The sequence below is a fragment of the Ostrea edulis genome, chromosome 3 (assembly GCF_947568905.1).
Source record: "Ostrea edulis chromosome 3, xbOstEdul1.1, whole genome shotgun sequence".
Taxonomy (NCBI): Eukaryota; Metazoa; Mollusca; class Bivalvia; order Ostreida; family Ostreidae; genus Ostrea; species Ostrea edulis.
In genome coordinates this window covers 64,015,825-64,148,670 of record NC_079166.1, presented here as the reverse complement: position 1 = coordinate 64,148,670, position 132,846 = coordinate 64,015,825, and the positions used below count along the sequence as shown (strand labels likewise).

Sequence of the window (132,846 nt, the reverse complement as noted above, 5' to 3'; positions counted from 1 at the left end):
AATGAGGACAAGTAACATATATGTACATTTCTGGTCAGAGAAAGATACATTATTATACAAAGTTAAAGGATGAAAATAAAAATAAGGGGGGGGGTTCAGACTAAATCTTATTTCTGGGTGAATTCCCAATGTTTCAGCATAGTAATACTAAAACGAAAAAGAGATGAAATGTCAGCGATGTTATGTAGAACGGACTCGCACGTCCTGAGTAACTTGATTTGACTTAAGTGCCGTGTGCCGTCCGAACTGATTTTTGCCACCTTAGCAATTCTTGTAAACAAACTTCGAAGACAATAGAATTATTTCTTTAACATAAACTTGAAGTCAAACATTGTAATATAATAAATAATTATATGATGCACCGTTTTGGCGTGGCGTTACAAAAATGAACATTTTGAATTTCTAAAAATATTCTTGCTTTCATGTGGTGTTTATTCACGTCTTTACTTATCGAAACACTCGTCATACTCTTTTTCAGTGAATTAGAAAAAAACAAAAACAACAACCCCAAAACTGAAGCTAAAATAAAAGAATACATGTAGGCCCCTACAGTAATTGAGAATTATAATTTTTAACGATTAACTGGTTAATTACATGTAATCGGTCAAAAGAATTTACGACTAATCGGTTAATAAATTTTCATCCATTTTCATCCCTACTAACTAAATACTATTGTGTTCATAATCAAGAATCCCGTGGGAATCCGGGTTAGAATAGGTCCTCAGTACCTCTTGCTTGTCGTAGATTCTAAGGCGACTAAACGGGGAGGTCCTACGCATGAGACCGTAAAAACCGAGGTACCGTGTCACAACAGGTGTGGCACGATAAAGATCCCTAGAGAGAAGTTTGCCTTAAATAAGATTACTAGTGGGAGAATATGTTATGAATTTTTTTTTATATTTTTACAGGTTTTTAAAAACATTTTTTTTATAGTACATTATTGTAGAATTTTGACCTCGGATCTGATGCAATCTTTGAACAGCGATATTTATAAGGCCTCAACTGTACGCAAAATAATCATGCGCCGTAAACCGAAGGTTATCCCAAGGAGGGGATATGATTTTAGAAAATGCATTCGATTTCCTGGGCCAACCTGAATACAAATTTGTTATATCTTTAATGTCTGATGTGTTATTTGTTAGAATGGAGCCGACCGCCGCACATGTTATGCAGCTAAGAGTTTGTGGCTACTTTTAAATGACTTACTCGAGAAAATATTTGTATTTGCAATCTTTAGAAATATGTGATGTATTCAACGGCAGCGTTAGGAGGTAATTGCTAGGCTGTAATGTTTTAATAAGCGAATCGAAGCCATAAAATGTAAATGTTTGTATGTGGGTGCTTTGTATACTCTTTACCTGGAGTTCATATATACCGTCCCACACGAACGATAACTCCTACATGCAAACATTACGAATAGCATGGTTCCGGCCTACCCATAATGCTCAGCACAGCAGTGAGGAACATTATGGGTAGGCCGGAACCAGGCTAACACTATGAAAAGAGGCAAAAGGCGGTTTATACGAAACGCTCATTGTAGGTATGCTATCAAACAATATTCCCTTGTTTATTTTGCTGATTTTTTCTTCAGATCTTGGGGATTATATTAGTTATACCGATAGGTGTTATTTAGTGCATATTATATTGTTAAAAACTTACCGTCAGTTACAGCTTGTATTGCTTTAACATGGTGCTTTCGGTAATAAAGATCGAGATCGACGTCCAGAAAGTATATATACATACATCAAAGAGAAAATACTCTTGTTAGAAAATAGGTATTGAGTTGACGTTAATCTGATAAAAAATGCAGTCCGTCTTAATATGTATACGGTGTGACCGTTGGACCAAGCGAAGCATATACGTAACTCCGTGTCCCGAGTGGTAATCATAATTCCGTTAAGTACGGTAGATTATGATTCATTTAAAAATATATATTTTGAATGAAATTTCCTTGCGCTAAACACCCAGTAACATCTCAATATTAAAGGAGTTTATATGGGGACAACAGTTTTACATGATCCGCCTATTCATTGAACGCGGGAAATAAAACGCAAGGCGACGTAAACTGTGCATTGTGACGTCACATTTAGCCTCGACTTTTTTCTCTTTTTCAAAGCAAACAACAATAATACATTCCGTATGAAATGAAAAAGGCCGTTAAAACTAAACAAAATTAACCAATAAATTCAAAATGGTAAAAAAGTAATCATAATTTTATCGTGTATTCTTATTCAAAGAAACTCATGAGCTCGTTCATTTATTTAGTCGTATTACGGTTTTATATGTATTTATTTGCTAAAACCCGTTACAATGATAATTATATTATTCACTTTGAACAAATTGAGTGTTTAAATTACAAATTGCACGTTAGAGTCTTCTATTATTGGCATTCCAAATAAAACACGAATAACTGTTGAAGCAGGTAATGAAAAAATGAATGGCGGCGCCCATATGGATCACGAAAATTTCAGTGAAAGTATATAGAGATTATTTCTTTTTCTTTTGCTGATTTTGAATTTTTTCTTTTACATACGTGTTACCTTTAGAGCCTTGCTTCGCGGACGGGCCTTCGGTCCGTCCGAGCTTCGCTCGGTATAAGAGAATCATGCAATGTGAAATTCATAGAAATATCTAGAAAAATAGGTCCCCCCACTTACACGCGGATCGACTTTTGTGCAAATATATACGGTACATTTTCAATGTTTTTGCCTTTGAAATCTTTACAAATTGTAATGATAGCCATGAATACGATAAAGATTTTTTACTGTACCGCCTTACTGTTTATGGGCTTGATCTACCCGATATATTAATGAAGACGATCAATAACAAACCAAACATGACCTATGTTATTCTTAAAGATGTGTTGTGAATAAAAATCATCCTACGAAGGTGAAGGCCAATGGGAAATGAGATACTGAAATCGTTCCTTCAGCCTATATGTTTGCTTTCCTTGATAAGAATGATTCAAGTTTAACATGATGTTACTCATAAGTCATGCATACGTATGTTGAGACCAAGTTAACGTAATGAATTATCGGTAATTTAGTGAATCTATCCTCTAAGATATAAATGCAACTCTTGCGTAAACAATATTTACCCACGTTGAAATGACCCCTTAAATTGAATGTCAATTTCATGTTCCATAAGACAAGATTTTCTATGAGGCGTGACAGCTAAATTTTACGCTCGTTCGGAAATCGAAGTAATCTGTCGTTCCTGATACTGAATAAATTGATACGAATAATCTTTTAAAGATACGTTGGTATGTTATGTAACTCATCCATAACTCTGGAGATGGAAGAAGTCAAAACTTTACGTAACAGATATCATGGATTACTTTTTTAAAAGTGAATCAATCTCGCCTTCATCAGAATTCTCGCTCTGATGTCCAAGATGAAACGATCACTAGTCCTTACGTTAGTGTTGATTTCTTTCATGCAATCATTTGCTTTTTCCGTTCTCACGGACAACAAAAATAACAATTTAACTCAACTGGACGTAAGTGGACTTGACTCGGAAAATGTAGACGTTTTCCGGCAGCTTCTGAACCAAGAGACACTCATCAGAATGGCCCTTGTAAAGAATGTGCACGCCTTGATGAAAGACATGGTCGACCTGAAGCAAACCATGAAGACGTTAGAAGCCACACAGCAGAAAACGGATTTAGAAGTGACAAACTTACAACAGGAAGTACATTCACTGAAGCGTGAAAACCAGAAACTTGACCTTGAAAACAGGAAGTATGAGGACACGTTGAACACCGTCAAACAAAACTTTACACAGAACAACGACCATTTTCAGGAGTTTGTATTGCAGTTGGAGGAGAAAAGAGAAACATTTGAGAGAAACACTAGCACGGTACTTGGTGATTTAAAAGTGGAAGTTCGCTATCTCTCAATCACTCTTCTTGACCTGAATAAACACACGTTAGAAGTGGACAGGGGTATTTCTGAGATGATGGAGGAAAAGTATGAAGCATTATCGAACGGACTGAATAATACCCTGGCAAGTCTTAACAACGATTTGACAACAACAAACATTAAAATATCTGGCCTCGAAAACTTGCAAAAAACTCAAATCACTTCAATATTTGGTAAGTTACAAATTTTGTGGTTAAACTAGTTTACCTGAAGTAAAATCTCAAGTAAGCTTTTTGATCAAAGTGAAAGAGGTGTCTTCTATCTGCCCTCTATAAACATTTCATAATCTGGACTTCTTCTCTAGAATCAACATTGCAACAAAGATTGTCACAAATTAAAGGGGAATGAAATTTGATCAAATGAAGGGTAGTGCTGCTCTCCATGAATGGGTGTAAGTTTATGATATCTTCTAAAGAACCTAGAAAGGCGGAAATGCATTGAAAGCTTACTTCATATACATGTACTGAAGATTCACTATTGTGCAGACCATGAGCAAAGGATGTGTGAAGTTTAAAAGTTTTTAAAGGAATACGTAGGGAAAAGTTATAAAAATCTACTCAAGACAATATTTAGTATACAATTTGTCAAATTAATATACAATCATCCTCATGTAGTGTAGGTTAAATTTCGTTCAAACTTTGACGAACGGTAACAAGACTGGGTTAAAAGTTTTATAAACAAAAGGAAGAAAATCTTTTGTGAACCAAAGAGAAACAATTTGGGAAAAAGAGAGGATCGATTGAACAGTAAAGTTAATGTTATCAAACATTTGTTTTCATCTAATTCGGAAAACAGATTACGTAGCATAAAGATCGCATGATAGTTAACCCCATGGCTGCTAGACAGTCACTTCCGGACGGTACGTTTCTTTTTATTCATTGGTAATCCATAGAAGGTAATGGCAGAAACAGTTTAAAGTTTTCGCCACAATTAGTTCTATATCTATTCTTTTTAGAAAATACCATTCATCAATTTAAAAAAAAGTAACTAACGGAACTGAAGAATAAACGTTATCTTACTCGCAAGTGTTTGTGGAACCTATATATTTCATTGTTTTAGATGAAGTCAATAAAACCATTGTGAACCTGAAGGCGGAAGTTAAGGAATCTCAGTTTGATCAAATGAAGCTCTCCTCTACAGTGTCGGCTCTGGAGGTGTTCCGAATGAATATGACAAGCAACAAATGCGGTATGATGACACTTTTACATGATGATTATCATGCCACGTTGTCACATTATTGATTTTAACATTTGACAAGTTTGGTATAATAGCATTTTGAGAAAATTTGCAAGTAGAGTGTTGATTAGGCCAAATTATGTTCATTTTGTTTCATTCACTATGTTATCCTTTAGGTGGCTCATTACTCTAAAATTCCATTTAATGGCTCATTTAAGTACCTCGTATGAAGCTTGATTTCACCATCGGGAAAAATCATACAAGCTCTCAGTTATTTTATATGAAATTTCGTATTTTTTTCACATAAAATGCAGATATATACAACACTGCACATCTTGCCCCGAATATGTAAAGTACTTTTATAATCTATATCTATTCAATGGCCCATATTAGAAAAATATTTTGGGGCGAGCTGTGTGCAGAATTTCTATTTCTGAAAAAAAAAATATTGCATAGATAAAGATATATAAATCAGAACTATGTTTAGATTGTTTCTATATATTACGTTTATAATGTTGGAGAGAAAAAAATAATTCGGGAGATTATCAATGATGATGACATCACAATAAGATTATAAATGACTCTTTCGGTGGTCCTCGCGTGGCTTGTACTTTGCACACTGATTTCGGACAAATTACTCGTACCTTCGTGAAAGTCTTTGAAATTCGTGAAAATGTGTATTCCTCTATTTTTTCGTATTTCATATCTTTACAAAGTTGTATTGATAGCACGCTCATGCACGCTCTGTAGTTGTAAACAATGCACGTATGAATCTTGAAAGATATAGTACATTTATTCCAATGGGCAAGATTAAAAAAGAATTTAAATATAATAAAAATTTTGGACAATGCATGACGGTATGAGTGCACTATACGCCCGAATCCAATAACATTTTGTTCACTTAAACTTCGGGAAAATTCCAATAAGTATGCAAGGATTTGATGTTTTCCGACGAATTTTAAAAATTAAGCACATTATATATTTGAATTTAGCCTCACGGAACGTGGCGTTTTTCTGTCGTTTTCATTTAAAAAATATTTCACGTTTTAATTCATTACACTATTAAAACTCACCATATTTAATACAACGTCGCAACAGTAATTAAACGTAATTTTGTGAAAGTTTTAATTATATCAGGAACATTTGTATCAGGAACATTACCGCTTTAAAATCGTTCATTATAGATGGCGAAGACGTTTTGAAAAACGACAATGTCGCGCGACGTCATAAAGCACTGCGCGTTTGTAAAATTTTGTATCAGCGATCGAGACAAAAATGTTGTAGATTCTCTTGGAGATGGACTACATGACTCTGAAAAGGCATTGCCGATAAGAAGACTGCTATTTTGAATGGGATTGAAAGTCCTGCAACACCCCACATATAGGACGGATCTCACACCTATAAATTCTGCCCCGTGTGAAATCTATTATGCGTATTCAGTGATTCTCTTATCTAACGGAGCTGAAATACGGCAAAATCATAATGTAAAACTTATACGGTACCAATTTTGATGCACCAGATGCGCATTTCGACAAATAATGTCTCTTCAGTGATGCTCAACCGAAATGTTTGAAATCCGAAATAACAATGAAGTTTTAGAGCTAGTATAGCCAAAAACAGCGTGCCAAAAAAGTGGAGTCAAATTTGTCTAAGGATAAGAGCTATGCATGAAGGAGATAATCCTTAATTTTGAAATGAATTTCTAAATTTTATAACAGCAATTAAATATACATCCGTATTTTCAAGCTAGTAACGAAGTACTTAGCTACTGGGCTGTAGAGACCCTCGAGGTATAGACCACTGACGGGTCATGTTATATAGAGATACATTTTAGAAGCGGGTGAAACGACATGGGAAGTGGTGCGTGGAATTGAATGGTGTGTAATTTGATAGAGAGTAAACTTATTTGACAAGATGTTTGACGTCACGTAACGTCAGTAGAAACTGATATGCTGCTCCATTACCTCTCAACCTGCCGTGTAAACGTCTTTGTATCTTTCTTATTGTGCATAAATGTACATGATGTTTTGAATACTTATCACGAATATTAGAATTTAAATAAAATCAAACCCACAATCCCAAGCATGCAGTCATTTTCTCGTAATTTACAGAGTTTGCAAACTGTTCTCGTACACACTTCTGTACAATTATACATGTACAGTAGATTCTTCAGGACGTCGCAATTTTGAATCGTGATAAGACTATACGTGCTGGTAACATCATCAGAAAATTCTAAATCTTATCAATACTAAGTGCGTTTTTCAATTTTTAATCACATCAGCAGAAAGATAAACCATTTTAACTTATTTATTGATGAACTATTCATTTGTAGACGGGTCCAAAAAGGTGGCCTTTACTGCCTCCGTGTCATCATCAAGTAGTTCCTGGAACAGTGGTACCTTGGTGTTTCCCGTGGTCATCACTAATGTGGGAAACGGATACAACCCCAGCAACGGAATATTTACCGCTCCTACCAACGGGAACTACGTGTTTTTCGTGAATGTGCAGAGTTATGGTATACAAAGCATTTATGTAGATATTGTGTTAAATGGATCAACAAAAGTCAGAACTATGGCCTATAGTAGGAGTAGTGGTGGAGCTCATGACGCTGGCCCTAACTTGGTAGTCTTAACTCTTCAGAAGGGAGACACGGTGTGGGTCAAACATTACTCTGGACAAGGTTACTACTACGACGGGTATATGACCACATTCTCCGGTTTTCTCATATGATTGACTAGTTTAACCAATTTTTCTGTACAGTGTAATCAATAATATATACATGTACTATCCCTATTAACATGATTGATCTTGTTATTTCTTGTAATTTGCCAACTATTTGTGTAAGTATGGCTATGTACCGATAACAAACATCGTGAGTTCAACCTTTACAGGGCATGTTATGCTTCACTAGATTTGTATTATATGAATGAATTGTAGATAAACTGAGCTTTCGAAATTACTCTCTGCCCTTGTGGTATTACATGTACCCAGGTAATAATTGTTACCTACACAGACTACTGAATACAAGGAAATATTTGCCCCCGTTTTATTTTCGTTCCTTTCACTCTTGTTAGTGGGTGAATTTAAGACTAGGGGAAACTGAAACCGCTTTCTCTTTTATGTCTTTTAATACAACTGTCTGCGCAAATTTAAAACATGTCGAAAGTGTTTACAAGTGTAGAGGGGCGAAAACACGACGAGAAAATAACTATATATACAGTATATGTGTTTTTGTCCCGTATGATACATATTTCATGAACAATTGTTCTGACTTTTGGCACTACCAGTGACTTCTACAAGCTTATCTTTTAAGAAGGATTGGGGTGCTAACGCCATATCTATTATCTACTATGCAAGTAGAGGTCATAAGAAATGTTTAAGTATTTAATCATACAAAAAATTCTTTCGTAATAATTTAAATTACTTAAAAATGATACATTTTCAAAGATCTTTATTTTCTGCAAGTAATGTTTGGGAATTTAATTTTCCGGTTGATTTGCAATGCAATACGTTATAGAAAGATAAAATATTCCATAAATAAGTAATAGTTTTAGATGTCGGGACAGTGTATATAATTAGCCCAGACTGTAACACATGTACAATGGATATATATTGGTTAATAACATTTAACGCTAACAAATGTGAGAACATTTGCATTCACGGTAAAGGAAAATTATCCAGGGAAACTACATTATCCACAGCCAAGTCTTGAATATGACAATCAAAGTACCTGAATAAACGATCGTTGAGATTGAAATTCAATATTATGTATGTATCCTAAAACGGCGCTTTCAATCTTTGACCCGGTTCTTGGTGTCCGACCCCGTTCTTAATATTCGAATCCCCAGCGTAGTATTTAAAACATTACCAGTGTATAAACGTTTTCAATGATTTCAGCATGTAGAACAAAGATATTTAGGCAACTTTTAACATAGTTTAGTGCCCGCCCCGCCACTCATAGATCACTCGTATTGGGGACCACATCTTTTCCTGTCCACTCACCCATTGTTGCCTTATACAATTAGATATATTGATACACACACACGTACGCACGCAGGCACGCACGCGTGCGCGCGCGTGCGTGTTTGTGTGTACATATACTAGATGTATTCCGATGAGTTGTATAACTCAAGCACAATGAAGAATTGAATTGATCAATATGTGGCAGAGGCGGGCCAACATGTGACAATATCAATATCTGGAACCCGTGTACTATGATTAGATATCATTAGCCCACAGAATCAAATCAGATTGTTACCTGTAAATTGTTTTCACAAATTTTATTACTTGTGTAAAACGTTTTTATCATCAGGGATTCAACTGTTAAATAAAATTCGAGAGTACTGTTCTATATAACTCCCAGAATGCCACATTGTGACCCCAAGCATGAGCATTAGCTGCAAAAACACTAATGTCTATGCTATCGCCCGAGGACGCTAGCAATTACACCTTTTGTGTCATAGTATTCACGTGTGCTTATATCCGCTGTCGAACTGACTCTAAATTTCTTCCCAGCTTTAAGTGCAGATGTAACAATATTCCATTATCACCTGCATATGGTGTTTATATCTCTCAGCTGATTCGATACGCAAGAGCTTGTTCTGCGTATAGTCAGTTTTTAAATCGAGGCAAGCTACTGACAAACAAGTTGATGGTACAGGGGTTTTAACAGTCTCGATTGAAGTAAGCATTTCGCAAATTCTATGGTCGTTATAACGATCTAGCTCGTCAATACAACCCATCATTGGGTCAAATGCTGTCTGACATGTTTCAAACCGATTGTTAGGCCGTTCTTGGCACACTGATTTTGACTACGGATAACTCCGTTTACCTGATGAAGATATAGGGCTCACGGCGGGTGTGACCGGTCGACAGGGGATGCTTACACATCCCAGGCACCTGCTCCCACCTCTGGTGATTCCAGGGGTCCGTGTTTGCCCAACTATCTATTTTGTATTGCTTATAGGAGTTATGAGATTGATCACTGTTCGTTATCTTCACCTTTCATTCATGACGTGTTATTAATTCTTTAGACGGCGACTGTGTATATCCACTGTCTAATGTTATCGCTTCAGTGGGCGTTACTGTATGAACACGGGGACCTTAGCTGCAGAACTTTGCAGGAAAAAATCAAGAAAATGTAGATGTTTTTATTATGAAAATTACAACTGTACACTGAATGTCCCGGTGTGTTTTCACGGCGTCACACGGAGTTTAAAAAATTTATTCTATTGATATAATGCACTGTACATTTTTTCTTTCAAAATACAATCGAAATATTGATTATTTAAAGTATAAAGATCTATCAAGCTTTCATGAGCAATAAAGTTATTGTAAATTGTTTAAATGAGGTGATTTCTTGTTTCAACTTTATTCTTTAAATTTTTATATCATTTGTAATTTGTGCAGTAAGTCATATTGATATGACTTGCCATTGGTCTTTGTACGATAGTTATGATTTATTTGTTTATTTAATTGAGGGTATCTAGAACGATGTTTGATTAAATGCTCCAAGTTACCACATCTGCATGGCGTATCTTTGAAGCAATTATCCATTCACCTCGTGAGTTTCGGTGTCTTTGATATTGTACGAATATACACAAAGCGACGAGTTTCCCTCAGTATAAGATAAAGAACCGCTAGGATTGTATGTAAGTTGCGTGGATTAATTGGGTTTTTTTTAGGTTCTGTCAAGAATTTTTCACACATATTGAGAGGTTAAGTTACGTGAGTAGTTAAGATCAAATTGGAATGAATCGGTCAACGTTAATAACGACCATAATTGCTTTGTGCCTAGCATCAAATCACGACAAACATGGGGTACTGAGGACCTATTTTAACCCTGACGCCACGGGACCCTACACTTCTGTTAGTTTGAGAATCAGTTATTGAGAATTCCAATACTTTAGAGAATTATTGAATAACGCGTTATATGAAAATAGTTTAAACACATGAAACATTTTCAGATAAAGTTTGAGAACTTGATCATTCAATTTTAAGATTACATGAATGTGAACTATTTCAAGATAAAAATTACAAATGATTCAGAATTTAGAATTATCTATGAGAGAAAATAGGATAAACATATACAGAAAGTCAGGAACATGAAAGGTGAAGATAACAAACAGTGATCAATCTCATAACTCCTATAAGCAATTCAAAATAGAGGGTTGGGCAAACATGGACCCTTTGATATACCAGAGGTGAGATCAGGTGCCTATAGTGAAGTGGCCACGAGGTCAAATTTTATTATGACCCCAACCTATGGTAGAACAAACTACAACCTATTTGATTTGATGCAGAATTTTATCTAGATTATAGAAATGATGGTTGTAGTCTGATAAAATATTTCTGACTTAGCTTAAATCTGGATTTTCTGTCACCAAGTCACAATTGTTTGGGGGGAAAATAGAAAGTACTTTTTTTTCTTTTTTCTTTTTTTTTTTTTTACATTTATGGTCGACTTTATGCAAGGAATGAAACAAAATTGTTCTAAACCAGGCAACCTGATCCAGTAGATTGTATCATGCCTTTTATATGTCAAAACTATACAAGGTTTTTGAATAATGAAAGAAATATGGACTAAAATTGTCAAAAACGTCTGCATTTTTCGTTCCGCGTACCCTCATTTCTTGCATCTGACAAACCCATTCATGAAAGAAGTTGCATATACTACACATCAAAACTTTTCTCATTTACTCCTCTATTGAATGGTATAGAGTATGCTTGTGTAGCATAATCTTTTGGACTAAAACAGCAAAATGTTATCCCCTCCCCAAATTTGAGAAACCGCCTAAATTTTGTGAATTTACATAATGTGGTAATTATATCAAATCTAAAGTGGCTATTCATTCACAACAATGCAAAAGTTGCATAAATAAGTTGTATTAAAGCCACCTGCCTAGATACATTGTTTTTAATGCTGTTCATCAAAAGAATGGCACACCTACCAATTCACCAGGTGCTTTCACTCCACAGTTACATGAAAGTGTATGGAGTTGGTGGATTATTCATTTTAAAGTTCTTTTGGTATGCTAAAATCCATATCCCAGACAACCATTTACGAGTTTATGCCAAATAGAAACAAGTTTAGAATGGCTTATTTCTATCTTTTTAATAACAATGATTCATCATAATTAACAAACCTCCCACTATAGTACTTCGAATTTGCCAACAACTTCAAAGGAACTGGTGCAGTTATGATATGAATTCCTAATGCTTGTGACATGAAAATATACTGAATAATCCGGGTTAGAATAAGTCCTCAGTGCCCCTTGCTTATCGCAAGAGGCGACTAAATGGGGCAGTTTTTCGGATGAGACCGCAAAAACCGAGGTCCCGTGTCACAGCAGGTGTGGCACGATAAAGACCCCCCCCCTTGCTCAATGGCCATAAGTGCCGAGTATAGGCCTAAATTTTGCAGCCTTTCAACGGCAGTGGTGACGTCTCCATATGAGTGAAATATTCTCGAGAGACCTAACAATATTCAATCAATCAATCCTAATAAATCTAAATCCCTGACTCTGTTGAAGTACCATATCCACTTTGTCATCAATGCCCTATTTGAAATAACTACAGATATGTATTTGTACAATGTTAAAAAAATTATTCAGTGATATTAACTATACAAGTTTACCCATTATTTATGTCACATGTGCTATACATTCATATTCATACAATGTCATAAATTATAAACTATTCAGTAATTGTTAAATATATGGGCAGGAAAATGAGCAGAATGAAGACATGGATGATTATAATTTGTGTTAATTGGACGATGCAAAGTATACAAAACAGACACCAATTCTCTAACAATATTATTTTTCCGCGTGATGCTCAAATGACCACGTAAGTGAAAATCTTAGTCTGTTTGCACCACAAGTACAAAATAACAGAGATATAGTGAACAATAAAGGTAAAGTTGTGAATGTATATCAAGTCAAGATCATCGTCGTTAGAGTAAGAGATTCTGTCAAGATTACCATCACTGTTAGAGTCAACAGCAGCCGTTACAATGTTCTGACAGTTGCCGTGCGCCGTGACATGAACACAACTCGGTGTGGTGAAGGTGGTACAGCAGTCCGCGACAGTTTTATTGGTTTGTCGAGATTCACGGTCTGTACAGTACATACGTGAATGAGTGAGACTGCGGACGTCCACTGTAGCTAATTCTTTGGTATAAAGCTGACCATATGACACATACCATCTGTTACTGGTGTGGTACCTTGCTCTGAGAACATCCCAAAAGCATATTCTGTTAGTGGTAAATGTGAGGCAGGTTAATTTGTCTGTTGTTGAGGCCTAGAAATACCAAAGCTGGTCCAGGGAAGAACATGTGTTTGCTTTCCCCCATACAATTTGAGGACATAAGAACGTACAAAAGACACATCTTATTCTGCGTATAGTCAGTTTTTAAATCGGGACAATATAATGACAAACAATGTGATGGTACAGGGGTTTCATCCTTCAACAGTCTCGTTTAAAGTCAGTATTTTACAAATTATATGGTCGTTATCATGATCTAGTTTACCAATACAACCTATCATTGGGTCAAATGCTGTCTGACGTGGTTACAACCTGCTATTGGGATAAATGCTGTCTGACGTGTTTACAACCTGCCACTGGGTTAAATGCTGTCTGACGTGTTTACAACCAATCATTGGGTCAAATGCTGTCTGACGTGTTTCATATCGATTGTTAGGCCGTTCCAAGGATAGTTATTTTGACTACAGATTACTCCGTTTAACTGATGAAGATATAGGGATCACGGTGGGTTTGACCGGTCGACAGGGGATACTTACTCCTCCTAGGCACCTGATCCAACTTCTGGTATATCCAGGGGTCCGTGTTTGCCCAACTCTCTCATTTCTATTCCTTATAGGAGTTATGGCATTGATCACTGTTCGTTATCTTCACCTTTCATTTGCTTCCACGTTAGTCAGTATTCCAAATATTGTCAGCGAATGGATGTCCCTTCGAAGATGTTCCTGTAGTTTTGTGTAAGCAACATGCTTTCCTATTTGGTAGAAACTGCTTGTGCTCCAGGGGTCCGTGTTTGCCCAACTGTCTAATTTCTATTCCTTATAGGAGTTATGACATTGATCACTGTTCGTTATCTTCACCTTTCATTTGCTTCCACGTTAGTCAGTATTCCAAATATTGTCAGTGAATGGATGTCCTTTCGAACATGTTCCTGTAGTTTTGTGTAAGCAACATGCTTTCCTATTTGGTATAAACTGCTTGTGCTCCAGGTGTTTGTGTTTACCCAACTCTCTATTTTGTATTTCTTATAGGAGTTATGAAATTGATCACTGTTCGTTATCTTCACCTGTCACATTCAGTAAGTTCATGTGCTGCTGGACTGGGAGACTTTCAAAAAACTTCACACCAAGTTCCGCCACAACGGAATGGATAGAGATGTAACGTTGCTTGTCGATTGTTATGGCCTGCTAGCATGTACACAAAATCAGGGAGCATGTCATCACTGCAATATCATAATAATACCAAAAATATGTTAGTTTCCTGTTACCCGAGTTACATGTAGCTGGACTTAAAGCTGATGACTTCGATTTGTTTCTGACTAAATTTCTGGACAAAAATTGCTTCCGGATTGGAACGTGTTTTGACTCCGATCCGGGTTAGCTTATAAATCAAACGATAATATTAAATTTAAAAACTTACCTATCTACCTGGAATTTTTGCCTTGGTAACAGGAAACAAACATATATTTCATTTTTGGCCCAATAGCACGAAAACATCAGTATCATCACATCGAACAACCAGGTGATCATGTGTAGAAGACAGGTCTATGGCATGAGGCAACATTCTTGTATCCGCTTCCTCTTGGGAACTGAAAAGTCTCGGAATGGTAGCTGCCTCTGTGGATGTGACAAGTTTAGTTATATGTCTTTCATGAACCCCTCAAGCAAGAATTATTCTCTGATTTTCTAATGGCATACTGTGTGCAACACTGACAATGTGGTCAGAGACAAAGGCAACATGGATAGCTATGCTTCTTTGTACCTTCAGGAATCGTTGGTAATTCTGAACCTGAAGATTTGCTTGGATAATGTATTTAGCTTGCTCTGTTTCTCCACGCCTGTTTCATTCTGCTGCCTTGGTCAAATTCAACAGCCAATGTTTCTATACCGTGATTTCTGTCAAAGGAGTTCATAATAACCTTCAGCAGGACACCAGCAAGGTCGAGAAATGTGACAAATAGTGTCCATAACTCCTTGTATCGATGACATTTCATTCAGAATGTATGCTGATGATACAAGTATACTGAATTGGCAAGTGTTGCAATATACTGATGCCTCTAACTGCTTTGCTAGGCCTGACTTCGTATTTTTTTCATATTCCCTTCATCACAGAAGAGCGAGGAGATATTGGGGGCAGCTCATGTCTATTTACATCTTCAGGGTTGACTTATCGAACTTGCAATCAGCGAAAGAGGACCACTGAGTCAATTCTCTTTGGTCTTATTTACAGGTTTGTTATATCGTCACCGGTTTTGGCTTCCAGTCTCGACTCTGTGTCCCAATATGAACACACATTAATAAATATCCACAAACATGCAAAATCAGACCAGCTAAACTGTAAAATCTTGATTTAAAATCATTGCTTATACAATGCCTCGTGGTACTATGTTAATTATACAAAACCTTGTAAGTATTACCTAATGTATTATTCTCTTTAGAAAAGTCGAGAGGGATAGCCTTCATCGACTTCTCTTCGCAAGCATTCCTATTTTGATTCTGGAAAACGTGTAAATGCCGGAGTCGGTGACGGTTTATGCTTCGACCGAAGTTTGGACTCGGATATGCCTGGATTTACGCAATGGAGAACTTGTTTTCAAATATTTAGAGTAATGCTCAAAACTGTCACAAGAAATGCACAAAACTGTCACAAGGAGTTGTGATTTAAACCCGAGACAGGGGTATGTTGAAAATGGATTAAAAGCAAGTGGGTTTTGATTTCCTTGTGATGGTTTTGTGTATTGCTGTTAAATGTTTGAAAACAAGTTGTCTATTGCGTAAATCCAGGCACATCTGAGTGGAAACGTCGGTCTTTATTAGCTGACCAGTTTCAAAAGTGTTACGGGAAAAAATCATTCAAAAGCTTCTACATGAGAAGAAAAAATCTCTAGCTGTGTCCTTTGACTCAACATTTACAAATATCGACGACGTTTTATCTATTAACAATATCAATTTTCACTAATATGTCAATAGATATATCGTAGTGAACATAAAGTAAAATACATTAAAGAGTCTTCCTCATTTGCTTCATCCTTGGATGTTTTATTGAACATAGATGCTAACGGCAAACCAACAACTCAACCTAATGACAAACTGGATAACTTCAGCTTATCTACCGACAACTTCTGATATTTGTGTAACAATATTTCATTATCAACACCGGTCGCAGTAGTTCAGTGGTAGAGCGTTCGCTTCGTAACCGGAATATCGTAAGACGTTAAGATGGGTAGTGATTGCTCCTTTACCAAACACTCTGCATTCACCAGACGCTCAGCATATAGAAGTGAGAATCACCGGTCTATCGTATATGACCTTAAAAACGGAGGTACCGTGTCACGGCAGGCGTTGATAGATTAAAGAGCCTCCATTGTTACGGCCCTGGCTGTTAAGCTTATTCTAAATTTGTGGTACTTCACCTACAGCTGGTGACATATCAATATGAGTTAAAAATTTCTCGAAGGAATGTTAAGCAAATCAAATAATCAATTCATTATCATCTGTACCACAGGAGAATCGGGTTAGAATAGGTCTTCAGTATCTCTTGCTTGTCGTAAAAGGCGACTAAATTGGGTGGTCCTTCAGATGAGACCAGAAAAGCCGAGGACCATTGTCATAGCAGATGTAGCACGATGAAGATCCCTCCCTTCTCAAAGGCCCTAGGCCTAAATATGCAAACCTTCACCAGCAGTGGTTACGTCTCCATATGAGTGAATACATTTTCTCAACTGATTCGACTTTTAAATCGAAGCAGAGTACTGAAAAATAAGTTGATGTTACAAGGGTTTCAACAGTCTCGTTTAAAGTCAGCATTTCACACAAAGTGTACAATTATTATAACTATCTAATTTACCGATACAACCTGCTATAGGGTCAAATGCTCTATGATGTGTTTCATACCAATTCTTAGACCGTTCTTTACACACTGAATTTGACTACGGATTACTCCATTTACCTGATCAAGATATAGGGTTGCGGCGTTGATCGGTCAATACTCAATAGGTAATGCTTACCCCTCCTCGGCACCTTATACCACCTCTGGTGTATCCAGGGGTCCTTCCGTGTTTGCCTTACTCTTAATTTTGTTTTCTCTATAGGAATTATGAGATTGGTCACTGTTCATTATATTCGGTTTTCATTTTAAACTTCCTTGAATAGTTTGTTCGAAAGTAGGGTGGGACCACAATAAGGATCAAAACTTTACATGGGGATACATAATACAGATCTTTAAAAAGCTTCTTCCGATGAACGGGTAGTGTTGGTAATAGGCAAACATTCTTATTTAGTGTAGATTCAAAGTTGAAATCAATGAGATTGGGGTATAGGGTGGAGCCACAATAGGAAATGAAAATTTTGAATGGGAATAGGCAAACATCCTTAGGTAGTGTAGATTCAAGTTTATTCAAGCAATGGTCCCTGTGTTTAAGTGTTCAGAATAAGGGATACATGTGGTATTGAAATATATGTGTTTGCTCGTTGTTTTACGTGTGTCGAGCATGTTTCACTCATATTGAGAGGTCACCAGTTGAAGGTGAAGTGCTACAAATTTAGACCCATGCTTAGCGCTTAAGGCCATAGCAATGAGGGCTTCAAACGTGTCAACGTCTGCCGCGACAAGCGACCTCCTATTTTAAGGTCATATCTGAAAGACCTGTGATTCTCACTTCTAAATACCGAGCGTTTGACGAAGGGGGAATCACTGTCTAGGTTTTACGTCTTAAGTTTACCGCGGCCATGACACGAACGGGGTTCTAACTCAAAACCTCCCGGTTACGAAACGAACGCTCTACCGGGGATATTCTTCTCAAGAACAAGACTCATAATCAGTCATATTAGTATGAAACCATCACATTAATTTGAATCACGGCCCCGTGGTGGATGGGAGAGTAGAGGGGCCAACAATAGGGTGGTTTCTTCTTCAAAAGATAAAAACTTAAACCGTAATATTGTGATTAAATGAAGTAAACTACATTCTATTTTGAATGTTCATAATTAAAAAAAGAAAAGAATAAACACCTTTGAAGCCCTGGTAAAAACCCAACAATTCATCGACAGATAATAAACAATTTCAAGGATGTGATGGTTTCACTTATTTTCTTTTAGCATGATGTAGCAATATGTTGCAGCATCAATATGAAAACGCATTTTAAAAAAGAGGGTGGTATTTTACTTGAAATAAAACAATCTTTCTATGATTTAAAGATCGAAATATAAGCATGCATTTCATCTTTTGCAAATTTATTCCATATAGAAATGGATAAAAATGAACATTACAAAATGAGCATTAACCTCTAGATTACCTTTACTGGTCTCTACGAGTGGGATGAACATAAAATGTCTGGGTGACAAAGTCGGCAACATAAAATAGTTATTTGTTGAATTTTGTTACTGATAGTTCAAGAAAATATATTGGAGTTGGTTATGGATGCAAAAGCGGATCTGACTATAGACATAATGGTACATGTATTTCTATATACAGTATAAGTCTGGTAGTTATGTTTGTACAAAGTGTCGTCGAAATTAGAGATGAAACTTAAGTGAAGGAGTATAAGTTTTAAATGATTCACAGTTCTGATGAATTAACATCACAACATGTCTAAAACCCAATAAACAAAATATCTGTGGGCAAACTGGCAAAAGCACTTGCAATGTCTATATTTGCTAATAAAGCGCTCTGACTCTTAATAGAACTTACTGAAATTGCATCGTAAAATGTAGAATAATTGATTGAACATATATTAGGATTAAAGGGAAGATAACGAACAGTGATCAATCTCATAATTCCTATAAGCAAAATAGAGAGTTGGGCAAACACGGACCCCTGGATATACCAGAGGTGGGATCAGGTGCCTAGGAGGAGTAAGCATTCTCTGTAGACCGTTCACACCCTCCGTGAGCTCTGTACCTTGAGAAGGTAAACGGAGTTAGAATCTATGAAGTCATTGACACTGTTATCTAAGGGTGGGGATTAAGATAAATTGGTAATCATTCGGTAACCACCCTGTTGCTTTGGAAACTTTGTAATTAAGACTGTTTTTAAAACAACTACATAAAAGGTGAGAAGCATTGCATTTGAGGCAGATATGAGAATACAATGTAATCACAACAAGTTTTGCCGCAAATTCCCGGATAGATGTAATCGTAACACTTGCGAGAATCGTTGCCCTAACTGATGACGTGAAGACGGTTGATTGGATAGAGGAGACTTTGATGATTACATATAAATCAACCACAACTCTACATAGAATGTAACTCTATTAAGTGTAAAGTCAAATGCTTTTTTTGGAAGAAACTGAATGTTATAATGTATGAATTTCCTTTAATTTTTTCAGCCTCCTTTTAATTAATGTCATTTATGTGAACAATGAGATGGCTTGAAATGGGTGCTTGACTAAGTAAACTGATGCATATATAGTAAATACATCAAGCCAAGACAAATCGGCAATTGTTTTGCTCTCTATGCTGACCTTTGGCCTGAAAACCCCATCCTAGAAAAAAAAATTGTCATTCTGATGTGTTACAGCGGGGTCGTGAAACAGAACAGCACCAACATTAATATTGATAATTAGCGATTTTATCCTCGACACTTTGATGCATATGAGCCGATAACTGGGATACATAACTAATAGAAGGTTTTGGCAAGATGTGGTAAAGGTCATAATTGAAGGGTGATGTAAGAGGACGTATACGTGGAATATACTGGCCTGCACTACGTTTCCAAAGAGCCTCGGGAGCAGGTGTGGGTGCACTCAGATTGGCCATACGTTCCTGGATATAACCTCTGTAGTAGGTGAGAATGTACTCAAATTGACTATTAAGAAGCCACATTTTTCAGTCTGTACCGTACTCTAAGTTCCTGTCACCTGCACAATTGGGTCCGCAATCTAGACACCACGATGTCCTGGCCTGGGCGCATTATTTTCCCTCTGTAACAAGAACTCATATGGTCTGAAATGTTTTTTGAAAATTTAGACACAATATGACCAGATGGTCAAGGATCGCATTTTGATTTTTTTGAACGTCTGCTATCTTTTAATGACGAATCTATCTGCCATGCAGATATGTAAAAATTGAAACGCCCAGCCCGAAGAAACGATCACTGATTTACACGTACGCAGTAATAAGAGTTATCGATCTTTGAACATTAAGTAAGTACTAGTAAACAGATCTGCATGGGAAAAAACCCACCACAGGTTTATCCATATGCGATAAAGCCCTTTATGTTATTAAAATCAATACATAGAATTCAGTACCTCCAGATAAAAAGTGTTGAAAACCTAAGAAGATAGCCTTTGGTTTTTCAAGATCAATTTCTTTGCAGTAACGGAGGTCATGTTGTTCGTGAACATTAAAAAATACTAAGAGTTGTGTATTACGATGCAGTCTTCATAAATCCAAAACATACTGAAATATAGAGAAAAACTGTTTGATCTCTAACGTTATGTTCAACGTCTGATCACATTATTGGTACACATTTTAGTTATCTCGCAGTAATGTTAATTATATGCATTAGCTTGTTCTTAACTTTGTATGAAAGTTATGTTTTGTTTTGCAGAATCAAAAGTAATTTTTATCAAATAAAAATTTTTATATTTCGGCTTTTGTAAAAAAAAAAATTGACAAAAAAAGCAAGTGCACTATTTATATGGCACTTATATAATTATATTTTACGGATATGATATATCCAAGCATTAATGTATCTCATATATAATTAATTTTTTCCCCGAAATATCCGCTAAATATTTCCGACGCGAAAATTACGGGATAATTAAAATAAATGTGTTCATGAAAACGTACCGTGTTCTTGTATGAATATGAGACAAGCCGCAATTTCATTTATAACTAGAAATATTCTTATCTATCTTTTTAATTTTGAAAAGTTTGTAGTATAAAGAAGATAAATTGAAGCTAGCTGAAACAACATGACGGCTATAACTAGATGCTAAGACTTTATTTCTGAGATGTGATAAAATGACTACAATACATGTACATTGATGCATGGATAGATCATATCCGTAAAATTTATTTAATCTATTTTATCCATCATTAAATGTTCTACAAACTACAGTAACGATTTACTTTAAACAGGGCATGATATTATTTGATTAGATATATAAGTAAGTCGTACTAATAACTAGTAAGTAAGATAATATTAATGCGTTCATGTATAACATACACGTAACGAAGGCTTCCCAATAATAACTCGGGGACAGTAATGTGTTACGTATCAGCGATACCGAAGTGACATACAAATGTATTTCAGATTTATTTGTTGGAGTTCACCCTTTCCTCTCATTTTAAACCTGTTATACATATTAACCGTTTCTACTATAAACGGTCCCAGGAAACGATTAATTTCTGTTAGACATTTTACAAACACACCATAAAGCTCCAAAATACATGTATTGAAATTGATAAAATGAATAAACATTTCAATACCATCACAAAGGATGCACAATAACCGTTCTCTTTCCAAAGTTCGATATAATCAAGACAAAGAAACTTTTAGTTTAAAATTTGTATTTTGTTGTTTCGCAAAATTGCATTTATGTAACGTCGGGCACTCAATATTTCTTAGATAACTAACCATGAACAAGGCTTTCTAACCTTATAATAAGATACGGATTCATTGATACCATCAACCAAATAGTTTGAATGATTACATACGTAGAAACTATAAATTGTGTTTGTTGTAAATTTCTTGCGAATACAGTTCTGGTGAAAAGGTCAGTTTTTCGTACAAACACAGTGCACAACATCTGAAACGATATGAAGGATACCAGTGGTTAAAAGCTGGTGACGTGTTAACAGGAGACAGGTACGTAAAGAAACATACACACATTTACATAGTGTCCACGCCTACCAGTCTTCGTGCGCATAAAAATATCGAAATACAGACGAAATAAGCCGTAAGATCTAACCACAAGGTTTTGAAACAATTTGAAGGCTGGCTTTCTTAGTTTTTTGTTTCGTCAAGAGAATTGTTCACTCATATTGCTACGTTACCAGCTGTAGGAAGTTAGATCTATCTCAGCATTTATGGCCGTACCAGGTTCTTTAACGTGCCAACGCCTGCCGCGACACAGGAACACTGCATGGTTTTAAAGTCTCGTGATTTTCACTTTTCAGTGCCTAGCGTTTGTCAAAGGAGCAATGACTACCTATATTCACGTCTTGAATTTGGCGTGGCCATGGCACGAGCGGAACTCGAACTTTCGACCTCCCGTTGTAAAGCTAAAACTCTACTACTGAGCTATCGCGACTGGTGAAATCTAATTATATCCAAGATGAAGAACACATGCAGTGCCGAATAAGATCCTCTTTCCCCCTTTGATTTATGACAGGTGAAAAAGTGAAATATAAATAAAGATGTTAAAAACATTCTCCCATTGTGACAGTTTTGTGATTAAGTGCCCATAAAACCTTGACATTGTGAGGACGGACTATCAATAGCAGCTGATTTTGTAGTAGAATGATTGATAACCAGGTGTACATGCACCGGGGAATATAAAGTGTGCATGGAATTAAACAACCTTCTACGTTATTGCTAGGGCCGTTGCTGTTGGGTGCTAGCAATACTATTGATAGTGTTGGTTTAGGTAGAGCGCATGCTTGGGTTACATAATGCATTCTAGGAATATATCGCATATAACGGGTATTTTCTGCGGTTGGAATTTTTTTTACGATTTGATCCGCAAACAGTAGCTAATGATATTCTGCGTTTCCAATTTCTGCGGTTGCATATTACGTATATGTATCCATAAGCATGTATATATATTTTTCGATTGTCATTTTTGCGAATTTTTCCTATCCCCCCAAAACTGGACAACAGCAGGAAATAACCGTTATACGATAAAACCCTTTTCTCTTTTTCATTTTATATGTTTTCACATCATCGATACTTTTAGAATTTAACTTGATTAGCAATAGAACAGCAGGTTATTTACAGTTGACGTTTGCATGATCTATCCCGACTATAAATAACTTCTTATAGAACAGCAGGCTATACAACAATGCTTGTTTGTCTAATCGGTATATTTGCATTCTTTTTTTTTCCCGTGACGTTACGCGGGAAATTGCTGTTTTCGACAAATCCCGTAAAGTCATGTGAAAAAGCAACTTTCGTAATTTTGTGTCCACATGTTAAAAGATGAAAAGACCTCTCCAGTATGTTTATATTTCACATCTGTATCTAAATTTGAAAAAAAGACACAAAGTTTTGATTTTGCCTACTACTGATTTCACAAAATTGAGTGTGTTTGGGGGCCGCGCGCGTGTATGAGTGTTTGGGGGCCGCGAGTGTTTGTGTTTAAAGGCACAGGAACTTTAGTTTGTTATGCTCTATTTTTTGAGGTCGTTAAATCGTTATCTTCAATATTCTACCATAGTTATTTGTAGTAGGTTTGTTTTCTACTGAAAAGATCCATTAAGTAAGAATGGGGAAATGTCATGAGGCTGGTAAAAGATAAGAGGGATTGAGTGCATTCCACCACCTCCAATAGTACATGACTAAAACGTACAATATTCGCAATGGAGAATACTGCCTTTAGTCTGATACAACTTTTAAATAGATACTATGATGTAAACTACATATCATTGATTTATATTTCATTTATAAACACTTTCGTTGTATAAAAGCATGTTTGCGGCGAATTATTTATTTCATTTCAAAACTAAAATCTTTGTATCAATTTTATTAACTATCCAGACCCCTTTAACTAACCATCATTTTATTTATTGAACATTTTATCTATCTATCGATATCATGTATTGCAATGCAAACCAACCAATAAAATTCCCAAACATTACTTGCAGAAAATAAATGTCTTAAGAATCTATGAATCTTAAGTAATCTGAATTACTGTGATAGAACTTTTTATAACTAATTAGGAATTTCTTATAAACTCTGTTTTTATCATGATTTATTTTTAGACATTTACAATTACATCTACATAGATGATATCACACACAAAATTTATGATAAACTCTACTTGCATAGTAAATTACAGATGTCGCGTTGGCATTCTAATCCTGCTAAAATATAAACATGTGTAACTTATCTCAGTTCATATATTTAAGTATGACGGAAATAGTGTTAGATTTTGCATGATCTCTGAGCGCCTTAACAACTAATAGATAGGAAAGAGTTTGAGAGTTGTATACCGGTCGGATAAGCAAGGCGCCTGGCTACTACAGAAAATGTACATATGTTTAATTCTAGTGAATAAAAATGGGGGAGGGATGTCTGAATACATTTTTCGAGAATTTATGTAATATATAAAATTTTCTTATGTGATTTAATTTTGAAATATATAAGATCAGTAGAATACAGCATTGAGAAAGAAATCATGTCAAGTCCGTTGTATATTAATTCTTAAGGGGGGGGGGGGTGTTAAGGAAATTTCTTAAAAAGCTACTAAAATAAATGAATCAGAAAAATAATTAAGAAAAAAAAGAAACTAGGACGTTAAGAATCATTTTAAAATTTGGGTTTAGTCAGCTGAGCGTAACGCAAATAGGTGACACGGTTGGGGGCACGGTTTATATACGTGCGCCGCACTATGATACCTAGACTTTCTCAAGTCTCTATGTTTAATAATCAGTCCTCTCTTTAATACTTTTTTATAATGCAAAACATCTATGTTGATAGAGAGCAGATATCTAGACTTCTGAAATACAGTAAAATTTGGACAAAATTATAAAGTAATACAAACAACATAGAGACTTGAGTAAGTCTATATGACACCCCCACTTCCACGTTTATGGACTTGCAGATAAATAACAGGTCGTGTGATCCACTACCTACTTTTGCGAGAGAATATGAATTTGCTCATTTTTTCTTTCGCCAAACCCTTTTCCTTAATAAAATCATTATTAGTATTTGGAAATGTATATTAATTGTGGCATCAATTCCAATCTTCCGCTTGGTGATATGTATTTTGACATTTATTGCTGTGCTTATCATATGTCCACAATTTAAATATAACCAAATGCATTTTAATCATTGATGATATCTTTTTGTTGAATATATGTTTCTCATCATTTTTCGGAAAAAAGCAAAAGAGGGACACTGACCACGTGTCAGATTTGTAAACAATTGAACATGCCAATTTATAAGAAAATTCACTATCACGATTTCATTTGAGTGGCACATTTGCGTAACAATTACTTTCTTACACTTTTAGTACTTCTTGTCCTATATAAAACGATGTAATATTTTAAAACAAATGACGTGTAGCTACTCACGTCAGTTTCCGTCTCTGTATATGACTTCGGCCTCAGCAATCTGATTATGTTCGGCAATCATCGTTCCAATGTCCTTGTATACGCCGCAATTCCGGATTTTCGTAATTCTTGCTTCTCCGAGTTGCCGTTCGTGCGGGACGGTATGTATCTAAAGTTTGGTTGGTTTATAAATACTATAGATAACAACGATTAACAGGTCAACCGATTACTCGGTTGAAAAAATGCTAACCGATTAGAAAATTTGTAACCGATTTGCCGGGTTATTTGTAGTAAAGTAATACTGTCGTGCCTGTCTTATATGTTGTTGTTTTTTTAAAAAGAGGGGTGGGGGGGGGGGGGGGTGGGGGGTTGTAATATTCAAAAGTTTAGGTGATGTTTAAATATTCACATTTTTAATGACTGATCAGATTTGATAATTTTCAAAATAAAATTTCATGCAATACTGGTAATTATAGTCCATTTTGTAGGTAAAATGTTTTTGTAAGGCCCCAGTCAGGCTCTATAATGCTTGCGTAAAATAAACTACCAAGCAGTACTAGCATAATTTCCACATGGATTTTATAATCAGTTTGTACCATTATAATGCATGGCAATGAGGACAAGTAACATATATGTACATTTCTGGTCAGAGAAAGATACATTATTATACAAAGTTAAAGGATGAAAATAAAAATAAGGGGGGGGGGTTGAGACTAAATCTTATTTCTGGGTGAATTCCCAATGTTTGAGGATAGTAATACTAAAACGAAAAAGAGATGAAATGTCAGCGATGTTATGTAGAACGGACTCGCACGTCCTGAGTAACTTGATTTGACTTAAGTGCCGTGTGCCGTCCGAACTGATTTTTGCCACCTTAGCAATTCTTGTAAACAAACTTCGAAGACAATAGAATTATTTCTTTAACATAAACTTGAAGTCAAACATTGTAATATAATAAATAATTATATGATGCACCGTTTTGGCGTGGCGTTACAAAAATGAACATTTTGAATTTCTAAAAATATTCTTGCTTTCATGTGGTGTTTATTCACGTCTTTACTTATCGAAACACTCGTCATACTCTTTTTCAGTGAATTAGAAAAAAACAAAAACAACAACCCCAAAACTGAAGCTAAAATAAAAGAATACATGTAGGCCCCTACAGTAATTGAGAATTATAATTTTTAACGATTAACTGGTTAATTACATGTAATCGGTCAAAAGAATTTACGACTAATCGGTTAATAAATTTTCATCCATTTTCATCCCTACTAACTAAATACTATTGTGTTCATAATCAAGAATCCCGTGGAAATCCGGGTTAGAATAGGTCCTCAGTACCTCTTGCTTGTCGTAGATTCTAAGGCGACTAAACGGGGAGGTCCTACGCATGAGACCGTAAAAACCGAGGTACCGTGTCACAACAGGTGTGGCACGATAAAGATCCCTAGAGAGAAGTTTGCCTTAAATAAGATTACTAGTGGGAGAATATGTTATGAATTTTTTTTTATATTTTTACAGGTTTTTAAAAACATTTTTTTATAGTACATTATTGTAGAATTTTGACCTCGGATCTGATGCAATCTTTGAACAGCGATATTTATAAGGCCTCAACTGTACGCAAAATAATCATGCGCCGTAAACCGAAGGTTATCCCAAGGAGGGGATATGATTTTAGAAAATGCATTCGATTTCCTGGGCCAACCTGAATACAAATTTGTTATATCTTTAATGTCTGATGTGTTATTTGTTAGAATGGAGCCGACCGCCGCACATGTTATGCAGCTAAGAGTTTGTGGCTACTTTTAAATGACTTACTCGAGAAAATATTTGTATTTGCAATCTTTAGAAATCTGTGATGTATTCAACGGCAGCGTTAGGAGGTAATTGCTAGGCTGTAATGTATTAATAAGCGAATCGAAGCCATAAAATGTAAATGTTTGTATGTGGGTGCTTTGTATACTCTTTACCTGGAGTTCATATATACCGTCCCACACGAACGATAACTCCTACATGCAAACATTACGAATAGCATGGTTCCGGCCTACCCATAATGCTCAGCACAGCAGTGAGGAACATTATGGGTAGGCCGGAACCAGGCTAACACTATGAAAAGAGGCAAAAGGCGGTTTATACGAAACGCTCATTGTAGGTATGCTATCAAACAATATTCCCTTGTTTATTTTGCTGATTTTTTCTTCAGATCTTGGGGATTATATTAGTTATACCGATAGGTGTTATTTAGTGCATATTATATTGTTAAAAACTTACCGTCAGTTACAGCTTGTATTGCTTTAACATGGTGCTTTCGGTAATAAAGATCGAGATCGACGTCCAGAAAGTATATATACATACATCAAAGAGAAACTACTCTTGTTAGAAAATAGGTATTGAGTTGACGTTAATCTGATAAAAAATGCAGTCCGTCTTAATATGTATACGGTGTGACCGTTGGACCAAGCGAAGCATATACGTAACTCCGTGTCCCGAGTGGTAATCATAATTCCGTTAAGTACGGTAGATTATGATTCATTTAAAAATATATATTTTGAATGAAATTTCCTTGCGCTAAACACCCAGTAACATTTCAATATTAAAGGAGTTTATATGGGGACAACAGTTTTACATGATCCGCCTATTCATTGAACGCGGGAAATAAAACGCAAGGCGACGTAAACTGTGCATTGTGACGTCACATTTAGCCTCGACTTTTTTCTCTTTTTCAAAGCAAACAACAATAATACATTCCGTATGAAATGAAAAAGGCCGTTAAAACTAAACAAAATTAACCAATAAATTCAAAATGGTAAAAAAGTAATCATAATTTTATCGTGTATTCTTATTCAAAGAAACTCATGAGCTCGTTCATTTATTTAGCCGTATTACGGTTTTATATGTATTTATTTGCTAAAACCCGTTACAATGATAATTATATTATTCACTTTGAACAAATTGAGTGTTTAAATTACAAATTGCACGTTAGAGTCTTCTATTATTGGCATTCAAAATAAAACACGAATAACTGTTGAAGCAGGTAATGAAAAAATAAATGGCGGCGCCCATATGGATCACGAAAATTTCAGTGAAAGTATATAGAGATTATTTCTTTTTCTTTTGCTGATTTTGACTTTTTTCTTTTACATACGTGTTACCTTTAGAGCCTTGCTTCGCGGACGGGCCTTCGGTCCGTCCGAGCTTCGCTCGGTATAAGAGAATCATGCAATGTGAAATTCATAGAAATATCTAGAAAAATAGGTCCCCCCCACTTACACGCGGATCGACTTTTGTGCAAATATATACGGTACATTTTCAATGTTTTTGCCTTTGAAATCTTTACAAATTGTAATGATAGCCATGAATACGATGTAGATTTTTTACTGTACCGCCTTACTGTTTATGGGCTTGATCTACCCGATATATTAATGAAAACGATCAATAACAAACCAAACATGACCTATGTTATTCTTAAAGATGTGTTGTGAATAAAAATCATCCTACGAAGGTGAAGGCCAATGGGAAATGAGATACTGAAATCGTTCCTTCAGCCTATATGTTTGCTTTCCTTGATAAGAATGATTCAAGTTTAACATGATGTTACTCATAAGTCATGCATACGTATGTTGAGACCAAGTTAACGTAATGAATTATCGGTAATTTAGTGAATCTATCCTCTAAGATATAAATGCAACTCTTGCGTAAACAATATTTACCCACGTTGAAATGACCCCTTAAATTGAATGTCAATTTCATGTTCCATAAGACAAGATTTTCTATGAGGCGTGACAGCTAAATTTTACGCTCGTTCGGAAATCGAAGTAATCTGTCGTTCCTGATACTGAATAAATTGATACGAATAATCTTTTAAAGATACGTTGGTATGTTATGTAACTCATCCATAACTCTGGAGATGGAAGAAGTCAAAACTTTACGTAACAGATATGATGGATTACTTTTTTAAAAGTGAATCAATCTCGCCTTCATCAGAATTCTCGTTCTGATGTCCAACATGAAACGATCACTAGTCCTTACGTTAGTGTTGATTTCTTTCATGCAATCATTTGCTTTTTCCGTTCTCACGGACAACAAAAATAACAATTTAACTCAACTGGACGTAAGTGGACTTGACTCGGAAAATGTAGACGTTTTCCGGCAGCTTCTGAACCAAGAGACACTCATCAGAATGGCCCTTGTAAAGAATGTGCACGCCTTGATGAAAGACATGGTCGATCTGAAGCAAACCATGAAGACGTTAGAAGCCACACAGCAGAAAACGGATTTAGAAGTGACAAACTTACAACAGGAAGTAGATTCACTGAAGCGTGAAAACCAGAAACTTGACCTTGAAAACAGGAAGTATGAGGACACGTTGAACACCGTCAAACAAAACTTTACACAGATCAACGACCATTTTCAGGAGTTTGTATTGCAGTTGGAGGAGAAAAGAGAAACATTTGAGAGAAACACTAGCACGGTACTCGGTGATTTAAAAGTGGAAGTTCGCTATCTCTCAATCACTCTTCTTGACCTGAATAAACACACGTTAGAAGTGGACAGGGGTATTTCTGAGATGATAGAGGAAAAGTATGAAGTATTATCGAACGGACTGAATAATACCCTGGCAAGTCTTAACAACGATTTGACAACAACAAACATTAAAATATCTGGCCTCGAAAACTTGCAAAAAACTCAAATCACTTCAATATTTGGTAAGTTACAAATTTTGTGGTTAAACTAGTTTACCTGAAGTAAAATCTCAAGTAAGCTTTTTGATCAAAGTGAAACAGGTGTCTTCTATCTGCCCTCTATAAACATTTCATAATCTGGAGTTCTTCTCTAGAATCAACATTGCAACAAAGATTGTCACAAATTAAAGGGGAATGAAATTTGATCAAATGAAGGGTAGTGCTGCTCTCCATGAATGGGTGTAAGTTTATGATATCTTCTAAAGAACCTAGAAAGGCGGAAATGCATTGAAAGCTTACTTCATATACATGTACTGAAGATTCACTATTGTGCAGACCATGAGCAAAGGATGTGTGAAGTTTAAAACTTTTTAAAGGAATGTGTAGCGAAAAGTTATAAAAATCTACTCAAGACAATATTTAGTATACAATTTGTCAAATTAATATACAATCATCCTCATGTAGTATAGGTTAAATTTCGTTCAAACTTTGACGAACGGTAACAAGACTGGGTTAAAAGTTTTATAAACAAAAGGAAGAAAATCTTTTGTGAACCAAAGAGAAACAATTTGCGAAAAAGAGAGGATCGATTGAACAGTAAAGTTAATGTTATCAAACATTTGTTTTCATCTAATTCGGAAAACAGATTGCGTAGCATAAAGATCGCATGATAGTTAACCCCATGGCTGCTACACAGTCACTTCCGGACGGTACGTTTCTTTTTCTTCATTGGTAATCCATAGAAGGTAATGGCAGAAACAGTTTAAAGTTTTCGCCACAATTAGTTCTATATCTATTCTTTTTAGAAAATACCATTCATCAATTTAAAAAAAAGTAACTAACGGAACTGAAGAATAAACGTTATCTTACTCGCAAGTGTTTGTGGAACCTATATATTTCATTGTTTTAGATGAAGTCAATAAAACCATTGTGAACCTGAAGGCGGAAGTTAAGGAATCTCAGTTTGATCAAATGAAGCTCTCCTCTACAGTGTCGGCTCTGGAGGTGTTCCGAATGAATATGACAAGCAACAAATGCGGTATGATGACACTTTTACATGATGATTATCATGCCACGTTGTCACATTATTGATTTTAGCATTTGACAAGTTTGGTATAATAGCATTTTGAGAAAATTTGCAAGTAGAGTGTTGATTAGGCCAAATTATGTTCATTTTGTTTCATTCACTATGTTATCCTTTAGGTGGCTCATTACTCTAAAATTCTATTTAATGCCTCATTTAAGTACCTCGTATGAAGCTTGATTTCACCATCGGGAAAAATCATACAAGCTCTCAGTTATTTTATATAAAATTTCGTATTTTTTTCACATAAAATGCAGATATATACAACACTGCACATCTTGCCCTGAATATTTGAAGTACTTTTATAATCTATATCTATTCAATGGCCCATATTAGAAAAATATTTTGGGGCGAGCTGTGTGCAGAATTTCTATTTCTGAAAAAAAAATATTGCATAGATAAAGATATATAAATCAGAACTATGTTTAGATTGTTTCTATATATTACGTTTATAATGTTGGAGACAAAAAAATAATTCGGGAGATTATCAATGATGATGACATCACAATAAGATTACAAATGACTCTTTCGGTGGTCCTCGCGTGGCTTGTACTTCGCACACTGATTTCGGACAAATTACTCGTACCTTCGTGAAAGTCTTTGAAATTCGTGAAAATGTGTATTCCTCCATTTTTTCGTATTTCATATCTTTACAAAGTTGTATTGATAGCACGCTCATGCACGCTCTGTAGTTGTAAACAATGCACGTATGAATGCAAGGTGAAGATAACGAACAGTGATCAATCTCATAACTCCTACAAGCAATACAAATTAGATAGTTGGGCAAACACGGACCCCTGGACACACCAGAGGTGGGATCAGGTGCCTAGGAGGAGTAAGCATCCCCTGAATCTTGAAAGATATAGTACATTTATTCCAATGGCCAAGATGAAAAAAGAATTTAAATATAATAAAATTTTTGGACAATGCATGACGGTATGAGTGCACTATACGCCTGAATCCAATAACGTTTTGTTCACTTAAACGTCGGGAAAATTCCAATAAGTATGCAAGGATTTAATGTTTTCCGACGAATTTTAAAAATTAAGCACCTGATATATTTGAATTTAGCCTCACGGAACGTGGCGTTTTTCTCTCGTTTTCATTTAAAAAGTATTTAACGTTTTAATTCATTGCACTATTAAAACTCACCATATTTAATACAACGTCGCAACAGTAATTAAACGTAATTTTGTGAAAGTTTTAATTATATCAGGAACATTTGTGACAGGAACATTATAATCGTTCATTATAGATGGCGAAGACGTTTTGAAAAACGACAATGTCGCGCGACGTCATAAAGCATTGCGCGTTTGTAAAATTTTGTATCAGCGATCGAGACCAAAATGTTGTAGATGCTCTTGGAGATGGACTACATTACTCTAAAAAGGCATTACCGATGAAAAGACTGCTATTTTGAATGGGATTGAAAGTCCTGCAACACCCCACATATAGCATGGATCTCACACCTATAAATTCTGCCCCGTGTGAAATCTATTATGCGTATTCAGTGATTCTCTTATCTAACGGAGCTGAAATACGGCAAAATCATAATGTGAAACTTATACGGTACCAATTTTGATGCACCAGATGCGCATTTCGACAAATAATGTCTCTTCAGTGATGCTCAACCGAAATGTTTGAAATCCGAAATAACAATGAAGTTTTAGAGCTAGTATAGCCAAAAACAGCGTGCCAAAAAAGTGGAGTCAAATTTGTCTAAGGATAAGAGCTATGCATGAGGGAGATAATCCTTAATTTTGAAATGAATTTCTAAATTTTATAACAGCAATGAAATATACATCCGTATTTTCAAGCTAGTAACGAAGTACTTAGCTACTGGGCTGTAGAGACCCTCAGGGTATAGACCACTGACGGGTCATGTTATAGAGATACATTTTAGAAGCGGGTGAAACGACATGGGAAGTGGTGCGTGGAATTGAATGGTGTGTAATTTGAAAATGAGTAAACTTATTTGACAAGATGTTTGACGTCACGTAACGTCAGTAGAAACTGATATGCTGCTCCATGACCTCTCAACCTGCCGTGTAAACGTCTTTGTATCTTTCTTATTGTGCATAAATGTACATGTTTTGAATACTTATCACGAATATTAGAATTTAAATAAAATCAAACCCTCAATCCCAAGCATGCAGTCATTTTCTCGTAATTTACAGAGTTTGCAAACTGTTCTCGTACACACTTCTGTACAATTATACATGTACAGTATATTCTTCAGGACGTCGCAATTTTGAATCGTGATAAGACTATACGTGCTGGTAACATCATCAGAAAATTCTAAATCTTATTAATACTAAGTGCGTTTTTCAATTTTTAATCACATCACCAGAAAAATAAACCATTTTAACTTATTTATTGATGAACTATTCATTTGTAGACGGGTCCAAAAAGGTGGCCTTTACTGCCTCCGTGTCATCATCAAGTAGCTCCTGGAACAGTGGCACCTTGGTGTTTCCCGTGGTCATCACTAATGTGGGAAAGGGATACAACCCCAGCAACGGAATATTTACCGCTCCTACCAACGGGAACTACGTGTTTTTCGTGAATGTGCAGAGTTATAGTACACAAAGCATTTATGTAGATATTGTGTTAAATGGATCAACAAAAGTTAGAACTATGGCTTATACTGCTGGTAGTGATCATCATGACGCTGGGCCTAACTTGGTAGTCTTAACTCTTCAGAAGGGAGACACGGTGTGGGTCAAACATTACTACGGAAAAGGTTACTACTACGACGGGTATATTACCACATTCTCCGGTTTACTCATATGATTGACTAGTTTAACCAATTTTTCTGTACAGTGTAATCAATAATATATACATGTACTATCCCTTTTAACATGATTGATCTTGTTATTTCTTGTAATTTGCTAACTATTGGTGTAAGTATGGCTATGTACCTATAACAAACATCGTAAGTTCAACCTTTACAGGGCATGTTATGCTTCACTAGATTTGTATTATATGAATGAATTGTAGATAAACTGAGCTTTCGAAATTACTCTCTGGCCTTGTGGTATTACATGTACCCAGGTAATAATTGTTACCTACACAGACTACTGAATACAAGGAAATATTTGCCCCCGTTTTATTTTCGTTTCTTTCACTCTTGTTAGTTGGTGAATTTAAGACTAGGGGAAACCGAAACCGCTTTCTCTTTTATGTCTTTTAATACAACTGTCTGCGCAAATTTAAAAGATGTCGAAAGTGTTTACAAGTGTAGAGGGGCGAAAATAACTTTATATACAGTATATGTGTTTTTGTCCCGTATGATACATATTTCATGAACAATTGTTCTGACTTTTGGCACTACCAGTGACTTCTACAAGCTTATCTTTTAAGAAGGATTAGGGTGCTAGCGCCATATCTATTATCAACTCTGCAAGTAGAGGTCATAAGAAATGTTTAAGTAATTAATGATAAAAATATTCTTTCGTAATAATTTAAATTACTTTAAAATGATACATTTTCAAAGATCTTTATTTTCTGCAAGTAATGTTTGGGAATTTAATTTTCCGGTTGACTTGCATTGCATTACGTTATAGAAAGATAAAATATTCCAGAAATAAGTAATAGTTTTAGATGTCGGGACAGTGTATATAATTAGCCCACAGTGTAACACATGTACAATGGATATATATTGGTTAATAACATTTAACGCTAACAAATGTAAGAACATTCGCATTCACAGTAAAGGAAAATTATCCAGGGAAACTACATTATCCACAGCCAAGTCTTGAATATGACAATCAAAGTACCTGAATGAAACGATCGCTGAGATTGAAATTCAATATTATGTATGTATCCTAAAACGGCGCTTTCAGTCTTTGACCCGGTTCTTGGTGTCCGACCCCGTTCTTAATATCCGAATCCCCAGCGTAGTATTTAAAACATTACCAGTGTATAAACGTTTTCAATGATTTCAGCATGTAAAAGAAAGATATTTAGGCAACTTGTAACATAGTCTAGTGCCCGCCCGCCACTCATACATCACTCGTATTGGGGACCACATCTTTTCCTGTCCACTCACCCATTGTTGCCTTATACAATTAGATATATTGATACACACACACACACACACACACACACACACACACACACACACACACACACACGCACGTACACACGCGTGCGTCTGTGTGTGTGTGTGTGTACATGTACTAGATGTATTCTGATGAGTTGTATAACTCAAGCACAATGAAGAATTGAATTGATCAATATGTGGCAGAGGCGGGCCAACATGTGACAATATCAGTATCTGGAACCCGTGTACTATAATTAGATATCATTAGCCCACAGAATCAAATCAGATTGTCACCAGTAAATTGTTTTAACAAATTTTATTACTTGTGTAAAACTTTTTTATCATCAGGGATTCAACTGTAAAATAAAATTCGAGACTACTGTTCTATATAACTCCCAGAATGCCACATTGTGACCCCAAACATGAGCATTAGCTGCAAAAACACCAATGTCTATGCTATCGCCCGAGGACGCTAGCAATTACACCTTTTGTGTCATAGTACTCACGTGTGCTTATATCCGCTGTCGAGCTGACTCTAAATTTCTTCCCAGCTTTACGTGCAGATGTAGGAGTATTCCATTATCACCTGCATATGGTGTTTATATATCCCAACTGATTCGATACGCAAGAGCTTGTTCTGCGTATAGTCAGTTTTTAAATCGAGGCAAGCTACTGACAAACAAGTTGATGGTACAGGGGTTTTAACAGTCTCGATTGAAGTAAGCATTTCGCAACTTCTATGGTCGTTATAACGATCTAGCTCGTCAAAACAACCTATCATTGGGTCAAATGCTGTCTGACATGTTTCAAACCGATTGTTAGGCCGTTCTTGGCACACTGATTTTGACTACGGATAACTCCGTTTACTTGATGAAGATATAGGGCTCATGGCGGGTGTGACCGGTCGACAGGGGATGCTTACACATCCCAGGCACCTGATCCCATCTCTGGTGATTCCAGGGGTCCGTATTTGCCCAACTATCTATTTTGTATTGCTTATAGGAGTTATGAGATTGATCACTGTTTGTTATCTTCACTTTTCATTCATGACGTGTTATTAATTCTTTAGACGGCGACTGTTTATATCCACTGTCTAATGTTATCGCTTCAGTGGGCGTTACTGTATGAACACGGGGACCTTAGCTGCAGAACTTTGCAGGAAAAAAATCAAGAAAATGTAGATGTTTTTATTATCAAAATTATAACTGTACGCTGAATGTCCCGGTGTGTTTTCACGGCGTCACACGGAGTTAAAAAATTTATTCTATGGATATAATGCACAGTACATTTTTTCTTTCAAAATACAATCGAAATATTGATTATTTAAAGTATAAAGATCTATCAAGCTTTCATGAGCAATAAAATTACTGTAAATTGTTTAAATGAGGTGATTTCTTGTTTCAACTTTATTCTTTAAATTTTTAAATCATTTGTAATTTGTGCAGTAAGTCATATTGATATGACTTGCTGTTGGTCTTTGTACGATAGTTATGATTTATTTGTTTATTTAATTGAGGGTATCTAGAACGATGTTTGATTAAATGCTCCAAGTTACCACGTCTGCATGGTGTGTCTTTGAAGCAATTATCCATTCACCTCGTGAGTTTCGGTGTCTTTGATATTGTACGCATATACACAAAGCGACGAGTTTCCCTCAGCATAAGATAAAGAACCGCTAGGATTGTATGTAAGTTGTATGTAAGTTGCGTGGATTGATTTGTTTTTTTTAGGTTTCGTCGAAAAATTTTCACACATATTGAGAGGTTAAGAGCAGTTAAGATCAAAATGGAATGAATCGGTCAACGTTGATAACGGCCATAATTGCTTTGTGTCTAGCATCAAATCACGACAAGCATGGGGTACTGAGGACATATTTTAACCTTGACGCCACAGGACCCTACCCTTCTGTTAGTTTGAGAATCAGTTATTGAAAATTTCAATACTTTAGAGAATTATTGAATAACACGTTATATGAAAATAGTTTAAACATATGAAACATTTTCAGATAAAGTTTGAGAACTTGATCATTTAATTTTAAGATTACATGACTGAGAATTATTTTAAGTTAGAATTTAGAATTATATATGAGGGAAGATAGGATAAACATATACAGAAAATCAGGAACATGAAAGGTGAAGATAACGAAAAGTGATCAATCTCATAACTCCTATAAACAATACAAAATAGAGGGTTGGGCAAACACGGACCCTTTGATATACCAGAGGTGGGATCATGTGCCTATAATGCAGTGGCCACGAGGTCAAATTCTATTACAACCTATTTGATTTGATGCAGAATTTTATCTAGATTATGGAAATGATGGTTGTAGTCTGATAAAATATGTCTGACTTCGCTTAAATTAGGATTTTCTGTCACAAAGTCACAATTCTTTGGGGGAAAAATAGAAAGTACTTTTTGTACATTTATGGTCGATTTTATGCAAGGAATGAAACAAAATCGTTCTAAACAATGTAGCCTGATGCAGTAGATTGTATCATGCCTTTTATATGCCAAAACTATGAAAGAAATAGGGACTAAAATTGTCAAAAACGTCTTCATTTTTCGTTCCGCGTACCCTCATTTCTTGCATCTGACAATCCCATTCATGAAAGAAGTTGCATATACTACATATCAAAACTTTTCTCATTTACCCCTCTATGGAATGGTATAGAGTATGCTTGTGTAGCATAATCTATTAGACTGTAAAACAGCAAAATGTTATCCCCTCCCCAAATTTGAGAAACCGCCTAAATTTTGTGGATTTACATAATATGGTAATTATATCAAATCTAAAGTGGTTATTCATTCACAACAATGCAAAAGTAGCATAAATAAGCTGTATTAAAGCCAGCTGCCTAGATACATTGTTTTTAATGCTGCTCATCAAAAAAATGGCACACCTACTAAGTCACCGGGTGCTTTCGCTCCACAGTTACATGAAAGTGTATGGAGTTGGTGGATTATTCATTTTAAAGTTCTTTTGGTATGCTAAAAGCCATATCCCAGACAACCATTTACGAGTTTAAGCCAAATAGCAACAAGTTTAAAATGGCTTATTTCTATCTTTTTAATAGCAATGATTCATCATAATTAACAAACCTCCCACTATAGTACTTCGAATTTGCCAACAACTTCAAAGGAACTGGTGCAGTTATGATATGAATTCCTAATGCTTCTGACATGAAAATATACTGAATGATCCGGGTTAGAATAAGTCCTCGGTGCCCCTTGCTTATCGTAAGAGGCGACTAAATGGGGCAGTTTTTCGGATGAGACCGCAAAAACTGAGGTCCCGTGTCACAGCAGGTGTGGCACGATAAAGACCCCCCCCCCTGCTCAATGGCCATAAGTGCCGAGTATAGGCCTAAATTTTGCAGCACTTCAACGGTAGTGGTGACGTCTCCATATGAGTGAAATATTCTCGAGAGACCTAACAATATTCAAACAATCAATCCTAGTAAATCTGAATCCCTGACTCTGTTGAAGTACCATATTCACTTTGTCATCAATGCGGTATTTGAAATAACTACAGATATGTATTTGTACAATGTTAAAAAAAATTATTCAGTGATATTAACTATACAAGTTTACACATTATTTATGTCACATGTGCTATACATCCATATTCATACAATGTCATAAATTATAAACTATTCAGTAATTGTTAAATATATGGGCAGGGAAATGAGCAGAATGAAGACATGGATGATTATAATTTGTGTTAATTGGACGATGCAAAGTATACAAAACAGACACCAATTCTGTAACAATATTATTTTTCCGCGTGATGCTCAAATGACCACGTAAGTGAAAAGCTTAGTCTTTTTGTACCACAAGTACAAAATAACAGAGATATAGTGAACAATAAAGGTAAAGTTGTGAATGTATATCAAGTCAAGATCATCATCGTTAAAGTAAAAGATTCTGTCAAGATTACCATCACTGTTAGAGTCAACAGCAGCCTTTAGAATGTTCTGACAGTGGCCGTGCGCCGTGACATGAACACAACTCGGTGTGGTGAAGGTGGTACAGGAGTCCGCGACAATTTTATTGGTTTATCGAGATTCACGGTCTGTACAGTACATATATGAATGAGTGAGACTACGGACGTCCACTGTAGCTAATTCTTTGGTATAAAGCTGACCATATGACACATACCATCTGTTGCTGGTGTGGTACCTTGCTCTGAGAACATCCTGTAAGCATCTTCTGTTAGTGGTAAATGTGAGGCAGGTTAATTTGTCTGTTGTCGAGGCTTAGAAATACCCAAGCTGGTCCAGGGAAGAACATGTCTTCGTTTTCCCCTCATACAATTTGAGGACATAAGAACGTACAAAAGACACATCTTATTCTGCGTAGAGTCAGTTTTTAAATCGAGACAAGATAATGACAATCAATGTGATGGTACAGGGGTTTCATCCTTCAACAGTCTCGTTTAAAGTCAGTATTTTACAAATTATATGGTCGTTATCATGATCTAGTTTGCCAATACAACCTATCATTGGGTGAAATGCTGTCTGACGTGTTTACAACCTGCCATTGGGTTAAATGCTGTCTGACGTGTTTACAACCTGCCATTGGGTTAAATGCTGTCTGACGTGTTTACAACCAATCATTGGGTCAAATGCTGTCTGACGTGTTTCATATCGATTGTTAGGCTGTTCCAAGAATAGTTATTTTGACTACAGATTACTCCGTTTACCTGATGAAGATATAGGGATCACGGTGGGTGTGACCGGTCGACAGGGGATACTTACTCCTCCTAGGCACCTGATCCAACTTCTCGTATATCCAGGGGTCCGTGTTTGCCCAACTCTCTAATTTCTATTCCTTATAGGAGTTATGACATTGATCACTGTTCGTTATCTTCACCTTTCATTTGCTTCCACGTTAGTCAGTATTCCAAATATTGTCAGTGAATGGATGTCCTTTCGAACATGTTCCTCTAGTTTTGTGTAAGCAACATGCTTTCTTATTTGGTATAAACTGCTTGTGCTCCAGGGGTCTGTGTTTGCCCAACTATCTATTTTGTATTTCTTATAGGAGTTATGAAATTGATCACTGTTCGTTATCTTCACCTTTCATTTGCTTCCACGTTAGTCAGTATTCCAAATATTGTCAGTGAATGGATGTCCTTTCGAACATGTTCCTCTAGTTTTGTGTAAGCAACATGCTTTCCTATTTGGTATAAACTGCTTGTGCTCCAGGGGTCTGTGTTTGCCTTACTCTCTATTTTGTATTGCTTATAGGAGTTATGACATTGATCACTGTTCGTTATCTTCACCTGTCACATTCAGTAAGTTCATGTGCTGCTGGACTGGGAGACTTTCAAAAAACTTCACACCAAGTTCCGCCACAACGGAATGGATAGAGATGTAACGTTGCTTGTCGATGTTATGGCTTGCTAGCATGTACACAAAATCAGGGAGCATGTCATCACTGCAATAACATAATAATGCCAAAAATATGTTTATTTCCTGTTACCCGAGTTACATGTAGCTGGACTTAAAACTGATGACTTCGATTTGTTTCTGACTAAATTTCCGGACAAAAATTGCTTCCGGATTGGAACGTGTTTTGACTCCGATCCGGGTTAGCTTATAAATCAAACGATAATATTAAATTTAAAAACTTACCTATCTACCTGGAATTTTTGTCTTGGTAACAGAAAACAAACATATATTTCATTTTTGGCCCAATAGCACGAAAACATCAGTATCAGCACATCGAACAATCAAGTGATCATGTGTAGAAGACAGGTCTATGGCATGAGGCAGCATTCTTGTATCCGCTTCTTCTTGGGAACTGAAAAGTCTCAGAATGGTAGCTGCCTCTGTGGATGTGACAAGTTTAGTTATATGTCTTTCATGAACCCCTCCAGCAAGAATTATTCTTGATTTTCTAATGGCATACTGTGCGCAACACTGACAATGTGGTCAGAGACAAAGGCAACATGGATAGCTATGCTTCTTTGTACCTTCAGGAATCGTTGGTAATTCCGAACCTGAAGATTTGCCTGGATAATGTATTTAGCTTGCTCTGTTTCTCCACGCCTGTTTCATTCTGCTGCCTTCACACTAAGCTTTTGGTCAAATTCAACAGCCAATGTTTCTATACCGTGATTTCTGTCAAAGGAGTTCATAATAACCTTCAGCAGGACACCAGCAAGGTCGAGAAATGTGACAAATAGTGTCCATAACTCCTTGTATCTATGACATTTCATTCAGAATGTATACTAATGATACAAGTATACTGAATTAGCAAGTGTTGCAATATACTGATGCCTCTAGCTGCTTTGCTAGGCCTGACTTCGTATTTTTTTCATATTCCCTTCATCACAGAAGAGCGAGGAGATATTGTGGGCAGCTCATGTCTATTTACATCTTCAGGGTTGACTTCTCGCACTTGCAATCAGCGAAAGAGGACCACTGAGTCAATTCTCTTTGGTCTTATTTACAGGTTTTGTTATATCGGCAACGGGTTTGGTTTCCAGTCTCGCCTCTGTGTCCCAATATGAACACACATTAATAAATATCCACAAACATTCAAAATCAGACCAGCTAAACTGTAAAATCTTGATTTAAAATCATTGCTTATACAGTGCCACGTGGTACCATGTTAATTATAAAAAACCTTGTAAGTATTACCTAATGTATTATTCTCTTTAGAAAAGTCGAGAGGCATAGCCTTCATCGACTTCTCTTCGAAGGCATTCCTATTTTGATTCTGGAAAACGTGTAAATGCCGGAGTCGGTGACGGTTTATGCTTCGACCGAAGTTTCGACTCGGATATACCTGGATTTACGCAATAGACAACTTGTTTTCAAACATTTAGCAGTGATGCACAAAACTGTCAGAAGGAAATCAACACTTACTTGCTTTTAATCCATTTTGAACAACTTCTGAGATTTGTGTAACAATATTTCATTATCACCACCGGTCGCAGTAGTTCAGTGGTAGATCGTTCGCTTCGTAACCGGAATATCGTAAGACGTTAAGATGGGTAGTAATTGCTCCTTTACTGAACACTCGGCATTCACCAGACGCTCAGCATATAGAAGTGAGAATCACCGGTCTATCGTATATGACCTTAAAAACGGAGATGCCGTGTCACGGCAGGCTTTGGTAGATTAAAGAGCCTCCATTGCTACGGCCCTGGCTGCTAAGCTTATGTCTAAATTTGTGGTACTTCACCTACAGCTGGCGACATATCAATATGAGTGAAAAATTATCGAAGGGACGTTAAGCAAATCAAACAATCAATTCATTATCACCTGTACCACAGGAGAATCGGGTTAGAATAGGTCTTCAGTATATCTTGCTTGTCGTAAAAGGCGACTAAATTGGGTGGTCCTTCTGATGAGACCAGAAAAGTCTTGGACCAGTGTCATAGCAGATGTAGCACGATGAAGATCCCTCCCTTTTCAAAGGCCCTAGGCCTAAATTTGCAGCCCTTCACCGGCAGAGGTTACGTCTCCATATGAGTGAATATATTCTCTCAACTGATTCGACTTTTAAATCGATGCAGGGTACTGAAAAATAAGTTGATGTTACAAGGGTTTCAACAGTCTCGTTTAAAGTCAGCATTTCACACAGTCTATAATTATTATAACTATCTAATTTATCAATACAACCTGCTATAGGGTCAAATGCTCTATGATGCGTTTCATACCAATTCTCAGGCCGTTATTTGCACACTGAATTTGACTACGGATTATTCCATTTATCTGATCAAGATATAGGGTCGCGAGGGTGATCGGTCAATAGGGAATGCTTACTCCTCCTCGGTACTTTATACCACCTCTGCTGTGTCCAGGGGTCCCTCCATGTTTGCCTTACTCTTAATTTTGTTTTCTCTATAGGAATTATGAGATTTGGTCACTGTTCATTATATTCGGTTTTCATTTTAAACTTCCTTGAATATTTTGTTCGAGAGCAGAGTGGTACCACAATAAGGATCGAAGCTTTACATGGGGATATATAATACAAATCTTTAAAATGCTTCTTCTGATGAACGGATAGTCTTGGTAATAGGCAAACATTCTAATTTAATGTAGATTCAAAGTTAAAATCAATGAGATCGGCGTAGAGGATGGAGCTAAAATAGGAAATGAAAATTTTGTATGGGAATCCTTACGTAGTGTAGATTCAAGTTTATTCAAGCAATGGTCGCTGGGTTTAAGTGTTCAGAATAAGGGACACATGAAGCATTTGAAATATATGTATTTGCTCGTTGTTTTACGTGTGTCGAGCATGTTTCACTCATATTGAGAGGTCACCAGTTGAAGGTGAAGTGCTACAAATTTAGACCCATGCTTAGCTCTTAAGGCCATAGCAGTGAGGGTTTTTAACGTGTCAACATCTGCCGCGACACGTGACCTCCTATTTTAAGGTCATATCTGAACGACCTGTGATTCTCACTTCTAAATACTGAGCGTTTGGCAAAAGGGGGGACCACGGTCTAGGTTTTACGTCTTAAGTTTACCGCGGCCATGACACGAACGGGGCTCTAACTCAAATCCTGCCGGTTACGAAACGAACGCTCTACCGGGGATATTCTTATCAAGAACAAGACTCATAATCAGTCATATTAGTATGAAACCATCACATTAATTTGAATCACGGCCCCGCGGTGGATGGGAGAGTAGAGGGGCCAACAATAGGGTGTTTCTTCTTCAAAAGATAAAAACTTAAACCGTAATATTGTGATTAAATAAAGTAAACTACATTCTTATTTGAATGTTCATAATTAAAAAAAAAAAAAAAGAATAAACACCTTTGAAGCCCTGGTAAAAACCCAACCATTCATCGACATACCATAAACAGTTTCAAGGATGTGATGGTTGCATTTATTTTCTTTTAGCATGATGTAGTAATATGTTGCAGCATCAACAGAAAACGCATTTTAAAAAAAGAGGGTGGTATATTACTTGAAATAAAACAATCTTTCTGTGATTTACATGCGTTAAAAGATCGAAACATAAGCATACATTTCATCCATTTGAAAATTTATTCAATATAGAAATGGACAAAAATGAGCATTACAAAATGAGCATTAACCTTTAGATCACCGTTACTGGTCTCTACGAGTGGGATGAACATAAATTGTCTGGGTGACAAAGTCGGCAACATAAAATAGTTATTTGTTGAATTTTGTTACTGACTGTTCAAGAAAATATATTGGAGTTGGTTATGGATGCAAAAGCGGATCTGACTATAGACATAAGAGTACACGTATTTCTATATACAGTATAAGTCTGGTAGTTATGTTTGTACAAAGTGTTGTCGAAATTAGAGATGAAACTTAAGTGAAGGAGTATAAGTTTTAAATGATTCACAGTTCTGATGAATTAACATGACAACATGTCTAAAACCCAATAAACACAATATCTGTGGGCAAACTGGCAAAAGCACTTGCAATGTCTATATTTGCAAATAAAGCGCTCTGACTCTTAATAGAAATTACTGATATTGCATCGTAAAATGTAGAATAATTGATTGAACAGATATTAGGATTAAAGGGAAAAGATAACGAACAGTGATCAATCTCATAATTCCTATAAGCAAAATAGAGAGTTGGGCAAACACGGACCCCTGGATATACCAGAGGTGGGATCAGGTGCCTAGGAGGAGTAAGCATTCCCTGTAGACCGTTCACACCCTCCATGAGCTCTGTATCTTGAGCAGGTAACGGATTTAGAATCTATGAAGTCATTGACACTGTTATCTAAGGGTGGGGATTAAGATAAATTGGTAATCATTCGGTAACCACCCTGTTGCTTTGGAAACTTTGTAATTAAGACTGTTTTTAAAACAACTACATAAAAGGTGAGAAGCATTGCATTTGAGGCAGATATGAGAATACAATGTAATCACAACTAGTTTTGCCGCAAATTCCCGGATAGTTGTAATCGTAACACTTGCGAGAATCGTTGCCCTAACTAATGACGTGAAGACGGTTGATTGGATAGAGGAGACTTTGATGATTACATATAAATCAACCACAACTCTACATAGAATGTAACTCTATTCAGTGTAAAGTCAAATGCTTTTTTTTTTAAAGAAACTGAATGTTATAATGTATGAATTTCCTTTAATTTTTTCAGCCTCCTTTTAATTAATGTCATTTATCTGAACAATGAGATGGCTTGAAATGGGTGCTTGACTAAATAAACTGATGCATATATAGTAAATACATCAAACCAAGACAAATCGGCAATTGTTTTGCTCTCTATGCTGACCTTTGACCTGAAAACCCCATCATAGAAAAAAAATGTCATTCTGATGTGTTACAGCGGGGTCGTGAAACAGAACAGCACCAACATTAATATTGATAATTAGCGATCTTATCCTCGACACTTTGATGCATATGAGCCGATAACTGGGAAACATAAATAATAGAAGGTTTTGGCAAGATGCGATAAAGGTCATAATTGAAGGGTGATGTAAGAGGACGTATACGTGGAATATACTGGCCTGCACTACGTTTCCAAAGATCCTCGGGAGCAGGTGTGGGTGCACTCAGATTGACCATACGTTCCTGGATATAACCTCTGTAGTAGGTGAGAATGTACTCAAATTGACCATAAAGGAGCCACATTTTTCAATCTGTACCGTACTCTGAGTTCCTGCCACCTGCACAATTGGGTCCGCAATCTAGACACCACGATGTCCTGGCCTGGGCGCATTATTAGGCGTTTTCCCTCTGTAACAAGAACTCATATGGTCTGAAATATTTTTTGAAAATTTAGACACAATATGACCAGATGGTCAAGGATCGCATTTTGATTTTTTTGAACGTCTGCTATCTTTTAATGACGAATCTATCTGTCATGCAGATATGTAAAAATTGAAACGCCCAGCCCGAAGAAACGATCACTGATTTACACGTACGCAGTAATAAGAGTTATCGATCTTTGAACATTAAGTAAGTACTAGTAAACAGATCTGCATGGGGAAAAACCCACCACAGGTTTATCCATATGCGATAAAGCCCTTTATGTTATTAAAATCAATACATAGAATTCAGTACCTCCAGATAAAAAGTGTTGAAAACCTAAGAAGATAGCCTTTGGTTTTTCAAGATCAATTTCTTTGCAGTAACGGAGGTCATGTTGTTCGTGAACATTAAAAAATACTAAGAGTTGTGTATTACGATGCAGTCTTCATAAATCCAAAACATACTGAAATATAGAGAAAAACTGTTTGATCTCTAACGTTATGTTCAAAGTCTGATCACATTATTGGTACACATTTTAGTTATCTCGCAGTAATGTTAATTATATGCATTAGCTTGTTCTTAACTTTGTATGAAAGTTATGTTTTGTTTTGCAGAATCAAAAGTCATTTTTATCAAATAAAAAAATTTATATTTCGGCTTTTGTAAAAAAAAAATTGACAAAAAAAGCAAGTGCACTATTTATATTGCACTTATATAATTATATTTTACGGATATGATATATCCAAGCATTAATGTATCTCATATATAATTAATTTTTTCCCCGAAATATCCGCTAAATATTTCCGACGCGAAAATTACGGGATAATTAAAATAAATGTGTTCATGAAAACGTACCGTGTTCTTGTATGAATATGAGACAAGCCGCAATTTCATTTATAACTAGAACTATTCTTATCTATCTTTTTAATTTTGAAAAGTTTGTAGTATAAAGAAGATAAATTGAAGCTAGCTGAAAGAACATGGCGGCTATAACTAGATGCTAAGACTTTATTTCTGAGCTGTGACAAAATGACTACAATACATGTACATTGATGCATGGATAGATCATATCCGTAAAATTTATCTAATCTATTTTATCCATCATTAAATGTTCTTGAAACTACAGTAACGATTTACTTTAAATAGGACATGATATTATTTGATTAGATATATAAGTAAGTCGTACTAATAACTAGTAAGCAAGATAATATTAACGCGTTCATGTATAACAAAACGGCTACACTTAACAAAGGCTTCCCAATAATAACTCGGGGACAGTAATGTGTTACGTATCAGCGATACCGAATTGACATACAAATGTATTTCAGATTTATTTGTTGGAGTTCACCCTTTCCTCTCATTTTAAACCTGTTATACATATTAACCGTTTCTACTATAAACGGTCCCAGAAAACAAATAATTTTTGTTAGACATTTTACAAACACACCATAAAGCTCCAAAATACATGTATTGAAATTGATAAAATGAATAAACATTTCAATACCATCACAAAGGATGCACAATAACCGTTCTCTTTCCAAAGTTCGATATAATCAAGACAAAGAAACTTTTTTTTTTAAATTTGTATTTTGTTGTTTCGCAAAATTTCATTTATGTAACGTCGGGCACTCAATATTTCTTAGATAACTAACCATGAACAAGGCTTCCTAACCTTATAATAAGATACGGATTCATTGATACCATCAACCAAATAGTTTGAATGATTACATACGTAGAAACTATAAATTGTGTTTGTTGTAAATTTGTTGCGAATACAGTTCTGGTGAAAAGGTCAGTTTTTCGTACAAACACAGTGCACAACATCTGAAACGATATGAAGGATACCAGTGGTTAAAAGCTGGTGACGTGTTAACACGAGACAGGTACGTAAAGAAACATACAAACATTTAAATCGTGTCCACGCCTACCAGTCTTCGTGCGCATAAAAATACCGAAATACAGACAAAATAAACCGTAAGATATACCCACAAGGTTTTGAAACAATTTGAAGGCTGGCTTTCTTAGTTTTTTGTTTCATCAAGAGAATTGTTCACTCATATTGCTACGTTACCAGCTGTAGGAAGTTAGATCTATCTCAGCATTTATGGCCGTACCAGGTTCTTTAACGTGCCAACGCCTGCCGCGACACAGGAACACTGCATGGTTTTAAAGTCTCGTGATTTTCACTTTTCAGTGCCTAGCGTTTGTCAAAGGAGGAATGACTACCTATATTCACGTCTTAAATTTGGCGTGGCCATGGCACGAGCGGAACTCGAACTTTCGACCTCCAGTTGTAAAGCTAAAACTCTACTACTGAGCTATCGCGACTGGTGAAATCTAATTATATCCAAGATGAAGAACACATGCAGAGCCGAATAAGATCCTCTTTCCCCCTTTGAATTATGACAAGTGAAAAAGTGAAATATAATTAAAGATGTTATAAACACTCTCCCAATGTGAGAGTTTTGTCATTAAATGCCCATAAAATCTTGACATTGTGAGGACGGGCTATCAATAGCAGCTGATTTTGTAGTAGAATGATTGATAACCAGGTGTACATGCACCGGGGAATATAAAGTGTGCATGACATTAAACAACCTTCTACGTTATTGCTAGTGTCGTTGCTGTTGGGTGTTAGCAATACTATTGATAGTGTTAGTTTAGGTAGTGCGCATGCTTGAGTTACATAATGCATTCTCGGAATATATCGCGTATAACGGGTATTTTCTGTGGTTGAACTTTTTTTACGATTTGATCCGCAAATAGTAGCTAATGATATTTTGCGTTTCCAATTTCTGCGGTTGCATTATACTTATATGTATCTTTAAGCATGTATATATATTTCAATTGTCATTTTTGCGGATTTTTCCTATCCTCAAAAACTGGACAACAGCAGGAAATACCCGTTATACGGTTGTACCTTATTCTCTTTTTCATTTTATATGTTTTCACATAATCGGTAAAGCTTTTACTTCTAGAATTAACTTGATTAGCAATACAACAGCAGGCTATTTACAGTTCACGTTTGCATGATCTATCTCGACTATAAATAACTTCATATAGAACAGCAGGCTATACAACAATGCATGTTTGTCTAATCGGTATATTTGCATTCTTTCTTTTCCGTGACGTTACGCGGGAAAATTGCTGTTCGCGACAAATCCCGTAAAGTCATGTGAAAAAAACTTTCATAATTTTATGTCCACATGTTAAAAGATAAAAAGACCTCTCCGGTATGTTTATATTTCACATCTGTTTCCAAATTTGAAAAAAAGATACAAAGTTTTGATTTTGCCTACTACCGATTTTACAAAATTGAGTGTGTTTGGGGGCCGCGTGTATGTGTGTTTTTAAAGGCACAGGAACTTTATTTCGTTATGCTGGATTTTTTGAGGTCATCAAACCGTCAAACCGTTATCTTCAATATTCTACCATAGTTATTTCTTGTAGATTTGTTTAAATAAGTGTTGGGAAATGTCATGAAGGTGGTAAAAAATAAGGACATGGTCTTTGTAAAAAAAAAAAATTTAAAAAAAATAAAAAAAGAGAGAAGAAAAACAGGGATCGAGTGCATCCACCACCTCCAGTATTACATGACTAAAACGTACAATCTTCGCAATGGAGAATACTGACACAACTTAAAACTAAATAATATGATGTAAACTACATATCATTGATTTATATTTCATTTAAAAACACTTTCGTTGTATAAAAGCATGTATGCGACGAATTATTTATTTCATTTCAAAACTAAAAACTTTGTATCAATTATATTAACTATCCAGACTCTTTAACTAACCATCATTTTACTTATTGGATATTTATCTATTTATCGATATCGTGTATCGCAATGCAAACTAACCAATAAAATTCCCAAACATTACTTGGAGTAAATAAAGGTCTTAATAATCTTTAAATCTGAATTACTATGATAGAACTTTTTATAACTAATTAAGCATTTCTTATAAACTCTACTTGCACAGTAAATAACTGATGTGGCGTTGGCATTCTAATCCTGCTAAAATATAAACATGTGTAACTTATGTAAAACTTATACGGTATCTCATTTCATATATTTAAGTATGACGGAAAAAGTGTTAAATTTTCCATGTTATCTGAGCGCCTTAACAACTAATAGATAGGAGAGAGTTTGAAAGTTTTATACCGGTCGGATAAGCAAGGCGCCTAACTACTACAGAAAATGTATATGTTTAATTCTAGTGAATAAAAGGGAGTGGGGTGTCTGAATACATTTTTCGAGAATTTATGTAATATATAAAATTTTCTTATGTGATTTAATTTTGAAATATGTACGATCAGTAGAATACAACATTGAAAAAGAAATCATGTCACGTCCGTTGTATATTAATTCTTAAAGGGGGGTGTCTTAAGGAAATTTCTTAAAAAGCTACTAAAATAAATGAATCAGAAAAATAATAATAATAATAAAAAGAAAAAGAAACTAGGACATTAAGAATCATTTTAAAATTTGGGTTTAGTCAGCTGAGCGTAACGCAAATAAGCGACGCGGTTGGGGGCACGTTTTATATATACGTGCGCCGCACTATGATTGTGAAATGCATTTTAATTGAAAATGTTAAACTTGTTTTTATTAATGTACGCTAATGATATGGTTCTGTTTGCTGAGAGTCCTGAGTCCCTACAACGTATGCTCGACACTTTACACGTTTATAACAATGAATGGAAATTAACTTTAAATGTCGATAAAACTAAAATAATGATCTTCAGAAACGGAGATAAAATCACAGGGGCTAAGCCCGTTTTGGGCCCCAACTCTGTGATACCATAAATATAGAAAGGGGTCTAACTCTGACACAGTTAAAAAACTAACCACTCGCTTCAAATGCCTAAAAAAATCGTAAACTAGGTAATCTATGCATAATTTGTCGTTTTCCTTGCATAGATTAATGTTTTAACTACTTGCATGCCAAATTTCAAGTCACTGGTTCTTAAAATAACAAAGATATACGTCATCGTTCTCTCGATTTCACTTGTTTATTTTTTGAAAGTATTATTGATAAACCTATGCAAAAAAATATTAGAGCAAAGAGTTTTTGATTTAGATAAGCAAGAAATGTTTTCTGCAATTAGAAAGTCATCACGATGGGAATACTATCAATATATAGCAGGCAATTTTGGATCACAGTATTATTTATCCAAATCAATGAGTGAAATACATAGATAAAGTATAACTAGATTCAGACTATCCTCTCACAATCTTAATATAGAATCAGGTCGATACAAAAATGAACTTAAGAACAATAGAATATGTACATTGTGTGATTTAAAAGACGTAGAGGATGAGTTTCACTTTATTTTGAAATGTCCAAAATACCAAGAAATACGCAATTTATATATCAAAAAGTATTATTTTAGACGTCCAAGTGTTTTCAAATTAATTCAATTATTAAGTGTACAAAATGTTAAAGAATTGCGAAACTTAGGAACATTTTTATTCCTAGCAGAGAAAATAAAAAAGGATAATTCATAATTGTAATTACACCCCATTTCATTTTCTCATTTAACACAATTTTTTTTCTTCTTCTATTTTTATTTTCATACAACTCTCACGCAAACACCTATATTACAAATATTATCTTTTATACTTATATGTATGTGTATGCTGATCTATAGCTCTGATTATGTGTATGTTGTTCACCTTATATTTCATTATGTATAAAATTGTATATCTGATGTGCCAGATGGCACAAAGAAATAAACTGAACTGAACTGACACCCCGACTTCCACGTTCTATGGACCTACAGATAAATAACAGGTCGCGTGATCCACTATCTACTTTTGCGAGAGAATATGAATTTGCTCATTTTTTTTCTTTCGCCAAACCATTTTCCTTAATAAAATCATTATTAGTATTTGGAAATGTATATCAATTGTGGCATGAATTCCAATCTTCCGCTTGGTGATATGTATTTTGACATTTATTGCTGTGCTTATCATATGTCCACAATTCAAATATAATCAAATGCATTTTAATCATTGATGATATCTTTTTGTTGAAGATATGTTTCTCATCATTATATACCCAAAAGCAATTCAATTACATATTTAGAGACCATTGACGGACAACAGTTACATTTGTACCGATACAGTTGCAATAAATTCTGTATATTTATTTTCTTATTCATTTAATGTATTTAAAGCAATACACGCTGTAACTGACGGCAAATCAAATAAAAAATAAAAGAGCAAATATTTTATCTTTGTGATTTGATATAACTTCATAGAATCAGAGTGAATCTGTTTCAGCAATAAACATGTCAAATCAGCAGAAAATGTCGATTCATGAATCATTCTCATCCTGTCAGTAATTCCTGCCCGTAATCTCCGATGTGCATTGACCTCGGAGGTCACCAGTTCGGCAAAAAGCAAAATAGGGGCACTGAGCACTTGCCAGATTTGTAAACAATTGAACATGCCAATTTATAAGAAAATTCACTATCACGATTTCATTTGAGTGGCACATTTGCGTCTCTATTACCTTCTTACACTTAGAGTACTTTTTGTCCTATAAAATTATGAAATATTTTAAAACAAACGACGTGTAGCTACTCGCGTCAGTTTCCGTCTCTGTATATGACCTCGGCCTCAACAATCTGATTATGTTCGGCATTCATCGTTCAAGATTGTAGCAGCTAGCCTAGGGGCTAGGTATGGTGCCTGATTTGTGCCATTTTACAATTTGTCGTCTTTTCGTTGTAACCGGGTGGAATAATAACAATAACTCCGGTGTTGTGGGTTGCATCTTTATTGTGGCGATGTACCTAAAAATTATTGTTGCATGACCCTGAAATACAATCAAAGTTATGAATACAAGAACAATAACTCTGCATAAGAATTTTACAATCAAGGTCCTTATCAAAATATTAAAAGATAGGTTAAAATACATAGACATTATATATAAATTACAATAATTTCTTGAATCAATAATCTTTCCCTAAGCTTAGCATGAATAAGCTTATCATAGTAAAAAGTTTATGATATACACAAACTGAATAAATTCTAACTAATAGATAATTCATGCTAAACTGCTAAAGTACATGAATTGAACAAAAAGAAAACTGACTATAAATGCTTTAACAATTTGCATGTGTAATACTGAATTTATAGTAAAACTTACAACATTTCTACAATTAACCTTACCTCCCATGAGGTGCAAAGGTCGGTGCAAATATTAAGCAATCCTCCTACTTTATAGTATGTGTTGATGTTCTAAATATAATGAAATAGGTATTTACTGTAGAGTTATAATTTATTGCATGAATGAATATTTACTCTTAAGTATTTGTATTTAGTGTAATACATTCATTCTCTCCTTTAAAAGTTAAACATATTAATTTGAATCTTATTTAATTATATATTAATATGTTCTATATCAATTATTTACAGCATTCGTGCAAACTTGAAAAGATCATTCACTCCTCATATTGTCTATCATTCAAACATTCACTCAGACAAGATAAAGTAGTGAAAATAAAGAAATGGTGCACTCGGCATCCTAAGTTTAATACTAACCTGATCAAATAGAATATATCTCCATCCAGTAAATCAATCAACTAGTAAAGAACAAGCTACTATATGAAACTTTTATCCAAAAACCCTTCTGTGCCACTTAAGCATGAAAACAAGAATACCTGTCCTCAAAAAAAAAATTCCCTCCTAAAAACCATGTGACCAAACTAGAGTGATCTGTAAATAGTAACAATTATCCTAAAGAAAAACCTGTTCTGCATGGTAAGCAGTAAAATTTAATAAGTAATGAAATAACAAGACAAACACAAGTCATAGTTATAATAATGATTTCAATTAGATAAAACTTTATTCTCATATCAAATTTTAAAACAATTAAAAATTGAATTAAAGCAATTTATTTTCAATAAATGAAATCCCTGAAATAAAGTATTAAAACATGTAAAATTTCACTCTATTACAGTTATTTTGAGACGAAAAGTGGCTAATCTTATAATTTAGTCGTCTTTTCATTATTTGGGGACGAAAAGTTCGCCTTGAAATATAACAAAAAGACGATACAGTGTAAAATGGCACAAATCCGTCCCCATACTTAGCACCTCAGCTAGCCGCTATGATCTTGAACGCAGCCCTTGTGTATGCCTTATTGGCGGTATATACGAAACGTTCATTGTAGGTATTCTATCAAACAATTTTCTCTTGTTTTTTTTTGCTGATTTTTTCTTCAGATTTTGGGGATTATATTATTTATATCGATAGGTGCTATTAAGTGCATATTAGATAGTTGAAAAGATACCGTCAGTTAAAGCTTGTATTGCTTTAACATGGTGCTTTCGGTAAGAAAGATCGAGATCAACGTCCAGAAAGTATATATATACATCAAAGAGAAATAACTCTTGCTAGAAAATAGGTATTGAGTTGACGTTAATCTGATAAAAAAATTCAGTTCGTCTTATAAGTACGGAAGCGTATCGTATATAAGAGAATCATGCAATGTGAAGTTCATAAAAAATTCTAGAAAAATATAGGCCCCCCACTTACACGTGGATCGACTTTAATGCAAATATATACGGTGCATTTTTTTTTAATGTTTTTGCCTTTGATGTCTCTACAAACTGTAATGGTAGCCATATCTTCATGAATGCGATGTAGTTCTACACACTGCGTAACATTTTATCTCGTTATGACGACTATTATTTGGTAATAACGACATTTAATTTTTGTTGATCATGCTCCTAATTTGACTTCTCTAGATTTTCGTATACGATACCATTCTAAAGTTGCTAAATCATATAATTTAAATAAATGATTGCGATGAGGTGAATTTATCTAAAATTTAGACAAAATATATACATGTATACAGTAGTAAAAATATAGATGACAATATGGCATGCACTTCCATAATTTACAAGTATGTAAGATTTCATAAATTGCCTGTTGTAGTCCTCTAGAAAATATTTACATTTCCAATGTTTTTTCCCCCTTCAATATCTTTATCAAAGGTGAATATAACAAAGAGTAATCAATCTCATAACTCGTATAAGGAATACAAAATACAGAGTTGGGCAAATACGGACCCCCTGAATATACCAGAGGTGGGAGCATCCCCGTCGTGAGCCCTATATCTTGATCAGGTAAATTGTAATGATAGCTATTTCCTCATCAATGCGATGCAGATGTGAACAATTGCGTATGGATTTTGATAAATATAGTACGTCTGTTTTAAAGGCTAGAAATCCTGAGAGAGATGAAAGTAGAGTGCAAATTTCCATTTTGAAAATACATGAGGGTATGAAGTGCTGCACTTTAAGTCAGCATACTTTTCACGAAGTGCTAGTACCATGCAGTATGCTGGATTATAGCGTCGCAAGCTCGCAAGCTCGTGCATTTTGACAACCAACTCGTGCCAATATTCACCAATATAAGTTCAATAACCCTTTAATTATATAGCTAAAATATTTAGTTGTTGAATTATATCCCTTTTCACTCAAAATACTCCAAAATAGACGAGAATTCATCAATATTGGCATCTAAGGTGAAAGTGTGCAATATCAGCACGCATTTCTTAACTGTTCAATATTAATCCTGTCATTGATGCATGAAGCAAACTGATTTTGTGAATGAAGACATCATAATTTATGTACAGTAAAACATTTTGTGTAAGTAAATGAATATGATATCAAATACCGGCTCTGTCCAGAAGACCGTCATCTGCCATTTTAGCTTGTTTACGTCATTTTACGGTAAGGTCAATATTGAACGCTCATACTTGGAATGTTTCGGGCGCACACAATAAATGTTACGTTAGCGTTCAATAAATTCTCAGGATATTGAACACTAACATTCTCTAGATTCTATGGAGATTTTATAATAGACTATTTATTAGCTATATAATAATATACAAATCTTGATTTATATGCAAAAAACCTTGATTTATATTCGAAAATCGTAATGTTTATGTACACATGCTAGACTTATTGAATATAAATATCAAGATCATCGAATATTAATCAAGATTTTCGCACATGAATAACAAAATTATCAAATGAAAGTTAAGATTTTCGCAGATGTGTTGTGAATACAAATCATCCTACGAGGGTGAAAGCCAATGGGAAATGAGATATTGAAACGTTCCTTCAGCCTAAATGTTTGCTTTCCTTGATAAGAATGATTCAATTTGAACATGATGTTACTCATATGTCATACATACGTATGTTGTAAACAAGGCCAAGTTAACGTAATGAATTATCGGTAATTTAGCGAATCTATCCTCTAAGATATGGATGCAACTCTTGCGTAAACACTATTTACCCACTTTGAAATGACCCTTTAAATTGAATGTCAATTTCATGTTCCATAAAAATAGATTTTCTATAAGGCGTGACAGCTGAATTTTACGCTCGTTCGGAAACCTGAGTAATCTTTCGTTCCTGATACTGAATAAATTGATACGAATAATCTATTTAAGATACTTCGGTATGTAATGTAACTCATCCATAACTCTGGAGATAGAAGAAGTCAATACTTGACGTAACAGATATCATGGATTACTTTTATAAAAGTGACTCAATCCCGCCTTCATCAGAATTCTCGTTCTGATTTCCAAGATGAAACGATCACTAGTCCTTACGTTAGTGTTGATTTCTTTCATGCAATCATTTGCTTTTTCCGTTCTCACGGACAACAAAAATAACAATTTAACTCAACTGGATGTAAGTGGACTTGACTCGGAAAATGTGGACGTTTTCCGGCAACTCCTGAACCAAGAAACACTCATCCGAATGGCCCTTGTAAAGAATGTGCACGCCTTGATGAAAGACATGGTCGACCTGAAGCAAACCATGAAAACATTAGAAGCCACACAGCAGAAAACGGATTTAGAAGTGACAAACTTACAACAGGAAGTAGATTCACTGAAGCGTGAAAACCAGAAACTTGACCTTGAAAACAGGAAGTATGAGGACACATTGAACACCGTCAAACAAAACTTTACACAGATCAACGACCATTTTCAGGAGTTTGTATTGCAGTTGGAGGAGAAAAGAGAAACATTTGAGAGAAACACTAGCACGGTACTCAGTGATTTAAAAGTGGAAGTTCGGTATCTCTCAATTACTCTTCTTGACCTGAATAAACACACGTTAGAAGTTGACAGAGGTATTTCTGAGATGATAGAGGAAAAGTATGAAATATTATCGAACGGGCTGAATAATACCCTGGAGAGTCTTAACAACGATTTGACAACAGCTAACAATAAGATATTTGGTTTCGAAAACTTGCAAAAAACTCAAATCACTTCAATATTTGGTAAGTTACAGATTTTGTAGTTATACAAACTAAACTGAGCTGATAGATCAAGTAAGTTTTTCTGATCAAAGTGAGACTGGCGTCCATCACGTGTTTGTCGTCTGCTACTGACGTCCATCTCGTGTCTGTCGTCTGCTACTGACGTCCATCTCGTGTCTGTCGTCTGCTACTGACGTCCATCTCGTGTCTGTCTGAGATAATCTGGACTTCTCCAGAATAAACATTTCAACAAAACTTGTCACATCATTGAGTAAAGGAAAAAAGTTTGTTCAAGTCAAGGTTGGGACTGTTTTCCATTGGAAGATAATTTAGAAGTGGCAACAATAGTGTTGGTTGTTTGAAATATCTTTTCAAGAACCACGAAAAGCCGAAATGTGCTTCAAAACGTATTTTATATACTGAAGATTCACATCTGTTCAATCCGTAACTCCGAGATTTTTGATATGTAATTGTTGTTTAGTGAATATATATGGGAAGTATTTTGAAATCTTCTCGCTAACCAAGTAGGACTTTATTTAGTTCACAATTCGTCAAACTGATATGTAATCAACATCATGAAGTGTAGATTTATAAATGGCAGAAACCAAACCTTTTCACATGTTTTTTTTTATTGTTTCATCACCTATTCTTTATTTCTTCTTTTAAGAAATACCATTTATCAATTTTTAAAAGCTACCGAGTTGATGAAAACTGGTATCTTATTCGCAAATGCTTTGGAACCATATATATATAGTTTCATTGTTTTAGATGAAGTCAATAAGACCATTGTGGACCTGAAGGCGGAAGTTAAGGAATCTCAGTTTGATCAAATGAAGCTCTCCTCTACAGTGTCGGCTCTGGAGGTGTTCCGAATGAATATGACAAACAACAAATGTGGTATGATTCATTTGTTTGTATTTTATTATACAGAGAATATATTCAATATTTCGTTGTTGGATGTAAAGCAATCTACTTAAAATCAGACTTCTTAGATCCGCACCGTATACTCTGCACAGAGTATACGGCGCGGATCTAAGAAGTCTGATTTTAAGTAGATTGGATGTAGAATTTATTTCACGAGTGAGACAAGATTTGTTTGATATTTTTACGGGTGCGAAGTACGAGTGAAAATATAAAAAAAAAATTCCTGTCTTACTCGTGAAATAGATTATATATCTAACAATAGAAAGATTTAATCTTCTGTTTATCACATTTTCTTTGGTTTTTCCTTAAGCACTTTTAGCTGTCCCTGTGTTGACGTTCAAAACAAGATTGCGCAGAAAATACAGTACATTAAGAAATATGCAAAATATATAAAATCGATACATTTGAACAATGAGACAACTATAATTCATTATCATTTTGGGTATTCAGATGGAGAAAAAAAAGTGGGGGGGGGGGGGGGGGGACAAAGACAAAAAAAACAAAACAAAAAAAAACATGAAAAATTAAGCATATATAACATTTAAAAAGTGATCTTATATATCGCGGATGAATATTACGGCACGTAGTCCCGGTTATTCAGTATTTTCACATTATGAAAATAACACTTTTGTTATTCACAGTGTAAAAATAACAACTCTGAAAATATAAATTTATTATTCAATGGATAAATTGCAGTATTTCACTGTTGAAAATGTAATAAATGTATTTTTATCATAGCACGTTGACGTTAAAGTTTTGGTATAGCATTCATAAAATGTTCATTAGACAAAATGACATTCGGTTGTTTTACTGTCCAGCAATTTCACAACGTTATTAGTTGTTTTCAACTTCCAACTTTCACTCACAACCCTGAGTTCAGTTGCTGGACTTCGTGTGGAAATGGGGATGAGTATGGAACTAACTGATTCAATACCCTTATGAATAAAAATACTGACAGTACTGAAAGACGGTGGCGTGGGTTGGATTGGTTGGTTAGATATGGTTTAACGTCCCGCTCGAAAAGTTTTCACTCATATGGAGACGTCACCATTGCCAGTACCCCTTGCTTGTCGTCAAAGGTGACTAAATGGGGCAGTTCTTTGGATGATATCGGAAATACTGAAGAGCCGTGTCACAGCAGGTGTGGCACGATAAAGGTCCCTCCCTGCTTAATGGCCATATAAGCGCCGAGCATAGGCTTATATTTTGCAGCCCTTCACTGACAATGGTGACGTCTCCATATGAGTAAAAAATCTCGAGTGGGACGTTAAACAATATACAACCAACCAATAGAGTATAGGGAGGATGTAAACCTCAAAACGAATAAGCAAAATTAGTTAGAATCATTTCAACTAATTGCAGCAAATTAGTTATAGGATTAACTTTTTCAGCATCTAGAGAATCTCCATTTGGAAACGGGTTGGGATCAGCTTCAAATTGGGCGAAAAACAACATGAATAAAACAATATATAAAGTGGACCAGACTTTGACTCCAAACTATCATAAAGATATATTTCCTGCTAAAATTACAACACAAGAAACACTCTAAATTGCATTTACCTAACTGTAAATCTATAAAAATTCTTGTGTACCAAGACTTCGACACAATTTTATATTAAACAATTATTTATTCCATCGTAACATTATCGATAGTCCTCTATGTACCAATGTAAAAATTGAAACAAACAATTATTGTCAATTGTCATTGCATACTTTTATCTTTTTAATATGTAATAAGAATCGTATGCTAAGATGTGATTAATTAGTGACTTCATAGTAAAACCAAACTACCAGTAAACGATTGATGTACGCATCTACAAAGCCTTTTCATATCATTTATCCTAATCAACAGAATATATTTTCTGTTTTCCAGAAATTCATATTTTTTTATTGAGCAATTTTGAGGTGTTAGACTTTGTGTACAAATAATGGAGAAAATTACTGCGCATAGAAAGTTAGCGGAATTACTATAATTCTATACAGTGAGTGCTACATGTCTAGTTGAATATTAATGAACTAAGTATTATCGAAATCTATTATAAATCGAATTACCTAATGAGGCAGCAAAATCGCCTTTTCCCTTTTTTTTAATGCACGAGATACACATATTTCATCTGACAATCAGCTGACGCTTGGTGCTTGAGAAGTTGGTCGTGGCATTTTGGGAAAAACATGTTTAAAAAACTGAAATTCTATTGCGTGTGATGTGATTTTTCGAACTTCTTTATAACAAATTTTCTCGAATACGCACACACATGCCAGTGGTGTATCTATTGTTGTTATTTGATTCAATTCACAAGTGAAAGTTTGACCCCTCGGGTTAGGAGTACGTCGAGGCCAAAATGGTCATATAGTTTATAATACTTGAATGTTTATAGGGGCATGGACACGATTTATGCTGAGAATTTCAAATTTTATTTTTATGTTTAGAATGTCTAAGTGAGGTATTTCGAATGGTCAGGAAAAAATTGATTGTCAGTTGTCGAGTTACATGGGAGGTACAAAGCCCACAGTGCTTTATGTAAACAAGTCTCGTGCCATGTTTTTGGGTCACCTGAGCCGAAGGCTCAAGTGAGTTTTTCTGATCAAAATTTGTCCGATGTCTGTCGTCGTCGTCGTCGTTATAAACTTCTCACATTTTCATATTCTTCTCCAGAACAATTAAGCCAATTTCAACAAAACTTAACACAAAGCATCCTTGAGTGAGGGGCTTTCAAGTTTGTTCTAATAAAGGGCCATGTCCCCATACAAAGGGGATATAATCACAAAAATCAATATATGCACCCAGGGGTGCATAAGCCGAGTTGCATGGGATACATTGTAAAGTCAGGAATGATGTGGCATATTTATAATTGTAAAGAACTAATTTCAGTTTTAAACTTTTCAAGTTACTGTCCAGAAACCATATTTGTCTGAAGTTTTCAATCTATTTTTGGTCACTGTGACCTTGACCTTTGACCTTTTTTCTCCAAAATCAATAGGGGCCTTGGTTTGCTGGTATTCAACAATATAACCAAGTTTCTTTTAATTCAAATTAAAAATATTCAATTTATTCTCCGGAAACTATTTTTTTTTTTGAATTTTAAATCTATTTTCGGTCACTGTGACCTTCACCTTTGACCCATTTTCTCCAAAATCAATAGGGGTCTTCGTTACCTGGTACATAACAATATCTTTAAGTATCATTTGATTCGGATTTAAACTTTCTGAGTTATCATCCGGAAACCAAATTTTTCTGAAATGTTCATTCTATATTCGGTCACTGTGACCTTCACCTTTGACATTTGTTCTCCAAAATCAATAGGGGTCTTTCTACCTGGTACCCAACAATATATCAAAGTTTTATTTGATTCGGATTTAAACTTTCTGAATTATCATCCAGAAACCAAATTTTTCTGAAATTTTCATTCTATATTCGGTCACTGTGACCTTGACCTTTGACATTTGTTCTCCAAAATCAATAGGGGTCTTCCTTACTTGGTACCCAACAATATATCAAAGTTTCATTTGATTCAGATATAAACTTTTTGAGTTATCATCCGGAAACCAAATTTTTCTGAAATTTTCATTCTATATTCGGTCACTGTGATCTTGACCTTTGACATTTGTTCTCCAAAATCAATAGGGGTCTTCCTTACTTGGTACCCAACAATATATCAAAGTTTCATTTGATTAGATTGTAAAATATTTGAGTTATTATCCGGAAACCAATTGTTGACGCCCGCCCGCCCGCCCGCCCACCCGCATCTGGTACCAAACCAATAGCCGAGTTCAACTTCGTTGCAACTCGGCTAAAAATGCAAAAATAGGGTGAGGTCATTTAAACATCTTTTTCTTAAGAACCGCTGGGCCAGAGGAACTGAAATTTACATGAAAGCTTCTTTACATAGTGTAGATTCAAGTTTCTTCAAATCATGGACCTTGGGGGTAGGTTTGGGCCACAATAGGGGATCACAAGGTTTAGATGGGAATGAATAAGGAAAATCTTTAAAAATCTTCTTCTCAAGAACCAATGGGCCAGAGGAGCTGAGATTTACATGAAAGCTTCCTGACATAATGCAGCTTCAAGTTTGTTCAAATCATGGCCCCGTGGGTAGGTTGGGGCCACAATAGGGGATCAAAGTTTTACATGGGAATAAATACGGAAAATCATTAAGAATCTTCTTCTCAAGAACCACTGAGCCAGGAAAGTACAAATTTACATGAAAGTGTCCTGGCATTGTACAGGATCCCGATTGTTCAAATCATGGCCCTCGGGGGTTGGATGGGGATGAAAGTTTTCCATACAAATGTATATATATAAACTATTTTAAAATGTAACGCCTGAGGATTATAAAATGAAAGCGCTTGCGTTAAATTTTTAACTTTGTGTACTGTTTATTCTATTTCTTTTAATATATATATATATATATATATATATATATATATATATATATATATATATATATATATATATAAAACGATGACGTTTTGTCTATTAACAATAATAACTTTCATTCATATCTCGATTTGATATATCCCTGTGAGCTCGAAATAAAGGACACCACAGAGTCGTCCACTTCTGCTTCATACTTAGATATTCTATTGAAAGTAGACATTAGCGGCAATCTGACAACTCAACTGTATGACAAACGGGATGATTTCAGCTTCTCCATCGTCAACTTTCCATATTTATGTAGCAATATTCCATTATAACCTGCATATGGTATTTATATATCTCAACTGATTCGATATGCAAGAGCTTGTTCTGCGTATAGTCAGTTTTTAAATCGAAGTAACCTACTGACAAACAAGTTGATGGTACAGGGGTTTCAACAGTCTCGATTGAAGTCAGTATTTCGCAAATTCTATATGGTTGTTATATTGATTGATTGATGTTTTCCGCCACACTCAACAATTTTTCAGTTATATGGTGGCGCCCAGTTTTTATTGGTGAAAGAGAGAACCCAGATACAATGTACCTGGGAAAAGACTATCGACTTTCCGAAAGTAAACTGGGAATCTTTCTCACTTACCGACGCGAGCAGGATTCGAACTCGCGCGGACAGAGGTGTATGGTCGTTATAACGATCTGGTTCGTCAATACAACCTATCATTGGGTCAAATGCTGTCTGACGTGTTTTATACCGATTGTTAAGCCGTTCTTGGCACACTGATTTTGACTGCGGATAACTCTGTTTACCTGATCAGGATATAGGGCTCACGGCGGGTGTGACGGGTCGACAGGGGATGCTTACTCCTCCTAGGCACCTGACCCCACCTCTGGTGTGTCCAGGGGTCCGTGTTTGCCCAGCTATCTATTTTGTATTGCTGGTAGGAGTTATGAGATTGGTCACTGTTTGTTATCTTCGCCTTTCATAGGGAGAAAATCTTTAAAGATCTTCTTCTCAAGAACAGCTAGACTAGGAAAGTACAAATTTACATAAAAGCTTCCGGACATAGTGCAGATTCAAGTTTGTTCAAATCATGGTCCCAAGAGTAGGATGGGGCCACAATAGGGGATCAAAACTTTACATACTGATATATAGAGAACATCTTTAAAAATCTTCTTCTCAAGAACCATTGGGCCAAAGAAGTTTACATTTATATGAAAGCTTCCTGACAAAGTGCAAATTGAAGTTTGTAAAAATCATGGTCCTTGAGGGTAGAATAGAACCAGAATAGGAACATGCAAATATATATGCATCTTCGCTAACCAAGGGTTTACGATCCGCTCCGCTTTTCTACAAACCCTTGGCAGATTTAGTGCGATTTTCGTAGCTTTGAGTGGCGCCCTCTAGCGGATGTAGAACTCAACCCTGTTTGGATTACATCATGCTTATCCAATGAAAATGTGTGTTTCAGCTACTGTTAAAAAGTTGTGTAGAAATGGCTGCGCTCAGAGAGTAAAGCAATGTGGTATGCAAATCATTCAAAATATTGATAATGAATTTAGCTATCTCTTAATTACATACTTAAAAAAGAAATCAGTGAGAATATTATTTAGAAAATAAAGATTTGGTGAACCCATGAAATATATGTAGTCGTTGAGTCTACGTCTAAGAATAACCCCACGCGTGCAAGGTGACTTCCAAATGAAGGAAAATACATGTAGCTCTGATGCAACTGTTTAAATCCGGGATAAATGGAACATAAAACAACGAATTACAAGATATGTTTGATATTAAACTGATGGTACGGTACTGTAGTAAAAATGCACTTTTTTACTCGGATACGAGTCTGAACTGCGCACGTGACATCATTAATTTGAATATGTATTTGACACACGGTCGAGTCTGCGAGTGACAGTTGTAGGTATTTAAACATCCCTTTGTTTTACACGTGATCTAACGTAACACGTTCCCTGATTGAGCAGTGGACTTTCCCTGTGTCCAATCATATGCTGAAAGTTGAGGCAACGAAAGTCGCACTAAATCTGCCAAGGATTTGTAGAGAAGCGGATCGGATCGTAAACCCTTGGGTAGCAAAGATAATATATACTGAAAATCTTTAACTATGGACTAAGGTGACTCAGGTGAGCAATGAGGCCCGTGGGCCTCTTGTTGTCACATACTAGGTTAAATATCCCAGTAGAAGTTTTGTTGAAAGCAAAATTTTCAATTTAGAAGGTAATTCTGAACAAACAGTTTTAAGTGTTTGTCACATCTCAGTTTCTGTTAAAGGGAAAGGCAACCCTAACCACATTGTTGCTTTTATGAATAAAGTGTCACTTACTAATATCGTAAATGACAGTCTTTATTTATGTTTAATTTAATTTATGACGTCAAACCGTCTGTTCCGGGTGTATTTCATCAGTAGCATTGTAAACATGACAAGTCACGAACAGTTAAGTTTTGAGCCGTTCTTTTGCAAGAAATTAAGAAAAGAAGACGTTCAGTCGAGTTGCAGACCAGGCAGACGGTAAACGTTTCTTCCTACAAATATCTCGAATTTCAACTTGTCATTACGTAAATGATGGGCCCACAGTTTACGTAGTATTTTCTTTTCAAATGACTTGGTTGGGTCGGGAATTTTGAGAAAAAAACCACAATTTTTTTTCACATATCCCCTTCGCATTAGTGTAATTAACTGCATGACAGGAAGGTATCAACCTATTCATTCGTAAAATCTACGACATGTACATCTTTGATGATCTTAGAATCTCGTCAAAACCGGAACAGACGGTGTGATGTCAAAATTATTGATTTTTGTGATCTTGAATACAAAAGAGTTACACATCATGGTAGCCTCTATAGATCGCGGGAATTTCAATTTTTAACGTTTTCAAATTATTACTGAAGCTTATCTAGGCCGTATATCAACAGAAGAATATGACAAATCTTTATCATATAATTAATGCTACCACTTATCATGTAAAAATCTTTTGGGTTGCCTTTCCCTTTAAACATTATATTTTCTATTAAGCAGTCTAAACAAAATCATGCCACGAGCGTTGTTTACGTAACAAAAAATTGTGAGTGCTGTGTCTCACTTATAACTCAACAACTGACGGCTGACGGCCAGAAATGCTATAGTTAAGCATTGTAAACAATAAAAATGGAAAAATGTTCAGCTCAAATCGTGGCCATGTCCCTTGAAGGAGGTATGCTATACCAGAGAAATTTGATATGGATGAAAAGTATAGGATATGTACAACAATATTTTGAAATTGAAAACTTTCAAATTTACTTTATTTAGTCACAAAATGCAGTTTTTGTTGAAAGCAATCTGAGAAAAATTTAAAACCCCTTCTGGACTCGAACACGCGATCTACAGTTCAGCAGTCGACGTGATAATCTACTGAGCTATTCAGCTAGGCGAATACTCTTTTCAATGAATAGACAAATATTGCTGATATTCATATTTTCATCCATGTTTTAAAAGGAAGTCAGCCATTATGACGATGTAGAGTACCTCTTTAAGAAATCTTCCTTTGTTCTTCCGCCGTAAAATGACTGAAATATTGCCAAAACGGCGTAAAACCCCAATCAATCAATCAATCCTTTGTTCTTCTGATGTTCAATTAAACAATAAAATGTTTTCTTTGTTGTTTCATCGGGTGATGAAGCTAGCTAGCATTACAGGGGAAAAAATCATAACCCGCGTAAGCAGGTTATGTAATTTTTGTCTGCAATGATTGCTACAATGTACCTTCATCACCCGATGAAACAACAAAGAAAAACATTTTATTATTTATATTTTTATATATTGTTTTAAAATATAAACTAGATTAAAGTACTAAAATATCAAATGGTTGAACCATTTGTTACGTTAAACGGAACAGCCAAAGCACCCTTTGACCTTGATGACGCTCCGTATTTGGTAATGATTACATAAACAGGTGGTACTATCAAAACCGGATCGAACTAGTTTGCAATAAACATGCATTCATTATCTTATTTGAAAGCAATGTCAATTTCAAAAGAAATATAAGAGAAAAGATTCAGTGAATGTAAATATTGAAAGATAAATACACATTTAGAATGAATAAGGGCTGATTTAAATGTTTCACGTATATGATTTTTAAAAATCTTTACATCTGCTGAAACTGAATAGAAACTGACTACAAATTTAAAAAGATGATATTTTAAAGCTGTCTACTTAACTTGGAAATTTCATAACCCCAGAGACAAAGGTTCTGATTCCAGAAGTAGAGGGGAGCCAAAATGGTCATAGAGTATATAATGCTTTAATGGTTAAGAAATTTTTTGTTTTGATTTTCAATGAAAGATGAATATATATTTAGAATGAATATGGTCTCATTTGAATGCTTCAAACCACATCTTTCCTTCTATTGTAATTGAATGCATATTTAGAAAGATCATAAAGCTGTGCACAGAAGACTCCAGAATGAGGCTTAAATGCAAATGTGAGACTCCCTGACAGGTCTATATATGGACTATTGTATTCAGGTGACTGTTAAGGCCTGTGGGCCTCTTGTTTGGTTGGCCGGGTTGCAAAACGTGCATCCGGCTTATAGTATGGTGAATGGCAGGCGGGGGTAGGGTAGTGGGCTGACGGGCGGGAGTCTCTGTAAAAGGGTACCTACTTTGTGTTATCAACTCCTCTCACACCTCTAACTTGACATTCCTCAAAATTTGTACCGTTGAAACATTGAAGATGTGCATGTGTGTTTTTGAAATTGATGATACCTTTTTTTTTTTAAAAAACATACGTGTAGTTGAACTTTGTCATTTTTTTAAGCATGTCTTGAATAGATGGTACTTGTTTTTGTAATTATCTACTCTTCCAGCATTTATCTGACATCCTTCACACCTTGTACAACTGTTATGAAAGCATTGGCAATGTACATGCGTCTTTTTGGAAGTTATCGGACATTCTTCGAAATATTTACATGTAGTTGAACTTTGTCACTTTTTAAACATGATACCTACTTTGTGTAACCAACTCCTCTCACAGCTTTTACTTGACATTTTTCAGACCTTGTACATTATAGTTGTTATAAAAACATGGAAGATACATGTATACATGTGACAATTCAAAAGTGCTTCTATTTTGTTTTATTTGTTGAAAAATTCTACATCTAATATGTAATTTTCCCGGCCATTTATGTTCTTTAATCCATTTGTTTATACAATATAAATACAAAATGTTTGTGGACAGTGGCGTTTTTGTCATTACGAATGGGTGTAGATTTACATATTATACAACAAAATGTTTGTGGTGAAATTCCAAATCAAAATAAGTTGTGTTTGAAAGTTTTCACTTATATTTAAATCAAATTATCGCGATCTTTAAAGGTCTGTCTGATTGTGGATCAGACCATTGGACAAATAGGACGTGTCAAAATTCGCTCCTTAAAAAAACCCCACTGATTAGCATAGAAATAAACAAATAATAAATGAATATATATATACTAGCGGAAAAAAGAAACTGTGCATTATTTAGTATATGAAAAAATAATAATAAATAACAATGAACAAATTTTATTTTTTGTAATACTGTTAAAAATGTATTCGTTACAACATTTATTAATCCATTAATGTTAACGTCGAATAACGTCAATTTCAGCACACTCGAAAGACACTGGTATTCGAACTTGAATTAACAAAGTTAATAACGCATGTGACCACCATTTTGCATTCACGCATGCTTGACAACGGCGCCTCATTGATGCCACTAAAGTGTTCAGAAATGCTTGAGGGATGTTGTTCCAGATGTTGGTTAAAGCCTGGCCTAAATCAGCCAATGTCACTGGCTGATTTGGTAAACGGCGTAGACGTCATTCCATTTCATCCCAGACGTGCTCGATCGGCGATAAATCGGGGAAAACAGCTGGCCAAGGCAAGACATCGACATTCTGTTGAACAGAAACGTCCCTGACTACACGTGCAACATGTGGCCTTGCGTTGTCTTGCTGCAGAGTGATGTGATTTTGTTGTTTCTGTATGAAGGGTATCACATGGCGCAGAATAATTTCGTCTCGATAGCGTACGCCGGTGAGATTTCCATTGACAATTTGTAGAGGAGTCCTTCCACGTGCTGTTATTCCACCCCACACCATAACGCGACCTCCACCGAATTGTTGACGTCGCACAAAACAATCGTCCTGGTAGCGCTCCCCAACGCCACGATACACTCTACAACGGCCGTCACTGCTATCCAAATGAAATCTGGATTCATCAGTGAACAGAATATTGTCCCAGTCCTGTATTCTGAATCACAGATGTCGTCTGCACCTCGCTAGTCTAGCGATACGATGACGTTGAAGCAGTATTGGGCGCACCGCTGGACGTCTTGGTCTGATGTTGTGCTCGCGCAGACGATTACGCACAGTTCTTGGACTGATTGGTCGAAGTCCAGGAATGCTACAAGCAGTCAAACTTGCTGTCTGGAAACGATTCTCAGGTGCACAAGTCTAATGTGGTTGTGCTGTCGACACGACGTCACACGAGGACGCCCAGAACGTGGTCGATCCCGAGTGTTACCAGATTGTTGGAAACGTCTCCATAATGAGTGGATGGTGTTCCGATGAACTCCAAAGTGTCTTGCTACGATATTTGTGCCATTCCAGCTTGAAGCATCCCAATAGCACGATTACGTTGGTTTTCGCTGAGTCGTGGCATGACAGAAGGGTACATTTTGTCAAAACTAAAGTCCTTTCCTTAACGAATAGTGTCCAAACAAACCTTTTACACTTCTTACTCCAAACAGTATTGGCCAGTAAAACTCGTGCGTACGAACACTTCAATAAACAACATGTGTTCACTAACCATGAAAAAGTCCGTGCATCTGAGTCGAGTACTATTCGATATTGTTCAAAAACATCACCTTTATCGATTGTTTAGATTTTATAAATATAGACAATAAATACAGAAAAATTATACTAAATTTTATAATGCACAGTTTCTTTTTTCCGCTAGTATATATAATAAATTCTATTTTCTTGGTATCGGGGTAAAATAAAGTCAAAAATTAAAATCCAACACTCAAACTTTTATCTATAGCGCTTTCGCCCTGCGGACTCGTGAGTACCGTAAATCTACTGACGAGCCCGCATGGCGAAAGCGCTATAGATAAAAGTTTGAGAATTGCATTTTATTTTTTGACTTTATATATATATATATATATATATATATATATATATATATATAGCTAATATCAGTAAGATAAGCGATTTGATTATTAATTTAGAGAACATCTTTATTTGTAGACGTGCTTAAAAGGGTAGCATTTAGTGCCACGGTTTCATCAGCTGACAGTTCCTGGAGCAGCAGCACCTTGGTGTTTCCCGTGGTCATCACTAATACGGGAAACGGATACAACCCCAGCAACGGAATATTTACCGCTCCTACCAACGGGAACTACGTGTTTTTCGTGAATGTACAGAGTTACAATAAACAAACCATTTATGTAGACATTGTGTTAAGTGGATCAACAAAGGTCAGAACTATGGCCTATCAGAGTGGTGGAAATGATTCTTACGAATCAGGACCCAATTTGGTGGTGCTAACTCTTCAGAAGGGACAAACAGTGTGGGTTAAAAGATACTCTGGATCAGGTTATTACACCGATGGTCCTATTACCACATTTTCTGGTTTCCTTATTTGACTGAATTGTTAAAACAAATTTCAAAGAGTAGTATACATTGTAATCAATAAGCATTGGTTTTGACATTGCTTGTACAATACATAGAATTGGTTAAACTACAAGTGTGATAAACTAGCAAACATCGTGAATTAATCCTTTTTATCATACCTCTGTATATAGTATCTTTTATATAGAGGAATTTGAATAAATCAAGCTTTCAGAATTTTGGTATGCCTTTGAATTATTAAGCAGGGTGCATAACAACGAGTATTTAGTCTTTTTCTTCAAGTGGTAACGAATATTTTCGTGAACACTCTGACATTATCTATGGGTGATTTGCTATTGACGTAGACCCACATGAAACTTAAAATCTGCATGAAAATATAAGATAAATTAATAATTGCAAGGAAATTGTATAGTGTCTAGAAGATGTGTGGTCACTTTTAAAGTCATTATGATTCTTCACAAATGCATGTACAAATCACATGACCTGATCTTGTTCTATCTACATTGTTCAATTCAATAACTGCAAATAATGCCATCCCTAGCAGGATTTCTCTCAGAGTCTTAGGAATTATCCGCTGTATCATAGATCGTCAAAACTACGTTTACAACTGGCTCCAAATGATCTACAAAGACATACATTATTTCCGGTTACATTTCGCTATTGTATTCGCCTTGTTTACTCGTAGGTTTCTAAAATACATGTAGTTGGGTATCGCATTCCTTGGCATGCTTAATGTCTGATTATTATTCTTTAAGATGAAAAAGGAAAATATAACTTACAGTGATCACTCTCAAAAATGTTTACTTTAAACAAGACTGTTGAAATCCCTGTAACATGATTTTTTGTCAGTAGTATGCCTCTGTTTAAAAATAGATCATGTGCATTTCGCAAATCATTAGGTAAAATGCTGTCTGACATGTTTCATTCCAATTGTTTTTGCATAAAATGATTTTGACAACGGGTTGCTCCGTTTACTTGATCAAGATGGATAACTCAGGGTGGGTTTGACCTGTCAACAGGGAATACTTACTCCTCCTTGGTACCTGAACCCACCTCTGCTGTGTTCAGGGGCTGTGTTTATAGGATTTACGAGAGTTGTCACTATTCGTTTTATTCACCTCTTTAAAATCCAAATTATGTGACATAGCCACACTTTCGCTCTAGTTTGTTGTTTTGAAAAAAAAACCCATTTAGATATATGAATCCATCTTGAGAGATGTTCGGTTAAGTGCAGTTCGTTCTGTTATGCGTGATATAATTTGCCTTATTCTCATAATTATATAAGTATAACATTTACATTCTTTAATGTTCATTATTATGTCTATTTAATTTAATTTAGCTAATTTGTGAAGGGAAGTAATAATTACACAAAGTTGGCAAATGATATTTTTCAAAATGTCATTTTTAATTACCATCTACGACGTTGTTGGAAAACGCTCTATAATACATTCATGACTCTGGGGGAAAAACCAATTTGGAGATTTTACGTCATGACACTTTCATAAAGCTGACTTAAATCCTTAAACATGAATATTCTCGTTCTGATTTCCAAAATGAAACGATTCACTAGTCCTTACGCTAGTGTTGATTTCTTTCATGCAATCATTTGCTTTTTCCGTTCTCACGGACAACAAAAAATAACAATTTAACTGAACTGGACGTAAGTGGACTTGACTCGGAAAATTTGGACGTTTTCCGGCAACTCCTGAACCAAGAAACACTCATCCGAATGGCCCTTGTAAAGAATGTGCACGCCTTGATGAAAGACATGGTCGATCTGAAGCAAACCATGAAAACGTTAGAAGACACACAACAGAAAACGGATTTAGAAGTGACAAACTTACAACAGGAAGTAGATTTACTGAAGCGTGAAAACCAGAAACTTGACCTTGAAAACAGGAAGTATGAGAACACATTTGACATCGTCAAACAAAACTTTACACAGATGAAGGGACTATTTCAGGATTTTGTATTGCAGTTGGAGGAGAAAAGAGAAACATTTGAGAGAAACACTAGCACGGTACTCGGTGATTTAAAAGTGGAAGTTCGGTATCTCTCAATTACTCTTCTTGACCTGAATAAACATACGTTAGAAGTTGACAAGGGTATTCCTGAAATGATAGAGGAAAAGTATGAAATGTTATCATCAAGACTGAATAATATTATGGCGAGATTGAGTAGTGATTTAGTAATAGCGGGCAGCAAGGTTTCCAAATCGGTATCTGACCTCAAACATTCGCAAAACAGCATCATAACTTCAAGTTTTGGTAAGTTGAAAAAGAATTGTTTTAATATGTTTTAAAACATAAGATGAATTATGAATATATGTTAAATCTTATCGGTCAAACAGTTTCCAGGATCCAGAAACTTAAATATCCGTGAAAGGTACTTGAATTTTCATACATTTAAATAATTTATTAGAATAAATAAATTCATCAATGTCTGGATCTTTTGATGTATCGTAAGTACGTTTGATGTAAACGAAAAATAGTAAATACAAAGAGCACATAAAGTTTCAAAATACATGTATGTCAGTGGCGTAGCTATACAGTAGCACTGTATGCACGTGCTTACAAATATTTTCGTTACATTTTTATTACATATTACGACAAATGCCCCCGGCTTACACATATTTCAAACCTAGCTACGCCACTGTATGTATATTCAAATAATTTGATCATTTTAGATGAAGTCAATAAGACGATTGTTGACCTGAAAGCGGAGCTAAGACGATCTCAGTATGACCAACTTAAGCTGTCCTCTACAGTGTCGGCTCTGGAGGTGTTCCGAATGAATATGACAAGCAACAAATGCGGTAAAGTTGAACGAATATCAGAACAAGTAGACGAACATTTCATCATTTTATGGTGTATCTCTGTATTGTTGTTGCGGATGTTTCATTGATTTGTCATGCCAATCACAGTTGCATTATTACACCACGTGACAAAGAATGACCCGGATTCTGTAGCACAAAGGGTGGTAAAGTTTAAGTGACTTCTTGATAACACTATATAGGAGTTATGAGATTGATCACTGTTTGTTATCTTCACCTTTCATATATATATATATATATATATATATATATATATGTTGTGTGTGTGTGTGTGTGTGTGTGTGTGTGTGTGTGTGTGTGTGTGTGTGTGAGAGAGAGAGAGAGAGAGAGAGAGAGAGAGAGAGAGAGAGAGAGAGTCAAGAGTCATTCAAAATTATTTAATCTTTGTGCAACTGTTTTAGAAGTTCTAGGTTAGCTATAGATTAATCATGGTCGGTTACCTACGGGTGCTTTTAATCGATTCACTTCATCATCATTTGAGGGAGCGTGTGTGGACTCAAGGACCATTTATGTAACAACGTAGTCAAATATTCAATAGATTAATTTTTCAGCAAGATAATGCGTACGCACATTCAGCAATATTGACTCAAAATTTCCTTTAAACGAACGATATCAATGTTCTTCACTGGTCCGCTATGTCACAGTACATAAACAGTTGTGGGGCGAGCTAGGTAGCTGCCAGCTTCAGAATCCACAAGAACTTAGAACTAGGACATTGTTGGAAGAGTGGTAGAACATTCCCCAAAGGACCATTCTTTTGTTAGTCACTGACACGTCACATACGTGCCGTCATCAACGCTAAAGGTGGGCATACCCGGTATTCGTAACCAAAGCTACATTTTTTACGGACCTCTCTAGACGTCCATTTCACAATCACCCTTTGTACTTTTGTCATAAAAGATTATATACCATAAGATAATTGTTTAATGAATTAATAAGTAACACAGAAAATTGTCCATTATTGCGTATGAAAATCCGCCAGTAGATAGAGTTTGTGATTTGCCTGTAATGTTTCCGATAAATCTGAAATGTTGAAAGGAGAGAAACATTCTTGAAAAATTCAATTGATTTATTTTATTTGTAGACTTGTCTAGAAAGGTGGCCTTTACTGCCTCCGTGTCATCATCAAGTACCTCCTGGAACAGCGGCACCTTGGTGTTTCCCGTGGTCATCACTAATGTGGGAAACGGATACAACCCCAGCAACGGAATATTTACCGCTCCTACCAACGGGAACTACGTGTTTTTCGTGAATGTACAGAGTTATGATAAAAAAAAAACCATTCATGTAGATATTGTGTTAAATGGATCAACAAAGGTCAGAACTATGGGGTATAACGGAAGTTACGCCGCTGGGCTAAATCTGGTGGTGCTAGGTCTTCAGAAGGGAGACACGGTGTGGGTCAAACATTATTGTGGACAAGGTTACTACACCGACGGTTCTATAACCACATTCTCAGGGTTTCTGATTTGACATGATGCCTAAAACATTACACTTGACGGGATTTTTAACCACAATTTTCCTGTCACGCTTTGTTCTTGCAGTATAAATCTTTACCTTTAAATGATTTTGAATCGTCTTCACCGATATAAAAAAATATCGGCATAATGTATCGAGACTTTTAACTTCCAGTAGTTTAAATTGCAAAAAAAAATCAATGTTTTCCATTGCTAGGAGAAGGAGTGTCCGCCTCACGACACTCGGCCTGTACTAACAGAACACAACAAGCAGGGGACTATTCAATATAGTGAGTATATACCTCAACATTCGGAATTGGATGTTGTATCAACTGGAGATACATCAAATTTTGATGGTCATATCTTATAAGATATGAGCAATAATTAGGACTCTATAACATGTAACCAAGACGCGGAGAGCAGTCAAAATTATGTACAGGAATTCAGGATAAGATTCTTACCAACAGATATACATGAACAAATATTAATCCAGTTAGCAAAAAACGAGGCATAGAAACACTATAGTCATAGATCCGGAATCGGTGTTAAATGCATTGGTATCGTAATATTCTGAAATCTATATCAAATCTTAGAACTGCGAATGTGATGAGTGTCAAAAGAAACTGCATAGTTTACACCACTCTGTGAAAAACTTAATAAATTAATCATAAATGACTCCTTTCCTTTTTTATTGGTTTTTGTACACATAATAAAGTACATGAATACAACAAGTAGTATATAATTATCATTATGTGCATGGAGAGAGATAGTGAGAAAAAGAGAAAAAGAGAGAGGTATGTTTTAAGTAAATATGAAGTTCCATCTGTTCCATTGAGTATCAAAATTTTTCTTTTCACCATTCTTATATGCTATATATTTGTGTTTCATAAAATAATTTCATTTGTGATATTGCAGCGGGCAAGTTTAAAGGTTTCTTAGTGGATCTTGCAGTATAGACATAATACTTCAGAAATAAAATGATAATGTTTTGTATATCACTATTTTTTTCAATACAAGCTAAAATAAAGGATTTCTTTGTAATTGTAATCTGTCGCTCAGTCTTGTCTTCTAAAAATTGTTTGAATTTTACAAGAAATAATTGTAAACAATTACATTCCCATAAAATATGTTCTATTGCTTCCTCGTCAGAGTGACAAAAGTTGCAATATTTAGAATCTATTCTTTTTATTTTGAACAATAATGAAATTGTTGCTAAAATTTTGTTTATAATTCTGTACTGAGACCAGTGTGGCTTACAGTCTTTTGTCACTCTGAAGGGTATTTTGTGGATTATTTTCCATTCCCTGGCGTCTACATCTAAAAGTTCACTCCATTTCTTTTTGCCAGCTGAGACCGAGTTATTTTTATTAAGAATTTCATAGAAAATTTTTGATTTGTAACATTTCAAAATTGTGTAAGTATTTGGACTTGTAAAGCTTCATGATGTTTTTTCCAGGGTCTGAGTTTTTTATCCATGCTCTTACTGCATGGATAATGCTGTTGTATTCTAAAAAAAATTATCCTAATGTTTGTATAAATATCACAAAAATGTTTAAAACTAAAAAGTGAACCATCTTCATTAATAATATCATTAATCAGTCTGATGTTGCTGTCAAACATTTGTTTATTAAATCAAAGGCCTGAAGGGCCTGAGAGTCGACTCGCACTTCATTGTCAACAGGATTAGGTAATCTTGAAGGAGCAAGATAGTAGTAATCAAGGATCACAAACATCGTGTGTGTGAGTTTGCATATGCACGCTTCTTTTAGCAGGATTTATACTTCAATGCATTATGCCTGTGTAAAGTGACTAAATTTGACTAATTCATGATCACTGCCATTTAAATCACGTGTACATATCCAACATGGATATAAAGAGTCATTGCTAACTGATGATTGTGCTAAACAATTCATGATGTACAAATGTTAAGAATTGAAAGAAAATCATTATGTGGTCATATAGTACTTTATATCAAACACAAAACCCTCAAATAAGCACCACAGTGGTTGTAAGAAGATACCATACAACAAAAAAGTTTAGGAAATCAATTCCTTCAGCTTAAACTTTAGTCAATGTTACAATGACTATGCAGTTGTTTTTACTGTACTAACTCTCCGTGCATATTTTGAGAGTTTATTCAGTAACTTGTCGTAAAATGCTAACATCAAAACAATAAAGAAAACAAAAAATGTTTGTCAAACAATACAAACATACAACAATACCCCCCTCCCCCCCCACCGTGGTGCAGAATTGAAAAGGGCTATACACATGCATCATTTAATTGATGATAGTACCAAACCAATTCAAGTCAAGATGTTGAGTGGACAATATATTCCTATGTCCAGAATGGACTGACCCTTGGCCTCTGACCATGCGACCTCAAATAAATAGGAGTCATCTACTCCATAGGATGTACCAGTGTACCAAATTAGGTGTTAATCAAGCTACAGATTCTTGAAATATAGGAGACAATATATTACGTTGTCCAGTTTGACCCTTGGCCCTTAACCATGTGACCTCAAAATCAATAGGGGTCATCTACTTCTTAAGATGTACCAGTGTTCCAAGTTTGATGTCCGTCAAGCAAAGGGTTCTCGAGATATTGAGTGGATAGTATATTTTTATGTCCATTTTGACCCTTGACCTTTAACCATGTGACCTTAGAATCATTAGGGGTCATCTACTCCTTAGGATGTACCAGTGTACCAAATTTGATGTCTGTCAAGCAAAGGGTCCTCAATGTATTGAACGGACAGTATATTCCTATGTCCAGAGTGGACTGACTCTTCACCTTTTGACCTAAAAATCAATAGGGGTCCTCTTTTACTCATAACCAACCTACTTTTGAAATAACATAACGATCAAGTGAATGGTTCCCAAGATATTGAGCGAACATGTAGTCTGCCGACCGACAAGTGCAAAGCAACCCTCCCCCTTTCTTCTTTGAAAGGGGGCATTGTTGATTGTTTACAGAATCTCATATACAGTCACATGAATTTGAAAATATGGCTGAAATGGGTTTTCGTACTTCGGAAAAACGTAAATACTGACTATCACAATAACATTAATGGACTTCCACAATTCTAGAAAAAATGCATTATGCTTATTAATTTACACTCGTATTTAACCAAATATAATACACACTTTTTATTTTTTTTTTATGAGAAGGGACACATACTACATGCCACTAAAGGTTTTTGACTCATCTTGTTTTAGTCAATGCAATGTGTACTTAATTTTTCGCCGCGTTGATTACCTATCTTAAAGCGTGAAATTGTTTTTAAAAAATATCTTACACCCTGTAACTAATTTTTAGGAAACAGCCAATTAAAATTTATCATCGTGCAATTTTTAAAACTGCCATGATATTATGATACCGTGACTAGCACATGTTTTGTCACTTGATTTTGTCAGATTTCTGCATGACTTTGTGCACATTTTTCATGGGTCTTGGAATATGCGATTACTTTTGAGTTTTAACTTTCCTTTTGCAGTAAACGACTGATGTACTTACCCATCTAAATGCGGCGAAATTTTAGAGGGTGATGTTTGAATTCTTCATTCAGTACCAATTAAATTACTGGCTTTGATTATGGATATGTTTATAATTGCCGAGGGGGTCGTTATATCACACCTTGGAACATCAATTTTCGAAGCTTGGGTGATGTTTTGATTACAAAACATTGACCGCTCGGATCGGCTATTTAATTGATATGAACTTTAAACAAAGAAAATATCGAGTCTGTTAAAACTTTATGGCTACAAACTCTCGTACATTGCTGAAATCAACATTATTTCCCCGAAAATACTGCTATGTAGTGTGTATAAGGACAAGATTGCGTTTTCTTAAAAAACAAATTTGCTGCACTGTATACAAATTTCTAGTGCATGCTTTTTTTGAGAACCTGCATTATTTCCACAAAGATTTCTCGTGAAGTTAAATGCGATTGTAAAATACGAACAATGGTATTTCGTCAATTTACAGGCCCCAAAAGGGGATGCGTATTAAATATATTCGGCAAAATACGGTAAATGTGATTATCTATATCTGACTGTAGAATAGTCTGAAAGCGAAAGCATAACAAACTGAACGTGCGTTCCTCGTCTCACCCCGGTATATTCCCGCAGATATAGCCACATGGTTTAGGCTTTGACACATTTTCGAAGAGGCCTCGACGGGGAGTATGATCGATTGTAATAGACCAATACCATTTTCAAATATTTACTATGCTTTTCCAACCTAAGAATGCGAGATATTACTTTCTTTGCTATAAAATATTTACTTACAAGTTATTTGTTTCATGTTTACGAATCTATTTCTGTAGCTGATATATTTATACACACGTACGTCGCATGTTTAATGTACAATCGTTTGTGACTCTTATTGACTTAATTTGCTTACAACATGTATTCATGCGCACTATGTTTAGTTTCTTTAAACGCATTCAGGGGACTCATTTAAATTACATTGTTATAAGAATGTCAACATACATGTTGTATAATATGTCTTCAAAACCTAATGAAGCTGTTCAAAAAAGCAAATGAAATTTTTCTGAAGATCTTTGTGCGCGGGATTTATTTGCTGTCCGTGTAAGAATAAACAGAAAGTTTGTGAGCCGCGATAAATCCGCACTCCGTTGACAGCAAGGAGCATCTCGCTTCGCGAGCCGACTCAAAAATGGTTTTCCACCAATATGAATCTGTGGGTTATAAAATAGAGGTGAATCAGCAGCAACAGTGGACTCATCAATAATACTATGTAATGTAATGTAGGACTTGAATACATCAATCCAAAATTTATTTTTCAGTGTTTTTAAAAAAAAGTGGTGACGTATTCAACCCCACAGTTAATGAATTTCTTCAACTCAAAATTGGGAATAAACAGTCCCATACCTCTGCTGGAAAAAATGAGATGTCTTACCCAAAATAATTTCATAGAAGCTATAAAAGACATTAGATTTACCATTTTCAATCCTCCATCTTCATATTTTTTAACTATTACTTCTTTTTTTACTCTGTGAGTTGAATTATTCCATATGAAAGAAAAAATATTTTTTCTAAATTTTTACAATATAACTCAGAGGGATTTCGGATTGACATCAAGATATGGTTTTATAAGGGCAAAGCCAATGTCTTAATAACTGTCATTTTTCCAATGGTGGTCTTTGAAGTTGCTCAATCCATCTGTTCTCTAAAAATTTGTAAACGACCTGGCTTAGATAAACTTCAAGCTGAAAGTGTGAAACACGGGAGTGAAGCTAGTATCGCATACTTGTGCTCCATATTTAATGTGTTGTCTTGGTAAAATCCCAGGTGATTGGGGGAAGGGTATTATAGTGCTGTTTATCAGGAAAATAGTAAAGCAGACATGCTTCAGACAGCTTTGGACAGGTTTTGGAGGAAGGATTGATTGATTGTATATTGTTTAACGTCCCTCTTGAATATTTTTCACTCATATGGGGACGTCACCATTACCGGTGAAAGGTTGCAAAATTTAGGCCTATGCTCGGCGTTTAAGGTCTTTAAGCAGCGTGTCACACCTGCTGTGACGCGGGGCCTCGGTTTTGCGGTCTCATCCGACACGCAAGGGGTACTGAGGACCTATTCTAACCCGGATTCCCACTGTCATATATAACACATGTGTCTGGGAAACATGTTTATTAAATCATACTCATCAGGATGCTTATCATAATCATCATCATGTATTGTATTAAACGTTTGACTGACATAGATTACGTAATAGGTAACTTGCACTATGATAATGATAGATAACTTGTACTTTAAATATGTCACATCTCCCTTTCTTTCAAGAACATAAATTTTCAATTACCAACTGATAATGAAAACAACAAATGTTTGACTAGTCAATTGAAATAATTCAAGGTGTAAATATTTAACAGTTAATAGTTTTGATCACCAAGGAATCCTCCAGAATGAATTGCAATATTTGATGCTCTATCTGAGCCACTAAAATAAATTCACAATTTCACAAATGCACATAATCCTATTCGTCACGAAACCTTGATGGCTTTTTCACTTCACGCCCAGATTTTGTTTTCACCGAATTTGGCATTACTTCACATCTGGATGCTGATTCCACGGTGCTTGGTCCAGTTGGAATACTTTTTCTCGGCTGCAGGTCTTCCTCCTTTGCTTTCTCTCTATGTGGACTGCCTGGTTTGAGTGTATGTGTTCCTTTTCCTTTATCAGGATTCTTGGGCTGTACGGTACATTCACTGCGGTACGGTTTGAGGTCAAAGTCTTCCTCTATGGTCACTTCTTCATGAACTGATTTCGTAGATTTTAAGTCACGTCTGTTCCTGCGGTACTTTTTACCATTGCTCGTTTCAACAATTTACGAACGAGGGGTTTCATGCTTTTCCACAACAGATCCATGCATCCATTTTTCGTTGTGCTTGATCATCACATTTTCTCCTTGAACTAATGGTTTCAAGTCAGATGCTGGGATATGCCGATCAAATTTCCTTTTCTGCTTAGCCTGACGAGTCATGAGGCTCTCTCTGACGAATTCTGCATTCTGTGGTTTCAACAGAGTTGATGAAACAGGTAATTTCGTTTTGAGTCTCTTAGCTAAGAATAGCTGAGCTGGTGATAATCCAAGTTCTTCCAGGGGAGTATTCCGATAATCCAAAATAGCAAGGTAAGGATCCTTTGCTTTTTTAAGCAAGTGTTTTATTGTTTGGACCATACGCTCCACTTGTCCATTGGATTGTGGATAGTGAGGGCTTGATGTGACATGACGGAATTCGTATTCCTTTGTGAATTTCCGGAATTCAGCACTAGCGAACTGAGGTCCATTATCCGACATGGCTTCATCTGGAATACCATATCTTGCAAATTGGTTCCTAAGGTGTTGAATCACACAGTTGGATGTAGACTGTTCTAGTTTTGCTATTTCTGGCCATTTCGAATAACAGTCCACTGATATGAGATACTGGTTTCCACAGAATTCAAACAAGTCCATGGCTATTTTTGACCAAGGTCGGTCTGGGATTTTATGAGGAATAAGGTTTTCTCTTGGATTTTCTCTTTGCTGACAAGCACAAATGCTGCATTTGGAAATGATGTCTTCAATGTGGCTTCCCATGGAAGGCCAAAACATAACTTCACGTGCCATAGCTTTGCATTTCACAATGCCTAGATGAGATTCATGAGTTCTTTCTAACATCTCTTTGCGACAGGCTTGCGGTATCACTAGTCGTAAACCTTTGTATATCAAACCATCTATACAAGCAAGTTCATCTCTGTAATTCCAGTAGGTACGTATTTCTGTAGGAAGTTGATCACGTCTCTCTGGCCATCCTTCTAGAATAGCTTTCCTGAGCAACATCATTTCGAGATCTGCTGATGCTACTTTCTGCAATTCAGCATATTTTTCTGGTGTTATTGGTAAGTACGACAAAGCATTGACAGAGAATTCATCAACTAACTTCTCAGTTGTCTCATTCAAGTAATTTCTGGAGAGGTGATCAGCAACCACAAGTGTACTTCCAGGTTTGTATGTAACGTCCAAGTCGTAACATTGTAATGTAAGGACCATCTTCTGCAGACGAGCTGGAATTTCATGTAATGGTTTACGGAAAATGGATTGTAGAGGTTTGTGGTCAGTTTCTACTTGAATTCTTCTTCCATAAACATATTGATGGAATTTCTGACAACCGTACACAATAGCCAATGTCTCTTTTTCTAACTGTGAGTATTTCTGTTGTGTTGTGGTCAGAGCTCGTGATCCATAAGCAACAGGTTTGTCACTTTGAATAACTGCAGCTCCTAGTCCAGTTGAACTGCTGTCCACAGTAAGTAGAACTGGTTTCTCCGGATCAAAGTATGTGAGCACTGGAGTGTTTGTAACCATCTCCTTGAGCTTTTGGAAACTTTGTTGTTTGTCTCCATCCCAATGCCATGACACTTCATTTGAGAGTAACTGTCGCAATGGTGCGGATTCCTTAGATAGGTTGGGTAGGAATTTGGCGAGATATTGAATGAATCCCATGAATTTTCTTAACTCCTTCCTGTTACTTGGTGGAATCATTTCAGTCACTGCTCGAATTTTCTCTGGATCTGCCTTCAGTCCTTCACTACTTAAAACATGGCCAACATGAGTTATTTCCTGTTTGCGGAATTCACATTTGTCTGCGCTAAGTTTCAGATTATATTCTCTGGTTCTATTCAAAACTTTCTTCAGTCTTTGATCATGTTCCTTGAGAGTTCTTCCCCATATAAGGATATCATCCACAATAACTTCAGCACCTTCGATATCCTCCACCATTCGTGACATCACACTTTGGTAAATCTCTGATGCACAGTTCAGACCAAACGGCATTCTCAAGAATCTAAACCTTCCCAGAGGCGAGTTAAATCTACATAGCTTAGAACTTTCTTCATCCAATTGGATTTGCCAGAATCCAGAAATTGCATCCAACTTGGAGAAATATTTGGCACTCGGCATGCGAGAAACTATTTCATCAATAGTAAGCATAGGATAATGAGGTCGCTTTATGGCTGAATTGAGATCTTTAGGATCAAGGCAAAGTCGAACTGAACCATTAGGTTTAATAACAGTCACCAGGCTATTAACCCACTCCGTTGGTTCAGACTGTCGAACAATGATTCCCTCCTGTTCCATTGTTTTGAGTTTGTCCTTAACCTTTTGGCGAAGAGCAACAGATATGCGTCTTGGTGGATGTACGACTGACTGTACGTTTTCCTTTAGGTGTATTTTGTGTTTACCAGGTAAACAGCCAATTCCGAGGAATAAATCTGAATAGTTCTTCTGTATGAACTGTTCTGTGAGGTTCTCATCAGTGTCAATAGTTGACTGTGACACACTAAACATTTTCTGTACTAGTCCAATCTCCTGGCTTGAATATGATCCGAGTATGGTTGGTGTTTTAACTTCTACCACTTCAAATGGAATGTTGAAAGTTTCCTTGTTAAATGTGCATGGTATCACAATGCGTCCTTTGGATTTCATGGTATGTCCACTGAAACTCTTCAACAGGGCACTCGATTTCTGTATCGATTTTTCAAATTTCAGAGTTTGTAAAACACTGTGACTGACAACATTGCATTTGGCTCTGGTGTCCACATGCATGATAACAATTTTGTTATTCACTTTGCACTTCACTGTCCAGTCAGATTCTGGGGTCACTGAGTTCACATCGTGTATAACACCCATAAATATACCACTACCACCACCACAGTCACTTTCCTCACTTGTACTATCTTCATCTGTATACTCATCTTGCACTAAGTTGATTTTCTTCTGTTTCTGACGTTCCTTAGTTTTCTTGTGCCGGTCTAATTGTTGACGTTTAGATTTGCACATACTGGCAAAGTGGTCTGACTTGTGACACAAATTACATGATTGTCCTATGACAGGACATTTATCCTTACGCGAATGCTCATATCCACAGCGGAAACATTTCTTCTGTTTCTCCTTATATGTGCGAGGTGTGTGTTGCCTCTTCTTCATCACCATATTCACATGAGGGTCCTCCTCTGTAAAGTTCATGGTTTTGAGTTGTTTCTGTGACAGCTCATATGTACGTACTATATCTGTACACTTTTGTAGGGTCAATTCTGATCCTTCTTCTATTAGTTTCTCACGAACTTTCTTTGACTTCACTCCAAACACTATGTGATCCCTTAACATTTCATCTTCAATGGCGTGATCATAACTACAGTCATTGAATAACACTTTCAGATCAGTATAAAACTGTTCAAATGTTTCATCATCACCTTGGGTGCGACATTTAAACTTGTACCGAGCATATATCACGTTATGCTTCGGCTTGCAGTATTGTTCAAACTTATCAAAATACACTGATAATGTTTTTTTGTCATCACCTTGCAAATTCCAGGTCGAATATATATTTCTTCCTTTTTCTCCAACCCATAACATAAGGTAGTTGCACCGCTGCTCCTCATTTTTCTCTTTAAGGGGTCCACCGAACATAAATTCACAGTGGGCTTTGAAAGCCTGCTGACTCCCATGCCATCCGAGGATTTTGTTCCTTATTTGATGTCATCTTGCAAAAATGACGTTAAATTTTCATTAGAACATCTAAAGTAATCCTAACATACCAGTCTCAGTTGCGGATGCCTTTGTTTGGATGGGCTTTTTCGAGGATCACTTCTGACACCATGTCATATATAACACATATGTCTGGGAAACATGTTTATTAAATCATACTCATCAGGATGCTTATCATAATCATCATCATGTATTGTATTAAACGTTTGACTGACATAGATTACGTAATAGGTGACTTGCACTATGATAATGATAGATAACTTGTACTTTAAATATGTTACACCCACGGGAGTTGGTGGAAGGGTATTATAGTTATTATTTAAAAGGAAAATAGTAAACCAGACATGCTTCAGACAGCTATGTACTGTGTATTTTCTAAGTGCTCAAAATGTTTCCACAAAAAACAAGAATAGATATCAATCTAGATATAACATATTTCGAATTCTGAACAAGGTTTTCAGAACAATATGAGTTGAGTTTGAGTTGTGCAACTGCTAGTTTTAATTTACAAGAGACGATTAAACACTTTGTTGATCACAGGAGCTCAACATCTGTAAGCTTTTTAGATCGTAGAAAAACGTATGACACAGTGTGGAGAAAAGACGTCTTGTTACAGTACACCAACTAGGCATATCTGGTAGCATATTACATGTATTAGTTACATGTATGTAGGCACTTGAAGGGGTAATACGGAAATATATGGGGTCTTTGAAAAAATCTTATTGGGTGAGTGGTAAGCTGTATTCTGATGATGATTTTACGTAGGTATACATTAATTAAAGGGATATTAACATTATTCATTCTTAAATAATGCTTTATTATATGTACAACTGTAATAGAGTGAAAGTTTACATGTTTTTAATACTTTATTTCAGGGATTTCATTCATTGAAAATAAATTGCTTTAATTCAATTTCTTTACAGAGTTTTGAAATTTGATACGAGAATAAAGTTTTATCTAATTGAAATCATTATTATAACTATGACTTGTGTTTGTCTTGTTATTTCATTACTTATTAAATTTTACTGCTTACCATGCAGAACAGGTTTTTCTTTAGAATAATTGTTACTATTTATAGATCACTCTAGTCTGGTCACATGGTTTTTAGGAGGGAAATTTCTTTTGAGGACAGGTATTCTTGTTTTCATGCTTAAGTGGCACAGAAGGTTTGTTGGAAAAAAGTTTGATATAGTAGTTTGTTCCTTACTAGTTGATTGATTTACCGGATGGAGATTTATTCTATTTGAGCAGGTTAGTATTAAACTTAGGATGCACTATTTCTTTATTTTCACTACTTTATCTTGTCTGAGTGAATGTTTGATTAATAAACAATATGAGGGAGTGAATGATCTTTGCAAGTTTGCACGAATCCTGTAAATAATTGATATATAACATATTAATATATAATTGAATAAGAATCAAATTAATGTGTTTAACTTTTAGAGGAGAGAATGAATGTATTACACTTTTATAAATTCTTAAGAGTAAATATTCATTCATGCAATAAATTATAACTCTACAGTAAATACCTATTTTATCATATTTAGAACAGCAACACATACCATAAAGTAGGAGGATTGCTTTATATTTGCACCGACCTTTGCACCTCATGGGAGGTAAGGTTAACTGTAGAAAAATGTTGTAAGTTTTATTATAAATTCAGTATTACACATGCAAATTGTTAAAGCACTTATAGTCAGTTTTCTTTTTGTTCAATTCATGCACTTTAGCAGATTAGCATGGACTATCTATTATTTAGAATTTATTCGGTTTGTGTATATCATAAACTCTTTATTATGATAAGCTTATTCATTATAAGGTTAGGGAAATATTATTGATTCAAGAAATTATTGTAATTTATAATTTCTATGTATTTTAAACTATCTTTTGATATTTTGATAAGGACCTTGATTGTAAAATTCTTATGCAGAGTTATTGTTCTTGTATTCATAACTTTGATTGTATTTCAGGGTCATGCAGTTACATCGCCACAATAAAGATACAACCCACAACACCGGAGTTCGTGTTATTATTCCAACCGGTTACACAACAATATTAAATGATTGCAACATGTGTTTTCTTTATCAAATATACAACAATGTAAAAATGGTTGCAACATTTAAACCAACAACAACGGGATACTTTTTTTAAGAAACTGTCAATTGAAAAATAAATTAATTTGTGAAAAGTACTCTAAAATGTTCTTACTTATGACGTCATAATATGCGGTGACCCATTTCTAATGACAGGGTATAAGTATTCTCATGACGTCATGGTACAAATGTGTGGTCAGTAAAACACGTGGAAGGGGCGTATTGGCAATATTAAATATTAGGTTAGTAAGAGGTATGATATCATTACTGGTTTCAGGCAATGAAATTTCACGATTTTTATCATAGGCAGATGGGGCTCTCACGCAGATAACAAAGCATAGCAGATGTTAATGCCTGATCATCACATTTATTTGATATACATCAAGGCGTAAGACAGGGTAATGTACTTTCAGGTTATGTTTATTGTGTTCATATTAATGATTTACTTGAAAACCTTGAGGGCATCAACCCTAATTTTGGTGTACACAATGTCCGATCTACGACTCCTACCATAGCAGATGATAAAGCATATATCAGCCATATCCCTAATGGTCTACAGAATACCCGGTATGTCAACAGCGCATACGATTATGCCAACAGATGGCGACTCACCTTTAATGCTAATGCATATGTAAATCATGTGTGAATAACAAAATCCAAAGACAAATGACACTTACGAAATGAGAACTTACCTATCGTGGAGAGTTATATTGTTCAATCACTAGGGTATCATTCAGAATTGTAGATTTGAATAAAAAAAAAAACCAAGTACTAAAAGTTGAAGGAAACTTCTCAGTAATAAGATTCGCACCAAAACCGCACCAACATAACCCGGGTCCATTTTCACCTTGTACACTTCATCTGTAAACAAACCCTATAGTATGTGGTAAGCTCTAGTAGCCGATGTTTTATTTATTAAGTATCTATTCTTGTAATATTTCGACTCTGATTTACAGTGAAGGACCAGCAAATATTGTCATTCATAATTTGAAACATTTCTCTAACATTGATAGTTGTGTGAAAGTTGAAAATGTACCACTCAACTTTATGACAAACAGGGTGACTTCAGCTTCTCCATCGTCAATTTCCAATACTTATGTAGCAATATTCCATTACCACCTGCTCGAGAGTGTGTTCTACATATGATCAATTTCGAAATAAGTGGATGTTACAAAGTCAGTATTTTGCAAATTCTGTCATAAGCATTATGATCTAATTTGCAAATACAACCTGTCAAATGCTGCCTGACGTATTTTATACCAATTGTTTGGCCGCTCCTCCTATACTCATTTGAATTACATATTACTCCGTTTACCTGATCAAAATATAGGGTTTATCGCGATTAGGACATTTCAAAAGGGGAAGCTTACTCCTGCTGGGCACCTGATTCCACCTCTGATGTATTCAGAACCCGTGTTTGCCCTCTTCTTAATTTTGTATTCTTTGTAGATCACTGTTCTATCACGCAACTGTGAGTGTGATATCAGTGCCTATAATGAAAGGTGAAGATAACAAACAATGATCAATCTCATAACTCCCATAAGCAATACAAAATAGAGAGTTGGGTAAACACGGACCTCTGGATATACCAGAGGTTGGATCAGGTGCTTAGGAGTAGTAAGCATCCCCTGTCGACGGGTCACACCCGCCGTGAGCCCTATATCTTGATCATGCTTCATATTCTAAGCTTGACGAGAAATAACTGTAATATGTTTTAGCTATGTAATAAAGGAATCATTTAACTTATATAGGTAAATATTAGCATTCGTTGGGTGTAAAATAAATCTCTCGCATAAGTTCGCGAATGTCTGCCTCCATCTCCTGCCAATATTAACATAGCCAATGAATGCAGTATTTTTAAAACAGTACCAAGTAAATAGATAACAGTACAAGTGTACAGATAGACAGTATCAAGTGATAGTGTGTAAATTGTACAGATTAAAGCGTATCATTTACAGATTAAGCGCAACATGAATGTACACTAGGAACAGAAACGTTTGGGGGAAAAACACCATGAGAACTATATCATTTTTTAACCTGCCGAAAATCGTTAATTTCAGATGAAGTGTTTATTTATGAAAAATGACCAATAATGTTACCACATGATTTCTATGTGTGGCAGTACATTACTGTAGGTTGACAGCTTATCAGTTATGTCTCTTTTAGTGGATTCCCATCTCATATCAATTCTGAGGGAATTCAGGACATTTTTGACGTGTTTTTTTTCAAAATTGATAAACAGGTGGTGGAGCATCAGTTATTCAGTTTAACTTATTTTCATTATTTCATTAAACCGCATTTTAGAAGGGTTTGTAAGTGAAAAAAAAAGTTTGCACTTTATTTGCAGGTGTGCTTTTTAGAGCCACGTCTTTGCCACATTGATATGTTTTAGGTTTTTGAAACTTTGGTGAAAAATCAGGTTAAGCTAATACATGTATTGTCGAAAGATTGTTAGTTTTAGAAATACAGTATTGTGCTAGCCATACAGTCAAACGTCGTCTACAACAAGTAATAGAAAAAATCCAAGCAATGCGATTGTAGTAATTGTTGCATGCATGTGGCAGGGTGATGGGGTCGGGAACAGCATACATGTACTTGAGTCGCTTTAGATCCACTCCAATTTTATTCAACTAGAGAAATTGAATTGGGGTTAGAGTTTGTTCAATCAGTTACAATTTATTCCATTTCTGATATAATCTACTGTCTCTGTTGGTTTGATGTCTGAATAGTGGTTATCCATTGATACCATTGCGATATCCTCAGAAATTGCAACCGGATTATTGCATTTACCACTAGTTTAAACTGGTCCAAATGGGTGCGTATGTGAAACAAGTTTGCTGAAGTTAATCGATGGCAGTGTGCGTCATATATTTGATTTGTACGGCCTGGTATTAGGACACAAGGAATCGGAGTGGCAGAAAAGTGAATGGACTTTATATATCCTGTCGATTTGGAAGATTGTTAGTTTTGGTTCAAACTATGTACTACAACTACATAGTATTAAACATATATAATACTTTATTTATACAATCGACAGGGGATGCTTACTCCTCCAAGGCACCTAATCCCGCCTTTGGTATATCCAGGGGTCCATGTTTTCCCAACTATCTGTTTTGTATTGCCTAGCGGATTTATGAGATTGATCACTGTTTGTTATCTTCACCTTTCATAGTGAACACTTGACCATATACAAAAGCCAGAGCCGTGCAGCGTCTACGTCCTAGAGTATCGAATGATTACATGCATGTTTTGTTTAAAATATGAAGTCTGTATAGTAATCTTCCTATCAACTACCATGCAGTATGCACTGAGCTGTAATGTGAACTATGCAAGTTCATGGGCTGCGTGCTCTGTAAATTCAATAGAATGCATATGTACTCTAAAAGTGTTCTGCAGGTGAACATATTTATTATTGTTTATGAACAATCTGATGAGTCGGGAAATTGGGTAGACTGAACCTGCGCATTTTGTTTAAATTCTTGTGAGGTTGTACATGTATAGGTCACCTAGCATTAGTATAGTGACCGTATACAGCTTTTACTTAACTACTGGTTTTAGCTTTAAGGAGGTACTCTACATCTTCATAATGGTTGACTTCCTTTTAAAACATGGATGAAATGCGAATATCATGATCATGGACCTAGCCTGAACTATAGCTTTGGACAACTTGTCAGCTGCTATCAACAACATGCATGGATATATACATGTAACATATAGGTGTTGGTATTGACTTCGTTGAGGATGGAGAGAAACGTTTGTATTTGCATTCACTGTTTGCTCCTTCAGGTAGTGCATTGTGTTAGCAATATGAATTAAATTTTACACTAGTAGTTCTGACATGGCTTTACCATGGCAACATTGAGAAAGTGTAACATTAACATATTTTCTAGCAGATCTGAATGTGCAGTTCCTCACAAACGGGATAAAAGGGAGAAATGGATACTAGATCATGTACTTGTATGCAGACATTGGATTTTCTGTAAAATTGGGTTTGGTCAATTCTACAGATAATTGTATATCGGCAATCACGGCAAAGGCTGCAAGATTGAATTGACATTTAACTCCGTAAGGCATCAGCATAGACTGTTCTGCTGTCTGATATCTCATCGGGAAAAATGGAATAAATCGTTTCTACGATGTAGTATATCGTTTCTACAATTTAAAAAGTCGTTTCAACGATTTAAAAAGACGTTTCTACGATTTAAAGAAATCGTTTCTACGATTTATTAAATCACAAACGGTTTAAAAAGTTGTTTCTACAATTTAGGTATTCATATAAAAGGATTTTTAAAGATTTTGTAAATTGCATTTATTCAACGATTTCAAAATCGTATATACGATTTACTAAATTGTAGAAACAATTTTTATACTAGATGTTTCAATGTTACATGAATGCCCCTGCTGACATACATGTATGAAATGTTTAATGTAAGATGAAATGCTCATAAAACAAAACTAAAACATAACATTACAAATTCATTTCAAATTAAGGATTATCTCCCTCATGCATAGCTCTTATCCTTAGACGAATTTGACTCCAGTTTTTTTTTTTGGCACTCTGTTTCCCCCTAAAATAGCTCTTACAAGTTTATTGTTATTTCGGATTTCAAAAATTTCGGTTGAGCATCACTGAAGATACATTATTTGTCGAAATGCGCACCTGGTGCATCAAAATTGGTACCGTATAAGTTTTACATGTACTGCTTTTGTTTTATGAAGAGAATTGAATTGCATTAGGTTCTAAGTGCATGGAAGCGCAAGGTGGACCCTGATGACTAAGAAAAAGCTCTGTAGTGTCCCAAGTTTGTCAACTCAGTGAAGAAGATTGTGCTTTGTTTTTGCTTGAGGCTGGAAAAACCAAACACCGATTGAATTGAAAAGTGTCACTGATCATGAAAATGACGCATTGAACAATATACAGTTTGTAGATACAAAATACAAAATATATTTAGGGGTAAGGAGACTAGCAAACATTGGACATATCAATTTGGCATCATATTATGCAAGCTGACCCCCTATTCTAGAAAAATACAAAGTATTGATAATAGTAATAAAAATATGTAAGATTACATAAAAATAGCTGCCTACTGTCACTAAAATACTCTTTGGATGCAGAAAAGAACATGTTGATTTGATTTATTGAAATTTTATAAGAATATTGTCTTTCTTTAAGCTACAAGAACCAAGTTGGCAATAAGATGACATTTTGATAAATTAAATCTAAATGACTATTTCTGCAACACTGTTCATTTGACACAATTTGTAACAAATTAATTTTAAAAATCAACACCATTCGATCCTATTTTACACTTTAAATGTTTACATGCAAAGTCTAATGAGAAAAAATACTGACTTTTCAATATTTCTAATGACAATAACCCTAGTAAAAGTAGATCAATAAACAGGTAAGTCAAACTTCACCTGTAAATTATTACAATAGAGGTACATACTATCATTTACCTCGTTATTATCCTTTTCTTAATTGCAATTGATTGGGTTATGAGAAGAACTGTTGGGAACAAACGCAGAGGAATAAGATGGACACTGACATCTATGCTAGAAGACATAGATTTTGCTGACGACATCGCATTAATATCATCTACTGCTAACCATCTTCAAAAGAAAACAAACGAACTGAATATAAATGCTAACAAGATCGGCCTTAAAATAAACAAGAAGAAAACAAAGACCATGCAGTTTGTTCCTGCACCACCACAAATAAAATTAGAAAATGAGAACTTGGAAGAAGTAAATGAGTTTATATACCTTGGAAGCACAATTAGCAAAAACAAAGCATCAGAAAAAGACATCACCAGCAGATTACAAAAGGCAAAAGCTTCCTTTCACCAACTTAATAAAATATGGAGGACTAGTAACATCAGCGAAAAGACAAAGATCAGACTATACCAGAGTAATGTCCTATCAGTCTTGCTGTATGGTGCAGAATGTTGGAGACTAACGCAAAAAGATAATCAAAGGCTGTCCGGATTCCACACAAAATGTCTAAGGAAAATATGCAAGATCTACTGGCCCAGGAAAATATCAAACAAAGATCTATATAAAAGAACAGGGCAGAAAGATCTAATCACAATGATTAAACAAAGACAATTTAGATGGCTTGGTCATGTCATCAGAAAAGGAAACGAATCCATCACAAAAACAGCACTTAAATGGACTCCAGCAGAAGGAAAGAGAAGCAGAGGAAGACCTAGAGAGACATGGAGAAGGACTATAGAAAGTGATATAAAGAAGATGGGAAAACCTGAAGGAAATAGAAAATATGGCTATGGATAGAAACAAATGGAGGGATCTGGTATCAACCTTATGTGCCACCGGGCACGAAGAGGATAGGAGGATAGGACTACAAGCACATCTGATAGGAAAAAAATCCTGGAAAAATCAGTAAATAATTTTAAGTCCAGGGGCAATAACTTATGTGAAAACGGGTCGATTGTCATGAAACTCACTTGCTCTGTAAGTCATCAATACCTAGACATACCAAATCTACAAGCACAGGTAAAACAATACATAGATATACCAAATCTACAAGCACAGGTAAAACAATACATAGATATACCAAATCTACAAGCACAGCTAAAACAATACATAGACATACCAAATCTACAAACACAGCTAAAATAATACATAGACATACCAAATCTACAAACACAGCTAAAACAAAACATAGACATACCAAATCTACAAGTACAGTTAAAACAAAACAAAGACATACCAAATCTACAGGCACAGTTAAAACAATACATAGACATACCAAATCTACAAACACTGCTAAAATAATACATAGACATACCAAATCTACAAACACAGCTAAAACAATACATAGACATATCAAATCTACAAGTACAGCTAAAACAAAACAAAGACATACCAAATCTACAGGCACAGCTAAAACAAAACATAGACATACCAAATCTACAGGCACAGTTAAAACAATACATAGACATACCAAATCTACAAACACTGCTAAAATAATACATAGACATACCAAATCTACAAACACAGCTAAAACAATACATAGACATATCAAATCTACAAGTACAGCTAAAACAAAACAAAGACATACCAAATCTACAGGCACAGCTAAAACAAAACATAGACATACCAAACCTACAGGCACAGCTAAAACAATACAAAGACATACCAAATCTACAAGCACAGCAAAAAACTATGCAAATTGATGATTTATTTGATAGTACATAAGTTAAATTGAAGGTATATCTAATCAAATGGTTGCTCTCTTTAAAAGACTTATTGTGCGTATCAATGGAATTGATGATATCATTAATTCAACTGAAGAGAGCGATAATTCACTTATTGCGCGCATTAATTGAATTATTGCTATCTTTAATAGAATGGTAGCGCGCATCAATTCAATATGCAACTTCCGAGATATCAGCTCTTCTGTGATGGAGGTATGTTCAGTGTTCTGTTGAACGCTTGAGTGGGTACAAGATGTATACATATACTATAGACTAGCTATGTAAATACGGATAAAAGTAATGAGAGTGTAAATTTTGTTTATATCAGCCGTTGGTATACATTAAACTGACCATATCAAGAACAATATTTGTTTGAATTAGGCCATCAAATTAAATATGAAATTTTTTTTCCTCCTCTGCACGAGTGATATTTTAATCAAAGAAAAATGGTGATTATCGATTTTTGTTTGAGCTATTTTATTGTCAAATACTAATAAACTTACTAATATTGTGTGTCCCTGTAGTTTGGGTGGTTGCATGATGTCTGATAATCGGCCTTTAGGCAATACATGAAGGCAGCGATAAGCATTTGTACCCACCGTGTGTGGACGATAGTATGTTTTGCGTCTCACTGTGCGTAAGAGATCCACAAAGGGAAAGAACTATTGGGCAACTCGGAAATTGCGTATTGTTGATGTAATCAATTCGTTTGAAGAGAACAACAATTCAAGTATAGGACTCATCAATTCAGCAGAGTAGTTACTGCTATCAACAATTCAACGAATGCGTGCAATAATTCAGAATTGAAGATATCATTAATTAGTTGAAGAGATCTTTAATTGAATGTGTTGCGCGCATCAAATGAATTGATAATATCTTCAAATATAAATTAAAGATATCTTCAGTTATTTTCTATGCTGATTCAGCGCTCTATTATCGAGCTTCTACTTCCATAAACCAATTTTGATCCACAAGCAATTTTAAAAACAAATGTTTCATTTTAACCAATACTGGGTTTAATACAAAGAAAAATAAAGGAGTGAAGTCACACTAATGAAAACTTTCATGTAACTTCACTCAGGAGGTGATGAGTTCGAACTCCACTTATACCATGACCGTGTCAAACATAGGTAGTGATGACTCCTTCGTGGGAAACACGGGTCTTTCGGATATAACCTTAAAAACGGAGGTCCCGTATTGAGACAGGCATTGGCACATTAAAGAACCCTCACTGCTACGGCCCTGAGCACTAAGCATAGGTCTAAATTGATGGTATTTCACCTACAACTGGTGACATCTCAATTTGAGTGAAAAATTCTCGATGGAACGTATAAGCAAAGAAATAAACATTTTTAAAACAAGTAAAAGCTTCACCCACTATATCATTGCATGTATGTTTTGTTACGTATCCTCTTGTTTCATTCATATCATCGGATGACATCAATGAATGAGTCCTTCGTTGCCATGCAGCTTCAATAAAGCAGTGTCACGTAACGTCAATGTTGACGATGATCAGTACATCCGCCATACAATATTTATTCTCTCCTCAGTCTTAATACCATATTACATGGTCATTTTATGTTCCCAAGTCACGGTAACAGCAAACGGCAGGTCAAAGTAAAACTACATAACGCTGTGCAGCCAGTTTATCAAACAAACTAAGATGTGGATCAACTGAAATGATTTTTACAGCGTTGGTAACAGCTACTCACCTGCTCAAGAGAAAAGAATTTCGTTCTTTGTATGAAGAAAATGTGTGAGCTCATGAAAATTCTACAAACCAGAAACAATACAGCAAATTTAAAATCTTATCTAGATAAAATATCACACCAGAGTCAAGTTATGAATACACCCTATATAAAGTGGTATTTTGTGCTTTCAAAAGTTAATTTGATAAAATATTTATCCATACAACCTAGTTATTTTTAAAATCTAACTAATATACGGTTCAGATAACGTCAAAGCAACAAAATAAATTGCAGATAAGGATATGTTATTTCACCATAAATTGGTTTTTTTCTCTTGGAGAATTTAATTTGGTGCTTAAATATATTACAAAAAGCAAACAAATAACTATGTAGGTCATTGATTGTTGCTTGTAAAGAAGTATATAAATAAACTATCACATTTCCCCCGGTATAATACGAAGGCGGTTTGGAAAACAAAAAGAATTAAGTACGGAACAGCAGAATTCTTTCATCATGTTTTTTGAAACATCGTTCAGCGTAGTGACATTTCTTCTAGTATTTAATATTCAAACAAATGCTGCTTTGTTAATCCCCGGAAATTTTAATTCTACCGGTACGATATCTGCTGGACAACATATCAATTTAGTTGAAATAATGCAAATCCTCCAGAACCAAACAGAGAAAATCAAATTGCTCGAGAACCAAACTGCCGAGTTGAAGAAAATTCAAACACTTCAGAACCAGACGGCCGAGCTGAGAAATCTCAAGCAACAAACAGAGAGCGATAGGTCAACAATTCAACTGCTTCAGAATCAAGTTTTCTCTCTGGAAGCGGAACTGAGAAAACTGAATGCGTCAAAGCCCCCTTCCAGTGATGAGTTGTCTGCGTACTTAAGGAACATGAAACAAATAGTTCAGAACATGACGGCAAATGAAGAGTACGACGAAAACGTCACAAAGCGTCTGAATGACGCTGTCAATAATCTGGAGAATCTGAAGGTCGAGGTGAGATACACGAGCCTTTCGCTGTTGGACGTCCACTCAAAAACAGAACAAATAAACACAACGTTACGTAAGGTCAACGATGGAGTGACCGGTATCAGCGAACAAATAGCGAGTATGATTTATATTTTGTTCAATTTAATAGTTTTAAAGCATTATAAACGTATTTTGTGACCTTGTGATGCATAAATTACATTTTGATTTACTCTTGTACGCAACCTCCATTATCGATCACGGATTTTTCTTACGGATCCTTACGTATTCCACAATCCGTAAAAGTACACGGATTGTTACGATTTAGACACGGATACCGACGAGTGATTTACGAATGCTTGCGATTGACTACGAGTCGAAGATCCGTAAGGACTCGTAAGAAAAATCCGTGAGTGTGAAGGTGGTATTAATCATAAAGTTTAAGTATGTATTCGTAAAGTAATCATGTCTATACGTAAGGCGCTCGTAATGACTCTGAAAAATCCGTAAAGCGATTGTAACCCGACGTGAATGAAATCGTAAATATCACTTAGGCATTCGCAATAATCCGTAAACAACTCGTAAACTATCCGTAACCTATCGTAAACTAACTGCAAAGATTCATAAAAAAAAAACTTTTTGCGATCAGTTTACGACACTTACGGATTAATACAAGTTATTTACGGGTTATTTACGGAAAATGAAATCCGTGGACAATCGTGAATTATTTTTTTTTGACATGTCAAAAAATTTGCCCCTACTTTCACGGATCCTTACGAGTGTGTGCGAGTTGTGACGAGTTATTAACGGATACCGACGAGTGATTTACAAATGCTTGCGATTGACTACGAGTCGGACGTCCGTAAGGACTCGTAAGAAAAATTCGTGAGTGTGAAGGTGGTATTAAAATAATTACCATTATACATATACGACTGAAAAAGTAATTGGAAATTTTTAACTATTGGTTCTATTGACTATGTTTAGGGTCTGCAGTTGTAATAAGAATTCAATCCACTAATTGATTCAATTAGAGTTTATTTATTTCTGACAAGAAACATTTAATAATATTCAATACCCTGAATTTTGTTGTAGTGTAGCATGCAAGATACTGGTTAGATCTACATCAAATTAGATAATTTTTATGACTTTCTTTGTTAAAAAAGAATCCCGCACATAACGATTAGTAAACAATGCTTTAAAGAGGTTCGCACCTGAAATTTGGAGTAATGTCAATTTTTTGGGAATTATATGTTTGCTTTCCACATTGAAGGAGATAGTTGGTGAAATGGATAGTAAAAACTGGGCCGGGCCGGGTCACCTTCGTAATCTTTTAATCTTTTAGTTTTCTTCGTTACTTTATTTTCGTTTGATGTGAAACTTCTTAATCCCAATCTGGACGATACATTGGATTTTGCCTCACTGTGAAAATATCAACGATTGTTTATTTCAGGTTGGTAAAATGGGTAGCGAGAAAATATACACATTTTTCTGTGATTATGACTGATATATGTGACACAACAATGAAACTACACATGGTTTAAATCAATATTATGACAATTTATCACCAAAATGCTGCAGTACCTGCTATGTGAGTCTTGTATATTTGATATTTACGATTTATTAATTTAGAACCCGGTTGAAAAGGAAACCGGATACGGGTAACCCAGGGCCGAATATTAAAATTCCGAATAAAATGAGGGTGTTAACTGTCACTTTCCTCTTCGACGCATCCTGAACGTAATTCAGCTTCCCATTAATTACTAATTATGAATGGATATCACTTTGATTTCATAATTACTGTTAATTAATCAAAAACATTAGCAACTAAATCGGAATGAATAACGCCGGCCCTGGTCATCCGGTTTCCTCTTGGCCCGGGTTTGGAAAAATCGACGATAAGTAAAATAAAAGGCATTGGAATAGTTAAAAAAATGCATTGAGTATCAAATTCAACTCTCTATGAATTGAAAAAATGCAAGGTTTTCAGCAGCAGGTGCATAATTTACAGAAATATGCAACAATGTGTGTTCTGGTCTCGCTACTCATTTTACCAACCAGATTTTTAACAATCAATTGTATTCTTTATCTGTAGGTAATATTATGTGCTAAATTTTGTACCGAAGACTAAATGTATCATTAAGAATATATTATGTAAGTTTCAAAACAAACAAAAATATATCAACGAAGTAAACTAAAGAATTCGGGTAACGAAGGTGACCCAGCCCGGCCCGGCTCGGTTTTTACTACCCATTTTACCAACACTCATTGAAGGATAATTAGGAAATGGAAAAGAAAAACTGGGGTCGCAACGCTTTTTATTGAGCTACGGTGTTCTAAACATGACCTTTTTGCACTTACAATTTATTGAAATAAACCTGATTTGTCTGTTAGTGTCAACACAACATAAGTAAAACAGATCAAATTGGGGTTGGAGACCAAATTTTTGAATTATTGGCGAAAATACTGAATTTTCATACAAAATTTCGAGTAAATTAATTAAAACGTTTTTAAGAATCGGTGTTCTGTTTGGATAAATATATCAACCAAGTTAATAAATTAGAACATTTGAACTAGTTCCAAGGCTTAACTACCTGTATCATAAATTATAACACTGAAATACACGTATAGGACTATAAAATTAGACGAAACATTGGATGAAACAGAAACTGTAATATCATGCAGATTTAGAACTTTTTGATTGATGAATCCTTCCGCCACAAAATATAATCCATGCCAAACCCTTTCCAAATTTTTCAACTGAATAGGGTTTAGCAATAAATGTGTAATATGTTTGCACCAATGGGAGCAGTATTTAACCAGTATATACGTAGTTGTAGGATCCTGCGTAGTTGTGCTTAAAAGCTCAGGAGCTAACCTCCTTAAATCTATATTAACTTTGTAGATATAACCAGAAAAGTTGCCTTCACTGTCGGAGTGTCGTCTGAGAGCAGGTCCTGGAGCAGCGGTACGTTAGTGTTTCCACGTGTCGTGTACAATATAGGAGGAGGATACGACCCAAAAACCGGAGTCTTCACAGCCCCTGTCGACGGACACTTCGTCTTCTTTGTCAACGTGCAATCTTATGCGTCCCAACATATATATGCATATTTAATGCTTAATGGGACCCCGAAATTCCAAACTATGGCTTGGACAAGTGCCAATGCTCAATACCAATCAGGACCAAACCTGGCAGTGTTAAGACTCCAACAGGGAGACAGAGTGTGGGTTAGACGTTATACTGGTACAGGTTATTATACACAAGGCGATGCTCCTGTAACAACTTTCTCAGGATTCCTCATATGATAGTGACATTTTAGATAAGATACTTCAGAGCTATTATAGTGATTAATATTTCAGTATACACTAATCCAAAAGTTAGCTTATGTTCTCACCGGATATTTGACAAAAATATATAGTTTGTTTTGATGCAATTTTTAAAAAGTGTAGAATATTAATGTAGGAAAGGTCGGATTAATAGGACCCCCCACCCCCTGAAAAAAAATGTCCTGGTTTGCTTTAACTATAGTGACAGTTGTGATGGACTAATACGTGGAGCTCTTAGACTTGCTTACACGGGTCAGTCACTCTACACTTTATGGTCATTTATTGTAAATGACAAATCTACTAAATGAATAGTAAAGGATTTCAGTCAACCTTTACGTGTTCACATAGTATTTTCATTAGTTCTCAACACATTGCTTTGTAGGTTGATGAAATATTTCATAACTGAAGTTTTATTCTTCTTTCAAATTACGTTATAGAGTATCTTTTAGGCCAGGTCAGATTAACGAAAAAATAAAATTCTTAAGATTTACTAAAGATACATATGTAGATACCGGTAAATGCTAAAATACAATACGCCAGTTTCGAGATACGAACTCTTCTGTGTAGGAGGTGCATTTAGTGAAACTTTGAATGACGAAGTGGGACAGAGTGGACCTACAGTCAGCGAGGAAGATGATGAAATGTATTAAAAGCGGCTTTTCTTTTAATATGTAAATGTGGGAAATACAATATACTATTGAAAGAAATGTTTTACTAAAGTGGAAACATAAAAACAATGTCATATTTGCAAGTAATGTCTTAGATATGGTACTTATGACCAACGAAATAACGTGATATGATAAGAATTCTATGTATTTAATTACTCCCTAAATACTTGTAACTTACTTAGTTTGTGTATCAGTCGAATTCGGGTGATCTAAGAGTGTATGAGAAACTTACTGAGTACATTCACTTACGCAGTGATGGATATTAGTCCCACTCCCGTGTGTAAACAAATTGTTTCGCGCCTCACTATATACGAGAGTTCTCCAAAGGGAAATAACTCGGGTGTATCTCGAAACCGGCGTATTGACCTCATGTTTCATCGGTAAGAATTAACTCGTTAAATCGCTAAGCATAGGTGAACGTTTTTGTCGCTACATTTGTACTTTTGTTTTAGGCATTTCCAGATAACTGCCACCTATCGGTCGTTTTATCTACATGTACCAGTCAATATTCAATTCATTTTGCTTCATTTGTTTATTGATATCACCAAAGATGTTGGTATACATGAATTGATTGATTGTCTCTTGTTTAACGTTTCTCTCGAGAATTTTTCACCCAGTGAGACGTCACCAAGACCGATGAAAGGCTTCAAATTAAGACCTTAGCTCGGCGCTTACGGCCTTTGAGCAGTGAGGGTTCTTGAGCGTGCCACACCTACTGGGATACGGGATAACCGTTTTTAAGGTCATCTTCGAGGACCCGTGTAGGGTTTCCGTGGCCGAGTGGTTAGAGCATCGCGCTCAAAATCACACGGCCTCTCACCTCTGGTCGGCGTGGGTTCGAATTCCGCTCGCGCCAGTAAGTGAGAAAGTTTCCCAGTTTACTTTCGGAAGGTCAGTGGTCTCTTCCCAGGTACATTGTATCTGGGTTCTCTCTTCCACCAATATAAAACTGGGCGCCACCGGATAACTGAAAAATTGTTGAGTGTGGCGGAAAAACAGCAAAACAATCAATCAATCAATCAATCGAGGATCCGTGTCATTCACACCTGATGTCTAGCGTTTGGTGATGTAACTGTCACTATCTGTTTTAACGACTTGGGTCTGTTGCGGCCGGGATTCGATCCCGGCCTTCGGCATGCGGAGCGAATGCTCTAACCTCTAGACCACCACGACGGTTTTTTGGTATACTTCAAGTCGACATAAACAAAATGGATTACAAGTTACATAGCTAACACAATATGCCAAAATGAACAGCTGAAATAAATCAAATTAAAGTTTCAATTATTTGTGATTACAAATCGGCATGTTACCATAGTACAGTAGTAGACTGCTTCTGCCTATTCTGCAATATCTCTGTTAGGGGACCAGTTAAGTTTATTTGCAGTGGTGTACTATTTAAGCAGTAGCATAGAAATATAGTTCGTTTATCATGGATAGAATTTCGTAAATATGGTGTCCGGATAGGGCCATTTGCAAAAGCGTGAAAACGCGTAAGTCACAACACGCTGTCACGTCAACAAGCAATGCGCCTTCGCGCTCTCACGCCAACAAGCTTCGCGCCAACAAGCCTACGCGCTTTCGTGCCGACAGGTAACGCGCCTTCACGCTAACACAACTTTACACAACTCGCCTTCGCGCCGACAAGCAACGCGCCTACGCGTCGTTACGCCAACAAGAGACGGTGCGAAGGCAAGTTGTGTAAAGTTTTGTTAGCGTGATGGCGCGTTGCTTGTTGTCGCGAAAACACGTTGTGTAAAGTTGTGTTAGCTTAACAGCACGTTGCTTGTTGGCGTGACGGCGCGAATGCTCGTTGGCGCGAAAGCGCATTGCTTGTTGGCTTGAGATCGCGAAGGTGCGTTGCTTGTTGGCGTGACGGCGTGTTGTGACTAACGCGCAGTCACGCTTTTGCAATTGGCCCTATCCGGACACCATACGTAAGCCTTTTTATTTGTGTATTAATTAAAACCCACATATGAACAAATCCAGGTGACATATCACGCTCCAGTGAAACGAGATAATACCACTGAGTTCACTGTGCACCAGTTTTTTTGTTTTTTTTGTTTTTTGTTGTTGTTTTTTTTTTTTGCAGTGTCAATCTGTACATTCACTAGCATCACGTAATTAAATTGATTCCAAGTATAGGTTTTTGTTATTTATTAAAAAGCATCGGAGTCTATGTTTTCTCAAATCTTCATCTCCTGGTAGCCACTATCATCAAAATCAAAATCGAAAGTAGCATCGTTTTTATGATTTACAAATTACCGGTGTAACAGGAAAAATTGCAGCTGGTGATTTCGGTCGCTCCTAATAGAATGTATAAAGAAAATGCGGCACAGAACCCTGGTTTCTGCACATGCGTAGGGCTTTTGTCGCTTTAAATGGAAGCGGTGCTCTGTTGTTTTTAATTCCATAGTAATACAGTACTGTGTCTCAGTGTATAGTATCATATACATAAATTTTAACTTTAACAAATAATAAAGTTATGTAAACTCCAACACTGATTTTTCATTTTACTGGGAGTTTTGAAATGCCACCGAGCCCCAAACCCGAACTCTCAACATGTGTATACGGATGACTACTCTCTCTCTCTCTCTCTCTCTCTCTCTCTCTCTCTGTCTGTCTGTCTGTCTGTCTGTCTCTGTCTGTCTCTCTCTGTCTCTCTGTCTCTCTGTCTCTCTCTCTCTCTCTCTCTCTCATATTTATTTGTTTGTGTTTAATTTCATTGGTTCTTTTTACCCTTAGTTCAATCAACTTGTTATGTATATTCTAATATTTTATTTAAATAAATGGCAGTCAACTTGGATTTCCTGTAGTTATTCATCATGACTTTCAATAACACTCTTTAACAGACAGGATCAGATTACAATCACATGTATATGTAACTTGTCTATGCATTTGAATAATACCGTGTTAAGTGTGGTACATTTATAAGAAAGAAAAACCCGTCATAAAATATTAGATAGTAAGGAGTTTAATTTATTATGTAATTGAATTGTTTAATTTATATTTGCTGAGGTGAAATTTATTCATGTTCTAAATTGACTCTCAAACTAAATGTTTTAAAGGACACATCGTTTGTAAACTTTTTTAATTTTTTTTAAACAAAATTAATTCATTTCATGCCTAAAACTACATGTGTTTTAGATAAAACAGTTTGCATAATTTTTGAGTTTGAAAGCAATGAAATTCAAATCTTGCGATATGCATATTTTCTTCGATATTTTAAGCTCCATTATCTGTGACGTCATATGCGACCTCGAGCGAGAAGATTTGAAAACAGTTGTTAGCCATTTCATAAACAGATTAGATTTAATTGACAAACAAACAATTATCACATTAACAGCTTGTAAATAACACTGCATTAGGGTGTTTTGTGCCGTTTAAGGGTATACTTGCTGTCAGTAAAGAGGATTTGGACTGTGTTTTTTTTTCAATTTTCAAAGGAAGGTATGAGGGACAAGACGTGAATATTTTTTGTCGGCACAACGACTTGGCCATAAAAAACCAAGTAGAATTTGTCCCTGTACCTTTTCAAACAAGCACTTGAACAAAGACGTAGATAAACTGCGAGAAAATGGTTCTATCGAAGCTACGCACTGTTACATATAGGCATACGGCGTATGCTTTCCGTTCTGCTTTCAAATTCAATATACACTCGCACCAACTGACCTTCACCTTGTAACAACATATAAGCAGAACTTGTGCTAGCAGTGTCTACCAACTGGTAGTTTTAAACAAAATTTAAAGATAAAAGATAGTTGATCTTTCAATTATAAATAATAAAATGTGATATTTCCCAACTTTGAATTGAATTATAATGCTTTCATTTTTTTAAAGGAACGCGTACGTGTAACAACAACAGCACGCCGCGCTCCCACTTCCTAAGTAGCAACGTGTAGATAAAAAATAATAATAAAAATGCTTGAATAAAATAATTTAAAAGTATTGTGATTTTCATTATAAGTTTCATCATTTTTATTATTATTTTTTTCTTTTTCGAAATGCATTCGTGACAGTATAGGCCTAGTTGTCATTGATACATAATCGTATCATATAATTTAGACCTATCTAACTTCTCCAAAAATAAATTTAATAATAATTGCACTGTTTATTTTAGAAAAGCAACACCGCTAATTACAGTTGTTTACAGAAATGGCATTACCAAATAGTGTTTAAACAGTGATCCCATGTAAAGATTTACTCGCATGCAGATTTCATACTCGCTTTCCTCACTACATTTGGGTCGCTATTTGCATGCACTGGTGGCTAAAAGATATAAGACTCGGGAAATTTGTCAACATCGAAATAAATGTTATACATGGTAAATAAATTAGGCCCCTAAAACCCGAGTTTTTAAAAATATCTAAAGCCCCGTTTACACGCTCTGCTTTTGCAGCTGCTTTTAGGTCTGCATTTTACTCTGCAAAGCAGACAGAGAGTTTACACGTTCTGCTTTACCATGTCTGCTTTCAGTTTATTAGCATGTCATTTCCCGCCATTAGTCACATAAACACGTGTATACACAATGGCAGATTTTGATATTTTGCCTCCTCTTCTAATTATCATTATGGCTGCTGCATATAGACAGCATTTAAGAAATAGGAGGAAAAGAAGGACATGCTGGACAAGACCACGGATTCTTGTTGAACTGATGTTAATTTTAATTCTTCTATTCTCTCTTTACCCACCATTTTCTTTGTTTTTGTTTACCATGTGTATATACACCTTACCTCATATCTAATTTATCAATGATGCTTATTGGTCAGTGATTGGTAAGTTACGTCTGCAAAGCAGACTGAAATAGAGCAAGTTCTGTTCCGTCTGCTTGCAGGCCTGCAATGCATATCCCTAGTTTACACGGTCTGCTTTTGCAGCTCTGCTTCAAAGCAGCTGCAAAAGCAGAGCGTGTAAACGGGGCATAACACTACTTTTACAACAAGTTAATCGACGAAGGTCGCATATAACGTCACTGTACCACGTAACTACCTATCTAATTAACTAGGCTTTTTGAAATCGGGGCTTAGATTTAAAGGGAAAGGCAACCCAAAAGATTTTTTACATGATAAATGATAGGATTAATCATATGATAAAGATTTGTCATACAATTCTGTTGATATATATGGCATAAGCTTCAGTACTAATTTGAAAACGTCAAAAATAGAAATTCCCACGATCTATAGAGGCTGCCATGATGTGCAACTCTTTTGTATTCAAGACCACAAAAATCAATAATTTTGACGTCACACCGTCTGTTCGGTTTTGACGAGATTCTAAAATCATCGCTTGGGTTCAGGACCCCCTTCCGAATAAGCTACATGAATTGATTTAATTATTTTTTTCTTGAAAATATTTCTAATGCATGTCAACAACGTCTTGCATACCTACAAAGTCCAAAATAATTCAAAATAAGCCCTTTAAAAAAAATACCCTCACTGGTAATTATAACAGAACTTATAATAACCAGTGAGGGTATTTTTTTAATAGGCTTATTTTGAATTACATGTAGTTTGGACTTTATGGGTATGCAAGACGTTGACATGCATTAGAAATATTTTCAACAACAAAAAATTAATTAAATCAACTCATGTAGCTTATTCGGAGGGGGGTGGGGGGGGTCCTGAACCCAAGCACCTGTGAGATCATCAAGGATGTGCATGTGGTAGATATTACGAATAAATAAGTTGATGCCTTCCTGACAAGCAGTTAATTACACTAATGCGAAGGAGAGATTTGAAAAAAGGTTGGGTTTTTTTCCCGAAATTCCCGACTCAACCAAGTCATTTGAAAAGAAAATACTATGTAAACTGTGGATCCATCATTTGCGCAATGACAAGTTGAGGTTCAAGACATTTGTGTGACAAACGTTTACCGTCTGCCTTGTCTGCGACTCGACTGAACGTCTTCTTTTCTCAATTTCTTCTTGCGAAAGAACGGTCTCAAATCTATATGGCTCCAAACTTAACTATTCGTGATTTGTCATGTTTACAGTGCTAGTGATGAAATAAACCGGAATAGACGGTGTGGCATCATAAATTAAACTTCAATGGCCACTCTCTTAATGACGGGTAATTTAAAATACTTGATAGATTAATATTGATTTAATTGTTCAGTAAGGATTTTTGTTGTTAAAGTTTGTCAATTACTATATCAGTAAGTAATACTTTATTCATAAAAGCAACAATGTGGTTAGGGTTGCCTTTCCCTTTAAGTCCGTATTGCGGCTAATTATCGCAATACTTCAAGGAACGAACTATTACAATTAATTTCTATAAGCATAAGGAAGACAAAATGCATATAATTCTGTTTACTTTGAAAACACGAGATGTGTCCTTTAACGATAGATTTCATTGTTCAACTTCTCCATAAATCGTTGTTTGATTCAAACTTTCAACAGGACGATATGACAACAGGTAGACAGGTCAGTAGGTCGACAAATCAGGAGGTCGACATGTCGACAGGTCAATAAATAAACTGGTAAAAACCCAGAAGGCAGACGTGTGTATACATGTAATATATAATACATCATGTCTATACTTTTAATCTAAATGAAAAATATTGTTAAGGAGTTAACCTGTCGACCTGCTGACTAGCATATCTGTCGACCTGCTGATAAGCATACCTGTCAACTTGTTCCATGTCCATCTACTCACTTTGCCATTTGATAATGAATGATAGAAGAAAAATGGAATTATTTTTGCCAATATCTAGAATAAAAATAAAATTATTTCTATTCTCTTGTTCTAAATTTAATGCACCATTCATTTCTTGCATATTGATGTGTTGATAGAAATATTAAAACATTAAAATCAATTCATTGTTGCACATACTAAATAAATACTTCAAAACTCGTATAAATCACATATCAAAAATAAGTGCACAATGCTTGAAACTACTATTATCTATAATCGAAGCTATTTTCAGTTGCTTATAATCATAATTTAATGGATTACTGTTAAATATTGTGGTGTAACTATAATTATATTTTCAATTACATTTAATTACTCTACCCTAAAATATTGTAATTTTTGTTAAGTTTGAAATATAGTTCAAGTTCCTGGCAAGGCTGTTTAAATTAGTAAATCAATGTTGGTGACTGTTCACAATTCAATAGCCCTAAGGATATCCACAGGTTCACTTGAGTGTACAAATATTTGAATTTTGTTAACCAACCTTAATGTAATCGATTATTAAACGATTACATCCTCCTAAGTAATCGATTGCAATCGATTACAGAAGAAAAATGACTGTAATCAATTGATAATCGAATACAACCCCCCCCCCCCCCCAAGTAATCAAATATTAATCTATTATAGTTTTGAGTAATCGTACCAATCCCTGCTAACGGTCATGTTACATGTACTGCATTCTCTGGTTTCCTTATTTGACTAAATTGTTAAACCAAATTTCCGAAGAGAGGTATAATCAGCAATGAAAGCATTTAATATCATTGATTTTGGCCTCCGTGGGCGAGTGGTTAGAGCATCGCGCTCAAAATCACACGGCCTGTCACCTCTGTCGGCACGGGTTCGAATCCCGCTCGCGCTGATACGTGAGAAAGTTTCCCAGTTTACTTTCGGAAGGTCGGTGGTCTCTTCCCAGGTACATTGTATCTGGGTTCTCTCTTACACCAATAAAAACTGGGCGCCACCAGATAACTGAAAAATTGTTGAGTGTGGCGGAAAACATCAATCATCAATCAATCAATCACTGATTTTGTCATTGCTTGTACTATACATAGAATTAGTTTAACTACAAGTGTGACAAACTAACAAGAATTGTGAATTAATCATTTTTATTATACGTTGTATATAGTTTCTTCCATATAGAGGAATTCTAAATAAATTGACCTTTCAGAATTTTGCTATGTCTTTGAATTATTAACCAGGATGTATAACAGCATAACAACGAGTATTTTGTGTTTTACTTCAAGTGGTAACGAATATTTTCGTGGAACCTCTGACATTATCTACGGGTGATTGGCTTTTGACGAAGACTCACACGTAACTTTTAAATCTGTCTGAAAATATCAGATAAATCAACACTGTAAAGTTTTGAAAAGTAATATGTTTTGATGTTGTTGATTTGAGAAAAGCTTTACGATTTCAAGTTTACTAAACGTTCTTTAGAATGTTTTAGAATGCATATTTGATTTGCACCCCTTCTGGCATATGCTCCCATGGAGATCTGGATTAGAGCAGGTCCCTAGTACCCTTTGCTTGTCGTAAGAGGCGACTAGATGGGGTAGTCCTTCGGATGGGAAAGCAAAAATCGAGGTACCGTGTCACAGCAGGCGTGGCACGGTAATTAGTTTGCTCCCTGATCAAAGGCCGTAAGCGCCGAGCATAGGCCTAAATTTTACAGCCCTTCATCGGCAATGGTGACGTCTCCATAAAAGTGAAGAAATTCTCAAGCGGAACGTTAAACAGTATACAATCATTCAATCTGACATATGCAATGGCATAGTACGTCTGAGGTTTCTCCTTCACAGCTGTTGATATTTTCGTGAGGATTAAAGATAAAAGTTTATGCAGATCAATAGGTAAAATACTGTCTCATTCCAATTGTTTTTGCATATACTGATTTTGACTACGGATTATTCCGTTTGCGTGATCGAGATAAGACACTCACGGTGGGTGTGACCTTTTAACATGGAATACTTACTCCTCCTTGGGACCTGAAACCACCTCTGCCGTGCACAGGGACCGTGTTTGTCCTGCTTTCAATTTTGTATTCTTTATATAATTATGAGAGTGATCAGTATTCGTTTTATTCACTTTAAAAAAAATCTAAGTTACATAACTTAGCCACACTTTCGCTCTATTTTTTAAAACTATTTAGATATATGAATCCATCCTGAGAGATGTTCTGCAAAGTGCAGTTTGTTCTGTTTTATTTGATACAATTTGCCTATTCTCATAATTATATAAGTATAACATTTACATTCTTTAATGTTCACTTCTATGCCTATCTAACGTAATTGAGCTAATTTGTGAAGGGAAGAAATAATTACACAAAGTTAACAAATGATATCTTTCAAAATGTTATTTTTGATTGTCATAAACTTCGTAGTTGGAAAACGCTCAGTAATTTATACATGCCTCGGGAAGAAAAAATACAATTTGGAGATTTTACGTCATGGCACATTTATAAAGCTGACTCAAATCCTTAAACATGAATATTGAACGATCACCAGTCCTTGCGTTAGTGTTGATTTGTTTTCTGCTGAATTGACGCGCACAATAATTGAATTGTTGCTCTTTCCAAATAAATTAATAATATTAACAATTATATTGATGCGCACTACAATTCAATCGAAGAGAGTAATAATTCAATTAATGCACGCAATAATTGAATTATTGTTCTCTTCAATTGAATTATAGCGCGCATAATGTCAATGCGCGCAATAATTGAATTATTGCTTTCTTCACTTGAATTAATGATGACATCAATTAAATTGATGCGCGCAATAATTCTTTTAGAGAGACCAACTACTGTGGAATCATCATGTTCGTGAGGGATTGATGTACATGGATCTCGTGGGTCACTCTTACCCATAAAGTTACGTGTCATCGAACATTTTTTAAACAAAATAGAGTTATCTTTAAATTTCCTTGTGACATTGTATCGCTTACCCATGAAATTACGTCCCCACGAACCAGCAAAATTTTGATTACCCACGAACATTAGCCCCCACGAATTAGAATGATTCCACAGTATCTAGTAAGAGATATCTTCAATTCAACATATCTAAAGTTGAACTTATTGCTCTCTTTAAAATGATTGCTGAGCGCATTAATTCTTTATACAATGTCTTTGTAAATAATTTCAATGAAATAAAAGAGATAATCAAATCATTATACCGAGCTCTAGATTAGTTTTTGTGAGCAATATTTCCACTAAATTGATGCGTGCATTAATTGAAAACGCCAGTTTCGAGATAAAAGCTCTTCCGTGTAGGAGGTGCATTTAGTGGAACTTTGAATGCCTACATGGGACAGAGTGGACTCATAGTCAGTAAAGAAGACAATAAAATGTATGTAAAGCGGCTTCTTTTTATAATGTAAGTGTAGGAAATACAATATATTATCGAAAGAAATATTTTACTAAAGTGGAAACATGAAAACAACATATTAAGGATATAGGGCTCACGGCGGGTGTGAACAGTCGACAGGGGATGCTTACTCCTCCTAGGCACATGATCCCACCTCTGGTGTATCCAGGGGTCTGTGTTTGCCCAACTATCTATATTGTATTGCTTATAGGAGTTATAAGATTTATAACTGTTTGTTATCTTCACCTTTCAATTGCAAGTCTGGATTTCAGCATTTCGCAAATTCTATGGTCGTTATAACGATCTAGTTCGTCAATACAACCTCATATTGGGTCAAATGCTGTCTGACGTGTTTCATACCGATTGTTAAGCCGTTCTTGGCACACTGATTTTGACTGCGGATAACTCCGTTTACCTGATCAAGATATAGGGCTCACGGCGGGTGTGACCGGTCAACAGGGGATGCTTACTCCTCCTAGGCACATGATCCCACTTCTGGTATGTCCAGGGGTCCGTGTTTGCCTAACTATCTATTTTGTATTGCTTATTGGAGTTATGAGATTGATCACTGTTCGTTATCTTCACCTTGCATACGATACGTACGAGCAACGAAATAACATGAAATGATAAGAATTCCATGTATTAATTATTCCCTGAATACTTATCATTGACTTAGTTTGTGTATCAAACGAATTTTGGTAATGAAACTGCATATGATAAACTTACTGAGCAAATTCACTTATGCATTGATGACAATTTGTCATAGTCCTGCATGTAAACAAAGTGATAAGTAGTGGCACAAATACATGTACATCTGTGCAGGTGAGCCATGTTTGCCCGTGCTTATCAATAAAGGTTACATTCTGTATAACATCAGCATTTGGAGCCTTGCATCCATCGCAAAATTTAGTACCATGACCTAAATTCTACCAGAGAAATATAGAATCATCAACCTAAATACGAATATGTATCATAAAGACTTACAAAACTATAATTATATCGAACATCATATTGCCACACAAACTTTATGTTTTCCACATAGGTATTTCACTATGAAGTGATAGAGGAACTAAAACATGATCTAACCCAGAATAATTGTTGATATCTCATTTTGGATGTTAGTCTGATAAGATATCTAGTGAAGTAATTGATTATATGACATCTACTTTATATTATCAGGCAACATCAGAGAAACCAAATAAATACTAGATTATTATTAAAGTTCATGCTGATAATAAAGTTTGATTCCAATGTTCAGATTTTGTTTCAAAGAGCAAACACTTAAATGTTATCATAAATACAAGTAAACAAACAATATAAATCATTGAACTTTGTTCATCTGGGAAGTATATATATTTGATAGCTTTTGTTATGCCAAGGTAACATCTCCTTTTTTGAAAAGTGCTTCGGGAAACTAGTTTACAAGAGTTTGCTTTTTGCAGCTGAAACCTTTCACAATGCGGTGTGGGAATCCGTCTTATATTCTGACTTTCTGTGCTTTCTTTAATATCGAACAAAATTCTGCTCTGTTAGTCCATGGAAATTCTAATTCCACTAATACTATCCATGCTTCTAGTGGACACCAAATCGATTCGACAGAAATGATGCAATTGCTTCTGAACCAGACTGCTGAGCTGAGAAATCTCAAGCAACAAACGGAGAAAATTCAATTGCTTCAAAACCAGACGGCCGAGTTGAGAAACCTCAAGCAACAAGCAGAAAACGACAGATCGACAATCCAACTGCTTCAGAACCGTGTTTTCTTTCTGGAAGCGGAATTGAGAAAACTAAATGCGTCAAAGCCCCCCTCCAGTGATGAGTTGTCTGCGTACTTAAGCAACATGAAACAAATAGTGCTGACCATGACGGCAAATGAAGAGTACGACAAAAACATCACAAAGCGTCTGAATGACGCTGTCAATAATCTGGAGAATCTGAAGGTCGAGGTGAGATACACGAGCCTTTCGCTGTTGGACGTCCACTCTAAAACAAAACAATTAAACACAACGTTACTCAGGGTTTTCAACGATGGAATGAACGGCGTCAATGAACAAATAGCGAGTATAATTTTCATTTTGTTGAATTTAAATATTTTTAAGCATCGTAGATACAAATCACATGTTTTAAAACAGACTTTGTTACTCAGAAATAATATTTTAATTTATTTTTGTGTATAACACATTCCAATAAAAATGATTCACATTATGCATATATAAGACTGAAAAAGTAATTGGAAGATTTTGATTATTGATAATGTTTAGGGTCTGTGGTTGTAATGAGAATTGAGTTCACTAATTAATTCAATTAGAATTTATTTACTCCTGACAAGAAGCATTCATTTAATACCTTGAATTTTGTTGTAGTGTATTATGCAAGTAAACTAAATATACTGGTTAAATTTATTTAAAGTTAAAGTTTTATCATTCATACCAGATAATCTTATGGCTTTGTTTGGTATATTTAATTAAAAAAAATCCTGCATATAACGATTAGTAAACAATCTTACCTTACAAGCATATATACTTTGTAGATATAACCAGAAAGGTGGCCTTCACTGTCGGAGTGTCGTCTTCTGACGGCTCCTGGAACAGCGGTACGTTAGTGTTTCCACATGTCGTGTACAATATAGGAGGAGGTTACGACCCAAACACCGGAGTTTTCACAGCCCCTGTCGACGGACACTTTGTCTTCTTTGTCAACGTGCAATCTTATTCGACCAATGCTATATATGTACAGTTAATACTAAATGGGTCCCCTAAAGTCATAGCCATGGCTGAGACAACTGGTAGTTCTTCAAACGAAGCAGGACCAAACCTGGCAGTATTAAGACTCCAAAAGGGAGACAGAGTGTGGATTAAATATTATGCCGGTAGAGGTTACTTTTCATACAGTAATGCTCCTGTAACAACATTCTCAGGATTCCTCATATAAAATAATGACATTTCACAGAAGATACTTAACGTCTATAGTGATTTCTATATCAGTATACATGTACGTGAATCCAGAAAGTGTCAACACCCCAGGAGATAGAGTGCAGGGTCAGTCGTTATCATGGTAACGGTTATTAATTGTTAATATCTAGGCAAACTGTTGGTGTTAAGGATTTTTAACAAACATTTATATTACATGTATTTGGTCAGATTTATAGGTATATATTTAGACATCAAACTATTTCTAATCTAAGTCTTCTGTATGATCCGACCCTTGTTTTATGTGTTAATAAAATGTTTTACAAGCATACATGTATTTTCCTGTTTGTTGTTTGTTTTGTGGGGGGTCATTCCGTTTTTTGTTTTTATAGAATGTCAGTCGATCATCAGGCACAGTGTTCAGCTTTCAATTAACAGCAGTGTGTTCCTGTGATAACCATGTGTTCCAATGTGCACACGTTCCACAGACCCCCATTGTCTTCGCTGTTTCATTTCCTGATGATGAGCGAACGGAATCAAGATTCCTCATAAATCAAAATGATAAGATTTTTCTAGACTATTTTTCACCTCTAAATATTATTCAGCGTGCTGTATTTTACAATCATTGACATTTGTGTAGGTTATTACGATGCTTTTGCTACCTTAGCTGTACAATATTTACCGACCCCGGAGAGTGGGCTGAATTAAGTAAATGATATTGTATTGGAGTAACTAAAGCATCGTATTGATCTAAAAATATCAATGATTGTTTTATTTGATTGAATAATTCGAAACATGAAAACTGGCTACTAGAGTTTACGAAACAATACATGTACCTGGTTGACAATCTTTGTTTACAGCTAGAGTGCGAACACCTAAACTACAGTGATTGGAGACACGATTTTTGTTTTGAATAATTTCAAACATGGAAATCCGCTGTTGCATGACCTAACCAAACAATACCTGATCAGCCATCTTTGTTCACATCTCTAATCCATGACCTAGTCAAAATTAATCAGAGACGCGAATTTTTCAATGCACGACCAAAATATAACCAGTCGGATCAATTTGGAAATTTCACATACATTTTGATCTAATTTTGAATATTCCATTATCACCTGTATATGGTGTTTATATCTCTCAACTGATTCGATACGCAAGAACATGTTCTGCGTATGATCAGTTTTTAAATCGAAACAGGCTACTGACAAACAAGTTGATGGCGCAGGGGTTCCAACAGTCTCGTTTAAATTCTGCATTTCGCAAATTCTATGGTCGTTATAACGATCTAGTTTGCCAATACAACATATCATTGGGTCAAATGCTGTCTGACGTGCTTCATACCGATTGTTAGGCCGTTCTTTGCACACTGATTTTGACTACGGATTACCTGATCAAGATATAGGGTTCAAGGCGGGTGTGACTGATTGACAGGGGATTCTTACTCCTCCTAGGCACCTGATCCCACCTCTGGTGTATCCAGGGGTCCGTATTTGCCCAAATCTCTATTTTGCATTGCTTATGGGAGTTATGAGATTGATCACTGTTCGTTATCTTCACCTTTCATGGTATATTTACGTCGACGGCACATGGAGGTGAACATTATACAATTATTGAAGGGGTCCGAGGACAAAAACTGTTTTGTTTGACCCGGAAACGGATCAAAGCTCCATTAGAGGGTAAACCAATACAGCTGTTGTTTAAGAACACTGTCTATAAATGTTGTTATACACCTTTATTTATTAGGTTGTTTTTACTAGATACACATGGTTTGTTGACTGAACTTTTAACAGGACAGTTTGATTGCGTACATTTATCACCGTGTCCACGTGTTTAAAAGAAAACACACCTAATATCCTAATTACTATTGACAGCTTTCCCTTGATATATTGTTCGAAAATATTTTGTGCAATATTGATTACATTTTTCGTGTTTCTGCTTTCTGTTTCATCTAATAAATTCTGCATTTCATCATCAGTGAAATCAGTGAACCTCGCCATTACGTAAACAAAGCCGCAGACCGAAAATCACGTGGCTTGCGTAGCCAGTAGAAAGAAGGCAAGCTATTGACAGTTCCACAGTTCGTAAACTGTTCATCGTTTAATAGACCGCGAGCATGAGGGTTGGTTTAACAGCTGAAATGTTGGTTCTCAATCGTATTAGTTTTATACAGGAAAAAATAAAGTGTATAGCAAAATACACTTATTGACTGGGTCCGAGGACAACACTGTTTTGTTTGACTTGAGAACAGATTTGCTGCCCAAAAATGTATCTTGTCACAAAGAATACAAATACGTCAACCAAATGACATAAATCTGATGTTAGGACATTTACTAAAGGAGAACAATTCAAAGTGCCAAATACATAGAAGTTTTCTAGATGATTCAAAAACAAAATAGTGCTTTCTATAACCATTGGGTTAATTGAAGTAAAAAATATGAATTGAAAGTAGAGCTCTACATACTGTCCATTGTCAATTATGTCCATTCATGTAGAAAAACAACGCTGGTATGCCATCCATAGATGTTTTAGAAAGATTTCAACCATTGCTTGTGTTTTAAACCATTTAGAAAAATTACTTTATTTCCTGGTAATCTGAGCCTAGTTTAGACGTAATTTTTATTAATCAAAAGATACAGCAATAGAACCGAGTCGATTGACATAGTTCGTTCACGAGATGAAGGCAATAGTTTTAGGTCACCTGAGTCAATTAGGGGCGGGACAAAAACTGTAAAAATAGACAAATTTTCAATAATCTTCTTCACTAAAACCACACATTTGTAAGAAAAGCTAAATGCACAGTCGTGTAGAACAGGAAAGCTTCTACCAAAATTGTAATTTTTTTGATCCCCGGGGTAGATGTTCTGACTCCAGGATGAGGCCAAACTTGGTATATTGTGTTTATGTGTAAAACATCCAAATAACATTTTCTTTCACGCTATTGAAACTAAACTAAAACCAGATAGATATTTAGAAGGAGTACGTAACCCTTTACCAAAATAGTACATTTTATTATTCCAGGGATAGGGTGAACCCAAAATGGTCATAGTGATTATATGTGTTAACAAATTTCAAAATTTTAAACTTGTTAGCAACTACCATTCCAATTCTTTTAAAATTTGGTATGAAGGATCATTTGGACAAGGGGGACATAAATTGTGAATTTCATGACTTATATCCCCTTGAGGACATAGTGGTGGGGCAAACACTGTCGAAAATTACCATTTTTCAAAAATATTCTTCTCCACAGCCGCACATCTTTAAGAAAAATCAAATAGTTATAACAGGATAACCTCTACCAAAATTGTAAATTTCATGGTCCCCGGGGTTGTGTCTCCAGGGTGGGTCAAACTTGGTTTATAATGTTTATGTGTAAAACATTTTTAAAATACCATTTTCTTCAATGCTATTGATAATAAAGTGAAACTAAATGGATATTTAGAAGGAACAGGTTGTAATTTTTATGATGCCAGGAGTAGCGATTTTGGTACCAGATTGGAGCAAAAATGGTCATAGTGATTAAATGTCTTCATAATTTGAACGACTTCCTCTTTGATTTTGCTAATGAAATAAAAAACAATAACAAATGCATATTGAAGTAAAGCAGGAAGGGGTGAATCAAAATTGTAAATATTACAATCTGAGGGCTCTTACACTAAGGTGGGTCTAAAATAGTCATACAGTATTATCATAACATATATCTCAGAAAAGTGTAACTCCAACAAATTGTAACTTTGAAATTTATGAGAATAAGTGTGGCGATATTATGGACACGGCTGTTATGAATAAATTGCCAATCAAATACAGCATGGGCAATGGGACGCCAACAACGAGCATGTCCAACAGATGCAAATATATATAAACAACAACATTGAACATTAAAGCTACACATGCAACCATGTAACTAGGTCATGGTCAAAATTAAAACTTCATGATCATAGGTCAAAGTTCAAACAACATCAAAATTCAAAATTAGCACAACCAAACAAGCTCAAAGTTCACAACATCGAAGGTCAAAGTTCATTGTATAGAAAGCATTGACCCTGGGAGGTGCAGAGGCCAAAGCTTGTTTTATGATATTTACATCCAGATTGCCGCTTTTACACCACAAGTTCAATGGGACAGGTTTCATTCACATCACGGTTTAGGTCGAGTATTTCAACTTGAGCGGGATGTCACAGCCGTACCATTTCCCAAAACACTGATGCTCGCACAGCAGCTACAACAGAAAAGAAAAAGCAAAGCAAACATATCCATTCAAATATGGACTGGGTTGGGTGGGTAATTTTTAATTTGTCTTATTTGCAAAGAAAATATACTTTAAATTTACACCAACCTCATTCAATGAGTCTTTAATTGAAAAGGAGGCAGCGGACTCAGGGGGAATAACTCTATTTGTTACTTAAAGTTTATAGGCGGATCTACAAATATTATTACTCGGGAAATGGAGCTCTTTCTTCGATAAAAGGTTCCAAGTCATATCGAATTGGATGCGATAATAATTTAGTATAGATATGTAGAAGAAAATTATAGATTTTGCAGCCCTTGGGACTGGTGATACTTTCCACTACCTGCAATACTCAGGTGACCAATAAGGCCTGTGTGCCCTTTGTTTATGAAAATATGCACTTTCATTTAAATGAACACTTTTTGTATTTGCAAATGCATCTGTATTCGGTGAGCCTTTGTCATAAATCTTATTTCTATAGAATTTGTTATCCCCCCCCCCCCCCAGTTTTTTTTTTTTTTTACTAACAACAGGAATTATAAATTTCCCTCTTTATATCATACACTCTTCTACGTAACTCACAAAAATGTTGACTAGAAGTAGATTTTTCTTCAAACATAATCAGAATCTGTAAATGCCGTATGTCTGATGTACATAAATTGAATATCGGGTAACATCACATCTTCACAGGTCAAGGGTTGTGAACTTGTGAAGATGGTAACATCAGTCATAAGTGTAGCGCTATGCGATATGGACCAGTACCAAACAGGAAATAGGGTCGAGGCTAGGGGAGGGGTAGTACCAAACAGAAAATAGGGTCTAGGCAACGGAGAGAGGTCACTAAAAGGACATTTGATATAAACTTAAAAATAACGTAGATATATAATTCATGACTTAGCTTTGTTGTAAGAATCACAAATATAAAATTCTCTTTACAAATAAGGGGCTTGTAACTTTTTATTATAATGTTCAAAAGTTGAAATATATTACCGTTCCCTATCAAACACAAATCATGGGGAAAAATTCCATTTCCATAAATTGTATTTTTTTTTTACCTATAATTTAGTTTTCATTTTCATCAGTTTTGAAACAAAGTTTTTTGTAGCAAGTGTCGTTAAGTGACGAAAGACATGGAACGTTCACAATATCACACATACACACTCTAGTTTGCTGCCAGGTCTATGGAGGCAAGATTTGCAAATCAACATCGGTGTTTTTTTCTATAGATTCCCAAATATAATTGAGGGACAAGAATATGAAGGAGTGACACCGAATAAAAAACATGCCAACAGTTGTACATCATTAACATCAAAATGCAAACTTTTTCAGCTTGTTTCAAAACTTTATTACATATCATTACTGTGAAGATATTCAGACTATATAAACATTATGGCGCTTTGTTTATTTCTCAAAGTAAATATTTTTGAAACGAAATTCTGTATTTAATATATGCAAAATATTTGTGGTGAAATACCGATTTCCTCATATCTCTTACCTATAAACAATACTGCAAAAATGTCATCTCTTACCAACTATAGTACACGAGTAAACGTAAATATCAGATTACTCCAGATTTTAGGTCAGCTCATTAAAACTTGGCTTAAAATTCTTCATAACCGCATGGACAAAAGGACACATGCAACTTTTGAGCGACTTAGACTTCAATATATATTAACTGATTTTAAACCCAAAGTTCAATTGCCACTTTGCTTTCGGTAGCATCGCTGTACTTGAACTTTTAAATTTGTAATTTATAAATCTTTATATATGAACATTAATATACAGTGCGTACATATTAAAAGACACGGATGTGGATTACACGTACATCTTGGACATCTCTGCTTTAGAGAATAAATGCTAAATACACAGTAGATATATATGGGTAGGAAAAGATTACATTCTTAAACTTTTCTCCAAGTACACAATAAGCTTTAGGCCCATGTTAACTAACCTGACACGTAGTGATGCTGTATGGGTGTTGACAAAACGGGACACATCCCATGTCTTCATGGATTATTCTACCATGGTTATTACAAAGATCAAAGGTATGCCGCGGTCATTATTCTGCGATATACCTTCATACCTAATCGATTAAGAACATTGATACACGTCTCACTTTCACTTCATGTTTTGCTAATACATGTACAACAATAAAGTCGATAACTGATAATTCAATTTTACAATTATAAACGTTTATCAATATATGTTGCAAAAAACACCATATGACTGAAGAATATGTCATTCAATATAAATCAATCGTCTGCATTCTGAGATCGATACGCAAGTAAGTTAATCCTCTTCAACGTATATGTAGTTTTATTGGACTGAATTCAAAGTAGTTGATATAATCCGTCAACATCAAACTAAATGCTCGATATATTTTTCAAAATCAATTTAGTATACCCTACCGTCTCACCTTTTTCGTCAGCAAAAAACATGTAGGCCTAATCCGCTTCGGAAACTTCATGGTGACCTAATCCATAGCTGTATGGGTAAACGATCAGCTGTATATTTCTGAGCCGTAGTAGAATAGCAAGAAAGTTCTTGTTTCGTTAATGATGCAGGATACCCTCTGTGTCGAGATGTTCTTTCGAAATATAAAAGCTCGATTTCAAAACACCATTTCGAGACCAAGGAGGTTTTCCCGCAACACCCATGAAAACGCGAACTTTAGTTCTTAAACACATCATGTGACTCTTAATTCCTTAAATACATTTCAATAACATGTTTTACAAATATCAAGCTGAGATTTTACAAGGTCACTCCACTGTCTCTCAGTTAATTGAAACAAATTATATCGTTCTGAAATATATAGATAAGAGTAAATGTTTTTGTGATTTGGGATTTTCTCTGGCTAAAAATATAGATCTACCAGACATGTATGGCGTGTAAAACGTTGCTATATTCGATAATATTGTGATGTATGTTCTATACCTTGTGATGTATATTCTATACCTTGTGATGTATATTCTATACCTTGTGATGTATGTTCTATATCTTGTGATGTATGTTCTATATCTTGTGATGTATGTTCTATATCTTGTGATGTATATTCTATAATCTTGTGATGTATGTTCTATATCTTGTGATGTATGTTCTATATCTTGTGATGATATATGTTCTATATCTTGTGATGTATTTTCAATATCTTGTGATGTATATTCGATAATCTTGTGATGCATATTATTGAGATGTATGTTCAATATCTTGTGATGTATATTCGATAATGATGTATGTTCAATATCTTGTGATGCATGTTCAATATCTTGTGATATATGTTCAATATCTTGTGATGTATGTTCAATATCTTATGATGTATGTTCGATAATCTTGTGATGTATGTTCAATATTCTGTGATGTATGTTCAATATATTGTGATGTATGTTCAATATCCTGTGATGTATATTCCAGTGGCGTAGCTTCCATTGGCGGATCGCCGAATTTTTTAGTGACGGGAGCATTAGCCAATCAGAGAGCTCCATTTACACGCGCTTTCTGAAGCTAAGGACGCGCCGCCATTTTGCCCGACAACAAGCGAAAATTCGACATTTTATCGGATTGTTTACATTGGTTTATGACAACGCAATTATGGTGAAACGTTGCTGTTGGGGCACTTGTAACACTGATAGCAGATACCCAGATCGGCTTCAAGGAGGGATAGTGTTCATTCCTTTTCCAAAACCTGGAAGAAACTTGGAAAAAGCGAAGAGGTGGATACGCTTGTGTGGTCGTCCCCATTATCAGTTAAATGAAGATATACTCAAAGAAAGAGGGAAAGCGAAACATTTATATGTGTGTTCAAAGGTAATGTGCTCACCGATACTTGTAACGCTCATTAAAATATTATTAAACTCGTAAATAGAAAGTACGAAGGGGACATAGGCCTAGCTGCAGATCTGGTGCCCGTGCAGGTCGACTGCATCATCAGTGCATGATGACTCGTGTAAATACAAGTTTTTTGTCATGCACAGTTACATGTAAAGTGCTAGGTAATATGAACTGCAAATGAATAGGTAGGTATATCAAAATATTAGTGATTATGTTATACATATTTATGCAAACTCATGCAGTTAAATACGACCTGATCTGATGACTAAATATAGCATGGAAGGATCCAGGATTTTAACAGGGGGATCAAAATTTTGGCAAAATAACCATTCTATTGGTATTCATTTTGTTTTTATTTTAAGCTTCTGTCATGTATAACCTGAATTTTTTGTGAAACATTTTAAACATATTAGACAGTAGAATTTGATCACTAAAACTTGTGAAAAATAAAATTATGAGGAAAATGTTGAATCAGTCCCTTTAAGACTTAAGTACTATACATGTACACAATCACTGTGACAGTAGATTCAGGTATTCTATAATCATATAACACGGATACTGAAACATGTATACATATTCTACAATGATGCCAACCAGAATTCTGTTTTAGCAAATTGCACTACATATCAGGGTTGGCAAAAAAGTGGTCAATATGAGTATTGACCGGGCCGGTGGTCAATACTGGTTAAAACCGCTCAATAATGGTCAATACTGGTTGATTGAAAATTCTTTGGTCATTATAGTCTGTGTTGTTAGTTATTTTAAATGTTTCAGTGGCCATCATTATGGTAAATACTGTAATTCATAACATGCACTATCAGTTTATAATATACTTGCAAGTCATAATATTAAATAAATAATGTAAATGACTCTGTTAGATTGGGATAGATTGGGAAGTGTTTTCTATTTCTGTTCAAATTCTTTAGTTTATTAAGAACTACCTATTGTTTCAAATCTTCATTTAACTGTTAAATAAACATTTGAGGGGTGTGTTGGTGATGTTTTCATAACAATAACATGTACACTGGTCCTCTCTGGTCCCAGAGTATGCTAATTAACACCTGTCAACTTTGTTCCCTGTGCTCTGGTACATCTCCTGCTCTGTACATTGCAACACATTGTTTATCTAGAGCACCTGTCACCCAATTCATATTAAATAACTGTGTTTATTTAATGTCCAGCTACCTGTTATTCTTAATCTGTTCAGGTACATGTATAAGCAGGTCTGTCTCCTATTGTCTAGTTATGCTATATGTGACCCTCTTTTATAGTTCTGAAGATATTATGATCACAGCTTCAGCAAACCAAATATATTAAACTTATGAAATTACATCTAATTATCTAATGAAAATTATTGATAACCAATTGATCCATATATTATAATGAAAAGACTTAATTTATCTTTGCAAAAAATGTACAAAAATAGGAAAATGGACAGTTTAAATCTCAATTGACCAGTATTGACCACTTAGGGAGTATTGATCGGGACGGTTAAAACGGGGGTCGGTTTTAACCGCCCAACCCTGCTACATATGCACATACCCTTTATTTAATGTATAATGTCCCACTGCTTTCTTGATTTCATCATATTGTTTAGTCATCATTTTTATTATTATAAAATTGGATGATTTAATTGTTACAATATTTAAAAGATAAATTGGATGTTTTTTAATGTGTTCCTTTTTTCAATTATCAGCATTTTGTCAATGGCCAACCATCTGAGATTCATCCTGATCCAGTGTCTGCAGTCAGTTATGATGCATTGACACCAGCTCGAAAACCACCCACCAAAAGAGGGTCAAGTTCAGAAACGAGAACTACATCTAAGCGACAGATTTTGATGGACACTAGTACTGATATGTAAGTTGTAGTGTATGTACATACAACAGGGTGTCAATTTAAGCCACTTTGGGTCTAAAAAATGTGGGATTATAAGGAAAACAATTTGCAGTTTATAGGGCAAATATAGGGATTTTACAGCAGATCTATAGGAATAAATAGGGTTTTTATTAAAGAATTTGTATAAAAGTTTATTGTTTCTGCATAGTATGTTTCTGGAGAAGAAATAATATTAAACATAAAGAAAGACAAAATCCTTTCAGATGTGGACAGTTTTCCATCCAACAGACAGTTCTTATACAATGATCATAGTTATTCTCTTCATAACAGTCTAACTAAATATCAATCTAGCATCAGCTCTCTCTTTTTTGTTACTTTCTCTTTTTTTTTTTTATCATTTTTGAAAATAGGACTGTCATTTTTTTTTTTGGATATATAGGGCTTTATAGGAATTTTTATAATGACTGGTAGGGTATATATAAGAACCTTTGAGTTTATAGGAATAAATAGGGACTTGACATCCTGAATTATAACTATATATATATAGTATTGCATGATACATCTGCAAGATAAAGCATTTTGAAGTAAATATTCTCACATTAAAAAAAATGACAACACATGTACAGTGTACTATATTTAAGCAAAACCTTTACCCAGTCTGACAAAAAATTCATCTTTAAAAAAATATTTGTAAGAAAAATGTTTCTTTGTAATCCATATCAAAGGAATCAGCACAATGAAGCTGGCAGTGATGTGTTAAAGGCATCTTCTGAAATCCAACATGTTTCAACGACTGCAACTACAATTTCTCAAGCATCAGCAACAGAAAATGTGAACCCAATTCTTCCTGGTAATTATGTTCTATGATTGAATATCAGTATCAAGGAGCAGTATTTGCAAATGACATGATATCTATGCACCAAAATAAAAAAAAAAGTAAATACTTCACTGAAAGTGTAAAGAGAACTTCACTCAACTGAATTTGAATTATCTAGTACATTTATATACAAATTTAAGTGTATGACAGCAAACAGAATTTTATCTCCAAGACTCTCTACATATATCTACCATACAAAGATGTTAATGACCTGTAAACAAATCTTTCTGTCACACTGAGTCAGTGTTTATTGTGTCCTTGTTGTTATGAGGGGAGGGGGCATATTATGTCAGGTACAAACACATTCTTGTTTTCATAGTTGGTGTGGTAAATCAACATTATACATGTAGATCAGAATCACATTTGTGGATAAATGGCTTAAAATGTTGGACATAAAACTTAGCTAGTTTCTGAACTAACACATCCATAGTAGACTTGTTTGGATAAACTCTTTCTACATATAAGTCTTGTTTGGTATATGTAATGAAGTCACAAAATGGAGCTCCAGTAACTAGAAGCTGTCCTTGGACTTGATACCAGTGGGAATGCTCATGTTTTAAGCTGAAAGTGTCGCCATTTCTTTGGAGGAAGAAATCATTTCTTGTTTCACATGCTTCACTGATGGTCTTGTCTCTGACAGAGTAAGGACATTTAATTTCAATCAAACCACTTTCAGACTTATCACACACTATGCCATCAGGAGTAGCACCTAGAAATGGTAGTTCTGTGTTTACAATCAATCCTATATCATGAAGGTGGTGTCCGGTTTTCTTAATGTACATTTGCTTGGCAATGTGTTCATTCACTTTACCATATGATGTAGCAGAAGATGTGAAATCATTCTTTTGAAATGTGTTCTTTAAAAATTTCTGGTTTACGTCTTTTTTTCTTCTTATGATTAGTCCGAAATTGGATGCCGTTATTCTCTTACTTCGTTCTGTATGCCATGTTTGGTTCTGACTCTGAGATCTTGTTGATTTTTCCAAATTAATTGCATCACTCTGTGTCAAATTCAGCTCAGTCCATTCATGTGTAAGGTTTTGAATGCATTCAAGGTCAACGCAGGTATGAAGGGCTTTTGGGAACACAGTACTTCCACAGTTTTCTGCTGCACGGGGTTTTGTAATAGGTAAAATCAATGGTGCCTGAAATTATGCGATAATAAATACATTGCGATAATAAATACATTGTAATGATAGACATGACATATAATGTTGAGGGTTATGTTTAGGATCTCCAATGAGTTGTGATCGGATTTGACTTTCATGGAAAAAGTGTGTTTTCTATCGGGATCCATGTTGAGTTGTATATAATTTATAAATCATGTCTAATGAAAAACCATTCACGATTATTTTTATCATATATGTTTTACATTATTGTACTACCCATGAAAACTAAAAAAAAATAATAATATTAAATTTTCTAAATATATTTCAGGTTGTAATCCACTTGAAATACTGGCCATTATTGCTGACAATACTGCATTAACTGAAGAGAAGGAAAAACTGCTCCGAATTAATTTTGAACTGCAACAACAAGATTCAGGACGATTTGGATATAAAAAACTGAAGGACACTGATTATCAGTATTATACAGGGTTTTCTAAAGACCGGTTCAATGTTTTATACTCATTTTTAGTACCAACAGAAGAAGATCCTATTATATGGAGTAAAACTCTTAAAGGTGCAAAATCGTTGTCAACAAAGGATCAGCTCTTGCTTGTTTTGATAAAACTGAGACAAAACTTTGACTTTAAACATATTTCATATTTGTTTGATATATCTGTGCAAGACTGCAGTGCAATATTCACCCACTGGATTAATTTGATGTTTTTTAGACTAGGTAGTGTAGATATATGGCCTCATCGTGAAGTAATAATCGAAAACATGCCTGAAAATTATAAGAAAGATTTTCCAGACACTTTCGTCATTATTGACTGTACGGAGTTAAAAGTACAAAAGCCCAGTTCTCTCAATCGACAGAGTCAATGTTATTCTGACTATAAGTCATGCACAACTTTGAAAGGACTTGTGGGCATAGATCCAAGGGGGTCTGTAATATTTTCTTCCATGTTATTCTCTGGATCAGTATCTGATAAAGTTATTACAAAGGAGAGTGGCTTCCTTAAAGTATTGTCAGACCTTAAACAATGTGGGAAATTACAAAATGGTGATGGAGTTATGGTGGACAAAGGGTTTAATATTGAAAAGTAAATCGAAGCTATTGGTCTTCGACTAAACATTCCACCTTTTGCGTCATGTGCAACACAGATGAAAGCTTCAGAGGTAACAGAAACTGTCAAGATAGCCAAACATCGTGTACATGTTGAACGGGCTATTGCTCGTATAAAACAGTTTAAAATACTGTCGGGCAAAATTAGTCTTTCTCTTTTTAGTATTGTTGATCATATATGGTTAACTTGTTGTGTATTGACCAATTTTATGCCATATTTAATTCAAGATAAAGAAAACTGCTAAACTTCATTCACTAAATGTGTTTTGTTGTAAATTTTCATAATATCAACGAGGTTTTCCTACAAATAGATTTTTTTTAAATGAATCGATTGCATGTGGAAAATGTAATAATCATTGATATTTACTGTATAATGCTACACCAAAGAAATTTGATATGGATGAAAAGTGAGGATATTTGCAACAATATTTTGAAATTGAAAACTTTAAAATTTACTTCATTTAGTCACAATATGCAGTTTTAGTATAAAACAATCTGACCAACAACAAAAATTTAAAACATCTGTAGGACTCGAACCCTTGATCTACAGTTCAGCGGTCGATATGCTAAGCTACTCAGCTAGACGATGATTTTTGAAATGAAAAGACAAATATTGCTGATATTTATATTTCATTCCATGTTTTAAAAGGAAGTCAGTCATTGTGATACTGTAGAGTACCTCCTTAAAAAGTTTAATTCATATATTTTGTCTGAATAAAGTTTAATTCATATATTTTGTCTGAATAAAGTTTGTAACTTACATGATAGCTGAGAGGAGATCCTATGTAATGAGCACCGAATGGAGTGTCAACAGTTGGTCCTGCTGCTGTGGATACCAGATAGGAAATTGGGGCTTGTTTAAACTTTTTCAGGATTTCCATATCCATTTCACTGATTTCAGTTTTCCTGAAAATTGTTGAAAATAATTTTGAATGACCATTTAAAAGAACTTTATGTTGTAGCAAGTGTTCAGTGCCAAACACTTGGGCGTGACTTGGCAGCTGTGTAGTTTGGAGTCTTTTGGCTGAGACCTAATTATTACACCTGTAAAAACTTGTTAGAGGTCAGGGGCCCGTTTTACAAAACAACGTGTGGCAAGTCTTGAATTGTATTATACAGTTATTACTTTAAATGAATGAATTAAAACTTTTCTAAGGCTAAATTTTCAATATTTTCTTTTAAAAAAATTTGCATTCGGAGAGAATGATTTACGATAAAGTTGAAAATTTTGTCGTAAGTCTGAAGTTCTTTTGTAAAACATACCCCTGGTGTCCTTGTAGGTGCTTTACAACTAAGTGAGTCTTTTCTACTGAAAAGCCTTAATTTGGCCAAAACATAATTTAAAGACTGTCTCCATGTGAGTGAAATGTAGAATGACAATCAGTCATGCAAAACAATTAGAAAAAAAATTAAGAGAAAACATTGATTGAAAGATGTACACTTTTTTTACCGTGTGTCCACAAAGGAAGCCACAATTGGCTTTCTTTTTCTGTTTAGGTTTGATGGGTTGGAAATGATCATCTGGGACACTGGTTCTGGTTGAATCTTGTCACCTCTTGGCTTATCCCACTGTTGGGGTAGGGAAGTTGATGACAGCATTGAGGGAATTTCAACAAAACCAGAAATCTTCCACTGCTCCAGAATCATGATAACAGCTAAGACATGTGCACATTGACCTGCCTCCCTGTAATATGTACCGTGACAACATGAAAAAATAGAAACCAATCCCCACACCAAATTTGCATAATATACATTTATCAAATTAACAATAGCATTATAATACTACATGTACCACAATACAAAATTATTTTACATGTATATGTGTAGTATAATTATCTAAACAGGCTTTTGGGAAAGGTGTGTACCTGTATTTGGTAAAGATACTGAATCATAGTTACACTGACCTGGTATGTGCACCCTTTAGTTAGCAAGTAACTGGAAACACAAACATTGGTAAAATGCACCGAGTTACTAAAAGGAACAAAAATACAACAAATGAAATTTGAAAAAAAGAATAAGAATAACACTGAGCAACGTTTATGAAATATGAAAAAACTTTTCCGAGTGAGGTTGTTTACAAACGCTCTCTATTTATACTTGAGGCTGATGCACGCGTGTACGTAGATCTATACGCTTCAAGAACAATAATTTAAATAAACAAAAACGTAAAATTGAAATTATAAACAAGTAAAAACTATTTCAATAACTCAAAATAACCGTATACACACCCAGCTTTGCAACTGCAATGTGCATCGTCTAATTTCTTCCCATCAAAGTTGACATCAATGTTGATCTTGTGTGGGTCCTCCGTTTTCCTCTGACTCCGATATACTTCGGCTTTTATTAGCATATTTTCGCGTTCTTGTGCATATAATTTGACTGATTTAACATAGGAATCCTTCATAAACGCGACAGCCCGTTGTTTTTGCCGAAGGGACGGTGTATGTAACATGTATGATGCGGAAAAATCGTCTGGTATGTCCTTTAACGACATGATCCGCGCCATGTTGTTTATGCGTTTAATGTCGGGCTAGTTACCGTCGTCATGGTGGGCGGGGCTTACACGAAAATCGGCGATCCGCCAATTGAGGCAACGGAGGCAGCTGCCTCGGTAAAAAAAAACCACCTTTTACGTTGTTAAATTGTCGATAGCTTCTGGGGGGCGCAGCCCCCCAGACCCCCTGCCACGGTAATATTCGAACCCAAGCTACGCCTATGTATTCTATATCTTGTGATGTATATTCGATAATCTTGTGATATATGTTCAATATCTTATGATGTATGTTCGATAATCTTGTGATGTATGTTCAATATCTTGTGATGTATGTGCAATAATTGCATTATGGATAATATGATGCAACAGCGTACTATTAAAGTAAGGACGAATTTCATTGGTTGGAAATAGCGAAAGTATCTGGTGATGCAAAATATGATACACTATTGTGTTAAAAATAACACTGTATGACGTCTTAGGACCTGCCCTAGACACAGGCACCTGAAGTATGGACACTGCTTATCCCCCCTTTTGGTATTTTTTGCGGCGATGATTTCTCCGAAATATGTCGATTCCCTGCCAATATCACCCTTCTTTCGATTTATGTAATCGTTTCACGCTTTTTGTAAGCTAAAGAGATTGGCCTTCTACCGGTATACACATTTCAGAGAAATCATGAACGCAAAAAAAGAAAGAAATTATTTTTTAAAAAAGGGGGAGAGGTAGTATCCATACTTCAGGTGCCTGTGGTCCTATAGTCAGAACTCTAGGGGGGTTAAATTCAAAATTTTGGTTCATTCCTTTCTGTTTTCCTATATATGCATAATTTTAGCTTTTGTCAAAGTTTAATATGTCTCTGTTTCATTTTATATAGTATCAGAATAATTAATGAAATCCTTCAAATGATAAAGACATTTTTAAAATTACTATGATAATTTTGGTCCCAACTCTAGGATCATGAAATTTACAATTTTGGCAAAGGATTTCCTGCTTCATTCGGTTTCAATTTCATATCATTAACATTAAAGAAGAATTGCGTTATTCTTGCATCACCGGATACTTTCGTTATTTCCAACCAATGAAAATTGTCCTTACTGTAACAGGTCGCTATTGTGTCATATTACCCACAATGCAATTATTGCACATACATCACAAGATTATCGAACACACATCACAAGATATTGAACATACACCATAAGATTATCGAATGTAGCAACGTTTTACACGCCATAGACATGTATTAATTAACAAGATATTTAGTATTGACAAACTTCACATTGTGAACACTCATGTGAACACTCGACTATAAAGTAACGATTCTCTCAGCAATAAGGAAAATGAGCATCTTTTTCTCTTTTATTCACACATTTATAAAATATAGTATTTTTCAATCAAGTAATATACATCAAACTACCATGTATATTTAAAATCTTGCTAGATGTCATGTCGAATATTGATTATTTCCTAGAATATTCGTATTCTTTGCTCCTATATAGTCATCATCCATATTATGAAATACATCTATCTATGTCATTACCATGTATTTATGGAGAGAGCGGTCTAAGTTTTTAGAACATGTGTCCGATCCTGTGTAATTGTAATAATAATATAACACGTTCAAACCAGTACAAAAACTACTCTATTTAACCAAACTATAACTTTGAAATAAAGAGACAATAGAAGTTCATATTTGACAACCGTTGTTGAGGGCCAGATGGTCGGTCATGATCCTAAAGGTCAAGGTTACTTGTTAAAAGACTTTGCAACCATTGGCAAGACATAGGGAGTTCATTCTTTGTATAACAGTAGCTTAAAACGAACTGTGTGTCTTGAATGACTACAACCTGTATCTGACAATGTGTAGAGGTTAGAATAACCGATATCTCCAGCGTAAACCACAGACACTCGACCACTGGTCCTAAATTTTAACTTTACAAAGATACTTACTTGCTCCTTCTATCCTCACTAAAATGTGTACCATCGAAAAATAATTCGTTTGGTTGTATATTTATGAAAGGTGAAGATAAATACAAAATAGATAGTTGGGCAAACACGGACCACTGTACACACCAGAGGTGGGATCATGTGCCTAGGAGGAGTAAACATCCCCTGTCGACCGGTCGCACCCGCCGTGAGCCCTATATCCCGATCAGGTAAACGGAGCTATCCGTAGTCAAAATCAGTGTGACAAGAACGGTCTAACAATCGGTATGAAACACGTCAGACAGCATTTGACCCAATGATAGGTTGTATTTGTGATGTCGACCCTGATAGACCGATGGTACCGGATTTAACCGTAGTATCGAGATACAAGACACCATTAAAGGTTTACCATTTTAATAACAACCAGACACACAACAACTCGTACATAAACACATTCGTACTTATTATAAACACATTCGTACTTATTATAGATACATTCGTACTTATTATAAACACTACAATCCTCCCCTAACTGAATATAAAGCTATCGGCAGCATTTATACAACAAAACGTCAAAATTGATCTGTTAACATATCGATTACAAATAAATACAGACATAGAAATAGTAAGAAATATATGTATATTAATTAAAAGTATGTTACAATACTGATAATGTCTCGCACATTAATTTAATTTTATCAAAGTTTATCCGAAATTCCTAATATAATGTCTATATAATTCGAGTTATGAGTGTTACATTTCTTAAGTACTTTATGATATGTTAGAAATTCATATTTTATATGTTGTTTAACTCTTTCTTGTGTTTCATTTTTGCTATTGAGTCTACATAACATTTTGAATTTGTATATACGATAAGCAATGAAAGAGATTAAAATATTAAGAACTGATATTTTGTCATTTATTTCCTGATAGAAGCCAATAACAATATGTTTCCAGCTAATTTCAAGTTTTAATGAGGAAGTTATCAAATTCCAAATATCTCTGACGTTTGAACAATCAAATATTAAATGTTTACAATTTTCTGTTTCATTTGGACATGAGTTGCATTTACTGCTTATATCTTGGCAGCATTTACTTAAGAATAAATTATTGCTGAACAAGTTGTTCAGAAGTTTATAGTTGAACTCCGCAACCTTTTTATCAAAAATATTTGCAATTTTATGTCTATATATTTTTACCCATGATGATTTACACTGAATATGAAATTCTCTTTCATAGAATGACTGATAAATAGGTGTACGTGATTTTTTATTGCATAAAATTTTGTAAAATATTTTTGAAATACCTTTGCTTAAGACTAATAGTTTGTTACCGTACTGAAAGCGAGGGATTATTGGAGAGTTTGTGCTAAATGGAACAATTGAAAGATCATATTTGTTTATAAATTCTCTAAAGACTGAATATAAAATCTTATATTGGCAAATCCAATTACTTTTGTATTTTAAATTATCAAGAAACCATTTAGCAGGTTTTAGACCACTTGAGTCACATATATCTTTGACATAGAGCAGATTACTTTTAATCCAATCAGGGAAATATAGTGACTTACCTTTATATGTGAATAATTTATTATTCCATATTGGTTGTTGTAAGAATTCTGTAGCCGATAAATGCATTTGTCTCTGTTTACATTTATTGTAACATATAAAAATTTGTTGATAGAAAATTGGAAAGTTTTTGATTAAGCCATGATTTTTCAAATCTGTTTCATTGGTAATTAGAATATATTTAAAGTAAATATTATTTTTCAGACATAAGGATTCTA

The 132,846-nt window shown here is 35.3% G+C and overlaps 7 protein-coding genes across 8 annotated transcripts; 6 read left to right on the top strand and 1 right to left on the bottom strand.

The window, feature by feature from the left end:
* The first annotated feature begins 3,236 nt into the window (after positions 1-3,236).
* Positions 3,237-8,056, top strand: LOC130046581 (multimerin-2-like). The gene is made up of 3 exons (XM_056158518.1): positions 3,237-4,093; positions 4,980-5,108; positions 7,429-8,056. The coding sequence occupies exons 1-3, from the start codon at positions 3,385-3,387 to the stop codon at positions 7,824-7,826; spliced, it is 1,236 nt and encodes a 411-aa protein (XP_056014493.1). The 5' UTR covers positions 3,237-3,384; the 3' UTR covers positions 7,827-8,056.
* Positions 8,057-29,555: 21,499 nt separating this feature from the next.
* Positions 29,556-34,365, top strand: LOC130052722 (uncharacterized). Its single transcript, XM_056158519.1, has 3 exons — positions 29,556-30,282; positions 31,169-31,297; positions 33,741-34,365. The coding sequence occupies exons 1-3, from the start codon at positions 29,574-29,576 to the stop codon at positions 34,133-34,135; spliced, it is 1,233 nt and encodes a 410-aa protein (XP_056014494.1). The 5' UTR covers positions 29,556-29,573; the 3' UTR covers positions 34,136-34,365.
* Positions 34,366-56,713: 22,348 nt separating this feature from the next.
* On the top strand, positions 56,714-70,580 carry LOC125675856 (uncharacterized). Its single transcript, XM_048913688.2, has 3 exons — positions 56,714-57,424; positions 58,172-58,300; positions 69,981-70,580. Exons 1-3 carry the CDS (start codon positions 56,725-56,727, stop codon positions 70,376-70,378), a joined length of 1,227 nt encoding a protein of 408 aa, XP_048769645.2. The 5' UTR covers positions 56,714-56,724; the 3' UTR covers positions 70,379-70,580.
* Positions 70,581-72,000: 1,420 nt separating this feature from the next.
* Positions 72,001-75,330, top strand: LOC125675876 (uncharacterized; the record flags this gene model as incomplete). Its single annotated transcript, XM_048913708.2, has 3 exons — positions 72,001-72,631; positions 73,051-73,179; positions 74,282-75,330. Coding segments are annotated over 3 exons (1,149 nt in total), but the record flags the coding sequence as incomplete, so codon positions are not given.
* A 5,328-nt stretch (positions 75,331-80,658) lies between these two features.
* LOC130053616 (uncharacterized protein K02A2.6-like) lies at positions 80,659-84,330 on the bottom strand. Its single transcript, XM_056160980.1, has 2 exons — positions 81,014-84,330; positions 80,659-80,968 (listed from the first exon to the last, which is right to left on the bottom strand). Exons 1-2 carry the CDS (start codon positions 84,328-84,330, stop codon positions 80,659-80,661), a joined length of 3,627 nt encoding a protein of 1,208 aa, XP_056016955.1.
* Positions 84,331-96,437: 12,107 nt separating this feature from the next.
* Positions 96,438-113,962, top strand: LOC130052723 (complement C1q tumor necrosis factor-related protein 3-like). Of its 2 annotated transcripts, none has more exons than XM_056158521.1 (2): positions 96,438-96,829; positions 113,261-113,962. In XM_056158521.1, exons 1-2 carry the CDS (start codon positions 96,613-96,615, stop codon positions 113,659-113,661), a joined length of 618 nt encoding a protein of 205 aa, XP_056014496.1. In that variant the 5' UTR covers positions 96,438-96,612; the 3' UTR covers positions 113,662-113,962. The 2 variants fall into 2 exon arrangements, with proteins under 2 accessions (XP_056014496.1, XP_056014495.1); XM_056158520.1 differs by lacking the exon at positions 96,438-96,829 and adding an exon at positions 112,118-112,791.
* A 7,359-nt stretch (positions 113,963-121,321) lies between these two features.
* Positions 121,322-126,740, top strand: LOC125653543 (uncharacterized). The gene is made up of 4 exons (XM_056158517.1): positions 121,322-121,671; positions 123,392-123,555; positions 124,260-124,384; positions 125,849-126,740. The coding sequence occupies exons 1-4, from the start codon at positions 121,456-121,458 to the stop codon at positions 126,622-126,624; spliced, it is 1,281 nt and encodes a 426-aa protein (XP_056014492.1). The 5' UTR covers positions 121,322-121,455; the 3' UTR covers positions 126,625-126,740.
* Positions 126,741-132,846: the final 6,106 nt, after the last annotated feature.

What these genes read in the sequence shown, in the direction of transcription:
- LOC125675856 (XM_048913688.2), top strand. Translation starts at nt 56,725, where the DNA reads ATGAAACGATCACTAGTCCTTACGTTAGTGTTGATTTCTTTCATGCAA. An exon ending in TCAAATCACTTCAATATTTG is followed by an intron (nt 57,425 to 58,171) that starts GTAAGTTACAGA and finishes TCATTGTTTTAG; the next exon opens with ATGAAGTCAATAAGACCATT. An exon ending in TATGACAAACAACAAATGTG is followed by an intron (nt 58,301 to 69,980) that starts GTATGATTCATT and finishes CTTTATTTGTAG; the next exon opens with ACGTGCTTAAAAGGGTAGCA.
- LOC130052722 (XM_056158519.1), top strand. Translation starts at nt 29,574, where the DNA reads ATGTCCAACATGAAACGATCACTAGTCCTTACGTTAGTGTTGATTTCT. An exon ending in TCAAATCACTTCAATATTTG is followed by an intron (nt 30,283 to 31,168) that starts GTAAGTTACAAA and finishes TCATTGTTTTAG; the next exon opens with ATGAAGTCAATAAAACCATT. An exon ending in TATGACAAGCAACAAATGCG is followed by an intron (nt 31,298 to 33,740) that starts GTATGATGACAC and finishes ATTCATTTGTAG; the next exon opens with ACGGGTCCAAAAAGGTGGCC.
- LOC130046581 (XM_056158518.1), top strand. Translation starts at nt 3,385, where the DNA reads ATGTCCAAGATGAAACGATCACTAGTCCTTACGTTAGTGTTGATTTCT. An exon ending in TCAAATCACTTCAATATTTG is followed by an intron (nt 4,094 to 4,979) that starts GTAAGTTACAAA and finishes TCATTGTTTTAG; the next exon opens with ATGAAGTCAATAAAACCATT. An exon ending in TATGACAAGCAACAAATGCG is followed by an intron (nt 5,109 to 7,428) that starts GTATGATGACAC and finishes ATTCATTTGTAG; the next exon opens with ACGGGTCCAAAAAGGTGGCC.
- LOC125653543 (XM_056158517.1), top strand. Translation starts at nt 121,456, where the DNA reads ATGGTGAAACGTTGCTGTTGGGGCACTTGTAACACTGATAGCAGATAC. An exon ending in ATTTATATGTGTGTTCAAAG is followed by an intron (nt 121,672 to 123,391) that starts GTAATGTGCTCA and finishes TTCAATTATCAG; the next exon opens with CATTTTGTCAATGGCCAACC. An exon ending in ATGGACACTAGTACTGATAT is followed by an intron (nt 123,556 to 124,259) that starts GTAAGTTGTAGT and finishes TCCATATCAAAG; the next exon opens with GAATCAGCACAATGAAGCTG.
- LOC130053616 (XM_056160980.1), bottom strand. Translation starts at nt 84,330, where the DNA reads ATGTTAAGGGATCACATAGTGTTTGGAGTGAAGTCAAAGAAAGTTCGT. An exon ending in AAGCATGAAACCCCTCGTTC is followed by an intron (nt 80,969 to 81,013) that starts GTAAATTGTTGA and finishes CCGCAGGAACAG; the next exon opens with ACGTGACTTAAAATCTACGA.
- LOC130052723 (XM_056158520.1), top strand. Translation starts at nt 112,188, where the DNA reads ATGCGGTGTGGGAATCCGTCTTATATTCTGACTTTCTGTGCTTTCTTT. An exon ending in CGTCAATGAACAAATAGCGA is followed by an intron (nt 112,792 to 113,260) that starts GTATAATTTTCA and finishes TATACTTTGTAG; the next exon opens with ATATAACCAGAAAGGTGGCC.